Genomic DNA, 144,179 nt, shown 5'->3' on the forward strand with positions numbered 1-144,179 from the left:
GAAGTTTCCGCCCGGCAGTGTGTTATTGAAAACAAAAGAGCCCGTGCCCTGCGTGATTTAGCGCAGGGCAAGAGAGCGCATCAGAGCATGAGGTGCTCCGATGCTAGCCTCAGGGGGGCTGCTTGGGTGAAAATAAGGGTATGTCCGGGTTCAGCTCTGAACCCGAACAACCCCTTTAATAGTTTCTGTTTTAAGTTTGAGGAAAGCAGCACAGGACCTCTCTTCTACTGGTTCCAACTGAAATGCCCCCTCAAATGTTCTGTATCTGAATTTATTCTGACATCCTGCCACCACCAGCCATGTGGCCGGCGCCATCGACCCTGCACTCAGCCTTAACAGGGATTCATCCTGTCACACAAGAACACTTCAACAACCCAAGTCTAATCTGCTGATGCATTCTTTTGCTGGCAAAGTCACAATCAGCGAAATAAATTAATTATCACCAATGACGATGACCAGTATTGTAGATACAAAATGGCGGCATGAACTTTAGCTTTCATGCGTTTGTGGTATCACCCACAACTAGTGTTGAGCGAACTTCTGTTTTCAAGTTTGGCGCACAAGGTTCGAGTTATTTAAGAATTCTGTTCTGGTTCCGCTACCACGGCCCATAACCTTATTGTCCATGGTAGCGGAATCCATAACAAAACTTGAAAACAGAAGTTCGCTCATGCCCTACCCGCAACACAGAATTTCTGAATATTTCTTATGTAGCTTAAAGTGTATTGAGCTTGCAATGATCTGCCCAGTTTGAACTGGAAGTTCAACCATAGGATATGATATAGCAGACACGCCTCACTTGGGATGACGATAGTTTGCAAAAGACTTTGTGTGGCGGTAAACCAATCCTTTGCACATTTGCATCAATCCCTCATTACCTGACTTCATTTCACAATTTAGTCTCTCAGTATCGACATGTCGTCTATCATCATATGGGTTTTCACTGCACTCCAAATCTTGGCTAGCCTCTTAGGCTTGATCACTAATGGTTTTGTCCTTGGAGTCAACATTTTGGACCAAAAGCGTTCAGTCCCTTGGACTAAATCTGACTTCTATATGTGCTATTTGGCTGTAACCAACCTTTCTCTCCAGATATGGGGCACAGCCAATTGGATATGTAACCTTACTGAAGATGAAGACTTTTTCTGCCGAATGATGAATGCTCTTAAGATGATCTCCAGTACTTGTAGCCTACTGCTGACCTCATCTTTGTGCATGTTCTACTGCAGTAGGATTGTAGTCTTCAAGAACTGTCTTTTTCGATGGGTTCAAAAACATGTAACCCACCATTACCAGTATCTGATAGTGGGGTCTGTCTTTTTGTGTGTGGTGATGGGCTTACCATTGGCATGGACTATTAACGAGCATAAAAACACTACATGCATTAAGTTGTCAGTTACTTGTAATCAGACCACTTTTGCACCCTCCTACTGGAATATATATCGCTCTGTAATCATTTTCTTTGGGTATGCTATACCGCTTTATTATGTCGTTCTGGCTGCTGGTCTTATACTTCGGTCACTCATACATCATATGAGGCGAATGCATGTGAGTATAAAAATGGGGCATGAAATTCGCATGCAAGCCCACTTTCAAGCTGGTTGCACGGTACTATCGTTGCTCATTTTGTTCAGTGTGTACTTTGTACTATCTGTGTTGCTTTTAACAGAAGTGGTTCCTCAGGACAATCCGCTTTCATACTTCTGCTATTCAGCACCAATGCTGTACTCCGTTGTGCATAGTTTTGTCATTATTCAAGGAAACGTCAAATTGCGCAAAGCAGCCGGATGCCTCTTTGAGAAGTTTAAAGTTTTGAAGTGGTAACTGTAATGACATTATGATTACTAATAGTGATGGGCGAACTTCTGTTTTCAAGTTCGGCGTTCAAGGTTCGGGTTATCTAAGAATTCCGTTATTGATTCCTCCACCACGGACCATAACGGAATTTTTAGATAAACCTTGTACGCAGGAACTTGAAAACAGAAGTTCGCTCATCCCTAATTACTAGTAGGCATGTGTCTATCTGCATATTCTGGCCTCTCCTGACATTTTGCATAACACAAGATGGATCTTATTCCCTCTGCCCTCCTTTGTCTAAAACTCACGTGTTACTGCAGTTGAACCACAGATGGAAAAAGTAACCCAATGCTCCTGTACTTTGCATCTGTTTGTCTCTGATCTCCATCATGTATTCACCTACTGAATTAGTTCTTGCTGCAGTCCAAACTATAATCGCTTTGTTGGGGTTTATCACCAACGGCTTTGTAGTGGTGGTCAATCTACAGGACTGGAAATTCAGCGGCTCTCTAGCCATCTCTGATCACTTTATGTGTTGCGTTGCCTTATCTAATCTCTCTCTCCAGTTGTGGTCTGGATTCAATTGGTTCTGTGACCTTTTCGGATACTATGGCGCCTTCTGTCAAAGTACCTTCTCCCTGAAGATGATCTCTACCCTCTGTAGCCTCAAAGTGGCAGGACTTTTGTGCTCATTTTATTGTACCAGAATTGTGGTGTGTAAAAACTGGTTATTTAGGTACTTCCAAAATGAACTCCGTCTATCATTCCGGCAAGTGATCTTTCGTGCAATAATTGGCACCATCATCTTAGGGTTACCTCTATTAGCGATTAAGAAGGAGCAATTAGCTCCTAAGGCTGGCTATCTTTTGCTTAATATTGGCTCCATATCCTTTGGTAATAATTCATTTGTGGACAGCTCCTTTGTCATTTATCGAATTTTCCTTCTGTCCTTCGGTTACACATATCCATTGCTGTTAAGCTTGGTTTCAGCTGCTTTCATAATATTATCTCTCAAGAAGCACATAAGAAAGATGCAAGACAGCATGGATACAAAGGGTGGAGTCTTCATAGAGGCCCACCAACGAGCTGCCACCACGGTCTTGTCTTTGCTCATATTAATCATTATGTACTTTGTGACTTCCATTATCACTCTAATTTCAATATTTCCAACAAGAGATCTACGTTTAGTTCTGTGTGAGCTCATCTCTACGTTATACGCACCGGCGCTGGGGATTCTGTTTATCAGAAGTAATTCCAAACTCCGAAAGGTGGCGTCTAGAATCCAAATGAAGGTGGTTGGCATGTTAGGGTTAGCTGCAGTAATGAAAGAAAATATTTCAGTCCATACTATTTCAAATTAAAGACAAAAAAAATATCTTCACGTGTACATATTATTCAAGGCCCATAATTACAATTCTAACCTGGGTCTGATCTTATCATCTTCAGCAACTGATGAAAACTGAATGACCGACACATGGGTTAAAAGTCATTATTCATGGAAAACAAGCATAAAAGTATCATAAAACTGAACGTATTCTCACCCAGTTTCCCTATTCTTGAACAGGTCTGCTACTATAAAGCAGGAATGCTCAACCTGCGGCCCTCCAGCTGTTGTAAAACTACAACTCCCACCATGCCCTGATGTAGGCTAGCTATAAGATGTCCAGGCATGCTGGGAGTTGTAGTTTTGCAACAGCTGGAGGGCTGCAGGTTGGGCATCCCTGCTATAAAGGAACTACTGTTGGAAACATCACCTCAGTGCATACGATTTAATTAAGTTTAATTAATCCTACTATATCAATATTTTGTGTCAGATCTTATTGCAGTTTGGACTGTGGCTACCAGCCCTGGATTCCTAGTGGTGGATCTACTGAACTGAACATTCTGCCCTTAGGCTGGGTTCAGACCTGAGCGTTTTACAGCGCGTTCCTACGCGCTGTAAAACGCTCAACAGGCAAGAACCAATGATTCCCTATGGGAATGGTTCTCACCTGAGCGTTTTAAAGCGATCGCGCTGTAAAACGCCCGACGCCCCAAGAAGTACAGGAGCTTCTTTGGGGCGTCTTGTCGCGCGTTCCCGTACATAGACTTCCGGGAACGCGCGACAATGGGCGTTCGCATACTACTGAAGCCGCGTATGTGAGACGCCGGAGAATCGCGCATACACAGCGCTCAGGTCTGAACCCAGCCTTAATCATTGTGTTATGTAGCAGATTCTAATTCAGTTGTGGTCAATATGTCAGGATTTCACTGCTTTCGTGTTACACGATTTCTATTCACTGATATGTACTAGTTCTAATATACTAGAATCATGATGTCCAGCCATTGGTAGCTGCAACTGTATCGTAAAATACTAGTTTTGCAAGTTCTTTCTTTAGCATTAGGATATGTTTCAATATGTTTTTTTTCAGACCACTTCTTACCCTTTTTCCATGCAAGTATGGGTATGTAGAAAAAAGTGCAGGCAATATCATTCAACGGGATTTCTATTTACTGCAATAGTATTACTGCAATATATAGACAAGCGGACTGCATTATGGTTTTTCTATACCCCCTTCACCCTCTTTCCCATAAAACTGGTGCTAGTGGTGGTAAAGGTAACCCAATGCGTATTTTGGATTAATCTCCTAGCTACATTGATGCCATTTTCACAGCATACTCTTCATGATGCAGACAGTCCTTCTATTAGCTATCACTGTGGCCTCTTTCTTAGGAATAACCCCCAATGGCTTTGACTGCCGCTGCAATCTATGGGACTGTAAATTCAAAGATGATCTAAAAGCCTCTAATTTCGATATATATATATAGGGGGGAATTTATCATAAGGAGAATATTTAAAGTCAGTTTTGCTTGAGTCAGTGTTGGAGTACTTTGTGCCACATTTATCAAATGTCAAAGGTTGTTTGATAAATTTGGCTTGTCCTTGAACCGAACACTTCTGTCTCGAGAAGCTTCTCCAGTTTTCCTTCTCTGCCTCCTCCTGGAGTGAGATTGGGACTTTAAAAAAAAGTCGCAATGATAAATCTGGAGAAAAACTCATTAACATAGCTAATCACACCTACTTTTCCCCCCATATTACAAAAATCAAGCGCTCATATCAACAGAAAACTAAAAAATATTATGGCTTTTAGAATGTAGCAATGCAAAAAAAAAAATAATCTATTTATCCTTAAGGCCTCTTTCACACTTGCGTTGTCCGGATCCGGCGTGTACTCCACTTGCCGGAATTACACGCTGGATCCGGAAAAACGCAAGTGTACTGAAAGCATTTGAAGACGGATCCGTCTTCAAAATGCGTTCAGTGTTACTATGGCACCCAGGACGCTATTAAAGTCCTGGTTGCCATAGTAGGAGCGGGGAGCGGTATACTTACCATCCGTGCGGCTCCCGGGGCGCTCCAGAGTGACGTCAGAGCGCCCCATGCGCATGGATGACGTGCCATGCGATCACGTCATCCATGCGCCTGGGGCGCCCTGACGTCACTCTGGAGCGCCCCGGGAGCCGCACGGATGGTAAGTATACTGCTCCCCCGCTCCCCACTACACTTTACCATGGCTGCCAGGACTTTAGCGTCCCGGCAGCCAAGGTAACCATTCAGAAAAAGCTAAACGTCGCATCCGGCAATGCGCCGAAACGACGTTTAGCTTAAGGCCGGATCCGGATCAATGCCTTTCAATGGGCATTCATTCCGGATCCGGCCTTGCGGCAAGTCTTCAGTTTTTTTGGCCGGAGCAAAAAGCGCAGCATGCTGCGCTATTTTCTCCGGCCAAAAAACGTTCCGTTCCGGAACTGAAGACATCCTGATGCATCCTGAACGGATTTCACTCCATTCAGAATGCATTAGGATAATACTGATCAGGATTCTTCCGGCATAGAGCCCCGACGACGGAACTCTATGCCGGAAGAAAAGAACGCAAGTGTGAAAGAGCCCTAACACAAAACATATTTAGGGCCTGAAGGTGTTCATTATGTTTTATAATACTTATTTTAATCAAATAGCCTAAAGGTGGTGATATGCTTTTATTTTATTTCTCTGTTTGTCATTTAGTATTTCTAGAGGACACAAGGATGTTAGAGGAGAGCCATTTAAGGCTATCTATCCTTTTACATATATTTATATTTTAATTTAAAAAAATGTATGCAACTTTGCAAATAGTCTAGATTAAAAATCTCCAACTTTTTTTGTATTCAGCTCCAGGGCAGAATTATCTGTCTCTAAGGTAACAGACTACAAACTGTGTCCTCTGATCCTATAGCCATATGTTACCGCTCATGCACATGACAAAGCTCTATTACACAGCAGTACACACGTGTGCTACATTGTGGTTCTGCTTGTAACTACCAGGACAAAATATCTATATTTTGCAATGGCACCATATAAAATCCAAGCCGCCCACAAGGACAATATGGGTCCATAGCAGGCATTTAAAGTTTTACTACAGAGCTGTACAACATGGATCCATAATACAGCTGTGTGCATGAATCCTTTATTCCGCTACCTGCCTCTCCTTCTACTCTGTAGGTTATGAAAGAGGTGGCTGCACACACGGAGTAACACATGCCTGCAGGACCAGATTACACACAGGTTCTGCTTGTACTCTGCAACCATGAAGACGCATAGAAGCTGTAACCATTAAACATTGTAATGTAATAGGCTGCAGCGGTGACGTGCAAGTGTATGGCACTTGACTGCTGCAGTCAATCACCGTCCTCAGCAGTATACAGCACAAGACTGCTGAGCACAGTAAATAGCTCCGGTGGTCATTTGTCATATACCACTTTGTCACCTACAGTATACAAGAAGTGGGATGAAGACTGAATTGTGTGGTCCTGAGAACAGTGTGTGTTGGGGGGGGGGGGGGGGGAATGGGGCAAATTAGTCATTAAAAGGGTTTTCCGATATATTTTTATTGATGACCTCTCATCAGGATAGGTCATCAATATCAGACGGTAGGGGTCTTATAGGAAGGACAATGAAGGGAAGCGCTGGCATGGCTTGCGGCCTCAGCTGGTTGGCGGGGGTGCCGGGTGTTAGGCCCTCGCCGATCTGATATTGATGACCTATCCTGACCTCCAGGTCATCAATAAAAATATCTCGAAAAACCACTTTAACTTGGACAGCTCGTTTAAATATGGATATTTGCAACAGTGCTACAGATGTACTGGAGGGAAAAAATGATGTAAGAGTATATTGATCTTTGTGTAACTTGCTTTCTGCAATATACTTTAACTGCTGTGTGTGTAACTTGATAATGATTTAATAAACTACATATCTAACATTACCTTTGTAAATCATTATTACTTATTGTTGATAACATTGTACAACACGGTCCAAAGCATTGGTGAGAACATAAAAATCAAAGTATAATTACAATTAGAGCATTGTGGCTCAGTGGTGCCTTGCAGCGCTGGGGTCCTAGGTCCGAATGTGACCAAGGACCACATCTGCATGGAGTTTGTATGTTCTCCCTGTATTTGCATGGGTCTCCCCCAAGTACTCACGTTTCCTCCCACACTCCAAAGACTTACTGATGGGGAGCCCAGTAGGGACAGTGTGATGATAATGTGTAAGATCCTCACCTGCTTTGCACTCCAGGGGAACCAAGAGGGGTCCTCGTGGAGTTGCGGGACAGGTTATGCGTGTCTCTGATGCACCAGCGCTGACCCCTTTGCGAGCCAGTGCGGAGATGCGTTCGCGTGGACATCGGAGGGGAGGACCGTCGGAGTCCCGGGGACAGAGTGGCCAGGCGAGTGATAAGACGCCGCGGCCAGGGTTGTCTCCGGTGTCTCCTGCGACTTCTGTTTCCGCATCTGGGTCCACGCGCTCGCATACTCGCGCTGAGTCAATCATGCGTCCGTGCGTACGCACGAGGGCAGGTTCGCAAAGGGATACACGGTCGCGAGTACGCGCTTCTTATGCACTTCGTCGACCAGTGGTGCATATTATACTGACTCACAAGAGCAAAGTGGATTAGGGAGCCAGCCATGGGTTAATCAACTTGTGATTGCCTTAGGCCTTGTCCTCAGGTGCAGGGCAATTTGTTCACCTATGGTAGTGGACACTTGGCACCCTGGGATTGGTCAGCAGGCATTTAAAAGGAGGTCTCTCAGGGTGATCAGTGCCCACTGTTATTTTCCCTCAACCAGGTATAGGTCACAACTCCTAGTGACTGAAGACTGCCAGGAACTTTGTCCTTACAGCGGACCCAAGATCTGGAGTGACTCGACTGCCAAGTGCACAGCATCATTCAGCACTGGTTGGGACTATTCCTGGAATCTCCTTGCCTGGTTTTTTGTTATTATTCCTTGTTACCAGCAAGTGTCCTGGACGTTTATGTTTCTGGTGAATAAACACCTTTTTGCTTTCATCACTGGTCTGTTTGTTGGTGCCTTGCATTACAGAACAGTGGGCCCAACTAACAGTTGCCATGGACAAGATCCAGCAGCAGCTAAATGAATTAACGGGAGCCGTTAACCTGCTGTTCCAACGATGCCCAAATATACCAGCAGCCGCTGCAGCGCAAATCCAAGAGCAACTGACAACTGTGATGGAGGAGGTTCAGCAGCTTATCCAGGGAGCCTCAGCACTACCCGTCACTATCGCAAGGCATCAAACAGAACCTAAGATCCCTCTGCCTGACCCCTTCACAGGAGAGCGACAGGAGTTCTTAAACTTCAGGGACTCCTGTCTCCTTTATTTCCAGTTACGACCGATGGCTTCTGGCACTCTCAGGCAGAGAATTGGGATTGTAATGTCACTGCTACGTGGAGACCCCCAACGTTGGGCATTTAACTTGCCTCAAGACCATACAGCCTTTTCGTCAGTGGATGCCTTCTTCGAGGCTATGGCTGTGATTTACGATGACCCGGATCATACTCGCACCGCAGAGACCAATCTTGAGCATATTCAACAAGGCCGCCGCCCAGCTGAAGAATACGCTGCAGAATTCAGGCGATGGGCAGCTTTCACCACCTGGGGCGACGCAGCCCTACGCCATCGCTTCCGTTTGGGACTTTCGGATGCGGTCCGGGATCTTCTTTTGGCCTTGCCTACCCCCTTCTCGTTGGAAATGGCTATCTCTCAGGCAATCGATGCCGACAGGCGAATCCGTGAGAGGCGAGTGGAACGGTCGTCTCGGTTTTCATCCTCTCGACCACATCCAGGGCCTCTAAAATCGGCCGAAGAGCCAATGGAGGTTGGATCCTCCCATCTCACACAGGCAGAACGAGCTCGTCGCCAACAGAAAGGCCTGTGCCTATTTTGCGGGAAGTCTGGACACCTCGTTAAAACCTGTCCCCTCCTGCCGGCGGGAAACGAATGAACCTAGGGGGCATAGAGGAGAACCCCCTAGGTGTTATTATCCCTCCTCCAAGCCGGGTGATGGTATCCATATCCTTACGGTGGCAAGACAAGGTCCATGAGTTTTCAGCACTAATCGATTCTGGGGCCGCTGGGAATTTTGTGGACTCAACCTTGGTTCGTCGACTTGGCATCCCGTTGATCCAGCCGAAAACCACCATGTCAGTGACCGCGATTGATGGTTCCCCTCTTCAAGATGGTCGTGCAGTGTGGATGACTCCGGGAATACAGGTAACGGTGGGGGCTGATCATCGGGAGACCTTAAGCCTTTTTGTCCTTGACATGCCATCCACTCCCGTGATTTTGGGTCTCCCTTGGTTAAGGCTCCATAATCCAGTAGTGGACTGGCGCTCGGGTCTTATCTGTCAGTGGAGTACGGAATGCCTTACTAAGTGCATTCGTCCCGACCTGTCACTAGCCTCCATGGAAGTATTAAGTACTTTACCACAGCAGTATCATAAATTCCGAGATGTGTTCAGTCCTCAGGGGGCTGATGTATTACCTCCCCACAGGTCATATGATTGTCCTATAGACCTGTTGCCAGGCACCATGCCACCACGAGGGCATCTTTATAATCTCACTGGGCCTGAGGTTCAGGCTCAGCGGGAGTATATTAAAGAGAACCTTGAGAAGAATTTCATTCGTCCATCCACTTCCCCTGCTGAAGCTGGATTCTTCTTTGTGGAGAAGAAGGATGGAGGCTTGAGACCTTGCATCGATTATCGTGCCCTTAATCGGATTACGGTGAAGAATCGGTATCCACTGCCTCTGATTGATGATCTGTTTTCTCAGGTGGCAGGGGCCCGAGTCTTCACCAAACTCGATTTAAGGGGTGCTTATAATTTAGTTTGCATTAGAGAGGGTGACGAATGGAAGACCGCATTTAATACCAGAGACGGGCATTACGAGTATCTCGTGATGCCTTTCGGTCTCTGTAATGCTCCCGCGGTCTTCCAGGAGTTCATCAACGATGTTCTCAGAGATTTCTTGGATAGATGTGTTGTTGTCTATCTAGATGACATACTAATCTACTCCTCGGATCTGGTCTCTCATCGGAGACACGTGTGTCAGGTTTTCCAGAAGCTGAGGGAGAACCGCCTCTATGCCAAACTTGAGAAGTGTCTGTTTGAGGTGAAGGAGTTGCCTTTCCTGGGGTACATTATCTCAGAAAAGGGATTGGCTATGGACCCATCCAAACTTTCTGCTGTCTTGGATTGGCCTCAAACTAAGGATCTTAAGGGGTTGCAGCGTTTCTTAGGCTTTGCCAACTTCTACCGCAAGTTTATTAAGAATTTTTCTGCGATAGTAGTACCTCTCACCAACCTCACTAAGAAGGGAGCTAATCCTTCTAAGTGGACGAGAGAGGCAGTAAGAGCCTTTGAGACGCTGAAACAGGCCTTTTGCACGGCACCAATTCTTACTCATCCAGACACCTCCAGACCTTTTGTTCTCGAGGTCGATGCCTCAGAGGTCGGTGTAGGGGCAGTTCTCTCACAGTATTCTGGGGACCCCGAGAGGTTACATCCCTGTGCCTTCTTCTCTCGGAAGCTCTCTCCAGCCGAGTGTAATTATGATATCGGCAATAGAGAGCTTCTGGGAGTAAGATTGGCTTTTCAAGAGTGGAGACATTGGCTAGAGGGTGCAGAACATCCCATCACGGTTTACACTGACCACAAAAATTTGGAGTATCTAGAGAGTGCCAAAAGACTCAACTCCCGACAAGCCAGGTGGGCATTGTTTTTCACCCGCTTCAATTTCCGCCTCACTTATAAACCAGGTTCCAAAAACGTGAAGGCAGATGCCCTGTCCCGCTGCTTCCCTGAGGCTGCTTCCGTCCTGGACTCTGAGCCAGAAACCATTCTCCCAACTAAGTGTTTTCTTGCTGCCCTGGGGGCCGCAGAAGTAATGGAGGACTTGTCCTCTCTTCTTGAGCCCTCACAGGCAGAGAGTCCACCTGACAAACCCGAGGGTCGATGGTTCGTACCCATTAACCTTCGATTGGAGGTCATCCGACAGCTTCATGACTCAGTCTGCCGGGCATTTGGGTGTTAAAAAAACACTTGCCCTTGTTAAACGTCACGTGTGGTGGCCCAACATGTCCGTGGATGTTAAGGCCTATATCCAGGCATGTACTGTTTGCGCCAGATGTAAACCGTCCCGGTCTGCCCCTTCTGGGACTTTACTCCCACTGCCTATTCCCCAGGCTCCATGGACTCACATTTCCATGGATTTCATCACAGATTTGCCAAGGTCCTCTGGAAGTACGGTAATCTGGGTAGTGGTGGACCGTTTTAGTAAAATGGCCCATTTTATCCCACTCCCTGGATTGCCCTCGGCCAGAGAATTGGCAGATCTGTTCTTGAATCATGTCTTTCGATTACACGGAGCGCCGGATGACATTGTTTCAGACAGAGGAGTGCAATTCATCTCCCGCTTCTGGCGTTCTTTCTGCTCCCGATTGGGTATTAATTTGTCTTTTTCTTCTGGTTTTCACCCAGAGACCAACGGTCAGACGGAAAGGACTAACCAGACCCTGGAGCAATATCTCCGGTGCTTCGTGTCAGACTGCCAGGAGGAATGGGCAGCGTATCTACCCTTTGCAGAGGTGGCTTATAATAACTCTGAGCATGCTTCCACTAAGATGTCTCCGTTCAGGTGCGTGGGGGGCAGGGATCCAAGACTCTCTTCTTTGGCCAGACCCTCCACTGACTCACCGGTGGTGGATCAGTGGTTCAAGGATAGACGTCCCATTTGGTCGTTGGCCCAGCGGAATCTCCGCAGTGCGGTGGCGCAACAGAAGAAATTTGCTGATCGTCATCGCACCGTAGAGCAAATGTTTAAGGTGGGAGATCAGGTGTGGGTCTCCACCCGGAACATTCCGCTGCGTCAGCCATCTTCCAAGTTGGGTCCTCGATTCATTGGCCCATACCCAGTGACACAAAAGATCAACCGAGTTACGTAGAAGGTTGCTCTTCCACCGTCGATCCGAGGAGTGAACACCTTTCATGTTTCACTTCTCAAATCGGCAGCCGACTCCGCTCCCTTCATTCAGACCCCATCCCCGCTGGAGGTCCAAGGGGTACCGGAGTTCGAAGTGAACAGAATTTTGGACTCTCGTTTTGTCCAAAGGTCTCTTCAATACTTGGTGGACTGGAAGGGTTTTGGTCCAGAGGAGAGATGTTGGATACCTGCTCGCCAGGTGCATGCGGATGAGTTGGTGGCAGCCTTTCACCGGGATAATCCGGGGAAAGCTTGCTTGGAGTCTTCAGAGCCGCCTCCTCGAGGGGGGGTAATGTAAGATCCTCACCTGCTTTGCACTCCAGGGGAACCAAGAGGGGTCCTCGTGGAGTTGCGGGACAGGTTATGCGTGTCTCTGATGCACCAGCGCTGACCCCTTTGCGAGCCAGTGCGGAGATGCGTTCGCGTGGACATCGGAGGGGAGGACCGTCGGAGTCCCGGGGACAGAGTGGCCAGGCGAGTGACAAGACGCCGCGGCCAGGGTTGTCTCCGGTGTCTCCTGCGACTTCCGTTTCCGCATCTGGGTCCACGCGCTCGCATACTCGCGCTGAGTCAATCATGCGTCCGTGCGTACGCACGAGGGCAGGTTCGCAAAGGGATACACGGTCGCGAGTACGCGCTTCTTATGCACTTCGTCGACCAGTGGCGCATATTATACTGACTCACAAGAGCAAAGTGGATTAGGGAGCCAGCCATGGGTTAATCAACTTGTGATTGCCTTAGGCCTTGTCCTCAGGTGCAGGGCAATTTGTTCACCTATGGTAGTGGACACTTGGCACCCTGGGATTGGTCAGCAGGCATTTAAAAGGAGGTCTCTCAGGGTGATCAGTGCCCACTGTTATTTTCCCTCAACCAGGTATAGGTCACAACTCCTAGTGACTGAAGACTGCCAGGAACTTTGTCCTTACAGCGGACCCAAGATCTGGAGTGACTCGACTGCCAAGTGCACAGCATCATTCAGCACTGGTTGGGACTATTCCTGGAATCTCCTTGCCTGGTTTTTTGTTATTATTCCTTGTTACCAGCAAGTGTCCTGGACGTTTATGTTTCTGGTGAATAAACACCTTTTTGCTTTCATCACTGGTCTGTTTGTTGGTGCCTTGCATTACATAATGTCTGTAAAGCTCTGCAGAATATGTTAACGATGCTGGAAATACACAGAGAACATAATATGTGCATTGGCACAACCTGAACACTGATCTTATTCACCCCCCGCCCCCACCCTCTTCTAAAATTGGCGTGGATCTATTGGTGGTAGAGGTAACCCAATGCTCCTGCATTTTGCATTAATCTGACTTCTACCTACTTTGACGCCACATTCACCCGAGTCTCCATGATGCAGACAGTCCTTCTATTCGCTCTTGCTGCGACCTATTTCTCAGGAATAAGCGTCAATGGCTTTGCAGTGGCAGTCAATCTATGGGACTGGAAATTCAAAGGTGATCTGAAAGCCTCTGATTTCTATATATGTAGTGTTGCCTTATCCAATCTCTCTCTCCAGTTTTTGTTAGGATTCGTGTGGCTCTGTGATGACGGCTGGAATTATGACACCTTCTGCCAAATTACTTTTGCCCTGAAGTTGAGCTCCACTCATTATAGCATTTTAGTTGCTGGAGCTTTGTGCATGTTTTATTGTACTAAAATTGTGGTGTTCAACCACTGGTTACTGCAGATGTATAGCCGAAGGTACACTGAATCACATAAAGGTATTATCTGTCACATCATCCTTGGCTGCACCGTCCTGGGGTCACCACTATTCTGGATTAAATCGGAAGAACCATTCAGCAGCTCAAACTCTACTTATCTCAACATAAGTTCCATCTCTAACGTATATGATATGCGAGTGGAAGGATATTTTGAAGTGTATAAAATGTTTATTATATGTATTGGTTATACATTTCCATCACTGATCAGTGTGCTTTCAGCTGGTTGTATAACAGTATCTCTCGTAAAGCACATGAAGAGGATGCGAGGCAACATGGAGAAAAAGCATGGCGTCCTCATAGAAGCCCACCGCCATGCTGCCATTACCGTGTTATCTTTACTTGCGTTAATCCTTACGCACTTTGTGACATCTATTATTATTCTGATGGAGGTGTTTCCTCAACAAGATCTCCGCTCAACTCTCTGTAAAGTTATCTCTAGCTTGTATGCACCGATGCTTGGGATTGTCCTTGTTAGAGGTAATTCTAAACTCAGGAGAGTGGCAAGCGAGATCAAAAGGAAAATATTTGGGATGTTAAGCCTACAAACATCAAAAAAGGAAAATGTGTCCGTTCATATTATTTAAATAAAACTTCACTCCAGTTGTGTCAAAATAATTTTGATTTTCAGTTAATGTTGGAAATATACGGTATACACTCTAATATTGCACTCAGAAATGTCGGATTGCTGCAAACCTTGACATGCAGTTATGTTTCAGGGGTTATCTCGTGACTAAGGTAAAAAAATCTAAATCAGACATAATCTAGTACATGACAATCTCTTTCTAACTGAGCTAGAACCAGCCCTGTACCTTACATGGATCCAGAGATCTCCACATTCACTGCACAAATTGCTCTGCTAGATTTATTTCAAGATGGCAGATCAGGGTGTGCGTCCTTTCTGCTGCAGCTTGTGACAGTTGAAGGATGGAACTGAAATTGTGCATCCACCTCAATGAGGTGGTCAGAGAAATTAGAAAAAGCAGCAGGTAACACTCTACAGATATATTTTATTGAATAAGTCAGTGGCTATACTAAATCTTTAATTACATGCAATTACAAAAGTATTCAGCTCCAGGTGCTGGTTTGAAAACTACAGAATACTTTTCGTGGGACAACCCCTTTAATGATTACAGGTGTGGTCCGATTAGACATTGGGATTTGCCACCGAAAGGTGGAAAATTACTTCCCTCACAAAGGCTACTTTTGGATATTGTACCTCTTGGTAGGAGAACATTGTATTGTAAGGGTATTTATAAGTACTGATTGGTTCTGTCCCTTTAATTCTGTTCCATTGTATTATCATTCTGTGTAATTCTGTGCCTTTTAATGTAGTGGGTTAGAGATAGTACCCATCCTCCATTGTGCTGATAAGAACACATTCTTGAGTGATCTCAGAGACATGAGTGGTGCACACTGTAGGAGGGGCTGATAGGAATAACTGTGGTCTGCACTAACAATTAATTGGGATTCCATCTGGAACTTCATCCTAGGAAGGATGTAAGTATTGATTTGCCCTAGATCTTGTACACCCTGGGGTATCGGTCATGTGTTACAATGTGGTAGACAGCCATGTGTTGTAGAATGATCGACTGGACCCCTACCCCATAATTAGGCTAGTGATCTTTATTTACTTTTTTATTATTCTGCTTGATTTGTTTCTGTTATTGTATATTTAATCACAGTTAGTAAATATATGTATTCACTAAGCCGGCAATAGTTTCTTCATTCTCAAATCTTGCCTCTTTGATGCACTGAAAGACATTTTGTCCAGTTGACAGACTTTGAGAGGGGGCACATCACTGGACAGAGAGAAGCAGGATAGTCGTTATTTGTATTTTTATTAAAGAGTTTTCACATAATACAGAAAGTATAAGCAGTCAAGATCCAAGGTAAGAGTTCCCACCAATGGACTAACATCTATTAAGTAAAGTCAAAGACATCTAGAGATGATCTATATCAGCAATGAGCCGAAAAACTGCTATATTTACTATAAATGGCTAACCGCCATGCAACAGTAAAGCGTATAAAAGATACTCTCTATAGTAAAAGAGATCGGGAATAGCCAGGACAACACAATGCACATGACCAACAAGGACAGGACCTAGGAAAGGAAGGGATGGCTCATTTATTTCACCTAACTTTACTTATCAAGTGAGGACAGTTTTACGCATTGCCCGCCATTCTGACCTAGCTGTTATGAGGTGTTGGGACCAGTGGTTATGTGAGGGCATGCACACACACAGTGAACAGGCTCCGGGCAGCCAAGACAGACCACTAGTACAGACAGTCGTCTGGCACAAGCAGCTCCCACAGAGTCATTGTCCACTATCCAGACACAAGGTGGCCCCTTTATGCACACCCATGTCTCTGCCCAGACTATTTGCAGGCACTTAGCATGCTGCACAATAAATGCCATTAAAAAAAATATTCACTAATAATAATGGCGGCATTCCGCCCCCCCCCCCCCCAGTAACCCGTTTAAGAAATTAAACTAAGGATTTTTATGCATCCCAAAATGGTACCCCTGAAACTTACAACTCATCTTGCAGCAAACAAGCATTAATGGCACTGTATTGACCCAAAAAAAAAATCTATGCTCTCTTAATGGAAATTACTTATGTAAATGTAATTTAAAATGTATACTTTATAATCAACATCACACAATTAAAAAAGCAAAAAACAATGGTGTCCCCCCCACCCAAAAAATAAATTAACCAGTTACAGATAAAAAAAAAATGGTACCATGGAAAATATACTGTACATCACCCTGCAGAAAACATGCCCTCAAGTAGCTATGTCAATGGAATACGGTAATTAAAATGTATGGCTCTTGGGAAGCAATGATGAAAACCAGAAAAAAATACTTCTTCCTTACGACTGGTCTGGAGAGGGTTAATTAAATTTTGTAATACATATTTTATTAACATAGCAAAAGCAGTCCAAAGGTGGTGGTAAGACTTACTTTTCTGTCTTTGTATGTTTTAGTATTTTCTGGTTTTCTACAGTGGTGTTTGAAAGTTTGTGAATACTTCAAAATTTGACCTAAAACGTGTCACGCTTCGGTGTGGTAGGAAAACTCAGGAACTCAGTCGAGATCCAACCAAAATCTATCTAAAGGTCCAAACAGAAGCTATAAACCACACAGCATTGTGGGACAAGCAACTATAAATAGAGAAGGTTAAATGATCCTAATAGCCACACCTGGGGAAAGAAGGTGTGACAAGCCCCAGAAACAACACAGATGTAATTTGAAAACATGTCAAACCACGTGTTACCAGTCTCACCGATCTCCTGCCACCTGTCGCGGGAATGTCCATGACAAAACTACATCAGATTTTCACACATCCAAAAAGTAGATAAAGATAACCAAATCAAACAAATAAGTCAAAAATATTAGACCTGGTCAGTTATTCATTGAGTAAAAAAAATCCAATACCCCATGTATGTGAGAGGCAAAAGTATGTGAACCTTTGCATTCAGTATCTGGTGTCACCGCCTTGTGCAGCATTAACTGCAACTAAATGTTTCCGGTAATTGTTGATTAGTCCTGCAAAACAGCTGCAACTCTGCTATGTTCCTCCCATGAACTGTTACTGCTCGCTTCAGGTCCTTCCACAACATTTCTATTGGATTAAGCTCAGGGCTTTGACTTTGACCATTCTTTGCTAGAACGACTTGTGTGCTTAGGGCCGTTGTCTTGCTGCATGTCCCACGTTCTCTTAACATTGAGCTCACAGATAGCAGAGGCCCTGATAGAATTTGCTGGTATAATTCAGAATTTGTTGTTCCATAAATGATGACAAGCTGTCCTGTGCCAGATACACCAAAACCATGATACTAACACCATTGTGTTTCATAGATGGGATGAGATTTTTATGTTGGAATACAGTGTTTTCCTTTCTCCAAACATTACACTTCTCATTTAAACCAAAAAGTTCTATTACACACCTTGCTTTTTGTGTGTTTTCTCTTTGTTAACCACTCCTGGGAAGAGTAATAATGGTCTTGAATTTCCTCCATTTGTACACCATCTGTCTGACTGTGGAATTCAAAGTCTTTAGAGATGGTTTTGTAATCTTTTTCAGCCTGATGAGCATAAACAACTTTTCTTCTAATGTCCTCAGAAATTTCCTTTGTTCAGGCCATGATACACTTCCACCTGCTTGTCTTCTCATTGAAAACACCTGACTCTAATTTCACCTTAAAATTATTTGCTAATCCTAAAGGTTCACATACTTTTGCCACTCACAGATAATTTTCCTCAATAAGTAAATTACGGAGTCTAACATTTTTGACTCATTTCTTTAAGGACAATTCTAAAGGATTCACAAACTTTCAAGAACCACTGTAAGTATGTTAGAGGATAATTATTGATATAAGGCTATGTACTCTTTTACAACAATTTATGACTACTCCCATGGACCTAAAACAAAACAAAAACATTTTGGATAAAAAATCTCCAGTAGTTTTGTGTCACCATGGTTACAGACTACAAATAAACCCCTCGTGCAGTCTGATCTAATGTGTTAAGTCTCATGCACGTGATAAAACCATAATACAGAATTATAAGCTATTTAGTAATATACTGTTAGAAGACTGTTACTTAGGAATATTTATAGAAGAGATTTAGCTTTTTTGAGATCAATTCGAGCAAAAAAAAATAAAATCTTAACAGTGAATCTCAATCCTTGTGTTTTTTGCTTTAGGGAATGTACTTTTGCTTTTTGTGCTGCTTTATAATTATTCAAAAGAGAATATATATATATATATATATATATATATACACATACATACATACCGGTATATATATATATATATATATATATATATAATGTGCTAAATAGTCCAAAATTATTTTTGTATTATATTTTATTAATCAATTATACTGTTTTCGTACTCAAATAGGTACCCATAGTCTATTTGGGTCATGATCATTTTGAATGACTTTATCAGCTTTGGGTTTCTTTTAAGATCCATGTTTCACAATGGTTCTCGATCAGTGGTACTTTATACCTTATCCAGTCTACAGTGAGTGCGTGCTGTCCTCCGCTATCCTCCCACTTCAGGCTTCCCACTCCCCCGGGAATGGATATATGTTCCTCCTGTGGGGACTTTCAGTTGGCAAGATTAAGCCAATTAATATCATGTAATAATATACACTACTCACAAAAAGTTAGTGATATTTGGCTTTCGGGTGAAATTTATGGAAAACGTAAAAAGTTGATGCTACAGTGATATTATATCATGAAAGTAGGGCATTTAAAGAGGATCTTTCATTACAATAAAAAATCTAAACTAAGTATGCTGACATGGAGAGCGGCGCCCAAGGATCTTCCTGCACTTACTATTATCCCTGGGCGCCGCTCCGTTCTCCCGGTATAGGCTCCGGTATCTTCAGATTTTCGGCTCAACTGGGAGGAGCCTGCTCTTGTTCTCCTGGGCGTCTCCTTCTCCTAAGCTGGAGTGCTGGCCAATCGCAGCACTCAGCTCATAGCCTGGGAGAAAAAAACCTCTCAGGCTATGAGCTGAGCGCTACGATTGGCCAGCGCTACAACCTGGGAGAAGGAGACGCCCAGGAGAACAAGAGCAGGCTCCTCCCGGTTGAGCCGAAAATCAGAAGATACCGGAGCCTATACCGGGAGAATGGAGCGGCGCCCAGGGATAATAGTAAGCGCAGGGAGATCCCTGGGCGCCGCTCTCCATGTCTGTATACTTAGTTTAGATTTTTTATCGTAATGAAAGGTCCTCTTTAAGTAGAAGCAGCAATGGTGATTTCCTCATCTAACACCAGTGGTGGGTATACCCCCACAAAAAATGTTTTAATGTCTCAATAACTTGTCCTGTGGCCTTGAGCATCAATTACAGCTCGACAACGACGTCTCATGCTATTCCCAAGTCGATTTATTTTCTGCTGAGGCATGGCATCCCACTCTTCTTGAAGGGCGGCCCTCACGTCATTGAGATCCTGGAGTACAGAGTTACGAGCCTCTACACGGCAACTCAGCTGATCCCATAGGTTTTCAATGGGAATCAGGTCTGGAGAAAGAGCAGGCCACTCCAGTTGAGGTCCCCCAGTCTCCAGCAGCTGTTCCCTAATGATGCGACCTCGATGAGCTAGCGCATTGTGGTCCATGAAGATGAAATTAGGCCTGTGTTGTTCATGTAGAGGAACATGACAAGATGAATTATGTTATTCAAGTAGTATGGGCTTGTCACTGTACCATTCACAAAGTGTAGGGCAGTTCTGCATTGACTAGACACCTGCCCACCCTGTAACACAACCACCAAAGGCTCATCTGGTGACAACAGTGGCTGATGTATAACATCGTTGGCGGCCATCATTTCTGCTCAGAGTGAACCGACTTTCATCAATGAACAGCACTGAGGCCCACTGGTCCCTCGTCCAGTGTGGATGCTCCTTGGCCCATGCAAGACGATGATGCCTGAGCCTGGTGGTGTGGTCAGGTCATTTAGTACGCATACCACGCTGATGTAAATGTTTTTGAATGGTCTGACGTGATTCTTGGGTGCCTCTCACCTCTTAGAAATGTGCCCGGAGTTGTGTAAAAATCATCATCGGGTGCCGCAGGGCATTGTTCACAATGAAGCAGTCATCAGTATGGGATGTGGCCAAAGGACCTCCACTTCTATACCATTCTGTGACTCTTTCTGTATCTCTGTGACAACCTGCTGATGACACTCTGTGACAGTCTAAGCTCAGTGGTCACTTACGTCTGAGATTATCCTGCGTAAAAAGCCTTGCAGTGGTGAGGTACTGTTGATCAATTGTTAGGAGTTGTCTTGGTCTCATGATGTCAAAATGTGAACAGCATGATGAGGAGGACTGTGTAAATACCAATTCAAACTGAACCAGGAAATTTATTGGGCGATTCATGGATCAAACACCTGTTGTGCATTTTGCCTTTAAAGCTCCTTGTTAGAGAACAGCAAGTTGTACAAGTACTGAAACATTGTACAGTTGGACATGTGCAATCAAAAGTTTAGAGAAGGTCACATTAAGTTCACCTGTAAAGGTTAGAGTGCATTTCAGGTTCATTCTGAAATTTCACCCACAAGCCAAAGATCCATAACTTTTTAGTAGTGTATCTTGACTGACATGCATATGGCATCACTCTGTGTCTCTTCATTTGTTTGTGACCTGAAATTTGACCATGTGATCTTATTTCAGTTGTATTTATTGTATAATTTCTTTAAATGTCAATACACAATGATTTGACAAAAAATACTACTGAGAACATAAAAATACAAGTACAGTTATTAACTGTTGATACACAGTGGTCAAAAATGTACACAGACACAGCGTAATAGATACACCTAGTGAATTATGGCTTTTCTGAAGAAAACCGGCTTAAAGGGGTTTTCCGGAACTTTAATATCAATGGTGGGAGTCTGACACCTGGCACCCCCTGCAGATCCGCAGGTTGAAGAGAAGGCCGCATGCCCATTGTTTACTTCCACACTGTCGACATTGCAGCGGCGAGCTTAAAAGAAGGCATCCCATTCCCTTCATTGAGAGACACGTATCTGAAGTGCAAGGGGGCTGCAGTGTTAGATTTCATAATCTACATTATAATCAATAAGATTTTAATAAATAAAATGCAAGTTACGTATAATAAATATTTTCCTACAAAACTATATTTCAATCTTCTCAGCTCCTTCTGCTCTATAACATGCTGCACAGATTGCACTGCATTTCATGGTGAAAGGTTTTCTTTAACAAAACACTGATCATATTCCATTCTCTCTTTTAAATGTAGAGCTGTTGGTGGTAGAGGTAACCCAATGCTCCTGTACTTTGCATCCATATGTTTTCTACCTACGTTGACGCCATTTTCACTGCATACTCTCCATGATGCAGACAGTCCTTCTTTTAGCTCTTATTGTGACCTTTTTCTCAGGAATAACCCTCAATGGCTTTGCAGCGGCTGTCAATATAAGGGACTGGAAATTCAAAGCTGATCTGAAAGCTTCTGATTACTATTTAAGTATTGTTGCCTTATCCAATCTCTCTCACCAGTTGTGGTTAGGATTCACGTGGCTCTGTGATGATGGCTGGAATTATGACACCTTCTGCCAAATTACCTTTGTCCTGAAGATGATGTCCACTCAATATAGCATTGCAGTGGCTGGAGGTATGTGCTGGTTTTATTGTGCCAAAATAGCTGGGTTTACCCACTGGTTACTGAAGATGTATAGCCGACAATATCTTAAATCACCCAGGGTTGTCATCGGTCGCATCGTCATTCTGTGCACCACCCTGGGGTTACCACTATTCTGGATAAAAAAACGAGAACCGTCTACCAGCTCAGACTCTTCTTTCCACAACTCAAGTTCCTTTCCCAACTTATATGATTGGCAATTGGAAGAATATTTTGAAGTATATAAAATTTTAGTTTTGCTTGCTGGTTATACTCTTCCTGTTTTGCTAAGTTTGTTTTCCTCTGGTCGTATTACATTATCTCTCATGAAGCACATGAAGAGGATGCGAGGCACCATGGAGAAAAAGCATGGCGTTCTTATAGAAGCCCACCGCCGTGTCGCCATTACGGTGTTGTCTTTGCTTGTGTTAATCCTTGTGCACTTTGTGACTTCTGTTATTATTCTGATGGAGGTGTTTCCCAAACAAGATTTTCGCTCAACTCTCTGTAAAGTTATCTCTAGCTTGTATGCACCGATGCTTGGGATTGTCCTTGTTACAGGTAACTCTAAACTCAGGAGAGTGGCAAGCGAGATCAAAAGGAAAATAATTGGGACGTTAAAGCTACAAACATCAAAAAAAGAAAACAATCCATCCATCAGATAAAACCTTACTTCAGTTGTTTCGCAATAAATAGAAGTTTCTTTTTACGCTGAGTTTATATATTGTACATACGATAATCTGTATGATTGAGCAGTGAGGACCAATTAAAGGGAATATGTCTTCAGAAATGTACCTATTGTTTAAATTAAGTTTTATGTTTAACATATTTTTTAAGAATTTTTGATGATGTAATTTTTAATTTTCCATGTCAATATATATATCTTTAAACAAAAATCATAAAATCCTGCAGTTTTCACACTGGCCACTAGGCCTAATAACATTCGCCACTTCTTGGTCTATATAGATTACTTGACTGCAGTTACCTGCTTATCTGTCATTCTAATCCTACCTGTAATGATATCACCTCTGTGTATAGATAAGACAGGATCCACCATGCACAGTAGGTGATTGTCACAGCTTATCTTTTCTTCCCTTGTACAATGACTTCTGCACAGGTCACAGAGCGTGCCTAGAAAACTCTCCTATAGAAGTCAATGAGGTTAGCTCCTGTCCACTGTGTCTATGGACCATGGAGCTGCCATAAAGCAATTTTCGTAATTTTCTTAAGATGGTCGCCCCCATAATCATGTTGAGGAAATAGAATAAAGAAATCTGCAATCAGAAAATAAAAACAGATTAGAAAAAATGATATGTGTCGCTATCTGGTTTTAACCGGCAGATAAAATTTTTGATGACACATTTCCTTTAAGAGCAATCTATAACTTACAACATTACACATGTAGCATATTAAATACAATGAGTGTAAATAGCATGTGTGAGTTACACAAACCTTACATTGAAGAAGCAAATTCAGGAGCATGTAAGGCTACTTTCACACTAGCGTTCGGGCGGATCCGTTCTGAACGGATCCGCTCATAATAATGCAGACGGAGGCTCCGTTCAGAACGGATCCGTCTGCATTATATTAGCAAAAAAAAGCTAAGTGTGAAAATAGCCTGGGACGGATCCGTCCAGACTTTCAATGTAAAGTCAATGGGGGACGGATCCGCTTGAAGATTGAGCCACATTGTGGCATCTTCAAACGGATCCGTCCCCATTGACTTACATTGAAAGTCTGGACGGATCCGCACGGATCCGCACGCCTCCGAACGGCCAGGCGGACACCCGAACGCTGCAAGCAGCGTTCAGCTGTCCGCCTGTCCGTGCGGAGGCGAGCGGAGCGGAGGCTGAACGCCGCCAGACTGATGCAGTCTGAGCGGATCCGCCTCCATTCAGACTGCATCAGGGCTGGACGGCTGCGTTCGGGTCCGCTCGTGAGCTCCTTCAAACGGAGCTCACGAACGGAAACCCGAACGCTAGTGTGAAAGTAGCCTAAGAGATTCAGACAACCCTACCACTCCTCTAATGTATCTCACCATTTTCTATAAAACACATGCAGGGGATATCTCTACATTTATTTTTAATGGTATAGAGAGGGTTAATCAGCCTGACCAGGGAGGCAAATGGACAAGACAACTACTTAAACAGGTTATCTCATGACTAATGTAAAAAATGAAAATCAAACATCATATACTAAATGACCATCTCTTTCTAACAAAGCTAGAACCAGCCCTACATAGTAACATAGTACATAAGGCCGAAAAAATACATTTGTCCATCCAGTTCGGCCTGTCATCCTGCAAGTTGATCCAGAGGAAGGCAAAAAAAAAACTGTGAGGTAGAAGCCAATTTTCCCCACTTAAAGGGTTTCTACCACCAGATTTTGACCTATTTAGCTGTCTGACACTAGCGATCTGCTAGTGTCTGCTGTACCTAACTGTGTTCTTGCATTACCTTTGTCTGGTCTGCTACGGTTAACCTTAAAAACTTACTTTTATTGATATGCAAATTAGCCTCTAGGTGCTATGTGGGCGTCCTTTCAGCACCTAGAGCAGGCATCCTTAAACTGCGGCCCTCCAGCTGTTGCAAAACTACAACTCCCAGCATGCCTGAACAGCCTACAGGTATCAGCCTACAGCAGGGCATTGTGGGAGTTGTAGTTTTACAACAGCTGGAGGGCCGCAGTTTGAGGATGCCTGACCTAGAGGCTCCATCTACTCACCATGTCTGGTGCCCATCTCGTCCCTCCAGCCCGCCCCTCTCGTCTAGATTGACAGCCTACTTCGCACCATCTCGGCCGAATTCTCGTGCCTGCGCCGCGCGCTTCTGTATTCGTCGCAGTGACTGTCAGATCGCTCCCTGCGCCGAAGATGGTGGTAGAAACCCTTTAAGGGGGAGAAAATTCCCAACCAATCAGAATAACTCCCTGGATCAACGGCCCCTCTCTAGTAGCTATAGCCGGTAATATTATTATGTCAGTGTTATCGAGTGTTTTACCATTTAGTATGTACGGGTGACTTGCATTATTCTTTCCCATGTGCATAACCTTACAATTGTCAGTGTTAAACCTCATCTGCCACTTCTCTGCCCAAGCCTCCAATCTATCCAGATCCCTCTGTAGTAGTATACTGTCCTCTGTAGTGTATGTATATATACAGTATACTGTCCTCTTCAGTGTTAATTACTTTACACAATTTAGTGTCATCTGCGAAAATTTATATTTTACTGTGCAAGCCATCTACAAGATCATTAATAAATATATTGAAGAGAATAGGGCCCAATACTGATCCCTGAGGTACTCCACTAGTGACAGTGACCCAATCTGAGTGAGTACCGTTAATAAACACCCTCTGTTTTCTATCATTGAGCCAGTTACTTACCCACATACAGACGTTTTCTCCCAGTCCGAACATTCTCATTTTATATACTAACCTTTTATGTGGTACAGTGTCAAATGCTTTGGAGAAGTCCAGATATACGACATCCATTGATTCGCTGCTGCCAAGTCTAGAACTTACCTCCTCATAGAAACTGATTAAATTAGAGAAATGAATGTACCTGTACCCAGGGGAGCACCCAGGAATTTTGTCTAGGGGGGGTCCGAAAGGCAAAAAAATGTGGCACGTGTAGAGCGCTGTGCCAATTCTTTTGCATGCCCATTTTTAAGATGCGGGGGGCGTAGTGTGTTGTGCTGATTCTTTTACTTGGCCATTTCTAAAAGCTCCTTAGGAACAGAACAATGCGGCGCGCCCATTATTAAAAGCCCCTCCTACATATAATAGGCCACTCCCAACAAACACTGTACAGCTGACATTCTATAGTTGAGGCCTGTCTCTACACATCATACGGAGAGGGGAGGCCTGTCCTGGCTGCACTGCCTGCCTATACAACAAGCTACAGCCAGGAAGCTCCTCCGCTCTCCTCCCTCCCCAGATCCTGCTCAAGGCTTGTGGTTCCCCCCCACCATCTGCCACCCGCCAGTGGCCAGCTGCCCCCTTTGGCCGTCCTCACCCAGCTCTGAATCCTCCTTCTGCAAATGGCAGGGGGAGGAGCCGAAGCATCTCCTCTCCTACATAGCGCCACCTACCTCTTATATCCAGTGATGTCACCTTTGTTGTAGACGTTCTCTTTCTTTATCTTCTCCATTCAGACCAGACCGCCATGATGATTTTTCAGCCATCTCCCGTCTCTGCAGAGATTAACAAACAGACATTTCCATCATCTTCACATCTTCTGAAGACCCTTTCCTGCCACCCCCAATACTATACTGCAGATAAAGTCCCCCTGGAAATACTACTACCACACAGATAGTACCCCCTTCAACAATTATTGGCACACAGTGCTCTAAAAAATTACTGCGCCCAGACACTAATAGTATAAAGATAATGTCCCCCAAAAATTATTGTGCTAAGCTGATACTGTGCCAGGGTGCCCGCCAAAGTAACAGTGCTCCCCAAAATCCCACCAATAGAAATAATTCTCTGCCAGAGCACACTTAGTAGTAATAATGCCCCTATAGTGCCCATACTAGTAATCATATTCCTCATAGCCCCCCAGTAGTAGTAAAGCTCTGCATAATACCTCCTAGTAGTAATAATTCTCCCTATAATATGACAATACATGAAATACCCGCGCTTAGTGCCCGCTGTTGAGCTAATGTCCCCATAATGTATGCCAGTATAAAATACCCCTATATAGTGCCCCAGTAAATGCCCTCATAGTGCTCCTCTCCCCCTTCCCCATAATGTCCCCCATAATATGCCAGTAAAAAATGCCCCTTCTAAGTGCCACCATATGCCCCAATAGTGCTCCTCTCCCCCATAGTGCCTCTCTCCTCTATAGTGCCTCCCATAATGTGCCAGTAAAAAATGCCCCCTTAGTGCCACCAGATGCCATAATGCCCCCCATAATGTGCCAATAAGAAAAAAATGCCCCTTTAGAACAGCCACTTCCCCATAGTGACCCCGAATAATGCCCCATAGTGCCACCAGATGCCTCATAGTGCCGTTCTCCCCTATAGTGCCCCCCATAATGTGTCAATTAAAAAAAAGCCCCTTTAGAACCCCCAGATGCTCCGATAGTGCTCCTCTCCCCCATGGTGCCCCCCCCATAATGTGCCAATAAGAAATGCCCCCAGAGTGCCACCCCCCAAAAAAATTGGGCTGTAAGAATTGTCAGAGGCCCCCATAGTGCCAGCTCCCCCCTCCCAAAAAATAAAAAAATAAATAAAATAATTACCTCCATCAGCAGCAATGTGAAGCAGGCCTCTTGTGGCCTGTGTCCCTGCTGCGTGCTGCCCGGCTCAGGCAGCGCGATGATGACGTCATCACGCCGCCTGAGTCGGCCTCTTATAGGCTGCAGACATTATTGCCTGCGGCCTATCAGAACAGGGGAGGGACACGCCTCTCCCTCCCCTGCCGCAGCACAGGCATCTGTATCGCTGATTTTCATGGAGATGACTGCTTCCACAATGACATCAGAGGCCAACGCAGTCGGCTTAATGATGTCATCACGCCGCCTGAGCCATTTAGCTCGGGACACAGGCCAGAAGAGGCCTGCATCGCATCGCTGAAAGCGGCATTGAGGTAAGTATGTGAGTTTTTTTATTTTTTTATTTACGCTATGCTGGGGGCCCTATCTTATATACTGGCACACATGAGGGGCACTATGGAGGGGGAAGAGAACTATGGGGGCCCTATCTTATATACTGGCACACATGGGGGGTACTATGGAGGGGGGGAAGCACTATGGAGGCCCTATCTTATACTGGCACACATGGGGAGCACTATGGGGGCTCTGTATTATACACTGGCACACATTGGGGCACTATGGAGGGGGAAAAGAACTATGGGGGCCCTATCTTATATACTGGCACACGGGGGGCACTATGGAGGGGGAGAAGCACTATGGGGGCGCTATCTTATATACTAGCACACATGGGGGGCACTATGGAGGGGAGGGGCCCTATCTTATATACTAGCACACATGGGGGGCCCTATGGCGGGGGAGGAGCACTATGGGGCCCTATCTTATATACTGGCACACATGGGGGGCACTATGGAGGAGTTCTATGGGGGCCCTATCTTATATATTGGCACACATGCGGGGCACTATGGAGGGGGAGAAGCACTATAAGAGCCCTATCTTATATATTGGCACACATGCGGGGCACTATGGAGGGGGAGAAGCACTATAAGAGCCCTATCTTATACTGGCACACATGGGGAGTACTATGGGGGCCCTATGGAGGGGGAGAAGCACTATGGGGGCGCTATCTTATATACTAGCACACATGGGGGGCACTATGGAGGGGAGGAGCACTATAGGGGCCCTATCTTATATACTAGCACACATGGGGGCCCTATGGCGGGGGAGGAGCACTATGGGGCCCAATCTTATATACTGGCACACATGGGGACACTTTGGAGGAGGGGGAGAGGAGCACTATGGGGGCATCTACTGGGGCCCTATCTTATATACTGGCGCAAATTATAGGGCACTATAGGGGACCTTAGCTAAACTGAGGGCACTAAGAGGGTCTTTTGAGCACACAGTAGGGAGACATTGGCACATTATGAGGGCACTATGGGGACATTGGCTCTGCTCAGGGAATTAAAGGGAACCTGTCACCAGGATTTTGTGTATAGAGCTGAGGACATGGGTTGCTAGATGGCCGCTAGCACATCCGCAATACCCAGTCCCCATAGCTCTGTGTGCTTTTATTGTGTAAAAAAAACAATTTGATACATATGCAAATTAACCTGAGATGAGTCCTGTCCCTGACTCATCTCACCTACAGGACTCATCTCAGGTTAATTTGCATATGTATCAAATCGGTTTTTTTTACACAATAAAAGCACACAGAGCTATGGAACTGGGTATTGCGGATGTGCTAGCGGTCATCTAGCAACCCATGTCCTCAGCTCTATACACAAAATCCTGGTGACAGGTTCCCTTTAAGTGGAGGTATTTATCATACTGCCAAACAACAGGGCATTTTTATGTACTGGCGTACATTATAAGGGGCATTTTTCTACTTTCACACATTATAAAGAGAATTATTACTACCGGGGGCATTATGGGGGGCGTTATTATAATTGGGGGGACTATGAGGAACATGAATACTAGAATGGGCACTATAGGAGCATTATTGCTTCTGGGGCACAGTGGGGACATTATTACTGTTGGGGTCCCTGTTACTACTACATGCAGTCTGGCAGATAATTATTTCTATTGGTGGGACTTTGGGGAGCACTATTACTGTGGGGCACATTGGCACAGTATCCGCTTACCACAATTATTTTTGCGGAACATTATGCTTACACTATTAGTGTCAGGGGCACTGTTTCCTGGGAACAGTTATTTTTTAGGCCACTGTGTGCCAATAATTACTGCAGGCAGTACTATCTGTGTGTAACTAGTATTTTCAATGGGACTGTTTCTGCAGTATAGTATTGGGGAGCACAGTATTGGGGGTGGCAGGATGGGGTGTTCAGAAGGTGGGAGGATGATGGAAAACTAGGAAACTAAGGATACTTTCACACTAGCGTTTAAGTTTTCCGGTATTGAGTTCCGTCATAGGGGCTCAATACCGGAAAAAACGCTCCAGTTTTGTCCCCATTCATTGTCAATTGGGACAAAACCTAAAGTGAACAGAACGGAATGCTCCAAAATGCATTCCGTTCCGTTCCAATAACGGAGAGCAAACCGCAACGGAGAGCAAACAATAGAAAACGGATCCGTCCCCCATTAACTTTAAAGATATGTTAAAGATAATATAACCAGAGCCGTTCATAACGGATGCAGATGGTTGTATTATCAGTAACGGAAGCGTTTTTGCTGGACCCTGCCGGATCCAGCAAAAACGCTAGTGTGAAAGTAGCCTAAGATGTCTGTTTGTCAAACTCTGCAGAGAGAGGAGATGGCTGAAAGAAATAATCATAGCGTTCTGGTCTGAAAGGAGAGATGATGAGGACAGAAAACATCTACATCAAAGGAGACGTCACTATATGTAAGAGGTATGTGGCGCTGTATTAGGCTACTTTCACATCTGCGTTAGTGATTCTAGCAGGCTCTTCCAGCACAGAACAGCCTGCCGGAATGCTCCAGCACTGCTCGATGCAGGCGGAATGCCCGCTGGCCCCATTGTCTATAATGGGGTCCGGCAAAGATTCGGGCACAATCTGGCAAAAATGCTGAGGTGGCCGGATCGTAGGTGGCCGGATAGTAGTGCCGCAGGTGTGAAAGTTGCCTTAACCTGTATGTTTTGTTTTGCTGTAAGTAATGTTAGGACGGAATAGATTAGGTTGAGAATTTGGCTTGGGGAGGCCCAGGCACATTCTTTGCACAGGGGCCCTCTGCTGTCTGTGTCCGCCCCTGCTCAGTAGCTATGCAAAATTTTTAGTTACATGCAATTACAAAATTATTCAGATCCAGGTGCTGGTTTGAAAACTGGAACAAGATGGTGATCGGTGGTGTGATTATACACCACCAATTACCATCCTGCGATCCTGAGAGGTGATGGTGACATCACCTCTCAGGATCGATCTCATTGGTCGGCTGGGCGGACGGGCCATTCAAATTACCGCAATGCTCCTCTCTTCCTCCTTTTGTGTCCGGGAGCCCGAGGAGAGAGAAGAGCTGCATGTGGATCACCAGCTGCACGGATCTCCAGCCGGCACCCCCATCTGTGCTCCAGCACCCCCAGCACCACCCAGGTATTTAGGGAAATGTTAGGGTCAGATTAGGTTAGGCAGGGATATTCAGGGAAAGTTAGTGGAAAAAAAAAAAAACTTTACTGATTGCATCACCCTAAATCGGGTGTCTGGGCCTGCAGCACAGCTGTGTTACCCTAGATCCCCCAGGGGTGCTGCAGCTTGCCCCCCTCCCCCCCACAACTTTTTTGGGGCGCAAACATTATATTTTTTTTGTGTGTACGCTGAATGTGGCCGGCACTCTTAGCGTCCGGCCACTGTTAGCGCATCGCACACCCCACCGCTGATCAACTTCGGACAGTTGATCATCGATTTTGTTTTTTCTAATTTTTTGCCCTTTTTTAGTTAGTTTTTTTTTTTTGTCTGTTAGGTTTAGGGTGAGTTCGCGAACACCCGTGCCCCCACACACACGCACACCAAATAAAGTTTATCACGCACGCACACACACACGCAGACACACACTCCCCTATGGCCCGCCGGATGTTCTCGACCGAGGAGGCATACACCCAGCTTGCCTCCGAGAGTCCGAGTGAGGACCAGGATGACCCCACTTTCCTTTTGTCATCCGCGTCCTCCTCATCATCTAGCGATGATGATGAGCCCCCAAGGCGGCGGAGCAAGGGGACCGCCATGCTAGGGACCCTGTGGCCCACCCTAGTACGAACAGCTCTGGGGCTCGTACTAGTTTTCCGGACCAACAGTTAAGTCCACCGGAGCCCCCTGCCGGTGAACCTGTCTGGTATACTCGTGATTCCTGATTTTGTAGGCCAACCAGGAATACAGATTTCCACAGTGGGCTTCACTGAATATGACTATTTTAGTCTTTTTTTCAGTGACCACTTTGCAAATCTAATGGTGGAGCAAACAAACCTGTACACCCAACAGTTTGTTGCTCAACACCCGGGCTCCTTTTTGGCTAGGCCTGGTGGCTGGATCCTGGTCAGTGCAGCAGAGATGAGGACATTTTGGGGCCTCGTGCTGCACATGGGCCTAGTCAAGAAACCTAGTGTCAGACATTACTGGAGTGGGGACGTCCTCTACCAGACCCAACTTTACAGTACGGCCATGACACGTACCCGGTTTGAGGCCATCCGGAAAGGGGTTTGGCCTTGACAGGAAGGGCTGGGTCAAATTTATATTAGGGGGTGCCCTCCCCTAAACGGTGCCATCCACAGATCCCCCCCTCCCCTAAACGGTGCCATCCACAGATCCCCCCCCTAAACGGTGCCATCCACAGATCCCCCCCTCCCCTAAACGGTGCCATCCACAGATTCCCCCCTCCCCTAAACGGTGCCATCCACAGATTCCCCCCCCCCTCCCCTAAACGGTGCCATCCACAGATTCCCCCCCTCCCCTAAACGGTGCCATCCACAGATCCCCCCCCCCCTAAACGGTGCCATCCACAGATTCCCCCCCCTCCCCTAAACGGTGCCATCCACAGATTCCCCCCCCTCCCCTAAACGGTGCCATCCACAGATTCCCCCCCCTCCCCTAAACAGTGCCATCCACAGATTCCCCCCCTCCCCTAAACGGTGCCATCCACAGATTCCCCCCCCCCTAAACGGTGCCATCCACAGATTCCCTTCCCTCCCCTAAATGGTGCCATCCACAGATTCCCCCCCTCCCCTAAACGGTGCCATCCACAGATTCCCCCCCTCCCCTAAACGGTGCCATCCACAGATTCCCCCCCCTCCCCTAAACGGTGCCATCCACGGATTCCTCCCCCCGACGCTCACAGGAAAACATTTAAAAACAAATCAGAAACCTTAACTTTATTCATTGGTGATGTCTTTACTGTATACCTTACTCTGTCTTTCAGCTTCGGTAACAGCAGGCAGTACGGGCGGGCGGCGCTCACTCAGTGACGTCACGCGCCTGCTCCTCCCACTAGGCGGCGCAGGCGCGTGACGTCAGTGAGTGAGCGCCGCCCGCCCGTACTGCCTGCTGTTACCGGAGCTGAAAGACAGAGTAAGGTATACAGTAAAGACATCACCAATGAATAAAGTTTAGGTTACTGATTCGTTTTTAAATGTTTTCCTGTGAGCGGCGGGGCCCTGTATATTCTAACCCCCAGGCAAGCGTCCCTGTCACCATGGGAACGCCTGGGGGTTAGAATATACCATCGGATTTGTGTTTTCACGCTCTCACTGAGAGCGTGAAAACTCAGATCCGATTGAATATTCTAACCCCCAGGCAAGCGTCCCCATCACCATGGGAACGCCTGGGGGTTAGAATATACCATCGGATCTTCTGAGTATACCGGAAGCAGATGAGACTGATGGGACAAGGAGCAAACAAGGCATTTTGCCGCCCCATTGGCAAGTGCCACCCTAGGCAAATGCCTTGTTTGCCTCGTGATAGATACGCCACTGGTCTCACCCCCAAAAAAATTGAATAACAGTGATCAAAAAGTTGTACATACCACACAAACAATACCAATAAAAACTACAGTTCATTACACACAAAAAACAAGCCCTTATACAGTTCTGTAGACTGAAACATATTTTTTTTATGGCCGTCAGAAGTAATTAAACTAAATAAAAAATCACTGTAATCGTATTGAGCTTCAGAATAAGGAAGTAATTTCATTTTTAACACACAGTAAACACCATGATGTTAAAACCTCAAAAACCTTGGTGGAATTGTGGTTTTTTTTTGTTTGTTTTTTTAATTTTACCCCACAAATAATTTTGTTCCTGTTTTCCAAAACAGGACATGGTAAATTAAATAGTGGCATTAAAAAAATATATTGACTTCCGGTTCCGGCGCCAACATGGCAAGTCGCGCTGAGTGAAGCTCCGCTAAAGCCCGCACTTTGCAAGCCTTACTCCCCGACACACCGGACTTGACACTGATCAAAGTCTGGACCTACCGCACGTAGAGCGCTCCCGGTTTCATATGGACCAGTTTCTAATTACAATGGGGAGCAGGAACAAACAGAAGGGACCAATGAAGGTCACCAGATCCCAATCAGTGGTGCGAAGCATGGCGGATTTTGCCGCCCATGAGGCTCTCACAGAGATGCCGCAGTCACAACCAGAGGAGGAAGCTGCAGGGGATTTGGATCACGGTGAGGAATTCACAGTGGACTACAAGCAGCTGGCTTTAGAAGTAGCGGCACGCATCCTCCCAGATCTACAAGAATCTCTAGCTACCACAGTATCAGCCACCCTGTCGCAGATTCATCAGGATCTGGCTGAACATGGCCGCCGTCTTACTGAGGCAGAGGGGAGGATTGCAGCGATTGAAGACGACCAGAGCCACAATCGCTCTGATTATTCCAGGCTCCAACAAGAGAATAAAAAAATCTTACTGAAGTTGGACGACTTGGAGAATCGTTCAAGAAGAAATAACTTGAGGTTAGTGGGCATAGCAAAAACAGTGCCCCTGCACGAGCTGGTGAAGTTATGTGAGCAAGAACTGCCTCAGGCGCTGAACATACAAGCTAATTGTAAAGTGGAGAGGGCTCATAGAATAGGCCAAGCACCGTTATCAGCAGTGAGAATTTTCTTCACTTTGCTCGGATCTGTATAAAGCGCAAGCAAAGTTCGCCCTGATCTACCATGCGATTTTAAGGGTTCACGATGCTGAAGGATCTATCGAGACTTATCATGACCCACAGGAGGCTAGGAGAGCCTTACAACATATTTTTTCAACCTGAGGGTGAGCGCTCGCCAAGAGGCACCAGCAATAGGGGACGCCCACTCCAGTGAATCTCAGGTCAGTTCAAGGCTGGAAAAGAAACTGTCTTATCTGACTTTGTCATGAGCAGTGACACGGGTAATGTCGGGTGATATACCCGTCAGTATGTGTTCGAAATGGGTCAAGACACAACCTGGAACTGATCTGCTTGGATATACCCCATTATTCGATTATCCGATCTTGTTGTCAGGTTCATTGTTTTATCGCTGGACTATATGTTAGCCTGGTCGCACCGAGCGTGGCCTTCTACAAGTGTCCTTTTGTTCTATTTCTACCTTTTTCATAGGGCTGAGGGTGGAATTGTACTTTAACATATTATTTCAGCGGGATAATAATTGGTGCTGTAATGTTATGTTGGGAAGAAGTGAAGTCTGAATGTAATAACATAGGGTTTGTTATTTGGGGGGGGGGGTTCTGTTACTAGGGAATGGGTTTTTTGTGTTTTCATCTCAGGTGCGGGGTTCAACGCTCAAAAAAAAAGGTGATGATTGTTATAGTCAGTATCAGCTTTAGATCACAAAAATGATCAAATTTGTAACCTGGAATGTGAAGGGGTTAAAGTCACCACACAAAAGGATAATGGTCTTAAGACACCTAAAAAGACTGCAAACAGACGTTGCTTTACTCCAGGAAACTCACCTGTTGAAAGCTGATTTTCACCGGATGCAACGTCTGTGGGTAGGACAGGTCATTGGTTCACCAGCAGATGGTTCGAGGGGAGGGGTGTTGCTTTTGACACACAAACGTTTAGCTTCTAATGAGAATTTTGTTGAAATGCTGAATCATTGGTGGATGGAGTACTGGAGTGAAAACTCCCCCACCAGTGACCCCCAGTTGGTTTGGAGAGCAGGGAAAGCAGTAATAAGAGGTAAGATAATAGCGTATGTTGCCAATTGGAAGAGAAAGGTGATTGGAAAATTGAGAGAGCTTACAGAGGCACTTAGGAAATCTTACACGCAACATCTGTTAAGTCCCTCTGCATCGTCCAAGACACTCTGGTTAGAAGCTAAAGAGGCCCATGATAGTTGGCTTAGGAAAAGAGAAGAAATAGAGGGGAAAAGAAAGTAGGCGAAATACTATAAATATGGCAACAAAGCAGGGAGACTCCTAGCGAACCTAGCGAAAGGTTTGAAACCTTCTACCCAAATAGCGGCAGTGAGAGATAAAGAAGGCTTTTTGCTTACCAAACCCAAACAGATAGTTGATACCTTTAAAAGATTCTACTCTGACCTTTACACTTCCACTATGAATCCAGAAACCCAGGGAAAGACATGGCTGGCTAACCTGTCTTTGCCGGTGGTGTCTCAGGTGGAGTTAGAGATTTTGAATAGCCCAATTACGGCAGAGGAAGTTCAGAAGGTTATTGGAAATTCTAGCAATGGAAAAGCGCCGGGGCCTGATGGATTCACCAATGAATTCTACAAGGCATTGAACCTTCAGATTGCCCCGGTCCTTGCGTAATTATATAATAAAATCTTACAGGGGCAAGAGATTCCTCAAGACATGAATACTGCCTACATAAAAGTCCTTCCGAAGGAAGGCAAGGATTGTACTTTGCCTTCATCTTACCGCCCAATATCCCTGATCAATAATGACTTAAAATACATTTCCAAGATATTGGTGGACAGATTAGCCACGTTTTTGCCTAGACTTATTTTACCACATCAGGTGGGCTTTGTTCAGGGCAGATCAGCGGTTTACAACATATGCAAGGTCTTAGCGATTTTAGATGACATCAAAACTTATCCGAATCTTCATCCGTCTCCAGCTCTACTCGCAATTGATGCCGAAAAAGCATTTGATAATGTAATCTGGAGATGGTTGAACGAGGTATTGGATGTGATGGGGTTTAGTGGCACTTTTAGAACATACATAGATAAACTGTATAGCTCTCCAATAGCCAGGATATCAATTCCGGGGTTTCTGTCGGAACAGTTTGTTCTCCAAAAGGGAACTATACAGGGGTGCTTACTTTCGCCCCTGCTATTCAATATTGCTTTAGAGCCTTTATCTAAAGCGATTATTCAAGATCAATCGATTAGAGGTATTAATATCGGATCACAGACTCTTAAACATGCGTTATTCGTGGATGACCTTTTGTTGTTTTTGTCGCAACCTCAAACTGATATCCCTAACTTTTTTAAACTTCTCGAAGATTTTGGCCAATTATCGGGCTTTAAAGTCAATAGATCTAAATGTGAATTACTGAATTTGTCCCCTTCCCATGATCTGAAATCTGACACATTACAGGGTGTACCAGTAGTGGAACACCAGATACCTTATATTCCCTTAATTATCCCCCTTTATTTAAAAAAAATATTGCGGAACTCAACACTTGGTCGAACTTGCCCATATCAATGCTAGGTAGATGCTCATTGATCAAGATGATGAGTTTTAGCAAACTATTGTATCCAATGCAGACACTGCCTATTCTCCTGAAGCACAAGGACATCCAGAACCTGCAAAGGGTTTTTAGGGAATTTGTATGGAAAAAGAGTAGGATAGCTTTGAGAATTTTGATCAGGCAAAAGGATAGAGGTGGGGTGGGATTTCCTGATGTTCAAAAATACAACCTGGCTAGTTTGCTGAGACATAGCTTAGACTGGATCCATAGTACGTCGCACTACTCGGTGTTGCAGGTGGAAAGGAAAATGGCAAAGCCCTGGTGCCTAAGTGCGCTTCTGCATACCAAATATGCACAAATACCCTATAATATAAAACATAGTATCTTATTTAGAGACACAATAGCCGCGTGGAAAGCGGTGAGAAAGATGTTTGATCTTCCCTTCCTAGTTTCCAAACGTATGCCCCTCTGGGGACATCTAGAATTTATGGCTTTAAACATAAATGCTCAGTTTGCCCAATGGAGAGATAAGGGGATATGTAATGTGGAACAGATCTGGAATCGGGAGAGTAAGGCCTCTTTCACACTTGCGTTGTCCGGATCCGGCGTGTACTCCACTTGCCGGAATTACACGCCGGATCCGGAAAAACGCAAGTGTACTGAAAGCATTTGAAGACGGATCCGTCTTCAAAATGCTTTCAGTGTTACTATGGCAGCCAGGACGCTATTAAAGTCCTGGTTGCCATAGTAGGAGCGGGGAGCGGTATACTTACAGTCCGCACGGCTCCCGGGGCGCTCCAGAATGACGTCAGAGCGCCCCATGCGCATGGATGACGTGCCATGCGATCACGTCATCCATGCGCTTAGGGCGCCCTGACGTCACTCTGGAGCGCCCCGGGAGCCGCACGGACGGTAAGTATGCTGCTCCCCCGCTCCCCACTACACTTTACCATGGCTGCCAGGACTTTAGCGTCCCAGCAGCCATGGTAACCATTCAGAAAAAGCTAAACGTCGTATCCGGCAATGCGCCGAAACGACGTTTAGCTTAAGGCCGGATCCGGATCAATGCCTTTCAATGGGCATTAATTCCGGATCCGGCCTTGCGGCAAGTCTTCAGGATTTTTGGCCGGAGCAAAAAGCGCAGCATGCAGCGGTATTTTCTCCGGCCAAAAAACATTCAGTTCCGGAACTGAAGACATCCTGATGCATCCTGAACGGATTTCACTCCATTCAGAATGCATTAGGATAAAACTGATCAGGATTCTTCCAGCATAGAGCCCCGACGACGGAACTCTATGCCGGAAGAAAAGAACGCAGATGTGAAAGAGCCCTAATAAATATTACTCTTTTCAGGATCTGAGACTGAAATGCCAATTTTACATCAAGACACGGAGGCTCATATTGCTTAACTCTTTCTTTACTTGAATATAGCAGCAAAGAAGACAATCAGAAAACATTTCTCCAATGAGAACATAAGTCCCTCCCCCTTAGCCCCACATAAAGGGACCTCCTTCACATCTCCACTTACTCTTTCTTTGCTGCTGCTGCTGTTCAGATAAGTACCCCACCACAGTCCTCTGGGCTGTGGATTGGTATTTTGTCTTTATATATTGAATTGTCTAGGGTTATTTCCCCCTTTTCGCCTATTTTTACACTCCATTAGGAATTGTGTCTCTGTGGGTCGTATTTTGTTCCCCCTTAGTTTATTCTGTGGGTTTTTTCCCTCTCTCTTACTTCTATCCTTTTTCCGGTTATTCCGGTCTCTATTCCCCCCTTTTCTCTTTGGGAGGGAAAAGGTTTTCCCTCCCTCTGGTGGTCGCTGACAGCCCTTTCGGCTCCGGGATCTTACCGGCCTCTGTGGGGTCCTCTGTTATATTTCGGCGGTCACGTTCCGGTCGCCATTTTTCCTTTCCTCAGCTTCTCCTTCTGGCGTTCCCAGCATCGAGAGAGTTCGGCGGCCATCTTGGATGCGCCCGAAGTCTCGCGATCGCGGGATTTCGGGCGTGCTCTCCCCACGGCTGCATCCTGTTGCCTTCAGCGTGAGATCGCGCGAGATTTCAGACGCTTGTGCCTATTGCCAACGGTCACCTCGTCTTGCCGCGCTCCTGTCCAGTCTAGCTGCGCTATCTCTGGCTCCTAGGTTTAGCAGGTTCTAGGTACTGTGGATTGTTGCCCATTCCTGTCTCCATTAGTATCATCCATCATGTCCCTGGTTCCAACCCCCTCTTCTCTGCTAGGTAGCAGCCCCACTCTGGAAGTTAGCCAGGCTGTTCCCCAGAGGGTGTCCCCTCCTGTGACAGCCGTTCCTTCTGCGGCAGATGCCCATGCTAGGGCTTTACAGCAGTCTATTTCGGACGCCATTGTGTCCGCTATGGGCTCTGTTTCCTCAGCCCTCACCAGCTCCCTGTATCAGGTCCTCTGCGCCCAGACAGTTACTATGACTCACGATACCACGGTGTCGTTGCCTAATGCCTCCAGAAACTCCTTGACCGATAGCCTCGTTCCATCATCTGACAGCGCGCTCCGGTCGCGCAAAAGAGCCTGTCCGCGCCAGGCAGAACGTGCACGGAACTGGAAAACGGCTAGATCCCAGCCGCAACCAGAATCTGACTCTCAGGAGTCTGAGGAGGAGGTTGAGTTATTTTCCCCAGCGAACTCTGAGGGAAATGAATTTGATTTGGATGAGGGGCATCTTGGCCCGGTTTCCCGGCCGACTGCGACTAAGTCGTCTGCGACGACCGATGCGCAGGCACCCCTTACGGACCCATCTGGTTCCCCATTATTTGACCCGGACTCTCTCCATCACCCCAGGTCATCCGAATAGCTACCGGCTTCCCATGTCGCTAGCTACATTGAGTCCATGACCCGCAAGCCCCTTAGCAAGGAAGCCAGGAATAAGCTGCGGGCTGAATGTCCTCGCCCGGCTATACCTAACAGGGTGTGTGAAACCCCCACAGTCGACCCTAAGGTCGTGCAATTTTTGTCTAAGTCGGGTTTTAGTCCCCGCAGAGGCCTGGACTCAGCCCTTCGGGCGTGCCAGGACAAGTTATTGGACATTATGGGGCCACTGGCAAAGATCTTTGATTTGGCGGAAACAGCAAAAACTGAGGGCCGACTGGTGGACCCCGAGGAGCTTAGAGGCTGGGTCCAGCGGGCCATATGCTTGGCGGGCAATGCCAACACATCTATCGCCATTGAGCGCAGGAAGGCCATCTTGATTAAGATGGAACCTAAATTAGCCAACATGGCCCTCACTGAGTCAGGCAAAGACGCCCAGGGGCTCTTATTTGGTGACTCCTTTATCAAGAAGCTGGGGAAATTCGTGGGCACATTTACTGCCCTTGATAAGGCGCAAACCTCTATGCGCAAGGTTTTCAGTAACCGGGTTTTCCCCAGGGCCGGCAGTTCAAGGGGCCGTCCTTCCTATCAGTCCCGCGGTTCGGGACGAGGCCTCTCGTCACCATCTTTCCGGTCCTCTGGTCCGGACCCGAGGCAACCTCCATCCTTCTTCCCATCGCGGGGTTCCCTGGGACGAGGCAGATCCTATCGGGGACAGCCGAACCTTCGACGCCCTTTCGGTAAGTCATCAGTTTCTTCCCCCTTTTTTGGATCAATGTGTAGGGGGCAGACTCCGGTTCTTTTCCCATGTGTGGGCGACGATCACCTCAGATCCGTGGATTTTGTCCACAATACTAGGATTCCACATAGAACTGGTGTCGGACCCGACTCTCTTAGGAACTCCTCCGCACATTCATGCGGCCCTGTCCGTCCAATCCATTATCGACGAGGAATTAAACCAATTGCTCCTAAAACGAGCCATAGAGCCAGCTCCCCAGACCCCTCTGGGAGTGGTCAGCAATATGTTCCTCGTACAGAAAAAAGGGGGTCAATTCCGGCCAGTAATAAATCTAAAGGCCTTAAATTCTTTTGTGAAATACCGTCAATTCAAAATGGAGGGCATCCACCTCCTTCGGAATATGCTCCTCCCACGCGACTGTCTAGTGAAACTAGACCTAAAAGATGCGTACCTTACGGTACCGATTGCTCCATCCTCAAGGGACCTGTTACAGTTCCGTTGGCAGAACGCCCTGTGGCGATTCACGTGCCTTCCTTTTGGCCTGTCATCCGCCCCATGGTGCTTCACGAAGTTACTTCGTCCGGTCATGGCCTGGCTCCGCAGCCGGGGTGTGAGGCTCATAGTCTATCTGGACGATATTTTGATCATGGCCAGGGATTAGTCCACCATCCTGGATCACCTGCATTTAGCAATGTCTCTTCTCACCAGTTTGGGTTTCATTATCAACCGGGAAAAATCCTGTTTGATCCCGTCCAGGACTTTAGAGTTCCTAGGTTTCCTGGTGGACTCAGAGGCTTTGACTCTCAGTCTTCCCCCAGTGAAAGTGCGTACGATTCACAAGGAATTGCGTCGCACGTTATCTTTACCTCAGGTGTCCCTTCGTCAGTTGGCCAGGGTGATAGGTCTCTTATCGTCCTCCATCCAGGCGATTTTTCCAGCTCCACTGCATTATCAGGCCTTACAGCGCTTAAAGATCGCCCACCTGCAGGCGGGAGCAACTTATGCGGACCTCATCCTTCTGGACTCAGACACTCGGGACGAGTTAGTTTGGTGAATTGCCAACCTATCAGCCTGGAATGGGAGGGCCATTTTTGGCCCTCGTCCGGACCTGGTAGTGGAGTCCGACGCCAGCCTCCTGGGATGGGGTGCCCATTGCGAGGGGGTGTCCACCGGAGGCCCTTGGGCGTTCTCGGAGACTTCTATGCATATCAATGCCCTGGAGCTCCTGGCGGGATCCTTTGCGATCCGCAGTTTTGTCAACGGGAGGGCCAGGGCGTGTGTGCGTCTACGGATGGAGAACGTCTCGGCAGTCCGATATATCAACTCCATGGGAAGTACCCGATCCAGAATGTTAACCCATCTGGCCAAGGAGTTCTGGGAATTTTGCCTTTCCAACAATGTGTCGGTGGTAGCGGAGTACTTACCAGGGCTCCACAATACTCGGGCCGATTGGAGTTCTCGTTTCATGTCCGATTCCAGCGACTGGAAATTGGACGAGGGAACCTTCGCCTCCGTGTTATCCCTCTGGGGTCCTTTTTCCATCGACCTTTATGCGTCTCGGTGGAACGCCCAACTCCCCAGATACTTCAGTTGGAGGCCGGACCCATCCGCGGAGGCGGTGGATGCTTTCCTACAACAGTGGTCAGGGAGCCTGATGTATGCCTTTCCACCTTTCTCCCTGATCCCACGGGTTCTAGCCATGGTGCGTTACCAGGCGGCGGACATGGTCTTAGTGGTCCCATTTTGGAACACTCAGTCTTGGTTCCCACAACTCCTGGAGTTGTTGGTGGACTATCCCCTGCTATTGCCACAATCTGCGACTCTTTTACAGGGGCCGGTGGGTCAACCGCACCCTCTGGTAGTCTGACTCTTTACGCCTGCTGGCTTGCAAGATTTCGGGAACCCCAATTTACCCGCAGATGTTTCAGAAACGGCTAGGTTCCTACTGGAGAGTGCGTGGGCCCCCGGGACCAGAAGAGCTTACAAGTCTGCATGGCAGTCATGGTCTTCTTGGTGCCTGCTCAGGAACCTGGATCCCGTTACAGCCTCGGTGAATAATATTATCCTTTTCCTTTCTTCTTTGTAAAAGGATGGTAAGGCCTATCGTACCATTAATGTTTTTAGGTCGGCTATTTCGTCCGGACATAGGGGGTTCAAGGGCTGCCCGGCGGGGCGTCATCCCCTTATTTGTCGCTTGCTTAGAGGTTCTCGCCTAACCCGTCCTCCCCGTCCTTGTTTTTCGAGTTCATGGGACGTTTCTATAGTCTTATCTTTTCTGTCGTCTTGGCCGGTCAATTCGGAGCTCTCTTTGCGCCAACTTTCGGCCAAGTTAGTTACTTTATTTTGTCTCGTCTCCTGTAAAAGGGTGTCGGATGTGCGGGCGTTGGACTATGACGCTCGCTCGTTCACCCCGGAAGGCGTGACCTTTAATATCTCACGTCGCACTAAAACCAGTATTAGGTCAGTGGATTATCCGGCTTTTCCGGAATCCCTGGTCCTTTGTCCGGTGGCATGCTTTAGGGAGTACGAAGCCCGGACTTCGCCTCTGCGGACTACTTCTCATTCACAACTGTTTATTTCTTTCCGTCGTCCTCATCTTCCAGTCACCAGTGTCACCTTATCTCGTTGGGTGAATTGGATCTTATCCCTGTCTGGCATTGACACCTCCATCTTCACGGCGCATTCGGTTCGAGGAGCCTCGGCCACGTCCCTAACCCTATCTGGGGCTAAATTGGAGGACGTCATGAGACTAGCGGACTGGTCTCGGGTTTCTACTTTCAGGGAGTTCTATTTCAGACCGGGTCCGCATGTGTTTTCATCCATTGTAAATCGGCTTTGAACTAGCAATATGAGCCTCCGTGTCTTGATGTAAAATTGTGGGATTTTACTAATTTATGACGTAAAGTCATGATTTTATGAAAGACACGGAGGCGAGTATTGTCCCACCCATATTTTTTCACCCTCCCCTTTGTTTATTTATATTTGGTGCTATTTCTGTATGCTATACATTTGATTGACTTTTACCTTTACATTATCTGTTACTGCATCAGTAAGATTGTTTGGAGTTTTTCCTCAGCTCCTTGCTATTTATTTTTATGCTTCTTTCCAGGTTGACTCCAAGGCCCAGCAGTTCTGTGAATGAGTTTCCCTAGTGTTGTCGCGTCCTACCAGGAGTCCGTTTGGGGATTGTTCCGTTTTTTGGCATCGTTTGAAGTCACGCCGGTGTTCTTCTTGATTTTCGGCGTTCCCAGTTTTCGGTTTTGCAGATCCGTTACCAAAGAAAGAGTAAGTGGAGATGTGAAGGAGGTCCCTTTATGTGGGGCTAAGGGGGAGGGACTTATGTTCTCATTGGAGAAATGTTTTCTGATTGTCTTCTTTGCTGCTATATTCAAGTAAAGAAAGAGTTAAGCAATACTCGCCTTCGTGTCTTTCATAAAATCATGACTTTACGTCATAAATTAGTAAAATCCCACAATTGTCGGTGTCTCATTTCTTGGCATATCGTCAATTGATGTCATTTCTGTCTTCTAGGGTTAGAGATTTGTCACGTGAGTTCTCATCTAATGCATTTGATTCTCTCTTGCTATCTAAAGAACCAAAAAAGGATCTGTCGACCATATATGGTTATCTGAGGGACCTTGATTCTAAGTTGGGTGATAGCTCACTTTTTAAATCTAGGCTCAAGTTCTTTTCTAATCCGATGCTACCAGACCAACTTCTGGATGGGTGGAATCTTATAAGAAAAGTGGTGGGTAGTGAGGTATGGAGAGAGACATACTTTAAAATTATGCATAGAGCAATATATGGCTTCCATTTGCCGAAATCTGCTAATAAGATATCGCCAGACAAATTGACACACTGCCCAAAGTGTAATACACCGGACACTGACGTAACTCATGGGTTGTGGGAATGTGCTGCGGTGCAGACTTTTTGGAAAGCGCTTCTTGACATGTTAAGTTTAAAATGTGACTTGAAAGTCAGGATGGATCCGGAAGTTTTATTATTCCATGTTGGGAGGGATGTGATGCTCCCGAGAATTCCACCAGCTTTTCATGTTCTACTTTTGGCTGCTAAAAGGTGTCTACTGAATCACTGGTTGGTACCTAACATACCGAGTTTACCGGAAGTGATGCAGCAGACTAACAATTGTATGACATTGGAAAGAATAGAGGCAGAAAAATCCAAAACGAATCTTACAGAACCTTTCTTTAAAAAATGGAGACAATATATGGAAGCTTTATTGTCAGAAAAAGAAATGGCTACACATATTGCTCCGTTTATATATACAGAGTGGTACTTGAAATTGGGAACATCAGATAAATGGTATCAAATTTATACAAGACATTTATCGCAGATGGTAAGATTGGGAAGATAACTATGACCGGTGTATCTAGACCTCAATTTCACATATGTGAGACACATGTATTCATAATTAAGGAGATATGCGTAGAGTAAGTATCTGAGATGAGGGAGGGATGGGGGGGGGGGGAGAAAGTTGAGGGAGTTATTAGTATAAAAAAAAAAAAAAAAAAAATGAGAAGAAAAGGTCTGGTGGAATAAGATAATTGTTGACATGTATGAGGTTATCAACAAAAAGGATGGAAACTGTTATGTACTTGCCATACATGTTATCATAATCTGCATTGAGCTGTATGTCTGTTCTACCTGATCGCTGTTTTTACCTTTGCTTTTCAATAAAGAGAAGTTTAAAAAATATATATATATATCTTGTCCCGCAAAAAATAAGCCTTCAGATAGCTATGTGAATGGAAAAATAAAAAAGTTACGGCTATTGGAACCTGGGTAAGAAAAGTTCATTAATCCAGTCTTTGTGCCTCTGCATGAACAACACAGGCCTAATTTCATCTTCATGGACGACAATGCGCTAGCTCATTGAGGTCGCATCATTAGGGAGCGGCTGCTGGAGACTGGGGGACCTCAAATGAGTGGCCTGCACTTTCACTAGACCTGAATCCCATTAAAACCTATGGCTTGTAACACTGTTGTCACCGCCAGCTCTCTGAGAAGGTCTGGCAGACGTTCTTCTGTACCTCTTGCATGATGTTCTTTGTTTTGGTTTCACTTTGTCATCTCCTTTCCTACTCCCAGCTGTCACCTATTTACACTAATTGCCTCCCTTTATATTCCCTCCGATACTGCCTCACTTTGCGGTTTATACTACTTCCTGGATTGAAGTGATCACTGCTGGAGACTTCTGTTACTGCTTGTTCAGATAAGTCCTTTCATGTATTGTGTTTCCTTGCTGGCTTGATTCTAGGTGACCCTGACTCCCTCCGTATTAAGTGCAGTGAGCCGGTGGTCGTGTCCCCTCACTATTATAGGGTTTTCAGGTGTCTAGGTACGAGGGCATGCAATTGTCTACCTCTGAGACCCTTGTATGTGCTTAGCAGTCAGGGTGAGCTCTTAGGGTTTTACAGTCGGATGTTTACCCATAACTTCCAGCTATCTGCAACATCATCCATGACAACTGTACACCAGAACCTCAATGACCTGAGGGCCGCTCTTTAAGAACAGTGGGATGCCATGCCTCATCAGACAATAAGTCGACTTGTGAACAGCAGGAGACATTGTTGTCAAGCTTTAATTGATGCTCAAGGCCACATGACAAGTTTTTGAGACATTGACATTTTTGTGGGGGTATACCCAGCACTGGTGTTGGCTTTTGTTTCAATAAATTGTTTGAGATGAGGAAATCACCATTGCTGCTTCTACTTAAATGCCCGACTTTCATGATAAGATATCACTGTAGCATGAACTTTTGACGTTTTCCATAAATTTCACCTGGAAGCCAAATATCCCTAACTTTTTAGTAGTGAATATCAATCTGCTCAGCTTCTTCTGCTCTATAACATGCTGCACAGATTGCACTGCATTTTATGGTGAAAAGTTATCTTTAGAAAATTGTATTCCCCTCCCTCTTGTAAATGTAGAGCTATTGGTGGTAGAGGTAACCCAATGCTCCTGTACTTTGCATTCATATGTTTTCTACCTACGTTGATGCAATTTTCACAGCATACTCTCCATGATGCAGACAGTCCTTCTATTCGCTATTGCTGCAACCTATTTTTCAGGAATAAGCGTCAATGGCTTTGCAGTGGCAGTCAATCTATGGGACTGGAAATTCAAAGGTGATCTGAAAGTCTCTGATTTCTATATATGTAGTGTTGCCTTATGCAATCTCTCTGTCCAGTTGTTATTGGGATTTATGTGGTTCTGTGATGAAGGCTGGAACTACGGCACAGTCTGCCAGATTACATTTGCCCTGAACATGATCTCCACTCATTATAGCAGTGTACAGTCTGGAATTTTGTGCTGGTTTTATTGTTTCAAAATCGCTGGGTTTACCCACTGGTTACTGCAGAAGTATAGCAGATGGTACCTTGAATCATATAAACATATCATCATTCGTGCCATGCTTTTGTGCGCCGCCCTGGGGTTACCACTATTCTGGATGAAAAAAACAGCACCGTCCACCAGCTCAGACTCTTCTTTGTTCAACCTAAGTTCCTCCTCCAACTTATATGATTTGAAAGTGGAAGAATATTTTCAAGTATATAAAATTTTTATTTTGATTGCTGGTTATACACTTCCAGTCTTGCAAAGTTTGTTTTCTGCTGGTCGGATTACATTATCTCTCATGAAGCACATGAAGAGGATGCGAGGCACCATGGAGAAAAAGCATGGCGTTCTTATAGAAGCCCACCGCCGTGCTGCCATTACGGTGTTGTCTTTGCTTGTGTTAATCCTTATGCACTTTGCGACTTCTGTTATTATTCTGATGGAGGTGTTTCCCAAACAAGATTTTCGCTCAACTCTCTGTAAACTTATCTCTAGCTTGTATGCACCGATGCTTGGGATTGTCCTTGTTACAGGTAACTCTAAACTCAGGAGAGTGGCAAGCGAGATCAAAAGGAAAATAATTGAGACGTTAAAGCTACAAACATCAAAAAAATTAAATGTGTCCGTCCATATTGTTTAGCTAAAACCTCATTCCAGTTGTGTCAATTCCAGACTCTGGAGTGTGATACGAGAGATTACAAGGAAACAAACTGGCACAATAAAGCTACAAACATCAAAAAAAGGAAATAATCCGTCCATGTTATTAAGATAAAACCTCACTCTAGTTGTTGTACAATAAATGTAATTTTCTTTTTATGTTGCATTTACATATTGTACATATGCAAATGATAATCTGAACTCTGACTGAGCAGTGAGGATCAACGAAAAGCAATATATAAATTACAACATTACACATGTAGTGTATTACGAAAAAACACTGTGTAGTGTAAAAAAAACAAATTGTCGAGCACATAAGAGATTGAGACAACCCTAACACTAGCAACCCTTCTAATTAGTGTTAAGCGAAGCGAGCTTCGGATGCTTCATCTGATGTTGCTTCGTTCAAAACTTTGGAATAATACTGTAGGGAGATTCATCTCCATACAGTATCCATACAGTATTCACGAAGTCGCACATGATTTCGTTGAATAACTTCGGTAGTTGATTTTTAAAGTGGAAAACCAGGTTCCAAGGTACTAGTCAGAACCAAAGCCGAGATCAGTTTCCAGTTTTAGGGCTCTTTCACACTTGCGTTGTCCGGATCCGGCGTGTACTCCATTTGCCGGAATTACACGCCGGATCCGGAAAAACGCAAGTGAACTGAAAGCATTTAAAGACGGATCCGTCTTCAAAATGCGTTCAGTGTTACTATGGCAGCCTATTAAAGTCCTGGTTGCCATAGTAGTAGTGGGGAGTGGGGGAGCGGTATACTTACAGTCCGTGCGGCTCCCGGGGCGCTCCAGAATGACGTCAGAGCGCCCCATGCGCATGGATGACGTGCCATGCGATCACATCATCCATGCGCGTGGGGCGCCCTGACGTCACTCTGGAGCGCCCCGGGAGCCGCACGGACGGTAAGTATACTGCTCCCCCGCTCCCCACTACACTTTACCATGGCTGCCAGTCCCGGCAGCCATGGTAACCATTCAGAAAAAGCTAAATGTCGGATCCGGCAATGCGCCGAAACAACGTTTAGCTTAAGGCCGGATCCGGATCAATGCCTTTCAATGGGCATTCATTCCGGATCCGGCCTTGCGGCAAGTGTTCAGGATTTTTGGCCGGAGCAAAAAGTGCAGCATGCTGCGGTATTTTCTCCGGCCAAAAAACGTTCCGGTCCGGAACTGAAGACATCCTGATGCATCCTGAACGGATTTCTCTCCATTCAGAATGCATTAGGATAAAACTGATCAGCATTCTTCCGGCATAGAGCCCTGACGACGGAACTCTATGACCAAAAACACTTGGAAAACTCCTTGAATCAGCCTGACCAGGGAGGCAAATGTAAAAGGCAACTACTGAATTGCAAAACATTTTTTATCTTATCCAGACAGTAATTTCAGTTGGAACCTCATATTGCATAATTAAATACCATGTGTATATTTCATGTGCCTTTTACTAAGTTTTCCTTGTTTGCTTGGGATCATTTACCTGCTACAAATGAATATAGATGAAGAGTGTTTCAAGTTTCACATGAGGCTATGACTAATGACCAGTGAGGTCAGAAATGCGTCAGCCAATTTACTTGTCTTTGTACATTTGCCTATGTTTGCTTTCATGAAGATGAAATAAAGTTAAAGGGGTTATCCAACCCCTATAATGCATCCCCAAATGCCCGGGCCCCACACACAGATTGTACTTACCTTACTCCCCGGCACCCGCTGCATCTCCCCGTCGTGTGTATGAAAACATCCGGGGATGTGGGGGGCGGGGCAGCCAATAGCAGGCTGCGACGGGAACGAGCCTCCCTAGCCTCATCCGCTTGATTGGCCCCCACAGTTCTGATTAGGTATAGTTGAAGAAAAAGCTGTATTCGTACCAAAGTGACTCCACCAGTATGTACCAACATTGGGAACGTGTTGCTCCTACAAAAACCACATGTATATCCAAATCATACAGTGTCAAAGTAATCATAAAATAACAATTCCTTTATTTCATCATCATATTAATATTAAAACCATAGAAAAGAGTCCACATAACAAGGGTGAAACAAATACATAAGTGAGGGACCACTGGAAAAAGGCTAGCAATATTTCTCTCAACATCCAGGTAGACAAGAATCCATAGTCACGTATCACCGTCTCATTACTCTCATAACAGAGGTAATCTTAGCAGTAAAATAGTTTTAACATTTGTCCAACCATAAGACTAAACATATAAGGGCTCTTTCACACCTGCGTTCATTTCTTCCGGCATAGAGTTCCGTCGTCGGGGCTCTATGCCGGAAGAATCCTGATCAGTTTTATCCTAATGCATTCTGAATGGAGAGAAATCCGTTCAGGATGCATCAGGATGTCTTCAGTTCCGGACCGGAACGTTTTTTGGCCGGAGAAAATACTGCAGCATGCTACACTTTTTGCTCCGGCCAAAAATCCTGAAGACTTGCCGCAAGGCCGGATCCGGAATGAATGCCCATTGAAAGGCATTGATCCGGATCCGGCCTTAAGCTAAACGTCGTTTCGGCGCATTGCCGGATCCGACGTTTAGCTTTTTCTGAATGGTTACCATGGCTGCCAGGACGCTAAAGTCCTGGCAGCCATGGTAAAGTGTAGTGGGGAGCGGGGGAGCAGTATACTTACAGTCCGTGCGGCTCCCGGGGCGCTTCAGAGTGACGTCAGGGCGCCCCAAGCGCATGGATCACGTGATCGCATGGCACGTCATCCATGCGCATGGGGCACTCTGACGTCATTCTGGAGCGCCCCGGGAGCCGCACGGACTGTAAGTATACCGCTCCCCCGCTCCTACTATGGCAACCAGGACTTTAATAGCGTCCTGGCTGCCATAGTAACACTGAAAGCATTTTGAAGACGGATACGTCTTCAAATGCTTTCAGTTCACTTGCGTTTTTCCGGATCCGGCGTGTAATTCCGGCAAGTGGAGTACACGCCGAATCCGGACAACGCAAGTGTGAAAGAGGCCTAAACCATGTGTAAACTGAAAGTACATCTGCCATACCAGTGTCCCTCACTCACCCAACGTGTTTCACTGCACCTGCATATGGTCTCACAATGGGTCTGAGGATCTCATCCCAGTACCTAATGGCAGTCAGGGTATCTCTGTCTAGAACATAGTAGTGTTGAGCGCGAATATTCGAATTGCGAATTTTAATCGCGACTATCGCCACTTAGCAACATCCCTAGCAACCAATAGAAAAAGTTGCCTATAGGAGTAGTGTTGATCGCAAATTTTCATATCGCAAATTTTATTGCGAATTTTCGGATTTTTCGCAATCAAGAAAATAATGACTGGAGATCACGAATTCTCAAATATATGACGAATATTCGCCCAAATATTGCAAATTTGAATATTGCCCCTGCTGCCCATCACTGGAACATAGAGGGCTGTACGGCCCTCCAAATAAATGACTCTCCACGCCATTACTTACCCACTGCCAAACTGGTCAAGCTGGAGGATGTTGAAGGCAGCACAACGTTTTCCACGGCATCTCCAGACTATGTCAAATGTGCTCAGTGCAAACCTGCTCTCATCCGTGAAGAGCACATGGCACCATTGTCTACTAATCTTACTGTTCTCTGGCAAATGCCGATCGCCCTGCACGGTGTTGGGCTGTAAGCACAACACCGACTTTTGGACGTTAGACCCTCATGGAGTCTGTTTCTGACAGTTTGAGCAGACACATGGATATTAGTGGCCTGTTGGAGGTCATTTTGCAGGGCTTTGGCACAAAGTAGGAGGTAGCGGCACTGCTGCTGGGTTGTTGCCCTCCTATGGCCCAGAAAGGCGCCACATCTCCTGATGTACTGGCCTGTCTCCTAGTATCTTCTCCATGTTCTGGACACTGTGCTGATGGACACAGCTAACCTTCTTGCCACAGCTCACATTGATGTGCCATCCTGGATGAGCTGCACTACCTGAGCAGCTTCTATGGGTTGTAGACACCACCTAATGCTACCTCTAGGGGTGAGAGCAGTGGCAAAAGTGACCAAAACAACAGCCAAAAAGGATGAGAACAAAGAAATGGTCTGTGGTCACCACATGCAGAACCACTCCTTTATAGGGGGTTGTCTTGTTATTTCAACCTGTTGTCTGTTGAATTTCCACAACAGCAGGAGAAATTGATTCACAATCAATGTTGTTTCATAACTGGACAGGTTGATTTCACAGAAGTGTGATGGAGTTACAATGTGTTGTGTTGCCTTTATTTTTTTGAGCAGTGTATATACATGTAGGCAGAGCGACTGACTAGCCTGGTCTGAGAGAGCGATCTTGACTAGCCACGGAGGTGAGGGTTGCAAGGGAGGAGGGGGTTGAGAAGGAGTTGCTGGTGAGACCTAGTTCAAAAATCTGCTGTGCTGCCCAGTCAATTCTAGTTCTTCTCTTTCGTAGATTTCTGTGGTCTTGTGGACAAAAAGTTGCAAAGAGTTGCATATGCTCCACCTCAGCATTGGTGGCCTTAGGAAGTGTATACAAGCTTTTGGGACTTGAAAATGGCACAGGTGAAGATAGTTATTCCCTCCATCATTCCCTGAGACGTCTGTGAAGCCACAGCTCCAAGGTCATGGTAATGTCAAGCAAGTCAAGAGGAGGATAATTCACCAGCATATCTTTCAATGTTTCAGAGAGTTACTGACGAAATTGACATCTAAAGGGCCGGATCGTTCCACCTAGAAGTCACACACCACTTGCGAAAAGTGATTCCGCAAACGCCCCTCTATCAGATTCATCATGAAGGAGACCCAGAGCTGAAAAACAAATCATCAACAGATGTCAGCTTAGGAGACTCAACCAGCAGCGAGAAGGCCTATTCCTGTGGGTCACCTTGAGGCTAGTAGCTTCCTGAAATCTTTCCTAATTATGTACTCTCTCCGTCAAATCTTGTCCCAACTGAATAAGGCCATGCATCTGGTCTACCAATGGCAGAATTAGATCCATACTGTCAGTGCACGACAGACATGTATTAAGGCAGATTGCCTGGATTTGTGGGAGGGGCTGAGGTCCGCCTCCAGCCTATTTAGGGCACTCCCCTTACCTGGCTCCTGCATCATTGAGGTCTGAGCTTTTGAGAGAGGAGGTCGCTTGTGGAGTGTCTGGAGAGTTGCCTGCGAGTCGCTGAATTTCTGGGAGTTTTTCGTTGCCATCAGTCCTGGATTTGGAGCATTTCGGTTCTATTTTTCCGGCTTTACTCAGGTTCACTGGGGGTCACGTTTTGCCCGTTAAATTGCGAGTCATCCATACGGTGCAGCCGGGGCCTCACGGTTGTCCCCTGTACCGGTTCAATTCATTTCACCAAATGCTGCACCATGTCACTGTTTTCTCATACAAGTCACCAGTATTTCATTTCTGTCACCCCTTGTTCATGCACAATTTGTCTACACCGTACCACTATTCCGGTCAGCACCCCTGCGGCAAGCATGCAGTCGTTTCCTGGGCATCCCCCATTTCTGTTAATTTCATTTCACCAAACGCTGCACCAATGTCACAGCTTTCTCGCCCAGGTCACCAGCATTTCATTTCTGTCATGTCTTGTTCATGTATAAATTTACCTACACCGTATCACCACTCCGGACAACACCCCTGCGGCTGCAGGCAGTAGTTCTGAGTCATCCATACGGTACAGCCGGGGCCTCACGGTTGCCCCTGTACCGGTTCATTTCATTTCATCATACGCTGCACCCATGTCACTCATACAAGTCACCAGTATTCATTTCTGTCACGCCTTGTTCATGCGCAATTTGTCCACACCGTACTACCATTCCGGTCAACACCTCTGCAGCATGCGGCATGGTTTCTGGCCTAATCCCCCATTTCTGTTTATTTCATTTCATAGACGCTGCACAATATCACGCCTTTCTCACAGTCACCAGCATCTCATTTTGTCATGTCTCGTTCAAGCAATCTTCCCACAGGCAACACTGCGGTCAGCACCTCTGTGGTTTCCAGGCTCGTTCCCCATTTCCTTTTCAGTCCATATCACCCCACAATCATCCACATTCATGCCCCCCCCCCCCCTCCTCCTCCTCATGTTCATGTGCACGGCTGCAGGGGCACAAATGCGTATGAGTTATTTCGTACGGGTCAGCAGGGCCTCACGGTTGCCCCAGTACTGGTTCAGCTCTTTTCATCATGGCGCACCAATGTCACGGTTTCAATACAAGTCACTAAGCATTTCTGTCACACCTGGGCATGCATTCTCTTTCACATCTGCACCACCTCCGGCCTTACACTCTGACGGCATGCGGCAGGGTCCCCCCTTTTCTGTTGGTCTCACACACGCTGCACCCAGGTCACGGCTTCTCGCAGCAGTCACCGCCAGCTCGTTCTCAGGCATTTCTCACGTCTCCCCAGCAGATTCCGGTCAGCCCCTGTCGGTCCCAGCCCCATTCCCTGGTGGGATCACCCCCCAACATCCATCATTCAGGCCCCCCCCTTCCTCCCCCGTTCATGTCCACTTCACCAGGCTGGCGCTCTTACATACAGATAGTATGGCCCCATGCGGATGGCAGAATCCTGCATAGAAGACAAATCACCAAGGTAAACAGCCAAACTTTCCTTTGCTTGTTGCGGCCTCCTCTCCACTCGTTGTCTCACTCACGTGGGAAGACTCTCACCTCCTGACCCGCAGCCTCCTGCCTGTTGCCGCTCCGCTTGCACACGGCCAATGGTGCCCGGCCGCGTCCTGGGGCCGATTCTGCGCATGCGCGGCGATTTTTCGGCGCACGCGCGGCGATTTTCTCGGCGCATGCGCGGTATCCCGGCGCTCGCGGGCGGACTCCGGGCGCATGGGTTCGCCGCCAGGGGGTAGTCACCGATGTCGCTCCACGCGGCCACCATCAGTCAGGCCCCCCCTTCCTCCCCCGTTCATGTCATCATCAGGCTGGCGCTCCCCGCCGCCTCCTGCGCACACCACACCCGCACACACTCATCCCCCCCCCCCCGGTCATTACGGGCGGCTCATTTCACCTTCACAGGGCTCACCGTGGCCCTGTCGTCCCCTCCCCGCTACCTCCTGCTGGATCACCACTCCTCCCGCCGCGCGGCCGGTGGCGCCCGCCCGCGTCCTGGTGCCTGGTCTGCGCATGCGCGGCCGGGATTCGGCGCATGCGCGGCGATTCCGTCGCCGCGTGCGCAGTGTCCCGGCGGCCGTGCGAGCCGCATCGGGTGCGGGGGGCACGCCGGCGGACGACGAGAGAACCTCCCGGCACGCCCCATCATCATACTCCCCAGCAGCCCCCCCCTGTTCTCCATCATGGGCACTACCATCATCATGCAGCAGCAATTTGCATATTCACAATCATCCTTCTTACCGGTGTTCACCAGGGATTCAGCATGTCCCACGGATTGCAATGGATTTCAGTGCCAAATGTGAATCTCATCAGTTGGACCGGCAGTGTGATGCATGTTTCATTCCCCTTTTGATAATCAGATCATAAGGGGACGGGAAAAAAAATAAAAAATAAAAGACTCACGTCGCTGCTTCACACACAAATGGACAGGTGGAATGGCTGGGGCACGGTCCCTATGCGCCATCCAATTGCGGACACGCACTTTCACCTGGGCATGGCCACACGGCACGCACCGGCCCCCCCTTTCATACCAGGCGCAAGCCGTCATTTCACGGACAACCGCCATGATCCTCCCGGTCATGCACATGTACCACATGCTTTACACATTTTCTCACACTTTGTCATGTCTACCCCCCCCCCCCCCCCTTGTGTTTTAGGCGGTTAACCTATACTGTTTACACTACCGTGTAGCCGGAGAATTTTTTCTTGGTACCAGGTACGTTCACCTGCTCATTTACCTAAATCTTCCTCACATTTCGGACGGTCCCGTTAGGGTCAGCGTGCTGGCTTTAGGGCCACCATCATCCCACTAGGTACCCCCCCCTTCTTTGGCTTCGCCAGTAGTTAGTGGTCCCGCGAGGCCGACACCCCGCCTCAAACGTACGGAGGCACCTGCCCAACGCGCCATCTCGTTAGTAAGCCGCCTGGCATGTCGCATAGAGAGGGCCTCACCTGTCACTCCCTTCCCCTAGTCCTGTCTTACAGTCACCGAGAGGCCAACGATCCTGCCACTACCTCGAGTGGCCTCATTATCCCCTCGCGCCAAATCATTGGTAGAGCCTCTCAAAGCCGCTTGGCAACTAGCAGGGCCTCATCTGTCACCATGCAAGTATAATTTTTCGCCATCCGGCCTAGCTAGCTTGCCAGCACGATCCTGTGTTTCCCCAAGCTAATCAACTGTTTTGTTTTACCATGTCTCTGGAAGGGATAGAGAACTTCTCCCTACCTGGCACCCCTGCTAGATCCGTCACTGCTACCCAGGGTGACGGTCTAGCCAGTCCAGCACCCATCAGATCCTGGACAATCCCGCGCATAACGACAGAGTTAAGGTGACTGCATGTTCCCTTCCCCGCCACGGCGAGGGAAGCAGAGCTTTTCCGGCTGCTGCACACGCCAATCGATAAACAGGGAGGCAGGGGAAGGACCTAGCCAGTCCAGCACAGGGGATATACATACCATGCTGTCCTCCCTAAATGTCATCCATGTCTAAAGTCAATGCCAGGTTGGAGAGGCTGGAATCAGTCACCGCGACCCTCTCCTTGGCAGGGCCACCACCGGCAGCATCACCGGCGCCGGCCGGATTGCCAGTGATCACGTCGACCGTTAGCCTGGAGGACCAAGAAGTCAGCCCGGCGCACATAATACCGGAGGAGGAACCTGGGGTACCCATCGCCACCAAGAAGACAGAAGGGCCAGACACGGTCATCACTTTTCCTGGGTACCCAGTTGGATTCAGCCTCAATGCAAGCCAGTTTGCCATCCGGGAAGATCCAGGACATTCTCGCCCACATAGTCAACTACCTTCAACTCAGCACCGGCAACCGCAAAGAACTGCAGTCCCTGTTGGGCTCCCTGATCTTTGCCATGCGCATCCACCTCGGGGTCGCTCATTTATATCACGGCTCCTGCGCCTCTCCCCTTTCTCCTACACGACTCGCACGGGGTGTCCCTGGATGCCCACGCTGCAGGCAGCTCTGGGCACGTGGGGGAGATTTCTGTCCACCTGGAGTGGCGGGGGCTTGTTTCTCCCTCAGCCGTCGGACTCTTCCCCCTCTATCTGGTCACATGCGGCATCTACCACAGGCTTTGCGGCCATTTTTGGGAACGATTGGCTGTGGGGCAGCTGGCCTCCTGCGGTCCAGGGTTTGGAGGGATTCTCCGCTGCCTCAGCGCTTTTCAAGTTCTACCCCATCGGGGCGGCTGCCGTAGCGTGGGGTCATTCAGGGGCAAACATGTCGGTCCGGTGCTAGCCAGACAACCATACGACCTGCCAGTTCATCAACAGGATCGTTCCAAATCTCTCACAATCGTGAGGTTTCTGCGGAGACTTCCTTGGTTGGCCGCTTGCAATAATAATTTCTTCTCACATTGTTTCCATGTCCCGGGGGTGGGCAATACGGCAGCTGTCAGTCTGTCACGCGTCAAATTTCAGGCATTTCATCAAGCTCTCCCAGTAGCGTCACCCACGGCCTCCATCACTCCATCATTCAAACAGCTCATTCTGGATTAGAAGGCATCATGCGGCATAGCCAGTCTTTGTCCCGCTCAGCACTATCAGACGATACACATAGAACACACGACAGAGCGTTCACACTATTCAACAGGTCCTGTTGGAACACAACATCCCGCACCCTTTTTATCATGAAGTCTCTTCCGGGGTTGGCTTCTTTTTGCCACCTCAAAATCATGTCATACAACACCATCAAACTATATCTCAATGGCATTTCAACATCATATGCTAATCACACACCCCAATAACATCAGCTTCATGTCCTCGCACCAGATCAAATCCATACACAGAGGTATTCAGGAAACGGAACCCGCACGTCCAGCCCAGAGGCTACCCATAGTCAATCATATCTTCAAAGCATTATCCGACTTACTGGACGCCACGCCTCTTGAAACAGATACCAACTCCATCATCAAAACGGCAATTTACTTGACCATCTACGGATTCCTGAGTTCCTGGAAATTCACTACAGCCTCCACGACCCGAACCTCACCTTGTCTTCTTGTCTCCCACTTGTCAAAACACATGGTTCCCTACATCCTGTCCTTACCTCACTCCAAGAATAGTCAGCACTTACCCGTCAACATTTCATTACCCCACGCACAACAGTTCCAGTCAGGGTCCTGGATGCTCACAATCAGCGTCACAAGTTCTACCCTCTCAACCGCTACTTCAACTACATGGTTCGGTACTCACCACCACCACCTTCATGACCCATGCCGGGTCATCCCTCACACAACTAGGCCTCAACGCAGCCAACTACTCAGGGCACTCCTGTCGCATTGGAGCCATGTCCACGGCCTCCAGTGCCAACATCCTCACTCATGTCATCAGGGGATTGGGGCTCTGGGAGTCATCCGCTTACGCGCAATACATTCCCAATCCAACACAAGAGTCAAGAGTGGCTTTCCAAAACATGTCGGGTTAAGCCATTGATACATCAATTGGTTACAATAAACTGGTTATTTCCATTTTGCCCTCTTCTTTCTCAGGCCTACCTCATCCTCGGTTTCGGCACACCACAACCGACTGCACTCATTCCCTGCTTTCCCAGGGCTCTTCACTGTACTACCGTAAGCCCCTTACACAAGTATTAAGGCAGATTGCCTGGATTTGTGGGAGGGGCTGAGGTCCGCCTCCAGCCTATTTAGGGCACTCCCCTTACCTGGCTCCTGCATCATTGAGGTCTGAGCTTTTTGACCCTCCCACCACTCCACTCATTTACAACTCATTTCTTCCATATCTTTTCCTTGGGTAGGCCCTCTTCTTTCTCAGGCCTACCTCATCCTCGGTTTCGGCACACCACAACCGACTGCACTCATTCCCTGCTTTCCCAGGGCTCTTCACTGTACTACCGTAAGCCCCTTACACAAATATATATATACGGCTTGTGAGTCTGTCAAAGGGGCAAAGAGTTAACGCTAAATTCCACCCACATCTCTGTCCCTGCCTATTTGCATGACCCCCTAAGTGACGGACTACAACTGGTCAAGGGTCCCTGCTTATTTCCATGCTGGGGCTTACCAGAGAAAAACAGAGGGAAAAACCAATAATCAAAGCGACACGCAGGGACACAAGTACTTAGAAAAACCCAGAACCAAAGTACTTAGAGTCAAACATACCGGATCAAAACCAAGAGAGAACAATGAAGCCAAATCAGAAAGCAGATCATAAAAAATACCAAACCAAGGTTATACATGAGCGGTCAAGTCCAGGTCCAAATATGTCAGGCAGAAGCAAGTCCAAAAACCAAGCTAGGGTCAAACCAGGAGATGCAGAAAAGCCAAATCAGAATCTTAACAAGGTTCCAAGTAGAGCTTCAACATGCAACAAGAAGAAATGGGATTGAGACAAAACATTTTTTGAGCACTCAATTTAGTAAAAACAACGAATAAACTGAAACAGGCTGTTTTTGAGATGATCAAAAATTTAGGACCACACCTCCAAAAAAAACACTAAACCCCCCCAAAACAGAAATTCAACTTCCAAACATAAACTCAGTAATGAGTAGCTCCGCAGTTATTATCAATTCCAAAATTCGTTTCATCATGCTTGATGCAAGTGTTTCCATGAGGTGAGTGGGAACATTTCTCCAAGTGGTGAAGACGGCCGCACGAAGGCCATCTACTGTCTGGAACTGTTGTCCATTTTTGTAAACTTCCCTTGCCATCCATCACCAAAGGTTCTCAATTGGATTTAGATCAGGGGAACACGCAGAATGGGCCAAAAGAGTGATGTTATTCTCCTGGAAGAAGTCCCTGGAAGAAGTCCTGCGGGCATTGTGTACTGTAGCGTTGTCCTGTTGAAAAACCCAGTCGTTACCACTAGGGCTGAAACGATTATTCGAATAACTCGATTAAATCGAGTCAAAAAATTCATCGATGCAGTTTCCCTGCATCGAGGAATCGTTTAAATCACGTGATCACGGAGCGGGAGTGAAATTAAGCGTCTCACTCACCGCTTCCGTGTCCTCCGGAGGCTAGAGAGGCAGGACTGAGCGGCCGGCACAGCGGAGGGAGGAGGAGGAGGGAGTCCCTCCCTCCCCACTGTGCGCGGCTGCCGATGAACACCAATGAGGACAGAGTAGGAGGAGGAGGGGAGGGACTGTGGCCACTGCACTACCAATGAATCTGCCGGCCATATCCCACAGGGTCCCCCTCCTCCTCCTCCCCCCCCCCCCATCATTGGTGGCAGTTTGCAGTTCCGATCGGAGCCCCAGCAGTGTAATGCTGGGGCTCCGATCGGTTACCATGGCAGCCAGGACGCTACTGAAGTCCTGGCTGTCATGGTATGTTAGTGAGCAGAGAGCAGCGCATTATACTCACGTGCGTTGTGGCCGCCGGTCGCTCCTTCTGTCTGTGCGGCGGATTGCTAATGCTTACAGCATTAGCAATGCGCCGCACAGACCTATGAGAAGGAGCGACCGCCGGCCACAGCGCACGTGAGTATAATGCGCTGCTCTCTGCTCACTAACATACCATGACAGCCAGGGCTTCAGTAGCGTGACTCCTGGCTGCCATGGTAACCGATCGGAGCCCCAGCATTACACTGCTGGGGCTCCGATCGGAACTGACACTGCCACCAATGATGGGGGGGAGGAGGGGGACCCTGTGGCCACTGCCACCAATGAGTAATACTGGGGGGGGAGGGGGGGTTGCGTTACCAGAGGGGGCAGGCAGATCAGAGGCTGGAGGGGGGAGGCAGATCAGAGGCTGGGCAGATCAGAGGCTGGAGGGGGGAGGCAGATCAGAGGCTGGAGGGGGGGAGGCAGATCAGAGGCTGGAGGGGGGAGGCAGATCAGAGGCTGGAGGGGGGAGGCAGATCAGAGGCTGGAGGGGGGGAGGCAGATCAGAGGCTGGAGGGGGGGAGGCAGATCAGAGGCTGGAGGGGGGGAGGCAGATCAGAGGCTGGAGGGGGGGAGGCAGATCAGAGGCTAAAGGGGGGAGGCAGATCAGAGGCTGGAGGGGGGGAGGCAGATCAGAGGCTGGAGGGGGGGAGGCAGATCAGAGGCTGGAGGGGGGAGGCAGATCAGAGGCTGGAGGGGGGGAGGCAGATCAGAGGCTGGAGGGGGGGAGGCAGATCAGAGGCTGGAGGGGGGGAGGCAGATCAGAGGCTGGAGGGGGGGAGGCAGATCAGAGGCTGGAGGGGAGGCAGATCAGAGGCTGGGGGGAGGCAGATCAGAGGCTGGAGGCAGATCAGAGGCTGGGGGGGAGGCAGATCAGAGGCTGGGGGGGAGGCAGATCAGAGGCTGGGGGGGGAGGCAGATCAGAGGCTGGGGGGGAGGCAGATGGAGAGAGAGTGGTTAATGGAGGCTGCAGGCACCACCTTGGTATGTATAAAGTTATTGGTTTAGAGAGGGGTTAATGAAGGCACCTCCAAGGTGCTTCCATTAACCCCTCCAAACCCAATGGGCATGTATAAAGTTATTGGTTTGGAGGGGTTAATGGAAGCACCTTGGCATTAGGCATGTATAAAGTTATTGGTTTGAAGAGGTTAATGGAAGCACCTTGGAGGCGCCTTCATTAACCCCTCTCTAAACCAATAACTTTATACATACCTAATTACGTACGTTATTTTAAGTAGCTTTTTCTTATTAGATTACTCGATGAATCGAGAAATATAATCGATAGAATACTCGATTACAAAAATATTCGTTTACTGCAGCCCTAGTTACCACACAGACAAGGGCCCTCAGTCATGAGGAATGCTCTCTGCAACATTTGGACATAGCCAGCGGCCGTTTGACACCCCTGCACTTCCTGAAGCTCCATTGTTCCACTAAAGGAAAAAGCACCCCAGACCATTATGGCACCCCCTCCACTGTGGCGCGTAGAAAACATCTGAGGTGGGATCTGCTTGTCATGCCCGTAACGGAAACCATCAAGGTTGCATTTTTTCTCATCAGAGAATAAAACTTTCTTCCACCTTTGAATGTCCCATGTTTGGTGCTCTCTTGCAAAGTCCAAAAGAGCAGTTCTGTGGCGTTCAAGGAGACGAGGTCTTTGAAGACGTTTTTTTGTTTTTGAAGCCCTTCAGTCTCAGATGCCGTCTGATGGTTATGGGGCTGCAGTCAGCACCAGTAAGGGCCTTAATTTGGGTCGAGGATCGTCCAGTGTCTTGACAGACAGCCAATTGGATCCTCCGGCTCAGTGCTGATGAATTTTTTTTGGGTCTTCTACTTGACTTTTTTGTTCCATAACCCTCAGGATCATTTAAGAAATTCCAAATGACTGTCTTACTGCGTCCCACCTCAGCAGCGATGGCGCGCTGTGAGAGACCCTGCTTATACAGTTCAACAACCCGGTCACGTTCAAAAAGGGAGAGTTTTTTTGCCTTTGTGACTACCTGACAGAAAATGACAATGAATCCACATCTTTGTACAGATATGGCCATTTAAATGCATGTGGTCCTAAAATTTGGATCAGCTGAAAAACAGCCTGTTTCAGTTTAATCGTTATTTTCAATTAATTGAATGCTCAAAAAATGTTTTGTCTCACTCTCATTTCTTCTTGTTGCATGTTTAAGCTCTACTTGGAACCTTGTTAAGATCCAAGAATGTAAAATATGATTTTTTGCCATTTTTCAAGTGGTCTTAAACTTTTGATCAGGACTGTATTCATGGAAAACCACTTTTATACTACTTTTTACACAACTGTCGCATCCGATTTGGAGAAGACCTTTTTCAGTTCCAGCATGAGACAGCCCCAGTGCACAAAGCTGAATAATGACATGGGGGTAACGAGCTTAGTTTGGGGGAACTGGGGTGGCAGAAGAGTACCTGCACTACAACCCCATCCAACATCTTCAGGAGAAACCAGGACACCGACTGTGAGCCAGAGCTTCTCGTCCAACTTCAGTGCCCATCGCACTAATGGATCACCCAAGAGGGCAGCCCAGTGCATACTGTAGTAACTTCATCCTGCCCCCAATATTTGCACTTTCGGGGCCAGTCGCTGTTGTCTTTCTGGTATCAGCCATTTCCACTTATTAAATCTGGTAAAACCTAATACGACTCTTTTGGAGACCACGTTCGCTTTTCACATCACGTGTAAAAAAAGTCACAAATTTTACAATTCACTTACGTTTTAGGCTACTTTCACACTGGCGTTTTAGCTTTCCGTTTGTGAGATCCGTTCAGGGCTCTCACAAGCGGTCCAAAATGGATCGGTTTTGCCCTAATGCATTCTGAATGGATAAGGATCCGCTCAGAATGCATCAGTTTGCCTCCGTTCAGTCACAATTCCGCTCTGGAGGCGCTGCCTGCAGCGTTTTGCTGTCTACCTGACGAAGCGGAGCCAAACGGATCCGTTCTGACACACAATGTAAGTCAATGGGGATGGATCAGTTTTCTCTGACACAATAAAAAACTGATCTGTCCCCCTTTGACTTTCAATGGTGTTCAAGACGTCATGGCTATATAATACAACCGGATCCGTTCATGACGGATGCATGCGGTTGTATTATTGTAATGGAAGCGTTTTTGCAGATCCATGACGGATCCGCAAAAAACACGAGTGTGAAAGTAGCCTAAGGGTACTTTCACACTAGCGTTATACTTTTCCGGCATAGAGTTCCGTCAAAAGGGCTCTATGCTGGAAAAGAACTCATCGGGCATATCCCAATGCATTCTGAATGGATAGAAATCTGTTCAGTTTGCATCAGTATGCCTTCCGTTCAGTCACTATCAGGCGTTTTAGCCGGACATAATACCGCAGCATGCTGCGGTATTATGTCCGTCCAAAATGCCTGATCAGTCGCGGGTATGCCAGATCCGGCATTTATTCCCATTGACTTCAATTAGTGCCAGATCTGGCATTGCAAAACAACTGAAGGACGGATGCGCAGACCGGGAAAACTGTGAAAAAGACTGCAAGACGGATCCGTTCTTGCAATGCATTTGTAGACAGATCCGTAGCGTTAGTGTGATCCGGCAGGCAGTTCCGTTGGCGGAGCTGCCTGCCGGATCCGCCGATCAGTGTGACAACTGACAGAATTTGTAGACGGATCCGGCAGGCAGCTCCGAACTACGGAACTGCCTGCCGGATCACACTAACGCTAGTGTGAAAGTACTCTTACAATGAAAATCCTGCCATAAATGGTATAATAAACGCTGTCAGTTGTGCTCCAATTCACTGCCATTTCCATTAATACCAGTGTCTGAAAACGTGGGCAGATTTTCAGATCCGAGAGCAGCTCGTCTCCATTACTTTTTTTATATTTTCTGCGCCTTTTGTACATTGAAAAATATAGGAAATCATCGATCTGACTTGTAAGATATGAAAGATACCAGGGTCAACAATAAATGCCTTCCAATATCCTATGTTATACATACTAAGTATATCCATACTATAAGATAACACTAACATGTATGTAAGTGTTGGGTATGGACAGGTTCCCCTGAACAGCGCGTCCTATATCTACTTCAGACGCCGCTGAGGTAAAACAAAATGGCCGCCGCCGTCCCTGACTGTCTAAAAGCAGACCGTGGGCGGAGCCTGCGCGTCAGCTGACCATTGCGAGTCGCCATGGAGCCCGGCTCATACACTTCCGGCAGTTCCTATAGCAACCTGTAACGCTTTTTCTGGTTTCCGGTCTAGTGTATTTCGCCTGAAACCGGGTAGAGAGGTGAGTGACGGCTTCATCCTGCGGACCGGCGCTCAGCATGGCCGCTGTGTGCTAGGCACCACATGTACTTCTGTCCCAGCGTCACATACTGTATGGGCTCCATATGGTGGTCTGACCTAATACCCCACCCATGTCTCTGATATAGGTAACATAGCTCTCCGCTCTAATGGGATTTGGCAGGATTAGTGTTATGGCTTACTGTAAAAAAAAAATAAAAAAAAATGGCGCAGTGCGCTATCCCCACTGGTGTTGTCCCGTTTTCCTTTTTTATCCCCTCTTGGACCTTCACTCAATAGCAGACCCCAGTATGTGTAACTTTACTAAAAAATACTTGAGCACCCCTGCTCTAGGGAATTCTGTAGGTTTGGAAACTTGGAAATGTTTTTTCCAGATCAGATATATACAGAAGTCCATTAGTCCGGCATCTGATGGTTCAGATGTGACAACAGTAGATTCTGATGTTTGATTAGTAGGATGTAATCGGGCTAATCAGCTTCTTGTGGTGCGTCTGCAGCTCGTCTCATCTACTGGCGCTCCAAAAGGGATGCTGCTGAGCGGAGGGGCACACTGTAACCATGGTGTCTACCTTAACCCTTGCATATCAACCTAAGGTCAGAGCCAATGGAGATGAGGCGCTGTGGCCCCACTGCCTAGAATGCACTTGCCCATATATAACATCCAGTAGTTTGGAATTTCTTATAATCTGGCATCCCACTGGTCACATGGCTCATTGAGATTTATATTTTGCAGATGTCTGACACTGAAGACGACGTTCTGGACGAGGAGCAGGAAGGTGAAGAACCTCTAGAAGAGGCAAATGAAGATGGAGAAGCAGGAGATGAAGAGGGAGAAGATAAGGCAGAGGAGAAGGAGGAAGAAGAGGGAGAAGAAGAGGAGCCTAAGAAAGAAGAGGTGAGAACCTGCTCCGGAGAGGTGGGAATCGGCAGACACAGGAGCAAGAAATCGAATCGGAGTGTCCAAAACTGTATTTTGTACATTCTATCTGTTTCTGGGAAAGCTGGGTGCAACCACTATGGAGCCTTTACAGCTTTTCCAGGCTCCTGAATGGCAGATTGTTGAGCACTGATTCAGCCTTTTTCTGTTCTTTGTGTTTCAGCCGCCTCCTCATGTGCCGCTGACTGAGGAGCTGCTCAGGGAAGGACTGTCGCTGCTGTGTAAGACTGGGAATGGTCTCGCTCATGCCTACGTCAAATTAGAAGTTAAAGACAAGTACGTTCAGTCATCTGTGCTGCAGGTTATGAGTTATCAATCTCTGTTCATGTCAACTGTTCTTCAGACCACAGCCACTGCAATTACCCCCCTATGTAAGACTTAATACAGATATAACCCACATAAAAATCTCAGTAACTTTATTATTACATACTGATCATGAGATAAATCCCATGTTATACTTTAGAGCTGCGCTCATTATTCCACTGGTGGAGTCACTGTGTACATACATTACTTATCCTGAGTTACATCCCGTATTATACTCCAGAGCTGCACTCACTATTCTGCCGGTGCAGTCACTGTGTACATACATTACTTATCCTGAGTTACATCCTGTATTATACTCCAGAGCTGCACTCACTATTCTGCTGGTGCAGTCACTGTGTACATACATTACTTATCCTGTACTGATCCTGGGTTACATCCTGTATTATCCTCCAGAGCTGCACTCACTATTCTGCTGGTGCAGTCACTGTGTAAATACATTACTTATCCTGTACTGATCCTGAGTTACACCCTGTATTATACTCCAGAGCTGCACTCACTATTCTGCTGGTGGAGTCACTGTGTACATACATTACTTATCCTGTACTGATCCGCAGTTACATCCTGTATTATACTCCAGAGCTGCACTCACTATTCTGCTGGTGCAGTCACTGTGTAAATACATTACATTACTTATCCTGTACTGATCCTGAGTTACATCCTGTATTATACTCCAGAGCTGCACTCACTATTCTGCCGGTGCAGTCACTGTGTACATACATTACTTATCCTGTACTGATCCGCAGTTACATCCTGTATTATACTCCAGAGCTGCACTCACTATTCTGCCGGTGCAGTCACTGTGTATATGCATTACTAATTCTGTACTGATCCTGAGTTACATCCTGCATTATACTCCAGAGCTGCACTCACTATTCTGCTGGTGGAGTCACTGTGTACATACATTACTTATCCTGTACTGATCCTGAGTTACATCCTGTATTATACTCCAGAGCTGCACTCACTATTCTGCTAGTGGAGTATAATACAGGATGTAACTCAGGATCAGTACAGGATAAGTAATGTAATGTATGTAGACAGTGATTGCACCAGCAGAATAGCGAGTGCAGCTCTGGAGTATAATACAGGATGTAACTCAGGATCAGTACAGGATAAGTAATGTAATGTACACAGTGACTAAACTTTTATTTAGATGAAATTAATAGTGTATGAGTTGACCTATGTATCATACATGTAAGTACTTTGTGAAGTAGCCATGTTGTACTTCTCCTGCAGGGAGCTCACAGACATCTCAATCCTGGAGTCTTTCATACACCTCCGCTATGTGGATTTGTCCCAGAATTCCCTTCGAGATCTGTCTGCGCTGGGACCCCTCACTCACCTGCTGAGTCTGCATGTAGACCAGAACCAGCTGGTCAGTGTCGGTGGACTGGGGGAGCTGCCTTACCTACAACAAGCAAGCCTGGCCCAGAACCGTCTGCAGAACCTGCAGGGAGTGGCACACCCGAGACTGGAGACTCTCAATCTCATAGGTCGGTGCTGATCATCAGATCACAAAAAATGACCTCTATGACAAAAAAAAAAATTCACAGTCAGCCTGATCTGTAGAGCTGTTTCTTATTTCTGGGAAAGCTGGGTGACAGTTAGTATGGCGGCTATCACATCTTCTGTTCGGCTATAACCCAGCTTTCCTGCCATCTTGAATGGCGGATCTGCTTTGTGTTCCAGTGATTCCTCTTTTGCATTAGTATCAATGCACAACTAGACAGATGTTCCATTCAGGGGTCCGGGGAGGCTGCATGACAACCCCCATGGGAGGTAAATAGCAGTCATATCATGGTCACCCAGCTATCCCAGAAGCAGAGGGTGGGATTAGGGGGGGCGAGTTTGTCCTGTGCTTCATGTTTTTGTGTATCCTCTGTCTGGGTTGTAGGTAATGAGCTCCGTACCTTGGAAAGTTTGGAGTGCTCCAAGCTGCATAGCCTGCACACACTGGAGCTACGAGGGAACAAACTGCCGAGCACGGCCGGCCTCTACCTGCCCAACCTGCGGCAGCTTTATCTGGTGAGTGGCAGGTTTTACTGGGTTCGGTCCTCCTGGTGCTGTGTTGTCAGCCAGCATTTATACATGCGCTTTACAGCAGCCACATGACCATGGGCACCAAAAAGGAGATGTTCATTGACTTCTACGGGAGAGTGTTGTGGGCATGCTCTGCCACCTGTACACAGGCAATGGTGCAGGGAGGGGGAGGCGGTGAGCTGCAACCATCACCTATTTTGAATGGTGGATCCTGTGTTGTCTATATATAGGTGTTATTTGTCATTGTAACCCCGACTGTGATGATAACGAGATAACTGCTGAGAAGAGATCTACAGAACACGGTAGCATATTGTCATGTACTCCCACGGTGAGCCCCCTTCCCCGTGGGCCAATCAGGCTTTGCACCCGTGTCCCTTACTTCTTTACAGCGGGATATTTAAACGAGCGACATCTGTAATTGGTCCTCCTGCCTCACAAGTGTGTTCTCAACTACTTCTTTGATTCTTGGATCTCTGACTTTTTGGACTATCTCTGACCAGTGATGGCCAGTTCGCAGTGTTCGCCCGCAAACGCGCACGGGCTGCCGTCTTGACTCGCAAGTCCGGCGATGCACAGGTAAGCCCTTCCCTCTGGAGGGAGCCGGTCTAAAATCAAATGCGGTCACCGGGAGCAGGCAGCTTCGAGAACAGCCGCCGGGGGCCTTCACTGGGCTGTTCTCGGAACTGCCCGCTCCCGGTGACCGCATATGTTTCAGACCGGCTCCCGGCACAGGTACGAGCTTACCTGTGCATAGCCGAACATGTAAGTCAAGATGATAGCCCGCATATGTTCGCGGGCGAACACTGCGAACTGTCTCTGACCAATCCTGACTGCCGATTTTACCACTGACATAAGCTTGTTCTGCCATTATAGATAATCACCAAAACGGTTTAAAATATACATTTGTCATAGAAAACTTGCTTTAAAAACGAAGCCATTTTTTGATGATACATTCCATTTACGCAGGTCCGCAGCTGGGGTAACTGACTGGTTTATTTTTCTGCACTGGTAATGTAGCACCCATTAAAACCAGTGGGCATCTCTGTATGTTGCCTGCCAGTTCTTCGGCAGTCACTAGTTGCGGCAGCTCGGTGGCCCCTCTGTTGCCTCTATACGCTGTAATGGGTCTATTGAACTGAACTGCACCTTTATCATCACTTGCCAGGATGCAAAGTTATGTCATGTTGCAAACGGGTCAGTCATCATTTTAGGATAGTGGGTGCAACCATATAAATCAGGGATGCTCAACCTGCGGCCCTCCAACTGTTGTAAAACTACAACTCCCACGATGCCCTTCTGTAGGATGATAGCTGTAGGCTGTCAGAGAATGACGGGAGTTGTAGTTTTGCAAAAGCTGGAGGACCGCACATTGAGCATGCCTTATATAAATCATCCCCCTTCACTTTCTTTTCATCTCTGGATTCCCTGAGCCGCAACGCCAGAATTTTTCCTTCCTAAAGGTAATATATCTTTAAAAATGATCTATTATTATTATTACGTTTCTTTTAGGGTTTTTTCCCTATTTGCCGTAAAATACATTGTGAATTCTTAGGCCTCTTTCACACGGGCAAGAATTCCGTGCGGGTGCAATGCGTGAGGTGAACGCATTGCACCCGCACTGAATCCGGACCCATTTACTCCAATAGGGCTATGCACATGAGCGGTGATTTTCACGCATCACTTGTGCGTTGCGTGAAAATCGCAGCATGCTCTATTTTGTGCGTTTTTCACGCAACGCAGGCCCCATAGAAGTGAATGGGGCTGCATGAAAATTGAAAGCGTCCGCAAGCAAGTGCGGATGCGGTGTGATTTTCACGCATAGAAGACGATCGGGATGGGGACCCGATCTTTATTATTTTCCCTTATAACATGGTAATGGAAAATAATAGCATTCTTAATACAGAATGCTTAGTAAAATAGTTATGGAGGGGTTAAAAAAATAATAATAAACTCTCCTTAATCCACTTGAACGCTCAGCCTGGCATGTCTTCTTTCTTTTTTGATGAAAAGGACCTGTGGTGACGTCACTGCACTCATCACATGGTCAATCACATGGTCCATCACCATGGTGATGGACCATGTGATGAGCGCAGTGACGTCATCAAAGGTCCTTTAGCCAGGTCCTGAAGAAAGTAGAAGTAAGAGGAGATCCGCTACGCGATCAAGTGGTTTATTATTTTTAACCCCTCAATGGACATTTTACTAAGCATTCTGTATTAAGAACCATGTTATAAGGGAAAATAATAAAATCTACACAACACCGATCCCCGAACTTCTGTGAAGAAGTTCGGGTCTGGGTACCAAACATGCAGATTTTTCTCACGCGCGTGCAAAACGCATTAAAACGCTTTGCACTCGGGCTGAAAAATCGCACATTTTCCCGCAACGCCCGTATGAAACCAGCCTTACAGTTTTTACACTGGTCCCTCACAAATAACTGACAATTCCTGCCACTATTCAGCATGTGCTGTGTACACAGGAGGCAGGGTCAGGAGTCATCTCATTATCATCACCAGCAAGATTGCAATGACAGGTAACACCTCTACTATAAAACTGAAGGGAAGTAACACAGGATCCACCGTTGACAACATTGATGGACACAGCTCACCTCCTCCCTGCAGACGTCACTGAGCATGCCTACACTACTGTACCATATTAGTCACTAGGTCATATACCTCGTACGGTATGATCTGCTGATTAGACTGGTACATATGTTGCATTATCACTGGTAACTGATTGATCAGGATTTTTGTATCTTGCTGTAAATCCTCCAGGCCCAGAATAACATGATGACATTGGAAGGACTAGAGAACCTGGTTCATCTCACCAGCCTTCACCTAAGGGATAACCAGTTGGAGACTCTGAATGGGTTCTCAGGAAACATGCGGGCCCTGCAGTACCTCAATCTCAGGTTCGTATGACCTAGTAGATAGTCTCTCACCCAAAGGTCCTGGTATTCCCTCAGCTCCCTTCACCCCTGTATACCCCTGTGTAGAGGTAACCTCCTATCCAGACTGCAGGAGGTGGAGAAGCTCAAGGTCCTGCCCATGCTGCGGGCGCTGGTTTTACGGGAGAACCCCTGCGAGGAGGAGGACGGTTACCGCCTGGAGACCCTGATTGCTCTGCCTCATCTGGAGAGACTCGATAAGGATTTTTTTGAGGAGGAAGAAAGAACCGAGGCTGCGGAGACACAAAGGTCGAGAATGGAGGACGGGGTAAGTACAAAGCAGATGACAGAGGTTCACACGTTGTGTATGAGGTCGAAGGATTCGAGGTTTGGTCACACAACAATCTTCTGCTCTCTTTCAGATCACTGAGTCCTAGAACAATCCCAAAGTTCATGTACTCGCCAAAGAAAAACGTCCTCCACTGGTACAGCGGGAGGAACTGTAAAAACTGTCATCACAGTGAACAATGCCTAACACCGAGTAATACTCTGCACACGTAAATTGGGGGAGGGAGGGGGGCGACAGCCTTGGGAAATACTCTGCAGGTCCTGGACCAGGAGTTCTCTATTGCAGTACTCTGCCATACGGGAGCCTATCCTGTAATATTCTGTTAGTGCCATCTGTAGTCACCATCTTAGAATATTCTGCAGGTGTCAAAAAGGAAGGTAACCATCTTAAAATACCCTACTAGTGTAAGAAGGTAGGTTGTGCCATTCTAAAATACCCCATAAGTGATACGGGTTGGTTGGTGTGAACCATCTGCTGGTATTAGAAGGAGGGAGAAGTATTCATTAACAGTATGCAGGTGCCATAGCAGAGAGCATACCCTGCCACGGTGTTCTGCAGGTGCCATAGGGGAAAGCCTAGCCTGTAATACTCTGCAGGTTCCAGGGCTTCAGTGCTCAGTTTTTGGAAATCACTGCAAATAGTAAATGGAGATCTGTTTCTATCACCTGTGTTAAGGCTTGCTTTTATTCATCAATGTTTCTTTGGTTCAGACTGCAGAGATGCTCAACCTGCGGCCGTCCAGCTGTTGTAAAACTACAACTCCCACCATGCCCTTCTGTAGGATGATAGCTGCAGGCTGTCAGGGAATGATGGGAGTCGTAGTTTTGCAACAGCTGGAGGGCCGCAGGTTGAGCATGCCTGGTTCAGAGCATAAGGCCCCTTTCACACGAGCGTGGCGGATTGGCTCCGGATGCGTTCAGTGAGACTCGCACCATTTTGCAAGCAAGTTCAGTCAGTTTTGTCTGCGATTGCGTTCAGGTTTTTTCCCCGCGGGTGCAATGCGTTTTGATGCGTTTTTTCGCGTGCTTGATAAAAAAAATGTAGGTTTACAAACAACATCTCTTAGCAAACGTCAGTGAAAAACGCATCGCACCCGCACTTGCTTCACTGAAGCCCCATTCACTTCTATGGGGCCAGGGCTGCGTGAAAAAACGCAGAATATGGCTACATGCACACGACCGTATGTGTTTTGCGGTCCGCAAATTGTGGATCCGCAAAAAAAAATAAAAAATGATGACATCCGTATGTCATCTTTTTTCTTTTTTTTTGCAGATCTATTGCCTTAAACGGACAAGAATAGGACATGTTCTTTTTTTTTTTTTTTTTTGCGGAGCTACGGAACGGACATACGGTTGCGGATAGCACGCGGTGTGCTGTCCACATTTTTGGCAGACCCATTGAAATTAATGGGTCCGCATCCTATCCGCAAGAAAACGGAACAGACACAGTTATAAAATATGTTCGTGTGCTTGAGGCCTATAGAACACGGATGCAACGCAGAACTGATGAGTGAAAAACATCGCTCGTGTACACAGCCCCATTGAAATGAATGGGTCAGGATGCAGTGCGGGTGCTATGCGTTCACGTCACGCATTACACCCGCGTGGAAAACTTGCTCGTGTGAAAGGGGCCTAAGGGCTCTCCTGCTCCCTGCCTGCTAGTATACGTCTATACAGCTGACAGGTAACGCTCCAGCAGTGTATAGCTGGAGATCATTTTTTACTTGCAGGTCAATTTCAGAAGATTTGGCAAATCTCATTCCCTTTGCTGGTACTGTATTATGCTGTGGTTTTTCCGTATAAACATCCATGTGGAAAAACCGTACGTAATCCGCAGCGTGTGCTGGTAGCCTAGCCTTCCTCCTATCCCCCCCTATGATTACCAGTCTCCAAAAACCAGCGTCAGCATTTGCTGCTCATCCTCAGCCAATGTGTGTTCTACAGGTCTTATCTGCATTTTTCCCTGCACCACTTGTAGTTTAATATCGCCACCTGCTGTATGACAGAGAATACTGCACGTCCTCTCTGTATGCACCACAGCTTGAGAATCAAGGACCTACAGGGGCAGGGGGCAGTTTATTACATTATGGAGATCCCACAGATTCTACTAAGGCTACTTTCACACTGGTGTTTTGGCTTTCCGTTTGTGAGATTTGTTCAGGGCTCTCACAAGAGGTCCAAAACGGATCAGTTTGGCACTAATGCATTCTGAATGGAAAAGGATCTGCTCAGAATGCATCAGTTTGCCTCCGTTCTGTCTCCATTCCGCTTTGGTGTCTGTCTGGCGAAACTGAGTCAAACGGATCCGTTCTGGCACACAATGCCGTGTTTGCGTGGGTTTCCTCCGGGTTCTCCGGTTTCCACCCACACTCCAAAGACTTACTGATAGGGACCTTAGATTGTGAGCCCCACTGGGGACAGTTGGATGCTAAAGTCTTTAAAGCGCTGCGGAATATAGTAGCGCAATATAAGTGCATAAAATAAATAAATAAATGGGGACGGATCCGTTTTCTATGACACAATAATAGAAAAGGGATCCGTCCTCCATTGACTTTTAATGGTGTTCAAGACGGATCCGTCTTGGCTATGTTAAAGATAATACAAACTGATCCGTTCTAAACTGATGCAGACGTTTGTATTATCTGAACGGATCCGCACCAAACGCGAGTGTAAAAGTAGCCTAAGTGCTATACTGAGTATTTAATCATAATGACAGGCAATGTACTTCCATCAGGTGCCATGAATGTGGTGCCCCCCCCCCCGAGTGAGGACTCTTCTAGCAGCTGATCGGCGGGGCCGCTGGGAATCTAATATTAATGACCTATCTTTTAGAAATCCAGGAAAATCCCTTTAAAAGGCCCCGTCCTAATGACCGGTTCACTGCCTAGACTGATTTGCTCTTGCTGCCCTGCATGAACATACATTGCCGTTCCATAATGGTTTTCAGACCCTGAAGGTAAAAATAATAATCCCATTCATTGACAGCAAGCAGAGATCTTGAAACTGCTGAGGCACAGTTTTAATAAACTCCCTTTAAATGCATCAATGCCGTGTACAGCATGTCCCCTTTAATACGGATGGAGCTGGCGCCCCCATGTAACAGGATTCCTCGCTGGCTTCCTTCCAGAAGGGAATGCTTTGTCGTCCACCATATAATAAAAGCCTGAGGATAAGATCCAACTAATGGAGAAGATGCAGGGAGTGGATGTGACAGGAGAATAGGAGGCCATCCCCGACATTTCTATCAGTGTCTTACAGTAGCGGGGGAGGGGTGCAGCAGCGGGGGGCACATGGGATACAGAATACCTCTGATCCACGTGCCGCACTGTGAAGAAGTCGGCAGGAGCGCGGGGGGGGGGGGGGGGGGGCGGGCAGACTGCCAGGGGCCTAGTCAGGGTGACACTATTTAAATGTACTGACAGTGTGTTAAAAAATATATGCATCATAGGAACAGTGTGTGCATGTGCTGGGAGGATCGGGGGCGGCCGACAGAGCGTCGGGGGCGAGGTGCCCCCTGCACGTCAGAAGAGCTGGGCTGTAAGTATGGCATCTGTAATGCCCACCTGTATTATAAGTCATCTCTTTTTTACACCGAGTGTCAGAGAGGATTCAAAAAAGAACAGCGCCAGTCAGTAATCCCCTGCAATCCCTGACAACAGGCAGTACCTCCATAACACTAGCAACCATAGTCGATGTCGCTGTAGCATTGCCAGCCATAGATGTCCCCCCCATAACATTGCCAGCCACGCTATTGCCTCCAAAACATTAGCAACCACAGTCAGCGCCTCTATAACATTACCAGACATAGTTGGTCCCCCTATAACATTGCCAGATACCCTCCTTACCTCCATAACCTTAACAATTGTAGTTGGTGCCTCCATAAGTTTGCCAGCCACAGTCAGTACCTCCATAACATTAGTAACAGAGTCAGTACCTCCATAACATTAGTAACCGTACTCAGTACCCCCATAACATTAGTAACCGTACTCAGTGCCTTCATAACATTAGTAACCATACTCAGTGCCTTCATAACATTAGTAACCATACTCAGTGCCTTCATAACATTAGTAACCATACTCAGTGCCTTCATAACATTAGTAACCGTACTCAGTGCCTCCATAACATTGCGAGATACACTCAATACGTCCATAACCTTAGCTATTGTAGTTGGTGACGCCATAACATTGCCAGCCACAGTCAGTACCTCCATAACATTAGTAACCATAGTCAGTGCCTCTATAACATTGCCAGATACCCTCCTTACCTCCATAACCTTAGCAATTGTCGTTGGTGCCTCCATAACATTGCCAGCCAGAGTTAGTACCTCAATAACATTAGTAACTGAGTAATTGCCTCCATAACATTGTCAGTACCTCCATAACATTAGTAACCATACTCAGTGCCTCCATAACATTGCGAGATAAACTCAATACCTCCATTACCTTAGCTATTGTAGTTGGTGCCTCCATAACTTTGCCAGCCACGGTCAGTACCTCCATAACATTAGTAACCATAGTCAGTGCCTCTATAACATTACCAGATACCCTCCATAACCTTAGCAATTGTAGTTGGTGCCTCCATAACATTAGCAACCAGAGTCCATGTCTATGTAAAACTGCCAGTCATAGTTATTCCCCTGTAACATTGCCAGCCACAGTCAGTACCTCCATTAGATTAGCATCCAGTCGATACCTCCATAAACACTGACAGCCATAGTCAATGCTAATGTAAAATTGCCAGTCATAGTTATTCCCCTTCCCCAGAACATTAAGAAACAGCTTGTGCCTCCATTACAGCAATAGCGGTAACACTGCCGCCAGTCGGTGGCTGCAGAACATTAGCCGCCATAGTCGATTCCTCTGTAAAAGTGCCAGCCATAATTATTCCCCCTGTAAGTGCTCATGCACATGAATGTGTGCGCCTCATATCACAGATGCAGTCCAATTTACTTGAATGGGTTCGCAATCTGCAAGGCACGGAGCGGAGGCACGGAGCACTATGGAGGACTTCTGTGGGATTTCGGTCCGTGCTTCCACACCCCCAAAAAATAGAACATGTTCTATTTTTTTTGCGGTGCGGACTGAATCTTGCGGATCGTGGACCCATTCAAGTGAATGGGTCTGTATCCGCAGACGGCGGGCACACGGCTGGTGTCTGTGCAATAGCAGTCTGCAGCACTGGCACAGGGTGCACAGGTGTGCATGAGCCCTTACACTGATAGCAACATTCATTAGCCATAGTCAGCGCCATCTTAACATACTTCTATACATGTGCCAGTCAGAGCGAGACCACTATATAATGCCAGTGACATATAGTGCCAGCCAGAGACCCCATGCAGTGTCAGCCAGAGACCCCATGCAGTGCCAGCCAGAGACCCCATGCAGTGCCAGCCAGAGACCCCATGCAGTGCCAGCCAGAGACCCCATGCAGTGCCAGCCAGAGACCCCATGCAGTGCCAGCCAGAGACCCCATGCAGTGCCAGCCAGAGACCCCATACAGTGCCAGCCAGAGACCCCATACAGTGCCAGCCAGAGACCCCATACAGTGCCAGCCAGAGACCCCATACAGTGCCAGCCAGAGACCCCATGCAGTGTCAGCCAGAGACCCCATGCAGTGTCAGCCAGAGACCCCATGCAGTGTCAGCCAGAGACCCCATGCAGTGCCAGCCAGAGACCCCATGCAGTGCCAGCCAGAGACCCCATGCAGTGCCAGCCAGAGACCCCATGCAGTGCCAGCCAGAGACCCCATACAGTGCCAGCCAGAGACCCCATACAGTGCCAGCCAGAGACCCCATACAGTGCCAGCCAGAGACCCCATACAGTGCCAGCCAGAGACCCCATACAGTGCCAGCCAGAGAACCTAAATACAGTGCCAGCCAGAGAACCTAAATACAGTGCCAGCCAGAGACCCCATACAGTGCCAGCCAGAGACCCCATACAGTGCCAGCCAGAGACCCCATACAGTGCCAGCCAGAGACCCCATGCAGTGCCAGCCAGAGACCCCATGCAGTGCCAGCCAGAGACCCCATGCAGTGCCAGCCAGAGACCCCATGCAGTGCCAGCCAGAGACCCCATGCAGTGTCAGCCAGAGACCCCATGCAGTGTCAGCCAGAGACCCCATGCAGTGTCAGCCAGAGACCCCATGCAGTGTCAGCCAGAGACCCCATGCAGTGTCAGCCAGAGACCCCATGCAGTGTCAGCCAGAGACCCCATGCAGTGTCAGCCAGAGACCCCATGCAGTGTCAGCCAGAGACCCCATGCAGTGCCAGCCAGAGACCCCATGCAGTGCCAGCCAGAGACCCCATACAGTGCCAGCCAGAGACCCCATACAGTGCCAGCCAGAGACCCCATACAGTGCCAGCCAGAGACCCCATACAGTGCCAGCCAGAGACCCCATACAGTGCCAGCCAGAGAACCCAAATACAGTGTCAGCCAGATACCCCATACAGTGTCAGCCAGAGACCCCATACAGTGTCAGCCAGAGACCCCATACAGTGTCAGCCAGAGACCCCATACAGTGTCAGCCAGAGACCCCATACAGTGCCAGCCAGAGACCCCATACAGTGCCAGCCAGAGACCCCATACGGTGCCAGCCAGAGAACCCAAATACAGTGTCAGCCAGATACCCCATACAGTGCCAGAAACCCCATACAGTGTCAGCCAGAGACCCCATACAGTGTCAGCCAGAGACCCCATACAGTGCCAGCCAGATACCCCATACAGTGTCAGCCAGAGACCCCATACAGTGCCAGCCAAAGGCCACCCAAAGATGCCAGTTACAGGCCCATATAATGACAGCTACAGACCCCATTCAGTGCCAGCTAGAGTCACTAAATGTCACTAGTCATTTATACCCCAGACAATGTCACATAGGAACCCCAATACAGAGATCCCATACAGTGCCAAAAACAGACATGGCAGGTGCCGGCAGACCCTACTTTCCATGTAATCCAGGGCCTTATGGTGCCCTGGGAAACTTGCAAAATAGGGCCTCCCTATACACCATTTTTAGATGTTTTCTCATAATTATGTCGACCCATATAATGTCACTAGATAATTTTGGGATATCCAACCCAAATCGTGCCACAATAACTAGCTGGAATACTCTGCAGCAAAATACCACTACCTAAGGAGCTCACATAATACTGTGATATGATTCCCAAATAATAATACTGTACTTATAGAAGTATTAGATTATATTTCTGTGCTGGAAATAATTACCAGATTAGGGTCCTGGATTCTTATTCCAAAGGCAACACCTGCACGGCGTTTGTATGTTCTCCTGTGTTTTCGTGCTTTTCCTCCTGGTTACCCTCGTTTCCTCCCACACTCCAAAAATATACTGATCGGTTACTTTGGGACTGAGCCTGTGAGCCCCAACCGGGACAGGCACCGGCCGGCATGATATCCTGTAGCTACATGCTTTGTAAGACTGGAATAGACACAGGTCCATGAAGTCCAACCTGCTGATTCAGAGGAAGGAAAATAACCTCTATGAGGGGATGCCAATTACCCCTTATTAAGGGAGAAAAATTCCTTCCCCACTCAGAATGAACCCCTCTACAGAAATCTAGTGCCAATAACCTGGGATATTTTTACATTCACGAAAGGTATCCGGGCCCCTTATGAACTTGTACAACGAATCAACTATCACAACCCTTGTGGCAGAGAGCTCCATAGTCTCACTGCTCTTACAGTAAAGAATCCTGTCTATAATGATGGTCTCTAGACACAGAGGACGTCATGATCACAGGCCTAGATATAACTACCATTAGACGGATCTCTGTACTGTCATTTCATATATCTGTACTTTGTAATTAGATCGCCCCTCAATCAGTTTTTTTTCCCTTACCTTCGTTGTCCTCTGCACCCGCTCATGTACTCCTATGTCCTTCTTATACCCAGGTGCCCGGTACTGTACACAGGACTGCATTTGTGGGCCAACATGATTTAGAGGCAAAACCATATTCCCAAGAGCATCTACTGTATGCCCCTTTTGGTGCATGCCACTATTTTATTAGCCTTGGCAGCAGCTGCCTGGCATTGGTCACTAAAGCTTTGTTTATTGTCCCCAAGTCTTCTTCGGCTGCCATTTTCCGCAGTATTTTACCTTTTATTATACAATTGTACGTCACCTTACATTTTGCACATGGAACTTCATGTGAACGTCAATCCCCTCCAAACCTCCCTCCGCAAGATCACAGTATCCTCCTCAGTGTTGATTACTTTGCGGAGATGGCGGTCTCTGCACAGCGCTGTGGAATACGCTTGTGCTATAGAAGTAATAATGATTTTTTTTTATTATTAAATGCTAAATTCCATGAATTTGCACCACAGTCCTCTTGTGGGGCAGAGTCCAAGAATCGTGGTGCCAAATTTTGGGGTTATTATTAAAATGAAACAGGTATTCCCGTCTTATGAAGTGGTGATCAGTGAGTGTCTGACCGCTGGAGATCTATCACAGTGTCCCCTGCTTTCCCGGCACTGTGGAAGGTATGTGCAGCTGGCCACTACCAACTGAATACGGCCAAGCCATACACAGCCTGGGCACCACTTCCCAGGTCTCAGGATCAACGGGGTTTGGACCCCATTGAACATGAATTGATGGGAATACCCCTTTAATGGGTACCTGTCACCTGGTTTGGAACCACTAAACCACCACCCTGCTGTTACACTACCAGGGTTTAGAGTCCCAAAAATGCCTGAAAAAAAAAAAAGGAAATTAAATTCAAACTTGCTGTGAGAAGAGTCCTGGACTCTTCTCCAGCAACAACAGGCGCATGGACAATGTGCGGATAAGGCCAAAGATGGTACGCCTTGCTTGTGAAGTGAGGTGTACCATCCTCGCAGTGGTGTAACTAGAAATGACTGGGCCCCACAGCAAATTTCTGATTGCCCCCCCCCCCTCCCCCAGAAACTTCAGCACAGCCCCCTCATCCCATTCAACCCCGATTCCTGTGGCTATTCAAGATCGCTCTCCCAGACGAGGCCCGTCAGCCGCTCCGTCCGTTTCCTACAGTCTCACTGTATGTAATGTCATTGTATAATATCTTTTAGTCCTCCTCCTGGGTGGGCCCCTGCTGAGTTTGGGCCCCATAACAGCCGCTTCCCCTATAGCTACGCCCGTGTAACCGTGGCTCCATCATGCACATGCTCCTGATACCACTAAAGAAGAGTCGTGGACTCTTCTCCCAGTAAGGGCTCATGCCCACGAACGTAATGGCTCCGTGGGGCAGCCGCATGCGGATCACGGACCCATTTACTTGAATGGGGTCCGCGATCCGCACCGCAAAAAAGTAATGCATGCACTACTTTTTTGCAGTGCGGAGGCACGGCCAGAAACACCACGGAGGCACACCGTAGTGCTTCCGTGGGGTTCCGATCCGTGCTTCCGCACCGCATCTCCGGTTTTCCAGACTCATTTAAGTGCAGGCTGCAATACGGCCACGGCGAGGTATCGGCCGTGTTCATGAGCCCTAAGTGATTTATGTTCTTTTGCACGGCGCATGGGTTTGCTAGGGGCAAGTTTGGAACCCTAAACCCCAGCTGCATGACGGCATGCTGGTAGTAAAGGGGCCCCCAAAACTAAATGACGGGTTCCCTTTTAATCAATGCAATTTCATACTGCTGGCCAGGGGTGTCTCTTTAGTGGGTGCAGAGGTTGCAGTTGCATCTGGCAGGACAGGAGTACTACCATCGCGGGGCCCTCACAGGTACGGACGCTTGCAGGCCGTATGCTTAAAACACTATACACTACTCCCTAGCTCGGGGGAAGTGATGCAGCATTATTTTTAGAATTCCGTATTGTTTATTGTATGCAGCTGATAATACAGCGTTGGTAAGAAGCAGGCCTTGCACACGCCATGCACGCATACATCCAGTGTAATACCTAGCGCACACACAGTTACTTTCTAGTCCTGCAGATAAATCCCCCCCCCCCCCCTTTTGTGTTAGAAATTACAGGAAGAGCAGGGGGAGAGAAAAGCGAGGAGGGGGAGAGACAGCTAGAGGGAGAATGAAAACAGTTCTGTCGCTGTGACCTCTCTCTCCTCCTTCTTTTACATATGGAGGAGACATCTTAGGCCCAAAAAACCCAACTTTGCAAGACCCCCCCCCCCTACTAAATCTGTATGCCTGTGTCTGCGAGACCCCCTCAACCAGTACTTCTGAGACCTCAAGTAACAGAGAGAGAGAGACAGAGAGGTGAGAGAGGGAGGGTTAGACAGACAGAGAGACGCAGAGAAAGAGAGGGAGGTAACAAGGCAGGGGGAGTAACCAGCAGGAGGGGGAGGGAGGGAGCAGTTTAGGAGGGGGGGAGGAGGAGGTAAAAAAAACATTTTTTTCGTCTTTTGTGGGATTTTCACTGCACAACGGATTAAAAAAAAAAAAAGCAAAAAAAAAAAAGCTTTTTTTTTTCATTCTTTCTGCCGTGTGGCTGGTTTCTCCCGCACCCCCTTTTCCTTTTGGCCCGAGCCAGCATCGCAGGCACAGAAAACCCTAGGCACGATGATTCGTCGGGGCTCCCACGGCGATGTTCCGCTTGGCCCTGGATGATTGCGAACGTCTCCTCCGGAGGGGTCTGGAATGCTGCAAATTTAAAGGCGAGAGACAGAGAGAGAGAGATACATGAGGAATCGCAGCCTCCTGCGCCCCGAATCCTTTTGTTAGGTGGGTGCCGCTGCGCTCGTTCTGGATCCTTCCAGAGATTCGTGAGCCGAGATTGAGCTGGAGGTGTAAAGAGATTTACACACGTACACACGCGTATCTATGTAACGATCCAGCCGAAGGGGACCGGGGGGGGGGAGCTCAGGCGACACGCTACATGAGACACATATGAAGCCATTGATCACGGAGGTGGACGGGAAAGACATTGAACACACAGACATACAAAGATACACACACACCCCCCTCCTGTGGGATCCCCTGCGTGTACACACCCCCGGCACCAACATACACAACTGCGCAGTACACATGGAGGGGTAACTCGTGCACTCACTATCTGCCCCTGCGCTCAACAGCTTGCAATCTACATGGAGCGAACACAGGAGAGGCCTATGAAGGGGAGCAGGTATTGCTAGATTTCTGGAATACTGCTGAAGGGTTGGTGCAATTAAATGTATACTGTTTCTTTAAATATTTCACCATGTTACCAGAGATAATTGTATAGAAATCTGTTCCTATAGAAGGAGTCGACTGGTCGGCCCCGCTGTGTATGGCTCTACGAGCAGATCATGCCATGAAATGTGTAATGTACCGCGTGCACCGCTACGTTCAGATATGTGGACTGTTGTGCGAATACCCAAATGGGTATCGCTCCGTGTGGTGTGTGCGCAGACTGAGGTCAGGTGAGGTTTGCAGAGTTGTGACTGATGCTGTATGGAAATGTTACATCAGGACAGAATAATCGCGAAAAAACTGTAAATCTAAGTCTTTGAGTCATCCTCTTCTGACGAGCTGCTCAGCCCTATCCGTTTCTAGGAAAGCTGAGTGACAGTCCATATAGCCACTGTCACAACTCCTGCCGAGGTGGTTACCCACCTTACCTGCATTCCTGAATGGCAGATCAGTCAAGCTATGCCCACCCTGCTCCTGTATCGGGCTTCGGGAAAGCTGGGGTGCAGGGTATATTGGTGCTCTGACAGCTCGTGCTTTATATTTGCAATGTCTAATGCTTATATGATGTCCATTCCATGCAGATTATTCATGATTAGTATGTGTCGGGGGAACGTTGATCACCCTAAAAATGACAGATGTGTCTGATGTTTTTTGAACTGTTGTTGCGTACACACAAGGGTGGACGTAGAGTAATGGGGTGCCATAGCAAAACTGAAAATGGGGTCTCCACCAATGTTTGCTAATTTTACGACCACCGACTTCTCTTTTTGGTCCAGTCGTCACCCTTGTTTGCGATGGATGGGGGCTCACGTAGGAAGCGGGGAGCCTGATCTGAAGCCTCTCCTTCTCACATGCCCCAGCGACGCTGCCATCTCTGTACTCCCTAGAGTATGCAGAATATACAAAATGCCATGTGAATCAGACAGACACGTCCAAAAGATTGGGAAACAGAGCCCCAAATCATGGTACTCCTGTTCCCCATTCTTGATGGAAGGTGGACCACCCATGCATGATCATTCTCCACTGAAGTGACTGGGATCCATGTAGACCTCCATCCACTAGAACCACCACAGAGCCTGAAAAAGGGGGTCTCATACCTCATTCTCAAATGGAGAGGTGGCCAAACATGTACAAACACTAACTATCCAGTGGCCTTTCCCTTCCATTACAGTGCCCACCTCTCCTGAGGGAATGAGGAAGAAGACTTCCATATTGGAAGGATTGTTGGGGCGGGGGCACAGCGGCTAGGTCCACTCACTGATCGAATATGGAGGTTCTCCTAGCTTCTATGAGAGCCTCAATGCAATGTCTGGACCCTCAATGATCACAATTTATAGTTCTTTTCTCTTTACATGCGATAGAGGGACCTTTTGGACCTCCTCGGCCCAGGTGAGGTCACAACCTTTAGGACTCTTATAGTTCTGCTCCTGGCTCCCAAACATGCACAAACACTTTTACCATCCAGTGCCCATTTCCTTCCATGAGAGTGCCCACCTCTACTGTGGGGTTGAGGAAGAAGACTTCCATATGCTCAGGATTGTTGGGGGCACGGTGGCTCAAACATAGAGGTTCTCCTTGCTCCAATCAGAGGTATAACTTGAAGCCCCCATGCAATGTCTGTTACAGGACCCCCAAGAATCACAATTGATATATTGTTCATCTCCTTACATGGGGTACAGGACGTCCTCAGACTGTACGGCCCCGGTGAGGCCACAACTTTTACACTTCTTATAATTATGCCCCTGGCTCCCATTCACATCAGTGGAGTGTTACCATGCATTTACAGTGACTTCTACATAAAGATTGCACCCACCCGTTCTTGAGATCAGTGGGGTGTAAGCAGCTGCAAATCACATGTTTATGACCTGTCTGCATTCTCATAACACTTATTCTGAGCTTTTATATTCCACAATAAACTAAGTGCATGCGATTAAGAGAGATGCCTTACTTTTTAGGGGGAAGTGCATCTTCATCACCTTCTAGCAACCTGTCATTCATCTTTCCCTGCAGGAACTCTGTAAATGTTCTCAAAACTTCTCAGGCACCAGAAAATCTGTCTAGGGAAATAGAGGGAGATGAAGCTGCAGATTCCACTTCTCTCGCCCTCTGAGACTTCATACTGGGAGAGGGGAGGAGGAGCAGCATGGAGCTGGAAGATATCTGATTAGTTCAGAGTGCTAGCATCACACCAGGAAGGGCCCACCTGTACAGCAGGTACGGGGAAACATATATATACAGTACAGACCAAAAGTTTGGACACACCTTCTCATTCAAAGAGTTTTCTTTATTTTCATGACTATGAAAATTGTAGATTCACACTGAAGGCATCAAAACTGTGAATTAACACATGTGGAATTATATACATAACAAAAAAGTGTGAAACAACTGAAAATATGTCATATTCTAGGTTCTTCAAAGTAGCCACCTTTTGCTTTGATTACTGCTTTGCACACTCTTGGCATTCTCTTGATGAACTTCAAGAGGTAGTCACCTGAAATGGTTTTCACTTCACAGGTGTGCCCTGTCAGGTTTAATAAGTGGGGTTGGGACCATCAGTTGCTTTGTGGAGAAGTCAGGTGGATACACAGCTGATAGTCCTACTGAATAGACTGTTAGAATTTGTATTATGGCAAGAAAAAAGCAGCAAAGTAAAGAAAAACGAGTGGCCATCATTACTTTAAGAAATGAAGGTCAGTCAGTCCGAAAAATTGGGAAAACTTTGAAAGTAAGGGCTATTTGACCATGAAGGAGAGTGATGGGGTGCTGCGCCAGATGACCTGGCCTCCACAGTCACCTGAACCCAATCGAGACTGTTTGGGGTGAGCTGGACCGCAGAGTGAAGGCAAAAGGGCCAACAAGTGCTAAGCATCTCTGGGAACTCCTTCAAGACTGTTGGAAGACCATTTCAGGTGACTACCTCTTGAAGCTCATCAAGAGAATGCCAAGAGTGTGCAAAGCAGTAATCAAAGCAAAAGGTGGCTACTTTGAAGAACCTAGAATATGACATATTTTCAGTTGTTTCACACTTGTTTGTTATGTATATAATTTCACATGTGTTAATTCATAGTTTTGATGCCTTCATAGTCATGAAAATAAAGAAAACTCTTTGAATGAGAAGGTGTGTCCAAACTTTTGGTCTGTACTGTATATATATATATATTATAAAGTATGTATTCTAGTGTCAGATCCTCCTTAATATTTAAAGTAGCTGTATATAACAGACAGCCCCTTTAATGGTTTTATATGTAAAGGAATTCATTTGTAATTACTGCATTAATTAAGAGTTCTTAGAGGAGGTCTTCCATAAATTCAGGCCTCTGTATGTTATGGAGTCTTTTGCATTCCATAATACAGCTCATCTAGTTGGTGGCACTGTAATAGTTGGATTGCTTTTAACTCGCAACATGCAGTCTCACAGAAAGAGAGAGAAACTGCATGCAATCCCCTCTCACAGCATGCAGTCTCACAGAGAGAGAGAGATATTGCAGCTGCATGCCCCTCGCCTCTAACAGGCTGCAGTCTCACAGAGAGAAACTGCAGCTACATGCTCCTCCCTCTCACATTATAGAGAGAGAGAGAGAGAAACTGCAACTGCAGCCCCATCCCCTTTTACAAGATGCAGTCTCAGAGAGAGAGAGAGAGAGAGAGAGAGACAAACAGCAGCTGCATCCCCTTCCCTCTCACAGCATGCAGTCTCATGGGCAGAGAGAGAAAGAGAAACTGCAGCTGCATGCTCCTCCCCTCTCACAGACAGAGAGAGAGAGAGAGAAACTGCAGCTGCATGCTCCTCCCCTCTCACAGACAGAGAGAGAGAGAAACTGCAGCTGCATGCTCCTCCCCTCTCACAGACAGAGAGAGAGAGAGAAACTGCAGCTGCATGCTCCTCCCCTCTCACAGACAGAGAGAGAGAGAGAAACTGCAGCTGCATGCTCCTCCCCTCTCACAGACAGAGAGAGAAACTGCAGCTGCATGCTCCTCCCCTCTCACAGACAGAGAGAGAGAGAAACTGCAGCTGCATGCTCCTCCCCTCTCACAGACAGAGAGAGAGACAGAGAGAGAGAGAGAAACTGCAGCTGCATGCTCCTCCCCTCTCACAGACAGAGAGAGAGAGAGAGAAACTGCAGCTGCTTCTCTCCCTCATTATAGGGATCAGTAGGGGATTTAGCACTCGGATCCCCACAGATCTCAACTTTTGATACAGTATGTCTCTATGACATATCAAACATTTTGTAAAAAGTTAGTGACCCTTTAAAGTTGTCCTGTAATTATTATAAACATTGTCATTGTCATCATACCGATGATATTGAACATGTCTGATCACTGACCCAGAAACAAGCGCAGTGTGCTCAGTCTGCCTCATCGTCAAATATCCCCCAAAACAAAATAACAATCAGTCCCATATAAATGTGATGTATTACAATTGATCATTTCGGATGGTTTCAGTATCATAGAAGTAGCAATTATTACTAACGGACGCCATTTATGGTCAGGTTGTTAAAGAATCACTAAATCTAAATTCAGCAGCTCATAAAAATCTAGCGGTATTATAAGAAGAACGCCTATAAATGACCTTTATTTATAAGAATCATTACTTTTATTCTTTCTTTTATAAAAAGGAAAGTGGTTGTCGCTCACTGAAAACTGATGGTTAGCGAGTATTGTATCACGAAGCATACTGTGGGGTTTTGCTCTGGTAGACAGGATTAGCGGACGCAGTATAGAGGCAACAACAAGTTCTTTGGATCAAACAGTTCAGTGTTTTATTCACACTTTAGGCATATGACAAAACAAGCAGTCATAATCAAACACAAAGTCACCTTGCGGTGTTGGTGGTAATTCACACCATGCGGCAATTCTGCCTCAAAAAATCCTTGACCATAGCAGCACCAACCTGTTTTCATGCCAAACGGGTAGCAAGTCTTCATCCAGACAGAAGGCTCCCAGATCCAAACACAGAGACACAGCTTCTGAACCCAGCTGCCTATTTAAGGACAGCCAGGTGCTGCCAAAACCCGGACCGCAACATAAAATCTGGTCCGGTATTTCACCTCACCTGGCTGTAAATCAGTCCAGCAGCACATGCTGGGAGGAAAATACCTGTTTTCCCAGACAAACACAAGACAGACAGTGTACCCAGGACAGGACATCCGCATTTCCCTGTAACCGGCCTGCCCTGTATTCCACCGGAAAAGTAAAAGTTTTGTAGGGAGAGAAACCATCGGGTGACCCGGGCATTTCTGTCCTTGGCCTGGCTCATCCACTTGAGAGGGGAGTGATCAGTCACCAGGCGGAATTTTCTCTCCAATAAATGATAGCGGAGAGACTTGAGTGCCCACTTGATAGCAAGGCACTCTCTCTCCACTAAACTATACCGGGTCTCGGCTGGGGTGAGCTTACGGCTGAGGAAGACAACGGGATGCTCCTCTCTGTTGACTTTCTGAGAAGCATCGGTCTGTACTATAAACTCCCTTTTGAAGTCGGGCGTCACCAAAACCGGGGACCCGCACAGGGCCGACTTCAAAGTGGAGAAAGCCTCCTCCGCCCGATCATCCTAGCGAACCATCATTTTCTTGTGTCCCTTCAAGAGTCCTGTCAAGGGTGCCGATAGAGTAGCAAAGTGGGGAACAAACAAATGTAATAGCCCACCATTCCCAGGAATTACTTTATTTGCCTAGTGGTGACAGGTCGGGCCAATTCCGTATCGCCTCTATTTTGTTCACTTGGGGTTTGATGACTCTGCGCCCAATGACATACCCCAGGTACATAGTCTCTTCTAACCTTATCGCACATTTTTTGGGGTTAGCGGTTAGGCCAGCCTTCCGAAGGGAGTCCACTACAGCCTGCACTTTGGGTAGGTGACTTTCCCAGTCGGTACTGTGGATGACAATATCGTCCAGGTAAGCCGAAGCGTACCGACGATGTGGACGATGCACAATGTCCATTAGTCACTGAAAAGTGGCGGGGGCGCCATGCAGACCAAAGGGTAAGAACTTATATTGATACAGACCCTCAGGCGTGATTAAGTCAGTTTTCTCTTTGGCAGCCTCCGTTAAGGGCACCTGCCAGTACCCTTTCGTGAGGTCCAAAACAGAAAAATACCGGGCTTGTCCTAACCTCTCGAAGTGCTCATCCACCTGGGGCATGCAATACGCACCAAATTCGGAAACCTCGTTACGTTTTAGAAAGTCGCTACAAAACCGCAACGTCCCGTCCAGCTTGGGTATCAATGCTATAGGACTGGCCCACTCACTTTTTGACTCCTCAATGACGTCTAACTGCAAAATTTGCTGGGCCTATGAGATCCATAGCTATTCGGTCAAACGGTACTTCGATAATCAGGAGAGGTACTAGGGGACTACGGAAATGTGACTGGGGGCTAGTTATCTGGCAGGTCAGGCAAGACTTACAAAACTCTTCCACTTCTTTGAATATGCTGGGCTAGTAAATCCACTGTAGAATACGATCCTGAGATTTCTGCAGCCCCAGGTGATCACCAAGAACGTGTTGGTGGGCTAGATCTAACACAAGCTTGCGATAATCCTTGGGGACCACCAATTGTTCAATAGGTCCACCGCGTAGTTGGTTTACCCGATACAACATATCCTGATGAACCACAAAACGGGGAAACACTGACTCTGCCCCATGAACCACAAAACGGGGAAACACTGACTCTGCCCCAGGTTGTTGTGGTTCACCATCTATTATTAACACATAATCCCAGGCGCGTGATAGGGTTGGGTCCCGACGTTGGGGGGTAGCAAAATTTGCCCTGGAAAAATTGAGGTCTGCCAATTCAGGACCCGGCAGCAAGTCCTCCACATCTCCCACCATCACACTTAGCGGGGTTGTCTCCCCCTTTTCCACCAAAGTGGCGGTCACCCCTACCGCTGGCCCTTTGGTCTCAGGTTCCCAGGGTTCTGGTCTCCCCCCTGAGCCAGGCCACTCTGCTAGGGTTACCCCTGTCTCATGAGCATCAGTCACTCTCATAGCAGGCCACAATGCCGGGAAGCCAGGGAAGTCTCTCCCTATTATGCATCATAATGTAGATATGTGGCGACAGCCACCTCGTGGGTCCATCTACCGGCCACCGTAGTTAGAGACACCAGCACGGTGGGGTAGTCTTTGTGGATGCACATCACCCCGACTTTCTGGCCAGTATACTCAGGGGACCGCACCAGGGTAGCCCTTACTAGGGTCACCAGACTCCCTGAGTCCAGCAGAGCCTCCGCCGGAGTGTCTCCCACTTCCACCAGCCATGGCCAGGCTCCTGACACCGCCAGCAGACTATCGAAGCCAGGTCTGCAGTGGGTACATCCAGACAGAACCCTCCTTTAGATTCCTGGTAGCTTCACAGCGTTCGACCAGGTCCACCATCTCAAGGGCATTGCCAGGAGACACCTGACCGATACAGTGCTGGAGAGGGTATGGCAAAGCCCTCCAGAACATATTGGCCAACAGACGATCCAGCATAGCAGTGGGACTCAGCACGTCAGGCTGTAGCCATTTTTGCAAGAGGTGAAGTAAGTTATAATATTGGGATCTTGCAGGCTCAGCCAGGTTGATCCCCCACTGATGCAACTGCTGGGCCCGGACCAACACATTTACCCCCAGTCTTGCCAGAATCTCACCCTTGACTTTCTGGTAGTCGGCCGCTTCATCGTCCGGCAAGTCTGAATACACCCGCTGGGAATCGGATGCCAGGAACAGAGCAACGACCTCAGCCCCATGGTCACGGGGTAGCTTTTCCCTGATGGCCACTTTCTCGTACATCGCCAGGTAGGTTTCGATGTAGTCTGTGGGGTTTATCTTAGGAATAGAGGCACGGACTGCTTTCTGGGCATCGTGGACGCTCGGGGTTGCTCCTGCTGTCTGCAAAGCTATCGTGTTGTAGCAGCAACTGGTTAGTCTTCTGCTGCTGCTTATTAGCCTCACGTTGCTGCAGGTTTGTCTCCCACTGCTGCAGATTAGCCTCCATGAGGGCCTTTACAACAGCCTCCATTTTGTCGTGGGGCACTGGTTGTAATACAGGTGGTTAAATGTATGACATACAACTTTGCCTGAAAAATGCTGAAACAAAAAAACAAACAAAAAAAAACGGCGTTCACGCCAGCCTCACTACTAATGCCCGCATTGTCCACCAATTGTGGGGTTTTGCTCTGGTAGACAGGATTAGCGGACGCAGTATAGAGGCAACAACAAGCTCTTTGGATCAAACAGTTTAGTGTTTTATTCACACTTTAGGCAAGTGACAAAACGAGCAGTCATAATCAAACAAAAAGTAAGCTTGTGGTGTTGGTGGCAATTCTGCCTCAAAGAGTCCTTGACCATAGCAGCACCAACCTGTTTTCACGACAAACAGGTAGTAAGCCTTCATCCAGACACAAGGCTCCCAGATCCCAACACAGAGACATGGCTTCTAAGCCCAGCTGCCTATTTAAGGACAGCCAGGTGCTGCTAAAACCCACCCCGGCACTTCAAATCCGGTCCGGTATATGACCTCACCTGGCTGTAAATCAGCCTAGCAGCACATGCTGGGAGGAAAATACCTGTTTTCCCAGACAAAACCTCTCACTGTGTCACAATACGTTTAGGAGCCGAGAAATTATACACAAAATCCAGGATTTCTCCAGGTTTATGTATTTTATAAATTCCACAAATGTCTGATTTTCATCATTTTCAAGATCTCTACATGCTGTCAGTGAATGGTGTGGTCTATTATAAATACACAATACTGTTATCTGGGAACTGCAGGGCAGAAGCGTTTTGTACTGTTTTCAAGCCATTATATGTTACTGTCATTTGGGAACTGTATGGCGGTATTATGCATACCTGTTTTATTTGGACCATGCATAGGGGTATAGTTCTTATTTAGACTCTGTGTGACCCTGTTATATAGGTGCTCTATGGCACTGTCGGGGGACTAAGTATGGTGTTATTGTTTTGGTTGTTTTGTAGAATTATTTGGACACTACATGGCACTGCTATTCATGCTCTGTATGGTAATATCTGAAGGATTGTTCTTATTATATTATATATATTATATAAGTTTTACTTACCTGAATAAGGTCTGCTTCACATATATCAGTTGTGCCCAGCCAGCCGTTTTAGGTCGGGAGTTGGACACAACTGATATATGTGTATGTGCACTTAGTGCACAGATCCAGGATCTATACACTGATAGCACCGGTCAGTAAAACCTTTCCTTCCTGCACACCAGTAGAAATGGCCTTGCGGTTCGCCCAGCGGTCGATTTGCGGCGAATCGTTATGCCTATCCCATGGGATAGGCATAAGGCCATCCTTCATATAAGATAGGGCCAGGGTCTATCCATAGTATTTAGTATATTGGGCAGACTAGATGGGCCAAATGGTTCTTATCTGCCGACACATTCTATGTTTCTATGCAAACATATGGCAATGTTTGCATGGTCCATATTCTTTTGCATTGCGCCGAACTTTGACCCATGACACATCCATCAGGTGGAACAGGACAGCCAATTAAGACGTTTCAGCACATGGACATACCCCCACCCCATAACAGAACCCGATCTGGCAGCCATTTTACATTCTGTGTTTTGCCAGTGTAGGGAGAGGTTGCTTTGTGGAGCAGGGACAGACTGTTAGGGACACCAAACGCTAGCTAATAAGGCCACAAAAGTCATTTTAAGGACTGGTATAGGTGTGCTATCGATAGGTGTGATATACTTATAATATACTTTCTAACATAGAAAGTATATTATAGTACATTTGCATTGTGCAGCAGTTGTGTGCGGTTCTGCTGCGATACTGCAGGAATATAGAGGGACAAGCGCTATTGGAACAACTATTTGCAATGGGTGTGATATACCTGTTGCCCCCAAAGAACTGATTGAGGGGTGCAAAATACCTGCTTCCACAAAATACTGATTAAGGGGTTTGATATACCTGCTTCCACAAAATACTGATTGAGGGGTGCGATATACCTGCTTCTACCAAATATTGATTGAGGCCTGCGATATACCTGCTTCCACAAAATACTGATTGAGGGGTGCGATATACCTGCTTCCACAAAATACTGATTGAGGGGTGCGATATACCTGCTTCCACAAAATACTGATTGAGGGGTGCGATATACCTGCTTCCACCAAATATTGATTAAGGGGTTCTATATACCTGCTTCCACAAAATACAGATTGAGGAATGCGATATACCTGCTTCCACAAAATACTGATTATGGGGTGCGATATACCTGTTCCACAAAATATTGATTGAGGCATGCGATACACCTGCTTCCACAAAATACTGATTAAGGGGTTTGATAAACCTGCTTTCACAAAATACTGATTGAGGGGTGCGATAAACCTGCTTCCACCAAATATTGATTAAGGGGTTCTATATACCTGCTTCCACAAAATACAGATTGAGGGGTGCGATATACCTGCTTCCACAAAATACTGATTAAGGGGTGCGATATACCTGTTCCACCAAATATTGATTGAGGGGTGCGATACACCTGCTTCCACCAAATATTGATTGAGGCCTGCGATATACCTGCTTCCACAAAATACAGATTGAGGCCTGCGATACACCTGCTTCCACAAAAATACTGATTGAGGGGTGCAATATACCTGCTTCTACCAATTATTAAGGGGTGCGATATACCTGCTTCCCCAAAATACTGATGAAGGGGTTTGATATACCTGCTTCCACAAAATACAGATTGATTGGTGCGATATACCTGCTTCCACCAAATTTTGATTGAGGCCTGCGATACACCTGCTTCTACAAAATACTGATTAAGGGGATTGATACACCTGCTTCAACCAAATATTGATTGAGTCCTGCGATACACCTGCTTCCACAAAATACTGATTGAGGCCTGCGATATACCTGCTTCCACAAAATACTGATTGAGGCCTGCGATACACCTGCTTCCACAAAAATACTAATTGAGGGGTGCGATATACCTGTTTCCACCAAATATTGATTAAGGGGTTCTATATACCTGCTTCAACAAAATACTAATTGAGGGGTGCGATGTACCTGCTTCCACCAAATATTGATTAAGGGGTTCTATATACCTGCTTCCACAAAATACTGATTAAGGGGTTTGATATACCTGCTTCTACAAAATACTGATTGAAGTGTGCGATATACCTGCTCCCAAAAAATACAGAATAAGAGGTCTGATATACCTACTTTCACAAAATACAGACTGAGGGTTGCGATATACCTGCTTCCATCAAATATTTATTAAGGGGATTGAAATCACCTGCTTTCACCAAATATTAATTGAGGCCTGCGATATACCTGCTTCCGTAAATAACTGATTAAGGTGTTTGATATACCTGGTTCCACAAAATATAGATTGAGGGGTGCGATATACCTGCTTCCACCAAATATTAATTAAGGGATTCTATATACCTGCTTTCACAAAATACTGATTGAGTGGTGCGATATACCTGCTTCAACAAAATACTGATTAATGGGATTGATACACCTGCTTCCACCAAAAATTGAATGACGCCTGCGATACACCTGCTTCCACAAAATACTGATTGAGGGGTGCGATATACCTGCTTCCACCAAATAATAATTAAGGGGTGCTATATACCTGCTTTCACAAAATACTGATTATGGGGATTGATATACCTGCTTCCACCAAATATTGATTGAGGCCTGCGATACACCTGCTTCCACAAAATACTGATTGAGGGGTGCGATATACCTGCTTCCACAAAATACTGATTAAGGGGTTTGATATACCTGCTTCCACAAAATACTGATTGAATTATATTGTGCAGCAGTTGTGTGCGGTTCTGCTGCAATACTGCAGGCATATAGAGGGACAAGCGCTATTGGAACAACTATTTGCAATGGGTGTGATATACCTGTAGCCCCCAAAGAATTGATTGAGGGGTGCAAAATACCTGCTTCCACAAAATACTGATTAAGGGGTTTGATATACCTGCTTCCACCAAATATTGACTGAGGCCTGCGATACACCTGCTTCCACAAAATACTGATTGAGAGGTTCTATATGCCTGCTTCCACAAAATACTGATTGAGGGGTGCGATACACCTGCTTCCACCAAATATTGATTAAGGGGTTCTATATATCTGTTTCCACAAAATAATGATTGAGGGTTGCGATATACCTGCTTCCACCAAATACTGATTGAGGCCTGCAATACACCTGGTTCCACAAAATACTAATTGAGGGGTGTGATATACCTGCTTCCACAAAATACTGATTAAGGGGTTTGATATACCTGCTTCCACAAAATACAGATCGAGGGGTGTGATATACCTGCCTCCACCAAATATTGATTAAGGGGTTCTATATACCTGCTTCCACCAAATATTGATCGAGGGGTGCGATATACCTGCTTCCACAAAATACAGATCGAGGGGTGTGATATACCTGCCTCCACCAAATATTGATTAAGGGGTTCTATATACCTGCTTCCACCAAATATTGATCGAGGGGTGCGATATACCTGCTTCCACAAAATACTGATTAAGGGGTGCGATATACCTACTTCCACCAAATATTGATTGAGGCTTACGATATACATGATTATTCTATCAAAAACAGATGTATATAGATACTTAAAGGTCATGTGCAAGTGCAAAACTAAAAAAAATATTCTGAACTAAGTGTCATGATCTGTACAGCGGCGCCCAGGGATCTCACTTCACTTACTATTATCCCTGGGCGCCGCTCCGTTCTCCTGCTATGCCCTCCGGTATGTTCGGTCACTGGGTTATAGTCGGAGGAGATTTAGGGGACTTGGCTATAGTGGGAGGAGACTGCCCGTGTTTTCCTGGGCGTCTCCTTCTCCTAGGCTGTAGCGCTGGCCAATCGCAGCACAGAGCTCACAGCCTGGGAGAAAAAACCTCCCAGGCTGTGAGCTCTGCGCTGCGATTGGCCAGCGCTACAGCCTGGGAGAAGAAGACTCCCAGGAAAACAAGGGCAGTCTCCTCCCACTATAACCAAGTCCCCTAAATCTCCTCCGACTATAAGGTCCTCTTTAAATTCTTCTTATAAAAAACCTGAAAACACAGGCTAGCTATACAACAACTCACAGGGTAAGCGAACAATAATAAATGTGGTTTCCAGTACGTCACTAACTTGTAGAGAAACCGCACTTCCGGCTCCAAATTTGGATTAGAATACGGGGCATCAGAAAAGGAAAAGGAAAAGATAATGCAGGCATGTATGTACAATTAAGGTGACTACAGTGCACTAAAGCAGATATATCCAATCCCGGACAACCCCTTTAACAAACAGTAAAAAAAATCCCTACACCATGCCCGTTCTGCCGGTTACTTGTGCACTGGATGTTGCAGCATTATATGTGGACATTATAGGAAAGTACAGGATAATGTATGACGGTATTATATAGTCACTGAATATCAGTAGTGCCTGGATACTATGTGGCAGTATTATGTGGGTACAGCATGGTAGTACTATTTGTATACTACTTTGAGGTATTCTTTGGTAATGTATAGTGCTGTGTAGGAATGAGAGAGAAGGACCTGCACGAAGTGTGATGACATCACCATGTGCTACCAGCGTGATCACGTGGTGACGTCATGATACTTGAGCACAGGTCTTTTGGCAGGTCCCTCAGAATCAAGAGAGGTGCGACTGCCTCTACATGTGCAAGTGGATGAGGTGAGTGGTTTTTTTTAACCCCTAAAAGGCCATACTACACTACTGTACCCATTTTTAGCGGCCATTAGACGGGTGCACTCCTGTCTAAGCGGCTGTTAAAAACAGTCCCATTGATTTCAATGGATTTTGTCTGGCCAATGAGAACGCCCAAAAAATAGGACCTGTTCTATTTTTTTGACGGCCGCTATTCACTGGCTGTTAAAAAAGCGTCATGTGGATGTAGCCTAACAGAAGATATAGCTGAGAGTGTGCGACCGCCTCAGTGAGGTGGACAAGAAATAAAGAAAAGAACAAACAGCAGGTGGCGCTATACAGATATATTTTATTTAATCACTGGCTATAGTAAATTTTTAATTACATGCAATTACAAAAGTATTCATATCCAGGTCCTGGGTTGAAAAATTTAGAATATTTTTTGTGGCACAACTCATGAAAATATCCAGGGATATTTAAAGGGGTATTTCATTATTTTTTTTTAAAAAAGTTACGTAAAAGCAGTACTTACCGCAGGGATCCCCCATTGAATCTGTACCAACGGTGCCCACTCTTTGCTTCATGGTCCAGAAATGACATTGCAACACATGGAGATGTGACGTCTGCATCCAATGGCTGACTGTAATGGTGGCAGGTTGGTCACCGGTGTTTGGATGCAGTGCTGCACGCAGCACTAATTTGTCAGACAAAATATGACGGAATCTGCAAACCATCAAATGTAACAATTAGTTACAAAACGTAGAAATATGCAATTTATATAGAACAGAAATACAAAGCTATTAAAGGGGTTATCCAAATTCTAAAACATGCCCCCAATGCCCGGGCACCTCATATAGATTATACTTACCCCGCTCCCTGGCACCTGTGATGCTCCTGAGCCCCGCAAGGCCGCTGCTGCATCTCCCATTTGCCCGGATCAAAACATCCGGTGACGGAGGGAGCAGCCAATAGCAGGCCACGACGGGGACGAACCTCGGGTGACGCTAAGAAGGCGCGTCCCCATTGCGGCCTGCTATTGGCTGCAGCAGTGGCCGTGCGTGGATCAGGAGCGATGCGGGGCATGTATAATCTATACGAGGGGCCCGGCCGCCGCCCAGGCATTGGGGAGCACGTTTTCGACTTTGGATAACCCCTCTAATGGAAAGATGGGACCACCAGTAACCACAAGAATGAAGGGGCCCATGGCTCGCTACTGACTGCTGTGATCCTTCATTTTTTCGAGTTTCAAAAAAGTCTGTGGGGGAGATTTATCAAAACTGGTGTAAAGTAGAACTGGCTTAGCAACCAATCAGATTCCACCTTTCATTTTCCACAGCTCCTTTTGAAAATGAAAGATGGAATCTGATTGGTTGCTATGGGCAACTAAGCCAGTTCTACTTTACACCAGTTTTGATAAATCACTCTCCTATGTTTCCTAATACTGAAACTTCATTTTAAACAGCTCCTCCAGCTAAATATATGACAAATCTCATGGATTTCCTAGGTCAAGGCGGAGAATTGTCAAACCGCTGCGTACAATGACCTGTAGCTCGGATATGAAATCTACATCATGTCCATTTATGCTGCGGATCTCCACCGCGGGTTCCAACATCTGCAGTGAGCTTTTCCACCATCTTTTCAGTTATACCTGAGGTCTCACACACACGACCGTATGTATATATGCAGCAGTGCAGAGGATGGGAGTAGTAGTGGCCATGATGAGATGTCGTGTCACGGTGTACTCCCTCAGGCCCGTGGCTCCTTGGGGATGGGTGCAGTGGAAATGTAGTTTGAAGAATATGAAGCCAGAAGTAAATGTACAGCAGTCTCTTTTAACTTTCCGAGGAGTAATGGCCTCACTGGAGGACTGGTTAACCACTTCAGCCCCGCTAGGTGAAACCCCCTTCATGACCAGAGCACTTTTTACACTTCGGCACTACACTACTTTCACCGTTTATCGCTCGGTCATGCAACTTACCAACCAAATGAATTTTACCTCCTTTTCTTCTCACTAATAGAGCTTTCATTTGGTGGTATTTTATTGCTGCTGACATTTTTACTTTTTTTGTTATTAATCAAAATGTAACGATTTTTTTGCAAAAAAATGAAATTTTTCACTTTCAGCTGTAAAATTTTGCAAAAAAAACGACATCCATATATAAATTTTTCACCAAATTTATTGTTCTACATGTCTTTGATAAAAAAAAAATGTTTGGGCAAAAAAAAAAATGGTTTGGGTAAAAGTTATAGCATTTACAAACTATGGTACAAAAATGTGAATTTCCGCTTTTTGAAACAGCTCTGACTTTCTGAGCACCTGTCATGTTTCCTGAGGTTCTACAATGCCCAAACAGTAGAAAAACCCCACAAATGACCCCATTTCGGAAAGTAGACACCCTAAGGTATTCGCTGATGGGCATAGTGAGTTCATAGAACTTTTTATTTTTTGTCACAAGTTAGCGGAAAATGATGATGATTTTATTTTTTTTATTTTTTCTTACAAAGTCTCATATTCCACTAACTTGCGACAAAAAATAAAAAATTCTAGGAACTCACCATGCCCCTCACAGAATACCTTGGGGTGTCTTCTTTCCAAAATGGGGTCACTTGTGGGGTAGTTATACTGCCCTGGCAATTTAGGGGCCCAAATGTGTGAGAAGTACTTTGCAATCAAAATCTGTAAAAAATGACCGGTGAAATCCGAAAGGTGCACTTTGGAATATGTGCCCCTTTGCCCACCTTGGCATCAAAAAAGTGTCACACATCTGGTATCGCCGTACTCAGGAGAAGTTGGGGAATGTGATTTGGGGTGTCATTTTACATATACCCATGCTGGGTGAGAGAAATATCTTGGCAAAAGACAACTTTTCCCATTTTTTTATACAAAGTTGGCATTTGACCAAGATATTTTTCTCACCCAGCATGGGTATATGTAAAATGACACCCCAAAACACATTGCCCAACTTCTCCTGAGTACGGCGATACCAGATGTGTCACACTTTTTTGCTGCCAAGGTGGGCAAAGGGGCACATATTCCAAAGTGCACCTTTCGGATTTTGCAGGGCATTTTTTACACATTTTGATTGCAAAGTTCTTCTCACACATTTGGGCCCCTAAATTGCCAGGGCAGTATAACTACCCCACAAGTGACCCCATTTTGGAAAGAAGACACCCCAAGGTATTCCGTGAGGGGCATGGCGAGTTCCTAGAATTTTTTATTTTTTGTCGCAAGTTAGTGGAATATGAGACTTTGTAAGGAAAAAAGAAAAAAAAAGAAAAATCATCATTTTCCGCTAAATTGTGACAAAAAATAAAAAATTCTAGGAACTCGCCGTGCCCCCCACGGAATACCTTGGGGTGTCTTCTTTCCAAAATGGGGTCACTTGTGGCGTAGTTATACTGCCCTGGCAATTTAGGGGCCCAAATGTGTGAGAAGAACTTTGCAATCAAAATGTGTAAAAAATGGCCTGCGAAATCCGAAAGGTGCACTTTGGAATGTGTGCCCCTTTGCCCACCTTGGCTGCAAAAAAGTGTCACACATCTGGTATCGCCGTACTCAGGAGAAGTTGGGCAATGTGTTTTGGGGGGTCATTTTACATATAACCATGCTGGATGAGAAAAATATCTTGGCAAAAGACAACTTTTCCCATTTTTTTATACAAAGTTGGCATTTGACCAAGATATTTATCTCACCCAGCATGGGTATATGTAAAATGACACCCCAAAACACATTCCCCAACTTCTCCTGAGTACGGCGATACCACATGTGTGACACTTTTTTGAAGCCTAGATGCGCAAAGGGGCCCAAATTCCTTTTAGGAGGGCATTTTTAGACATTTGGATCCCAGACTTCTTCTCACACTTTCGGGCCCCTAAAAAGCCAGGGCAGTATAAATACCCCACATGTGACCCCACTTTGGAAAGAAGACACCCCAAGGTATTCAATGAGGGGCCTGGCGAGTTCCTAGAATTTTTTTTTTTTGCATAAGTTAGCGGATATTGATTTTTTTTTTGATTTTTTCTCACAAAGTCTCACTTTCCGCTAACTTAGGACAAAAATTTCAATCTTTCATGGACTCAATATGCCCCTGATCACCCCCCTGTAAGGCTCCATTCAGACGTCCGCATGATTTTTACGGATCCATGGATACATGGATCGGATCCACAGAACGCATGCGGACGTCTGAATGGAGCCTTACAGGGGGGTTATCAATGACAGGGGGTGATCAGGGTGATCACCCCCCTGTCACTGATCACCCCCCCTGTAAGGCTCCATTCAGACGTCCGCATGATTTTTACGGATCCATGGATACATGGATCGGATCCGTAAAAATCATGCGGACGTCTGAATGGAGCCTGACAGGGGGGTTATCAATGACAGGGGGGTGATCAATGACAGGGGGTGATCAGGGAGTGTATATGGGTGATCACCCGCCTGTCATTGATCACCCCCCTGTAAGGCTCCATTCAGACGTCCGTAAGCTTTTTGCGGATCCGATCCATGTATCCGTGGATCCGTAAAAATCATACGGACGTCTGAACGGAGCCTGACAGGGGGGTGATCAATGACAGGGCGGTGATCAGGGAGTTTATATGGGGTGATCATGGGTGATCAGGGGTTTATAAGGGGTTAATAAGTGACGGGGGGGGGGGGGGGCTGTAGTGTAGTGTAGTGTAGTGTGGTGTTTGGTGGGACTGTACTGACCTACCTGAGTCCTCTGGTGGTCGATCCTAACAAAAGGGACCACCAGAGGACCAGGTAGGAGGTATATTAGACGCTGTTATGAAAACAGCGTCTAATATACCTGTTAGGGGTTAAAAAATTCGGATCTCCAGCCTGCCAGCGAGCGATCGCCGCTGGCAGGCTGGAGATCCACTCGCTTACCTTCCGTTCCTGTGAGCGCGCGCGCCTGTGCACAGGAAATCTCGCGTCTCGCGAGAAGACGCGTATATGCGTCCAGGAGGAGTAAAGCAACCACCTCCCGGACGCATATCTGCGTACAGCGGTCGGGAGGTGGTTAAAGAGGTTGTCCCATGAATAATATTCTACAGTTTTCAAACCAGTACCTGGATCTGAAGACTTTTGTCATTGCATGTAATAAAAAATTTAGTATAGCCAGTGAGTTATTCAATAAAATGTATCTGTATAGCGCCACCTGCTGTTTGTTTCTTCTTATTCCTTTGTCCTGCTCACTATGATGGCCGCACATGCTCAGTTTAATCCTTCAACTGCCTCCTGAGCTGTGATAGGGAGAGCATGGACACGCCCCTGAGCTGTGATAGGGAGAGCATGGACACGCCCCCCTGAGCTGCAGTAGAAAGGACACGCCTCCTGAGCTGTCAGTTTGATATCAATCTAGCAGAGCAATGAATGAGGAGATCTCTGGATCCATGTGAGGTGCAGGGCTGGTTCTAGCTTTGTTAGAAAGAGATTGCCATGTCCTATATGACATATGGCCTCTTTCACGTGAACGATACAGATTGTGTCAGTGCGTTCAGTGAAACTCGCACCATTTCGCAAGTTCAGTCAGTTTTGTCTGCGATTGCGTTCAGTGTCTCCGTTTTTTTCTGCTTTGATGCGTTTTTCACGCGAGTGAAAAAAGACTAAAGAATTACAAACATCTCCTAGCAACCATCAGTAAAAAACGCATTCCATCCGGACTGCATCCAGGTTACATCCTGATGGAATGCGTTTTTCACTGAAGCCCCATTCATTTCTATGGGGCCAGGGCTGCGTGAAAAACGCAGAATATAGAACATGCTGCGATTCTCACGCAACGCAGTAAAGATGCGTGGGAAAACAGCGCTCATGTGCACAGATCCATTGAAATGAATAGGTCAGGATTCAGTGCGTGACATGAACGCATTGCACCTGCGCAGAAAACTTGCCCGTGTGAAAGAGGCCTATGATTTTCATTTTTTAAATTAGTCATGGGATAACCCCTTTAAGGTCCTCTGGAGCAGGAGCTCTAGCATGTACTTCCTCTCCCTTCTAAGACTACACAGGAACTGCTCCCCCTCCTGGCAGGAAGCAGGATCAGCCCACTCCTACCGGGAGGGGAGGAACATGGTGGTTGGCCTGTTCCTGCCAACCATACTCCTTGTGCTTGGGCCTAACAATGCATAACAAACTGTGACAATACATAATAAAACATTTTCTGGGGTACTGCAGATGTATTTTGCAGTCTGCAAACCGCATATCCGCAAACTGTGTGCATGCTGCATTTCTGCCAGCCCAGTAGTAGAGATGCCGATTCTTATCCGTAAAACAGAATAGGACACGTTCTACAAATTGTGCGACGGACACACGGATGCAGACAGCACATGGATGACATCTGTGGGCTGTCCACATTTTTTTGGGTCCCATATAAATGAATGGATCCGCATCCAAACAGCAAAAAAATGCAAATCGGACCCAGACCAAAAATACCTTAAAGGGACTTTTCAAGATCCCTCTCTGTAGTCACGAGGGGTGGTCCTTGCAGTAGTCAAGGATGACATTGCTGATGTCCCTGACTACCTCACGTGACCTTTCAGGCCAGTGATTGGCTGCAGAGATCATGTCAGTGGCATCACTGCTGCGGTGCTGTACTGAAGTGGGAGCGGGTAAGTGGCTAGATCTTCTTTAGTAAATTTATAACAATCCCTGCTTTTATTTGACAATTTTGGGGGCCTTGATAATTAAAGGGGTTCTCCAGGAATAAGGACATTTTAGCCACTGCCCTCAGCCAGCCTCACTAAGCTGAAGCTTCATGCGCTGATCCTCCGCGCTGCCTCCATGTTCCGGTCCCTGCAGTGTTTACATCTGACGCAGCATAGGCATATGCTCCGCTGCGGCGGTGACGTGCTGCTTGGTGGCCACATCACCGCTGAAGCCAATCATTGGCTGCAGTGGAGCATGCGACCATACCCATGGTGCACTGGATGTAAACACTCTGGGGACCACAACATGGTCACATCGGAGACAGTGCGGGGGAGCAGGTAAGCATGAATGTTCAGCGTAGGCAGGCTGCGGGTGCTAAAATGTTCTTATTTCCGGAAAACCCCTTTAAGGCCAGATTCACATGTGTAGTTTCTGATGCCTCTGTACACTCCAGGCTTTGGCTAAGGCCTCATGCACACGGCTGTGAATAAGTTATGGTCCTTGGTAGCGGAATCCATAACGGAATTCTTAGATAACCCGAACCTTGCACGCCAAACTTGAAACACAATTTCGCTCATCCCTAGTAACAGGCCTTCCGTAGAGGAGAATGAGGCATCTACTCTACCTCTGTACGCCTCCTGCTTCATACAGAAGGTTTGTACGGAATAAACACTTACTCCACTGATTTCTGTATGTATTGAGGTATATCTCTGTAAGGCCTCATGCACACGACCGTCTGTATTTTGCGGTCCACAAAAAACACGGATGACGTCCATGTGCATTCGGTATTTTGCGGAATGGAACAGTTGGCCCTTAATAGAACAGTCCTATCCTTGTCAGTAAGGCGGACAATAATAGGACATGTTCTATTTTTTTTTTTGCGGAACGGAAATACGGGCATACGGAAACGGAATGCACATGGAGTAACTTCCGTTTTTTTCTTGCGGACCTATTGAAATAAACGGTTCCGTATACGGTCCGCAAAAAAAAACGGAACAGACGCGGAAAGAAAATATGTTTGTGTGCATGAGGCCTAATGCAGCGTCCTACTGAGGCACCATACAGCGGTGTATGTGATACGTGGAGCACCTCATTTACCCAGATGCTGCATTGTCCCCATTAGGCTCATCTAGAAGGTATTATGTCACACATTGATACATCCAGTAGGTGCAGGCACCGTCACAGTCACAGTCACCCTGCAGAATGTATAGAAATGCTGCACCCAAGCCACCGGCGACTCTGGCCTCTCCCAGGACTGCACAGTCACTAACCTGGAAGACTGTGAGAACTGCACCTGCAGGGGACTCTTCCTGCCAGGCCGTGCAGCTAAGCCCCGCCCCCTGGTCACATGACCACCAGCACAGCTCCTCTTCCAGCAAGCCGGGTGACTGAGCAGAGTTATGTGAGTATGAAGCCTCTGGATCCCGAGGAGGGTTCACATAAATATGCAGATGGTCCATGGGGCCTTGCACATCCCTGTTCACACTGAATCCTTGCTGCAGCACACTGAGTGCTTGAAAGTTTTCCCCATTGACTTCAGTGAGACAAAAGTACATGCAGTTGTGGGGCTGATAGGCGACCGTCATACAGTAGGGGGACATTTTACATTAGAGCATGTTCACATGTGGCAGATTGGTTGTAGAAATTTCTTGCACTGAAAACTGTGGAAATGGGGTTGTTTCTGCAGCACGCATGCGGATTTCTGCAAGCCCCGCGGCAGATGAGTGAGAAATCGCTGCAAAAAATCTGCGTACACAATGGGGCAGGTGTACTACTGAAAATGCATCGGGTTTTGGTGCAAAACTGGCGCACATGCTTTGCGCTGCATTAGAGACCTTTCTAAAGCCTCATTCACACGTAAGCAGTGTTGAGCGAACTTGTGTCGTCTAAAGTTCGGCTTCGGGTTATCGAAGAATCGCGTTATTGATTCCGCTACCACGGACCACAACGTTATTCGGAATCCATATCGGGATTCTTCGGTAACTCGACGCCGAACTTAAAACACAAGTTCGCTAAACACTACACGTACGTGTTCTCCACAGACAGCACGCGTCCTCTTTCATTTTAATGTGAGTATTTGCACATCGTTCTTTTTTTTTACCACGGTCCGTGGGTCCGTATTTTTTGCACGGATGCATGCTCTGTTTTGTCCGTTTTCACAGAACCATTGCGCCCATTGTAGTCTATGGGTCCGTGAAAACTACAGATGCAAACACGGATGTCATCAATGTTTCACGGATCATTAGGAGGAGATGCTTTGAAAATTATTCTTCAGCACTGCAGTGTCAGCGAAACACGGATGACACGCGGACAGCAAAATACAGACACGCGGTTCCTTCATGGACATCTTCATGGAGGCATGCAGTGATGCATGCATGCAACGTTTTTTGTCCATCCAAAGACCAGCCTAGTCACCACCAGACCCCATTATATACGTTCAATTAAATGTATTGTAATTACGCTGTGCCGTCACTGCAGATGAGACCGCGCACAGGTAAGGGCTCATGCACACGAACTTTCATTGAAATCAATGAAACTCTTTATTTTATGCGCTTTTTTATATGGATTTTGGTGTAAAAAATACACTGAAATCCACATCTAAAAAAGCTGTGTGAACATAGTCAGGCTCCTTCATACAGGCTATGTTTCCAGAGTTTCTAAATGCTCGTTAAAAAAAAGTGCAATGTGTCTTATGGGGATTTATCATCTCCTGTCGCCTGATTTCTGGCGTAAAAAAAAAGTCGCAAACCTCATGCTTGCGACTTTTTGAATGCCATTGCAGAAAAATATTGTCGCCCTGGACACTTTTTCGAAAAGGGGCAGCTCTAGATTTCTATTTAGGTGCACGAACTTCCAGAGAATGCGCCTAACATATGACGAGGCATACGCAGGGGATATCGGCGCCAGTCTTGATAAATCGGCCCGTGTTAATGCTTTTTTTTTTTTGTGGCATCTTGTCTTTTTCCTATAGAGAAATCTGTGGAAAATGCCTAGAAAAAAACACTACGGATCAAACAAAAAAACCTCAGCAAAAGAGAAAAAAAATTAAAGTGGGGGGTTTTCCCATCTCAGACAATAGGGGCATATCGCTAGGATATGCTCCCATTGTCTGATAGGTGCGGGTCCCACCTACACCGAGAACGGAGCCCTGAAAGCAGTGGAGGGCGCACTGCATGCGCAGCCGTCCTCCATTTATTTCTATGGGGCTGCCAATAGCTGATCACTGACTCGGTTATTTCGGTCGGCCCCATAGAAATGAATGGGAGCGGTGGGCGCGCAAGTGCGGTGTGCTCCCATTCACTTCTATGTGGAGAGTCCGGCCACCACCGTCCCTGCTCCGTTCTCCGTATAGATGTGGGTCCCAGCACCTGTCAGACAATGGGGATATGCCCCCATTGTCTCAGATGGGAATATCCCTTTGAGATTTAGCTTAAAAATAAGATTTATCAATCCTGCTGCAACTACTAGTTGCCCATAGCAACCAATCAGATCGATCCTTTCATTTTCTAAAGGAGCTTTAGAAAAATGAAAGGTGGAATCTGATTGGTTGTTATGGGCAACTAAGCCAGTTTTCCTTTGCAGCAGTCTTGATAAAGCCCCTCAGGTGCCTAATTTAGAAAAAACTGTCTAAAATAAAAACCCTTTGTCATCCATAGCAACCAATCAGAGCTCAGCTTCAATTTTACCAGTTCAATAATAAAAGCTGAGCGCTGATTGGTTGCTTTGGACAACAGACAGTTTTTATGCCTATGGCACCTGCTTTGAACCCCCCCATCCCGCTATATTTTTCATTGGCCATGAGCGCCTCATTATATCAGACGTAAAAAATATGAGGAGCCACAGTCAAAAAGTTCCCCATAGCAATCAGTCAGGTGACTGAAAAACCACGGAAAAATGGAAGCTGGAATCTGATTGGTTGCTATAGGGTTTGTCCCATGAAAAATTTTCAAACCAGCACCTGGATTTGAATATTTTTGTAATTGCGTGTCATTAAAAATTTAGCATAGTTACTGAGTTTTTTCCAACGAAATGTGTCCGTGTATAGCGCCACCTGTTGTTTGTTCTCTTTCTTATTTTTCTGTCCAGTTCACTGAGGTGGTCGCACATGCTCAGTTCCATCCTGTACTTGCAACCAGCTGATAGTCAATGGTGTTGCAATGTGACATGCAACATACTGCGACGTGAGGATCGCAAAAAATCCATCCAAGTCAGATTTTTCACAACTGTTGCATCTCAGGTGCAGAATGACGCATTGAGACACCATTGACTATCATTAAAAATAAAATATTGAGCAAAATACGGATATAGGCTGTGGGGATTCCGCATTTACGGAATGGAACAGCCAACTCTGTTTTTTTCAGAATGGCCATGCGGACATATGGACACGGAATGCACGCGTAATGATTTCCGTTTTTTGCGGCCCCATTGAAGTGAACGGCTCCGCATATGGGCCACAAAAAAAATGGAATGGACACGGAAATAAAATGCGTTTGTGTGCATAAACCCTTACAGGGAGAGAGCTGCGGCAGAAAGGACACACCTGAGGAAAAACAAGCCCCCTGAGCTGTGATAGGGAGAGAGCACCCTGAGATGTGATAGGGAGAGAGCCCCCTGAGATGTGATAGGGAGAGAGCCCCCTGAGATGTGATAGGGAGAGAGCCCCCTGAGCTGTGATAGGGAGAGAGCCCCCTGAGCTGCGATAGGGAGAGAGCCCCCTGAGCTTGAAATAAATCTAGCAGGATAATTGGAGCAATGTATGAGGAGATCTCTGGATCCATGTGAGGTCCAGGAATGGTCCTAGCTTTGTTACAAAGACATTGTCATGTTCTATATGATGTCTGATTTGTATACATTAATCATGGGATGACCTCTTAAAGGTACAGTGTGATCTGGGGACAGGATGTGGTAGGCCTTTGGCATTATAGATTTTTGTGGTGAATATTATGAGTATGGTCGGTGCAGAGATTATAACTGACCGCCACACATCAGCTTCTCTAACCTCCCCCGCTGATTACACGAAAGCCCGGAGCCTCTTCCTCCCCGGCCGGGATAACATAGAATTACGTAGTGACCTTCAAATGAATGCGCAGCCATGTATTAGGTGTTTGCACCGAGTATGTGGACTGGGAGCTACCCTTTACTGTCTCTAGAGGCGACTCAAACTGGAAGCCCTTCCCCCAGAACACAGAAAGTAGCTATAAGGCCTCATGCACACAACCGTTGTTGTGTCCGTTGTTCCGTTTTCCGTGATGTTCTGCGGACCCATTGACTTTCAATGTGTCCGTGGAAAACTCAGCTAATGCACCGTTTGTGATCCGCGTCCGTGATCCGTGTTTCCAGTCCGTGAAAAAAAATAGGACCTGTCCTATTTTTTTCACGGACAACGGTTCGCAGACCCATTCAAGTCAATGGGTCCGTGAAAAAACACAGATGCACACAAGATTGTCACCCGCGTCAGTTTCTTTCCTATCATTTGCATGACAAATAAAAAATTTTTTTTTACTGCATGGCAAATAATTTTTTTTTTTAACTTTACTTCATGTTTGGAGATCCTCCAAAAATAAAGGAAGACACACGGAAACAAAAACGGACACGGATGACGGAACAACGGAACCCCTTTTTGCGGACCGCAAAAAAATACTGTCGTGTGCATGAGGCCTAAGTCAGCTGTCCCTTTATTTCTTCACCATCTGTCTTTCCCTGATTCATAAAGGGGTACCCCTCATTTAATGAACTGTTGAAACGTCATAGTGAAATATCAGAAGTTTTGATCGGTGGTGGTCTGGGTGTTGACACCTTCATCGATCTGCAAAACAAAGGGTCGTCAGTGCTTTCTCTTCTGATTGGCTCTCCTCAGATGGCAAAACAGGCACGACACGGACTCGTAGAATTACAACTATGCTTCAGTGATCGATAGATAGATGAAATCATCACTCAAGGATGGCCCATCCTGGGATCATCAGGGTTGAAAAAGGGGATTAGGTCTTCAAAACGTTGTGTGTGACTTAGGCCTCATGCACATGACCGGGGGTTGGGTCGGCATCCGAGCCGGCATCTATGTTTTGCGGACCGCAAGACACAACTGTTTTCTGGACTGCAAGACCTTAGACATGACTGTTTACATGAAGGGGGAGATTTATGAAAACTCGCTAAAGTTGCCCATAACAAAAAGTCTGGTTGCTATGGGCAAATAAACCAGTTTTGATAAATCCCCCCTTCATGTGAAGAACGTCAGGCCTACTTTTATTATTATAGGTAGTCTTGTCCATTGTCTATTTTGTCCATTAAAATAATGGACGCCATGATGAGAATGTGATTGACCCCATTATAGCCTTTGGTGTCAGACAGTGTTGGTGTCTGTCATGTGATGGATCCATTTTATTTTCATTAGTCAGTGTCGGACTGGGGTTCCTTGGACCTACCAGAGGAAATAATTATTGGGCCCAACCCCCCTATTATCAATAATCTCAATGCCTTCTAGGTTTTGAATGATAGAAATAGACCCTAGTGGCAAGTGATTATCAGCTCCAAATGGGTTTTTTCTCCAAGACCTTTGGGGCCCACTATTGCATTAGAGCCTGGGCCCACCGGAGAATGCTCTAGTACTCTGGTGGGCCAGTCAGACCCTGCCCGTAGTTCTGTACTTCACGCAGATGTGAACAAAGCCTAACCCTTGTTGCAGCCATCACAGTATTGGAATTAGTGGCTAAGGATGTGAGGGTAGGTTAGGGTAAGTTGTAGGCCAAGTTCTTCTGTTATGATTTTTGTTTGTTAATTCATTAATCTATATGTGTCTTTCTTTCCCAGGTTAGACTTTGCTTGGTAGACATATTTGCTCCCTTCTCTTAACCCAACCCCCTCCCGGCGCTGTCAGAGGGGCAGTTCATGTTATCGGTTAATTGCAAGGAGATGGGGCCTGTGCACCCTGCAATATGAAAACCCGACAGAACAAAGACTCGGTGAGTACCAGATGACCCAGGCTGACCGTATGAGTGGACCGTTCACTGTCCAACCACACTTCCCTCTGGAAATTCTTTGTTCTCCGAGGAACCTTTCTACTTCTACTATCTAGCTCTCAATCTGCTCTCATGGACCTGACTTTGTCAACGCCGCCTATAAAATAAGCTCCTTCATCTCCAAAACGTCTCTCTGCTGCTTGGAGACCCTGCTCAGTCTATTGCGTAAATTCGATGTTTTGGATGCCCTAATACTTATCCTTACTCATGACACTCATTGGTGTCATGAGTAAGGATCAGTATTAGAGCATCCGAAACATGTAGACCTGCTTGCCGTGTTGGATTGTTTTTATCCTGTGTCATTTTGGAATAAAGAACATCGTCTTTTTTGGAAGCTGGACATCCCGTCTTATTTTTATATAGTTTGAAACTGGTGCCCTTTCCAAGCACAGTCCGTGCTTCCATCGCAAGACTGACCAGGTGAGCTCTGCCTACAGAACGCCTATCTCTTGGTTAATATGACTTGTCCTCTCTTTTCTGTGTCCTCAAGAAGATGTCGATGAGGAGTGGAAGGAAAAAGGAGAGTGTGGGTCCAAGGGAGGAGCGCAGAGCGAGAGGGAGAGCATCTCCTGGTGCAATCAGCACATCCAGTAGCGACAGCAAGAGTGAAAAGGGCAGGCCAAGTGCAAAGGTAACATAAGAGATGGTATCTGTTTGCACTTGGTGATCTTGGAGCACCGTGGTTATGCTTTTCCACCTTTCTTTAAGCTTCCTGTCTCGCTTGCGCAGAAGGGCCGCATGGATGACTCTGTCCCTAAGAATAGTAAACGGGAAAGAGTAAAAGACTCCTCCGAGAGTGAGGGAGAAGCGGGGAAAAGTCAGAAGAAAGCTAAAATGGAGGTGAGAGACTCATCATTTGGTAAAACAGAGTCTTTATGTGTTGTGTTAACATATCTGTCTAATAATAATTGGTGGATGTACACAAAGATCTGATTAATACCGCCTGATCTGAACACTGATGAGTTACCTGTTATCTGCCCTCACCTCTAAGCCAATACGGCTTTGCGATAAAGACCTGAGTGATCTGAGACAGACTGGTCACTAGGGATGTGTTGCCTGCCAACTCCATGTAAAAGGCTGTAGCTGTTAAATGGTGTGTCCATAGCAGTTTCCCATCTTAGCCTGCACTATTATTTAGATTTTCTAAAATTACATTTCAACCTAGAACTTCCATAAAGGAGTTGTCTCATCAAGACAACCCCTGTTCATATGCCCATTTAGGCATATAGATCAGTTGAATGCTGATGTGGTTGTTAAAGATACAGTTCTTTCTTCTTATATTACTATACCATAGCGTTCACAGATACCGGTCAGTCCTTGAGCAGGACCGCCCGCTGCAGCTTGACACATTTACCTAATTTATGCCACAAAACTGGCATAAAAAATGATAACTGATGTGTACTCTGGGTTTCAGTTTCTGGTGCACTGACAGCAGAAGATGCAACGAATTTAGTAGGAGTTGTGGGTGCTTCTTAATATCTTATGGGTTTTCCAGGATTTTAATACCGAAGGCTCATACTTGAAAGGGGTTGTGCCAAGTTTTTCCTGTGAATAGGGGATAACTAGCTGATTACTGGGGGTTTCCGAACGCTGTGACACCCACCAACCACGATAACTTGGATTCCATTCCCCCGTTCTGATGGAGGTGCACGTTGGTCATGCACACTGCCGCACCATTCGTTCTATATTCTGTTGGAGATAGCAAAGTACGCTGCTCAGCTATCATCAGCACTCCCATAGAGAATAAAAGGAGCAGCATTGCGCATGCACGACCTGCCGCTCCATCAGAGCAGGAGAACGGGACCCCCGTTATGGGGATCAGTGGATGTCCCAGCGGTTGGAAACCCCAGAGATCAGCTAGTTATCCCCTATCCTGTGGATAAGGGATAACTTAAAAACTTGACACAAACCCTTTAAGCGCAGCTGTCATTCAAGTGAAAGGGGACAGTGCTGCAGTAACCAGTCACGTCTAGTACACAACGGATGGTCCTGTGTCGTTGGTGCTTATTTTCGGGACCAGAGATACTACAGAGCAGCTGATGGCGGGGATGCCAGGAGTCAGACTCTTGCTGAGAAGGCTATTAATACAAAAATCCCCAAAAAGCCCTTGTCGGGTATGGCCACACGTGGCACTAAGGCTGCAGATTTTCTGCAGGATTTAAATCCATTTATGCTGCCAATTTCCACAGCAGATTTCACACTTTGCAATGCATTGGGTGAAGTCCACAGCCAAGTTCTTCACAAATCGATGAAGGAATTTGATAAGGTGATGGTCACACATGGCAAAAATGCTATGGATTCTCCACAGTGGAATTTCATGCAGAAAATCTGCAACATAATCTGACTTGTTCTGCATGTTTTTAATCTGCAGAATGTCAATGTATGCTGTGGGTTTTACTTGCGATTTTCAACCTTTGCAATGTGAAGACTGAAATCGGTGGAAAGCTCATATAATGCCAGCCCATTTTGGGTGTTTTTTGAGGTGGAAGTTTTTGGCTGTGGAAAGTCCACAGTGGACCCCAATACTTTAATGTAATATTAATTTCTGTTCATCTATATCCACAGTCTCCTGAAGTTCCCCGTCCACCTCCTGATGAAGAAAGCTTAGATGGGCAGAGCGGTAATGAAGATGGCGGGAGCGACCCCCGTGACATTGACCAGGATAACCGCAGCACATCTCCTAGCTTGCACAGTGGAGACAGTGAAAGTGACGCATCTTCTGTCCCTTCACCAAAATCATTTCCTTCTCTGTACAGGGGACCTGGTTCTCCCCCACCTCCTGCTTCACCAGTTGCTGAAAATCCTGTGTTGCCACCACCACCACCTCAGACTTCTCAGCCACCCGCAACGAGTGAGCCTCAGACTGCTAGACAGTACCCAGCTCCACATCTTCCACAATTATATCCTAGCAGTGGTGGGATGGTAAAAACTGGGCCTACACAGACTTCTCAAGCCAAGCCTCCACCCACTACCCCGATAGCAGGGTTGGGTTCTCCAAGGCCGTTGGCTTCTCCTACAGCTCCTCCTCCTTTACCCACCAGTTCTTCATCCTCAACATCATACCCCCATGTTTCTCACAACTTGCCACCACCTCCGGCTTTGCGTCCTCTCAATGCATCTCCAGGACTGCCAACCCAGGTGGGAGAAAAAACTGGTCAACCTCTACCTTCTGCTTCTTGTACACTTCGATATCCTCCTTACCCAGGACAGTACCCACCCGGTTATCCTCATCAGTATCCTCCACAAGGGAAATACGGACAGCCTCAGCCAGGACCCCATCCATCTTGGGGCCAAGGTGGACTTGGATTTGGACGGAATGAAGGAGCACCTCGGTACCCCCAGCCTCCTCTTCAAAATGGACAAGTGGGTGGAGGGCAGAACCTTGGAGGTGGATTTGGTGCACCTCACCACAGTAGTACACGAGCACAGTCCCCTCATAATAATCATCCCCCTCACCCAATGCCTACACAAGGAAGCATTCAACCTCCAGCATCCCAAAGCAGCGTCCTCCACCCTCATGGAGGGGCAACAGGTGGTCAGGGTCAATCTCCAAACCATAATACAAATAATTCTCACCACCCTCATATTCTGCCAAACAGAGGACGTTCTCCTACCCCACAAAGTAACCAACCACCGGGGGCTGCCCCACAAGCCAACCATCACCCCCCTCATGTTTTGCCTGGTGGCATTATATCTCCAAGTTCACACCATCAGAACAACAATCCGCTTTCAGCTCCTGGGTCAGCAAATAGTGGGGGACAATCACCTGCACCCCCAAATACATCTCATATGTCATCACAGCCTCCATCTACAGGTGGGAATTTGGGTTACCCCTCCCAAGTAGAGCCTCAGAATCCTCAGTCAACAAATCCTCAGTCAACACATGCCGTCTATCAACCCCATTCAAATTCATCTGTCTGCCATTATCCTCCTAACACTCAGGCTTATGGTAACTACCCATTCCAAGGCTACAAAGGAGCTCCTCCAGCAGCGCCACCATATAAAAGTGGGCCCCCACCACCTTATAAGACAGGGACATTTCCTGTTTCGACTCCACCACCAGTCCACACCCAGAGTTTCAAAGATGCTTCACCTACAACTCCTACTACTGCACCCCCACCAGTGCCCCCACCAGTGCCTCCACCTGCGCCTCCACCACCAGCATCAGCTCCTGTGCAGATTAAGCAGGAACCAATTGAGGAGTGCGATGCAGAGGGTGAAAGCCCTCTTCCTCCTGCCAGCAGCCCCTCGCCTCCACCCAAGCTTGTGGACACGCCAAGTCATGCCAGTCAATCTGCAAGGTAAAATTAAATCAATTAATTTCGGTATTACATTTGACCATGATCTAAATTCCTGAACCCATAAGGGTGCAACTAGGCACCCAAAATCCATGTATAGTGCTTAATTTTCTTTGCAGCAGGACTATCCATCTGTATGGTAATCATGATTAATCCATCAACAGGTTCAACAAACACCTGGATCGAGGCTACAACTCATGCTGTCGGACTGATTTGTATTTTGTGCCCTTGGAAGGGTCAAAGCTTTCAAAGAAAAGATCGGAGCAGATTGAGAGAGCGCGACGAGAAAGTGAGCAGAGGGCACGAGAGGAACGTGAACGAGAACGCGAGAGGGAACGGGAACTGGAGAGGAATGTGGTAAGAGAGCTTTGGTCTCCCAGAACTGTGGCTGTTTCATTCCCCTGCCATTAGTTGGATGATGCCATGTTGTCATTAACTTCGCCCGGCCTAGTGCTTCCAGATAATTGGTGCCATGACTGACCATTGAGACTACAAATTACAATGTCTCTCCCTCTTTCTATGTTTTACTGTAGCAAAAATTGGAGTCTCGATCTCACGACTGTCCTCAGCTGTGTCCTCAGCCCCCTCATCACCATCCCTCTTTGGCATTGCCTTCTCCATCTTCGGCCCCTTCGCGTCCACCTCACTTTGAACCCCCAGGAGCTGTAGCAGCTGTCCCTCCTTATTTAGGACCTGATACACCTGCTCTTCGTACCTTAAGTGAATACGCCCGTCCTCACGTACTTTCACCAGCTGGGAGAGCACATCAACCAGGTCATCCACCGCACCACCCATTTTATTTACCTCTCGGAGATCCGCTTCTTGCCTATAATTTGCCTGCTGTGTTTGCCAGTGACCCAACTCGGGCAGAAAGGGAGCTGCGAGAAAGGCTGAAACCTGGTTATGAAGTAAAACCAGGAGAGCTAGACCCTCTTCACCCAAATAATCTCCCTCTGCCACCTCCACACCCACCACATCACCCACACCCTCCACAACCACCGCCCTCCACAGCTGGTGTCCCTCCACAAATGGCATTGCACCCTGCCTTCCAGTACCACCACGGGCAGCACTCTCACGCACATGCTTTGGAGAGGGAAAGAATGGCACTCGGGGCCGCAGGAGCAGGGCCTGGAGCTGGACCAGGAGCGGCTGGAGCAGCCCGAGGGGAGGTATCGTATGCTGAGCGACTGGCTGCAGAACGACAACATGCTGAAAGAGTGGCAGCTCTTAGTGGTGACCCCTTGACTAGACTCCAAATGCTGAACGTTACCCCACATCATCACCAGCATTCCCACATCCATTCACACCTACACCTACACCAGCAGGACGCCATACATGCAGGTAAGTGTTAGAGTGCTAGGTCTGTATTCAGAAAAATAAAGCATTACATGGTCCAGTCTTTCAAAACCTTCCACATTTCTATCCTCAGCTTCTGCTGCGGTGCATCCACTAATGGATCCGCTCACGTCAGGATCCCATCTAACTCGCATCCCGTATCCTGCAGCTGCCCTCCAAAATCCTTTGATTCCTCATCCTTTGCATGATAGCGACGTCCTCCGACAGCAGATATTTGGTAAGTGCTAGAGCAGTGATTTCATCTTCCGTAATATGGATGTGGAGGAAGGAGAAGTGACAACTTTTTTTAAAATACCTTTAAGTTTATTTATTTGCCTAATAGAATAACGTGAATGTCCATCCTTGTATACAATTTGGTTTTCTAATCTAAATGGGTTTAAAATTGTGTGCTGATCTGCTTTTATAATAGAGACCTCTGAATCCTCTGCATAGTCATACATCATATGGACTAAAGTACTGGGACACCTACACGTTACACCTACAGGAACTTTTATGACCTCCTATTCTACATCCATAGGTATTAATATGCAGTCGGTCCACCTTCACTCTTCTGGGAAGGTTTTCTACATGCAAAGGCATTAATATAGAGTTGTTCCTCCTTTGCTTTTCTGGGAAGGCTTTCTATAAGATGTTGGAGGGTGTCTGTGGGAATGTTTGCCCATTCATTCAGAAGAACATTTGTGAGGTCAGACACTGATATTCGAGGAGAGGGTCTGCCTCACCATCTGTGTTCCAGTTCATCCCAAAGGTGTTGGATGGGGTTGAGGTCAGGGCTCTATGCGGACAGTCAAGTTCTTCCACACTAAACTCCCCCAACTATGACTTTTTAGAGCTTGCTTTGTGCACTGGGGCACAGTCATGCAGGAACAGAAAAGTGCCTTCCCCAAACTGTTCCCACAAAGTTGGAACCAAACAATTTTCTGCAATGTTGGTTTCCCTTCACTGGAACTAAGAGCCCAGACTTTCCAGCTGGCACTATGAGTGTGATTCCTGACTTCACAGAAGACCTTTCCACTGTGGCTATGTGTCCAGTGATGACGTGCTTTACACCCTCCATATGACGCTTGGCATTGTGCTTGGTGATGAAACCCATGCCATGAATTCCCCCCTGGCACAGCACAGTTTTTGTGCTGATGTTAATGGCAGAGGAGGTTTGGACTCTGCTTTTATGGAGTCAACAGATTGTTGGTGACTTTTATGCTTTATTCTCCTCAGGGTGGCCCCACCCTGTAACTTTACGTGGTCTCCACTTCAGGGCTTAGTGGCTGTGGTTCCTTGCACTTTACAATAATACCGTTCACAGTTGATGGTGGAAGATCTAGGAGGAAAGACATTTCAGGAATTACTTGTGGCATCTGTGACACGGTATTACAGGACCACGCTGGAACTCGGTGAACATGGCGAGGGGCTGGATGTTATACGCCTGTGGCAATGGGACAAAATAAAACACCAAAATTAAATAATTAAGATGTGTGTCCATTACTTTTCTCCATATAGGATAACATGTTGACTTTTTACAGCCACCACTAGGGGGAGCTTATTTTAACATTTTGTACAATAAACTCAGTCTTAAAGGATTTTTCCAGTAGCATAATATTGATGACTTGTCCTTACAATAGGTCATCTATATCAGATCACTAGGGTCCGACAACAATCGGTTGTTTCCACGGGCTGGTGCACTGCAGAACAGCACTGGCCCATACACTGAGTAGTAGCTGAGCAGTACCGCATGTACCATTCACGGCCACTACCCAGTGTAAGGAGCTGTGCTGACCCAGTGCGTGTTCTGGAGGGCAGAAGCTCATTCAAACCGTAACCGATCTGATACTGATGACCCATTGTAAGGACAGGTCATCAGTTTTACAGTCCTAGAAAACCCCTTTAAAACAGTATGCAGTAAGCTCCCTCTAGTGGTGGCTGCTAAAGCGTCTGATCCCTGTATCTGCAGAGGATGTGGAGCTCTGATTCAGAATAACAAGATGTCTTGGGCACCGCAGGGGAAACACCTGGTTGGTCAGGGCTTCCCCCTGCAAAATAAAGCTGAGAACAGGACTCTAGGCAATCAGCTGATCGTCCTGGGGGCTGCATTTTGAAAGGAGTTGTCCAAAATCAGCTGGATGTGGAAACCGGGGCAATCTACCATCGGAAAGTATGGCCACTATTAAAATCCTCTTTTTTTTTTTAAAGGGATATTCCCATCTCAGACAATGGGGGAATATTGCTAGGATATGCCCCCATTGTCTGATAGGTGTGGGTCCCATCACTGGGACCTGCACCTATCTCGTAAACTGAGCCTTGAAAGTCACAGAGGGTGCACCGAGCATGCGCAGCGCCCTTCCATTTATTTCTATGGGGCCCCCCGAAAATAGCTGAGCGTTGGCTCGGCTATTTCCGAATGGGAGCACTCCTAGCGATATGCCCCCATTGTCTGACATGGGAATACCCCTTTAAGGACAAATATGCCCAGTTATGTCCCAATATCGTTAAGGTGATAAATCTATTCATTGAGCCTTTCATTGGTTTGGTTTCTCTATCCAACAGCCTCTCCTTACAGAGACCTCCCTTCCTCTCTTTCTGCTCCCCTCTCGGCCGCTCACCAGTTACAGGCCATGCACGCCCAGTCTGCAGAATTGCAACGCCTGGCCCTGGAGCAGCAGCACTGGCTGCAGACCCATCATCCTCTGCAGGGAGTTCCCCTTCCCGGTCAAGAAGACTATTACAGGTGGGTAGATCTTATCTATGAGCTCAAAGACCATTGGGAGATATCACTGCACCAACTAAGGCCTCATGCACACGACCGTTGTGTGCATCCGTGGCCGTTGTGCCGTTTTCCGTTTTTTTTCGCGGACCCATTGACTTCCAATGGGTCCGTGGAAAAATCGGAGAATGCACCGTTTGGCAGCCGCATCCGTGATCCGCGTTTACTGGCCGTGAAAAAAATATGACCTGTCCTATTTTTTTCACGGCCAACGGTTCACGGACCCATTCAAGTCAATGGGTCCGTGAAAAATCACGGATGCACACAAGATTGTCATCCGCGTCCGTGATCCGTGTCCGTTTTTTCCTATCATTTCAATGGCAAACTTGACTTAGATTTTTTTTTCATTTTTCATGTCCGTGGATCCTCCAAAAATCAAGGAAGACCCACGGACGAAAAAACGGTCACGGATGACGGACCTACGGACCCCGTTTTTGCGGACCTTAAAAAAAAAACGGTCGTGTGCATGAGGCCTAAAGGGCATCTTTCAGCAGATTTGTGGTTATGAGACTGTCTGGCCTGTTGCATTTGCGCTTGGCATCTGTGTTGGTCCCATGTTCATAATTGTCCGCGTTGCTGAGAAAAAGTAAGTTTAATATATGCAAATGAGCCTCTAAGAATGACAGGGCCAGGTATGATGATATTTACACTGCCTGGCCCTGTCAAAGTGCAGAGGGAGCGGCAGTTGCAGAGAGAGCTGAGCCTTTAGGTGTAATGGTAACGCCCCCGTTGCTCCTAGTGGCTCATTTGCATGTATTAAAACTTAATTTTTCTCAGCAATGCGGGCACATATGAACATGTGTGAAGCAAAAACGTAAAGGACGGTTCTCCTTTTGTCTGGTCATATGAACATGGGACCAACACAGATGCCTTTAGCTGCCAAGTGCACATGTAACAGGTCAGCCAGCATCATAGGTACAAAACTGCTGACAGATGCCCTTTAATAAAAAATATTTGTGATATGCTGGATAATTAGAGTTCTGAATGTGTTACGAAGCGAGAAGAGTCCGCTTTGTAGTAATTTCATTATGGTTTCGACTATTAAAGAGATTTTCCACCTAGATTCAGTTTCACAAAAATCTGATTACTATGGCAAAAGGAGATGCAGAAAAGGGTGGTCCAGATGTATAAGGACCATCAGGGACAGAGTCGCAGTCACTGTCTGTGCCAATCGTGACAAGAGTAGAGAGTGTTGATGTAAATCATCATGAGCCCCTCAAAGCCATCTAAGTTTGCTTGGTGATGACGCCAGCTCCTCTCTCAAGCTTCCTTATCCTTTGCCCATCTCACTGCTAATTAGGATTTGACTTGAAGACCTGAGGAGCCGGGGGGGGGGGGGGGGGGGTTTCTAGGGACTTGCTATTATTCTGTATCCATGGCAACCAGTCTGAATTGGCACGGACAGTGACAACAAGAAGGAAAGCAGCCTGGCAGCAGTCAGATCATGCCCGTCTCCATCTCAGTCTGCATTATTAATCAGATTTTTCGGAGAAGAAAAAATGTGAACAGGACCATAGTGAGATGTTTAACATTTGTGCAATCCTTTTATAGTCACTTGAAGAAAGAAACCGATAAAACCTTGTAATGAAGTCATGAAGTTGAAGGTCATCTCACTTGTTGCAAGCATTTTATTGGAAAAGACAGGATGACATCACAGCTCCAGACATGAGACTCTGCTGCCCAAGGAGGGAGGAATATATATATCGTGACCAAAAAAAATAAATACAAAGAATACTCCCAAACTATGGACATTCGTAGCAAGAGAGACATGCCACGCATTGGAGACTGTATGAAAGATACTCTTGGATGCAGAATCATACAGAGACCTGTACAGATACGTCTTGTGAGAGTGAGACACAATATGGAAAATGGCACCCAAATTTACCTAAGAGAGTGTTCCTCCGGGATATATAGACCCCCTACTACAGTGAGACACCCCTTCACTGACACATTGCACCTTGAAACCAAGAACGTAACGAGATCCTTATGTACAAAGAGATGGCGTGTAACACCCGAGACGTCTTGTGACAGTCTGTGACCCTCACACAGTACACTGTGAGAACTTGTATAGGCTAAGAGAGTGTGACAGCCCCACGACTGACAGAAGCACTTGTGACAGAGGCACAATAACTCCTGCAAAAGAGACACTTCCTATGGGAAAGAGACGTCAGAGGATAGTATCAGTGAGACTCCTTATGTGACACACAGAGATTCCCCAGCAGAGAGGCAGCCTGCAGTAGAGAGACCACGCAGTTATAGACAGAGACCGCCTGCTCCATTAACCTGACATCTAATGGACATGATTTTCTTTTTGTATGTAACGTGTCACTAATCGTCTGTCCCAGGTGTGACTGCGCTCGGCTCTCCCCCGTATGTGTCTGTCTGTACGTACGTATGTTATCATCATTGGACGTCCGCACCGAGGCAGGTGAACATGGATGGCGGTGAAGTCACGTGACAATTCAAGGGCGGAGAAAGCCGGTTATGACGCAATATGAGCAAATCGGGTAAACCCAGGTCTCCAAAATTTCCACAAGGGCAAATTTAGCAAAATAGTCTTCGTTGCCCATAGCAACCAACCACTGTGTGGCTTTTATTTTACAGAGCTATTTAAGAAATTAAATCTGAGCTCTGGTTGCTATGGGCAACAAAGAGTTTTAATAAATTAGGCCCCTCTAATATAAGGCTACTTTCACACTAACGTTTTCAATTCCGCTATTGAGATCCATTATAGGATCTCAAAAGCGGAAGAAAACGCTTCCGTTTTGTCCACATTCGTTGTCAATGGGGACAAAACTGACCTGAATGAAACGGAATGCACCAAAATGCATTCCACTCCGTTTGGACAGAATAACGCTGCAATAGAAAACGGATCCATCCCCCGTTGACTTTCAGGGGTGTTCATGACGGATCCATCATGGCTATAGAAGACATAATACAACCGGATCCGTTCATGACAGATGCATGCAGTTTTATTATTGTAACGGAAGCGTTTTAAAAAAACACTAGTGTGAAAGTAGCCTTAGCCACGACTACAGCAAGGGCGGCGGCCATTTTATGGCAAAATCAATGTTCCTTTGCCAGGAACCTTGCTATCTCATACTTGCCAACATTCCTGCTTAGGCCTCACCCTGAGAATGCCCACTTCTACCCATTATTGGCTTGGGCCAGCCTGAATTTGCCAGAATTGTCTCTCAAAATTAGGGCCAATTCCTGCAAATTCAGGGTGGTCGGCACATGGAACTAGTGTCCTCTCAGAGGCCCAATGGACCTCCTGCCTCAGTGATGTTACTGGTTTATAGCTACTATCATTCCGATGGAGTCATCACAGTAAATGTTAAGGTCTAAGTAGACGCACCATTTTTTTTTCCGATTTCTAAACTTTCAATAATACAAGTTGTGAAATTTTTCTACCTAAAATGGCCGACTTCCTTGAGCGAACACAGCCTGTGACAAAATGGCTGCCCTAATGGTGTGTAGGTGAACTGTAAAAAGGCGGGTTTTACCATCTGTTGGGGGAAATTTACAAAGTGGCTGCTATCGCACATTGGACACAACAGATATAGTTAAGACCACTGCCTCCTTTATTATCAACTCCTTTATCAGCCTCACCATCCTTTGGAGGATGATGACATCATCACTTACAAAAAGATATCGTAACATGAATACCGTGGGGGGAGACTTATCAAAACTGGTACAAGGGAAAACGGGCTTAGTTGCCCATAGCAACCAATCAGATCCCACCTTTCATTTTTAACCCTAACCCTTTGGAAAATGAAAGGTGGAATCTGATTGGTTGCTATGGGCAACTAAGCAAAGTTTTCCTTTACAGCAGTTTTGATAACTCTCCCCCGGTGTTGTCGGCATCTAACACTTCAGTGATGCGTCAGGTGAACTGAAGACGCCATGTCCTCTGCCTCGCGGTCTGTAGATATCGGTGTATGGATGTACATATATATAAGTGCGCGTATGGCTCTAGTCTGCCTTGTATATATCCCTATGTGAGCAAGGATACGCCTTCTTGTCACTTTGTATATATGTGAGTGTATGTAAACCCTGTACATAGCAGTGATTGCGGTGTTTTTCGGATCACTTATGTTTGAGTGTGTACGTATATATCTCTTTATGTATATACCAGTGATGACTGAGTTTTTCATATTTGTATAGACCTATATTTGAACCCTGAGTATAGAATATATAGCGGTATGTGTGCGCGTGTATATGCACAGGGATATGAGTGTCGCATTATCTGTGTTCTACGAACCTAAATATTTTATTTTGCTGAGACAGACTGGTTGCTAAGGACGTGCTGCCTGACAACCCCATAAGTCTGCAGCTGTTAGAGTGTATCCATAGCAACCAGTCTGTCCCAGATCTCTATCTCCATCTGTATTATTAATCAGATTATTCTAAAAATAAAATATTATTTTTTTTTTTACCAAAATCTGATTACTATGGCACCAAGAGATATAGGAAAAAGTGTGATGTTTACTGCCAAACCTCAGGTCGGTGACAATTCTGCTGAATATGTGAGCAATGTGAGAAAAAACATATATATAAGACTGACAGTCTATGCATTACAACCAGTCCGTCTTAAATGACTCACGCTTAAAGCTGGAGTGGCAGTGCGAAAAAGGGGGATATTGTCTTGGTTGTACGCACTCCAAACCATTCCTTGTTTGATCCTGCATTATTAATCAGATTTTTCTAAAAAAAAATATATATATATTATTTGCCACACTCAAGGTTTCAATGTCCAATTTGGGAACTGAGATATGCAGTGACAGAAATTTGAAAACTGAACTCATAGCACATATTAGGCAGAATAATTCCTAAAGTTCTAGGGTTTGAGCACTTAAAGGTTTTTTTCCAAAGGAATCGTTTTGTATAAAAAAAAGAAAAAGTAGAGACAAGGAAAAAATTTTTTTTTAGAAAATAGTGATTACTCACCTCAGTGATTCCCAATTGCTGCCATTCCAATAGGGCTATGCTCCCTGCTGCTCTCCACTTCCTGGACTCTGGCTCGACACCCAGGAAATGCCTCAAGACTGTCCACTCAGCTAGTCACAGGCCAATGAGGTGACCCACCTTAGTTAGTGATGTCAAGAAGGAGTAAAGACCAGTGAGTCCCCTAAAACAGGAGTGGCAGGGGATTGGTGAGTATCATTCTTTAAAAAAAATTTTTTACAACCGGTTGACACTTAAAAAAAAAAAATCGGGGCTGGACAACACCTTTAAACCTCTACTCCAGTGTCCCCACGATAAAACTTCTAGTTTTCAGCCTTGTCATAAAGGCATCATTTGGAACCAAATCTTTCTCCATTTACATAGTATTATCAAGGATTAACACGTAGATGCAAATTGCCTCTGAATTGGATTATTTCTGGTTAATTTAGTTTATGTTCATATTAGGTAGGGGTAAGGAGGTAAGACGTTGCAATGGGTATGCTAATTTGCATACTTTTCCCAGGGAGCATTGCCTGTAAGCCTCCCTACACCAGTTGGATCTCCACAAGGAGAACCATACCTCCCCAAGATGTGCATGAGCTTCCGACGTTAGTTACAGCATCTGACTCAATATCTTGGTGTGATATATATATTTTTTTATGTATTTATTTTACTATTTTTGTTTTAGCCCTCAGGTTAAGGAGGGGTTTAGATATATATTAGAGAGAAATTCCACTCATCACTGTCCCCTATCCTGATAACTATATGGTGAGATAAGGAAGTGACAGCAGCTCTGAGTTTCTTCCCTTACACTTCGAAGGAGTGAAAGGAAATCTGATCTACATGCAAGTCCCTACCATCTCAGCCCTGGTTTCATGAATTTTTTGGATCCTGTGGGACTTCACAATGGGCACTTATTGGTGGTATCCATAGACCCCCTATGTCTTGTTAAATTTTAGAGTTCAGTAATGTGTGATAGGGAAAATCATCAAGAATCCCACCAATGTTCATTTGACATATTGCAGAAGGTCCTCTGATCTAGACCTCCCACCTCAGATAGGGGTTTCTGTCAAAATTGTCACAAAACTGGATTCAACGGTCAGAGCTGGTCATACAGCATAACTGTTGGCCGAACACTTGTTCGGCTGACTACAGTCAACCCCTTTCCTTGTACACTAGCATGCTAGGCTTGACCCTTGAAATCCATCATGCTAACCATTCTTTCCTCTGACGTCTGCCACTAGGGGAGAGCTGGGACACCTCATATGAAATAAATGGGCTTGGCTGATGTTCATCTAAATGTGTATGACCTGCTTTAGGGCTCGTGTGCAATCGCGGTCCCCAATGCACGGGCAACATCCGTGCGGCTGCTGCAGAGGGATCACTTGAATGGGTCCGTAAAAAAATTTGTGCTTCCATGGGGTTCTGCACCGCATCTCCTGGATCGTGGACCCATTGAAGTGAATGGGTCCGTGATGCGGGCTGCACACGGCCGGTGCCCGTGTATTGTGGACCCGCTGTATGCGGACGGCAATACGGCCATGGTCGGCACACATTCGTGTGCATGAGCCCTTAGTCTGAAGAGTAATGTTTGTCCTCAGCCTTGGACGATGTTTTGAGGACTTCAAAGTACCAGTGAAGTTTGTATCTTAGACCTTGGCACTTTTTGGCATTTCTTAGTTATGTGGCTTTAGACTGAGCATTCACTTTATAGATCCGAGATATTCTCATGTATAGTAGCGAGATAATTATACCTAAAGCATAAAGTGTGAGATTGTCCATAATTGTTGGAGCCATTGACTTATCTTCTACTTTTTGCCTTAGACTTAGGTCTGAGGGAAGAAATCCCGTAATGAAACGAGATAATTTATCATTTTGCTGGGCACCAGAGTTGGACCTGCCTACCCAAAGATCCACCATTAGGCCCAGGTTAGAGCACAAAAATGGGGTCTATCCACAGCATAGTCCATGAGGTCCAACCAAGAACAACCCAATCTGGAGCGGATAGTAGAGCAGAACACATCCTGCTTGGGTTTATTCCAATTTATATCTTAATGTACGTGTACTTGGCTCCATTGGTGGGTCAAAGACCTTAATCCAACACTACTGGGGACAAGTTAAGACCCAAAGAGTATCCCAAATATTCCCAAAAATATCCAGTCAAGTAGTCTATGTTTTGGTCCCTGAATGTCTTGATGAGATACTTCCACCTCAGTGTATATATTGTTCATCATCTGCACCTATGGGCGAGTCTTTCATATATATCGACCTCCTCTACTCATCATTTTATAAATGACGTATGTAAGTGGAGAGAATGACTGTAAAACCTGTATTTATATATGAGATGTGTGTATTTGTACATATATGTGTGACCTTGTCTATGTACATACGTTCACGCGTGTGCGAGAGAGATGGGGGAGAGTGAGAGCCTATGGAAATATAACTGTATAAATATATATGGATATTACACTCCTTCATCCTCCCAAGCCCCACCCCTTTTGTACTCTCCACCTCCTCTTGCGCCTTTGCACGATGACTTTGCACGGCCACCGGTGTAACGCGCGGACGGGGGGGTTGGAATAAAGTGAAAAGGCACTTACACCACAGATGTGGAGACTTTTTCTTTGTAGACACCAGCAATGGAAATTTTGATTGGCGCGTTATATTATAGATATTATTATGAAAACTGAACCTTCTCATCTAGCTCACAGAAGAAGACCTGGTGGAATAACAGTGTGTCCTCCACAGATCCCCCATAACAGTGTGTCCTCCACAGATCCCCCATAACAGTGTGTCCTCCACAGATCCCCCATAACAGTGTCCTCCACAGATCTCTCCATAACAGTGTGTCCTCCACAGATCTCTCCATAACAGTGTGTCCTCCACAGATCTCTCCATAACAGTGTGTCCTCCACAGATCTCTCCATAACAGTGTGTCCTCCACAAATCCCCATAACAGTGTCCTCCACAGATCTCTCCATACCAGTGTGTCCTCCACAGGTCTCTCTATAACAGTGTGTCATCCGCAGATCCCCCATAACAGTGTGTCAACCACAGATCCTCCATAAGTGTGTCATCCGCAGATCCTCCATAACAGTGTGTCATCCGCAGATCCTCCATAACAGTGTGTCGTCCGCAGATCCTCCGTAACAGTGTGTCGTCCACAGATCCCCCATAAGTGTGTCCTCCACAAATCCCCCATAACAGTGTCCTCCACAGATCTCCATAACAGTGTGTCCTCCACAGATCCCCCATAACAGTATGTCCACAGATCCCCCCATAACAGTGTGTCCTCCACAGATCCCCAATAACAGTGTGTCCTCCACAGAACTCCCATAACAGTGTCATCCGCAGATCCCCCATAACAGTGTGTCATCCGCAGATCCTCCATAACAGTGTGTCATCCGCAGATCCTCCATAACAGTGTGTCATCCGCAGATCCTCCATAACAGTGTGTCATCCGCAAATCTCTCCATAATAGTGTGTCCTCCACAGATCCCCCATAACAGTGTGTCCTCCACAGATCTCTCCATAACAGTGTCATCCGCAGATCCTTCATAACAGTGTCATCCGCAGATCCCCGATAACAGTGTGTCCTCCACAGATCCCCCATAACAGTGTCCTCCACAGATCTCTCCATAACAGTGTGTCCTCCACAGATCCCCCATAACAGTGTGTCCTCCACAGATACCCCATAACAGTGTGTCCCCCACAGATCTCTCCATAACAGTGTCATCCACAGATCTCTCTATAACAGTGTGCCATCCGCAGATCCCCCATAACAGTGTCATCCGCAGATCCTCCATAACAGTGTGTCATCCGCAGATCCCCCACAACAGTGTGTCATCCGCAGATCCTCCATAACAGCGTGTCATCCGCAGATCCTCCATAACAGCGTGTCATCCGCAGATCCTCCATAACAGTGTGTCATCCGCAGATCCTCCATAACAGTGTGTCATCCACAGATCCCCCATAAATGTCATCCACAAATCCCCCATATTAGTGCGTCATCTACAGATCGTCCATAACAGTTTGTCATCCACAGATCCTCCATAACAGTGTGTCATCCACAAATCTCTCCATAATAGTGTCATCCGCAGATCCTCCTAACAGTGTATCATCCGCAGATCCTCCATAACAGTGTGTCATCCACAGATCCCCCATAAATGTCATCCACAAATCCCCCATAATAGTGTGTCAACTACAGATCGTCCATAACAGTGTGTCATCCACAGATCCTTTATAACAGTGTCATCCACAGATCCCCCATAACAGTGTGTTATCTACAGATCCCCCATAAGTGTTATCCACAAATCCCCTATAACATTGTCATCTACAGATCCTCCATAAGTGTGTCATCCACAGATCCCCCATAACAGTGTGTCCTCCACAGATCCCCCATAACAGTGTGTCATCCACAGATCCCCCATAACAGTGTGTCAGCCACAGATCCCCCATAACAGAGTGTCATCCACAGATCCCCCATAAGTGTCATCCACAGATCCCCCATAAATGTCATTCACAGATCCCCCATAACAGTGTCATCCACAGATCCCCGATAACAGTGTGTCCTCCACAGATCCCCCATAACAGTGTGTCATCCACAGATCCCCCATAACAGTGTGTCAGCCACAGATCCCCCATAACAGAGTGTCATCCACAGATCCCCCATAAGTGTCATCCACAGATCCCCCATAAATGTCATTCACAGATCCCCCATAACAGTGTCATCCACAGATCCCCGATAACAGTGTGTCCTCCACAGATCCCCCATAACAGTGTCCTCCACAGATCTCTCCATAACAGTGTGTCCTCCACAGATCCCCCATAACAGTGTGTCCTCCACAGATACCCCATAACAGTGTGTCCCCCACAGATCTCTCCATAACAGTGTCATCCACAGATCTCTCTATAACAGTGTGCCATCCGCAGATCCCCCATAACAGTGTCATCCGCAGATCCTCCATAACAGTGTGTCATCCGCAGATCCCCCATAACAGTGTGTCATCCGCAGATCCTCCATAACAGCGTGTCATCCGCAGATCCTCCATAACAGTGTGTCATCCGCAGATCCTCCATAACAGTGTGTCATCCGCAGATCCTCCATAACAGTGTGTCATCCACAGATCCCCCATAAATGTCATCCACAAATCCCCCATATTAGTGCGTCATCTACAGATCGTCCATAACAGTTTGTCATCCACAGATCCTCCATAACAGTGTGTCATCCACAAATCTCTCCATAATAGTGTCATCCGCAGATCCTCCTAACAGTGTGTCATCCGCAGATCCTCCATAACAGTGTGTCATCCACAGATCCCCCATAAATGTCATCCACAAATCCCCCATAATAGTGTGTCAACTACAGATCGTCCATAACAGTGTGTCATCCACAGATCCTTTATAACAGTGTCATCCACAGATCCCCCATAACAGTGTGTTATCTACAGATCCCCCATAAGTGTTATCCACAAATCCCCTATAACATTGTCATCTACAGATCCTCCATAAGTGTGTCATCCACAGATCCCCCATAACAGTGTGTCCTCCACAGATCCCCCATAACAGTGTGTCATCCACAGATCCCCCATAACAGTGTGTCAGCCACAGATCCCCCATAACAGAGTGTCATCCACAGATCCCCCATAAGTGTCATCCACAGATCCCCCATAAATGTCATTCACAGATCCCCCATAACAGTGTCATCCACAGATCCCCAATAACAGTGTGTCCTCCACAGATCCCCCATAACAGTGTGTCCTCCACAGATCCCCCATAACAGTGTGTTCTCCACAGATCCTCCATAACAGTGTGTCCTCCGCAGATCCCCCATAACAGTGTGTCATCCACAGACCTCTCCATAACAGTGTCATCCGCAGATCCTCTATAACAGTGTCATCCGCAGATCCCCCATAAGTGTGTCATCCGCAGATCCTCCATAACAGTGTGTCCTCCACAGATCTCTCCATAACAGTGTCATCCACAGATCCTCCATAACAGTGTGTCATCCACAGATCCCCCATAAATGTCATCCACAGATCCTCCATAAATGTTATCCACAGATCCCCCATAACAGTGTCATCCACAGACGTCCCCATTACAGATGGTTTTACCTCTCTCACATCTGGGGCACCTGTACCGAGCACAAGATCAGCATTTTACAGAAACCACTGGTACACATGGGGGTCTGGCTGTGGAACTCCTCGGCCCTGATAAATGTCTGACCTATAAAGTAAGGATGAGGAAATTGATTTGTTTCATTAGGAAGAGCTCTACACCTCTCTGAGGGGCTGTCCCCACAGGTGAAGAATCGCCCACCTGCCTGCTGAGTAGCATTGCAGGCGCTGAAGCTCAAAATCGACTTTGGGAACAATGACTGCGCATGCGCTGCTACACTTCCTGGTAACCGCGGCTGAACTTGAGCTTTAGCACCTGCACTGCTATTCAGAGCAGCAGCATTGGGCCCGGATTGTCAGGGCCAGGCTAAATGTCCAGCGCTGTGAATCAACGGGCAGGTGGGCGCTGCGGGGGCAGCCCCTCAGAGGTGAAGATCCCTTCCTAATGAATCAATTCGCTCACCTTACTACCAAGTGAAAACCATTTCCCAGGCGACCCTTTGTGGGGTACCGATGTGCTGCCGGGGGTCTATGAGGCGCTGCCGCAGCAAAAGGGTAGAGACATGAAGAGCTATCCAATACATCGGCTCAGGTTTGGTAATGTGTCTGCGCTTAAAAACTGTCCAAAAAAGTGGCGCATCTACGGTTTCTTCACTTTTTCTCCCACCATGCTTAAGAAATGCTATTTTGCACCCAAATTTTGCGGCAATTCTGGCGTAAAGATCCGTTCTACACTGCACCTTCCGGATTGTGGACCCGTTCAAGTGAATGGGTTCGCATCCGTGATGCGGGGTGCACACGGCCGGTGCCCATATATTATGCGCACCCGCTGTTTGAGGACCGCAATACGGGCAACGGCCGCGTGCATGAGCCCTTATGGCTGTTTCCAGGTGTAAATGACAACTGAAACCTATTCATTCGGGGAATCCAATCTGGGTGCACCGACCGGCGGAGGATCCACCATCTATTGGATTTGTAAATCTGGGCGTTTATATACAAAAAATACAAAGCATTCGGCAGAAAAAAACAAAAAAAAACCTCTGTGGCAGTAATCAGCTCAGTGATAAGGAGGGGCCCCCAGGAGCCCCACATCACCTCAGAGACTGCACATCCAGAGCCGAGGCCCCCAGTTCTGGTGCAAACAGCAGGGGGCCCAGTGATTAAGGAGGTACCGACATGTGGCTCTCCAGCAGAACTACAACTCCCAAGACATGATGGGAGTTGTAGTTTTGCCACAGCTTGGCTGAGGATCTGTATTCCGAGCACCCGCGAGACGCAGGAAGGAGTCACTCAAGGACATTCCTGTCTCGCCTCGTACACTGCGCCGCCTGAGAGCACAAGAGTTCACGGCTCTCGTCTCCTAGCAACAGAGCGGGAACGGCACGCCTCCTTCCTCCTTGGCCTTCCTGAGGGGAACGCCCGGTTTTTACCTCCAGCCAATGAGCACACACTAATCTGCATATTACCCTTCCAGCAAATCGGCGCGCACAAATCTGCCTATTACACCAGGATTAATGCCTTAGACTGTATCACGTCACGTGCCTCCTGCACCCATCCTTCATAGTACGGCTGGCGGTGCAGCTACAGAGGGTTGTGACATGACGTCACAATGCATCGCCCGGGTAACAACAAGTCGCCGTGACTGTAATAGAAGCCGCCTGACCCCGGGCTCGTGCTGGCGGCGTCCGCTCGTCCGGTTTTATAGCTCTTTTGCTATTTGTCTAGAAGGTTCCTGGTCTCAGGAGCCGCCCTCTAGTGGTCAAAGAGAGATGTGGCGTTTAGTTTATTATTACGGATTAGTTCAGGATCTGAGGGGTTAAAAATAATTGAAAAAACTCCTCTAGCATTTGATGTGGATGAGATGAGTTTTATTTTTAAATTATTTATAACCCCTAGATAGCCATTGTAATTAGCGTTCTGTCTTAAGAATGACATTTTTTTTTTCCATTATAGCCCTGTTATAATGAAAGATAATAAAATCACCTGAACCCAAACTTCAGTGACAAAGTTTGGGTCGGGGTACCCGCAGTTCCATTCATTCAACCCTATTTATTATTAACCCCTAGGCTACTGGAGGTTTTTGCGTTTTCATTCCCCGCCCCCCCTCTATTCTCCTTGAGCCATACGTTTTTTATATTTCCGGTCACATAGCTGTAGCAGGGCTTATTTTTTGCGGGACAAGTTGTACTTTCTAATGTTACCATTAATTATGGCATAAAATGTAGTGGGAAGCGGTAAAAAAAAATCCAAATGGAATTGGGGAAAAAAACACTATTCCTCCACCGGTTTACGGGTTTTGTTCCCACGGCGTTTCGTTTGCGGTAAAACTGACCCATGCCCTTCATTCTCTGGGTCAGTACGATTATAACAATACCCCATATGTATAGTTTTTTTTTATGTCTAAATAGTGTAAAAATATATTTAAATGGGCTCCTGTCACCCCCAAAAGTTTTTGGGCGACTTAAAATCCTTATACTGTGATTTTTCACTATATAGCGCTCTTACCCTTTTTTGTTCAGTAGTTTCTTTAAAAACAGACTTTTATAATATGTAAATGAGCTCTCTACCAGTAAGTGGGGCGGTTACTTGCTGGTAGCAGCCGCATCCTCCTTTCATAAAGACGCCCCCTCCTCCTGTAGCAGCCGCATCCTCCTTTCATAAAGACGCCCCCTCCTCCTGCTGATTGACAGGGTCAGCGAGCGCTCTCCTCCTCTGGCTGGCCCTGTCTGCGTTCTAAATCTCACGCCTGCGCCGCACCGGTCTTGAGTCGGCGCAGGCGCACTGAGAGGAGGACGCTCGCTCTGCCACTCCATCCTCAGTGCGCCTGCGCAGGGTGTAGATGTGACGTCATCGGCGCAGGCGCACTGAGGATGGAGCGGCCGAGCGAGCGTCCTCCTCTCAGTGCGCCTGCGCCGACTCAAGACCGGTACGGCGCAGGTGCGAGATTTAGAACGCAGCCAGGGCCAGCCAGGGGACGAGCGCGTTCGCTGACCCTGTCAATCAACATGAGGAGGGGGCGTTTTTTTGAAAGCAGGATGCGGCTGCTACCAGCACGTAACCGCCCTACTTACTGGTAGAGAGCTCATTTACATATTATAAAAGTGCCGTTTTTAAAGAAACTACTGAACGAAAAAGGGTAAGAGCGCTATATAGTGAAAAATCGCAGTATAAGGATTTTAAGTCGCCCAAAAACGAAAAATGACTTTTGGGAGATGACAGAAGCCCTTTGCTAAAAAAATAAATAAATTTAACGTCACCATATTTACCATACCTCAAAACTTTTTTATACTTCTGTCTACTGAGCTGTTTAGGGGCTCATTTTTTGTGGGACAAACTGTAGTTCCTATTGATGCCATTTTGGAGCGTGCGTGACTTTTTGATCACATTTTATTTCATTTTTTTAGGTAAGAGAAGCAATGAAAAAATGGCAAATCGGCCATTTTGACCCTTTTTTCTGTTACGCCATTCACCATACTTTTTTTTTTCTATTTAAATAGTATGGGCGTTTTCAGTTGCGGTGACACCCATGATGTTTGTTAGGGATGAGCGAATCAACTTCAGATGAAACATTCGAAGTCGATTTGCATAAAACTTTGTTCTAATACTGTACGGAGCAGGCGCTCTGAACCGAACCCGAGTTCAGTATTATTTTTTTTAGGGTCCATTCACACGTCCTTAGTTTTACAGACACCTGCAATGTGCGATCTGCAATTTGCGGACTGCACATCACAAACACTATAATAGAACAAGAATAGGACATGTTCTATTTCTTCAGGAACGGAATTGCGGATCCCGTGCGAGCAAGCGCCATGTTCACACATCGCTCCAGCACTGTACATGTACAGTGCTAGTAGCAAAAGGGTTAAGGACCCGCGTACATGTATGGAGCAACTGGACGAACCAGCACCGTACATGTACGACGCAAGGTCCGCGGTACGCTGGGGCATGATTGCGGGGGAATTGGGGCACCATAACTGCTCTTCTCGGCAGGCAGCCATGCCGGGTAAAGGCAGCATGGTGCTGTACCTCCCCCCCCTGCAGCTCCAAGCGCTGCGATTGGCCGGTCAATGAGGACCGGCACATCGCAGCGCCGCAAGCTGTATACAGCTATGGGGCGCGGGTAGGTCAGGGGGAGGTGACCAGTGCTGAACTGGTCAGCACCGGTCTCCTCCAAGGTGAGGCAAGGGACACCAGTGTTTTGGCTCCCCTGCCAGCGCTACGATTGGCTGGAACAACGCTATAGTCGCACAGGAAAGGGCAGAACCTCTCTGTATGCAGCCATCCTAGCTGGTGACGTTCTGTGCCTTTCTGTGCTGCTTTTGGCTTGCTGGCCTCTCCCTTCCCGGATGCAGCCCCCCAGAGTGAACCCTTATGGAACCCACCCCCTAACGATTATCAGCCCCAAATTCCAGATTTTGAGGGCAGGTCCTGAATACAGATAGATAGTGGTGGCCCAAACCAATTTGTACGCCCAAAAATTGATTGATCAGAACCCTACACCGGCATACGCTAGACCCCCTAGGTTGGACCCCATTAAGTGCAGCAGAGATGATGAAGTTTTGGGGACTCCTGCTCCATATGGGCGTTGTAAAGAAGCCAAACGTTAGGCAATATTGGAGACTCCAATTTACATTAAGACCACGCAGGGTCGTCTTTAACGCGGGGCAAAAGGGGCAGCTGCCCTGGGCCCAGTTGCTCCTGGGGGGCCCAAGGCAGCTTCCTCTTGAGCCCCCCTGGCCACTGGTGATGTGGGGTGCGGCGGCAGGGCACAGGGAGATGAGCGCTTCCATTGTGGGAGCGCTCATCTCCATAGTCATCTGTATCGCCGTCCTCAGGACAGCAATACAGATGGAAGTGCTGCATCGGGACAGGGAAGGGAGAGGCGTCTCCCTTCCACGTTCCTCTGATAGGCTGTAGGCACTAGGCCTGCAGCCTATCAGAGGCCGCTGCAGGCGGCGCGATGACGTCATCGCACCGTCTGAGCCGTACAGCGCAGGACACAACCCGGTGTTCTGCCAGATCTCTATAGCTTGCCGAAAGTCTATAGCGGAAGTGACGTGGTGCGCTGCACAAGCGAGGGTACAAATTAATGTAGATTAATGAGCGCTGCGGGGGGTGGCGGCAGAGCTGTATTTTAATGGAGATGACTGTCACTTTAAGAAATCTATACCCTTAAGAGTGCGCACGCGCGGTGTGCGAACTACTGCAGTGGAGGCTGCAGGAATGCTTCGCTGAAGTACGCTTGTGCAGCGCACCACGTCACTTCCGCTATAGACTTTCGGCAAGCTATAGAGATCTGGCAGAACACCGGAAGAGGCCTGCATCTCATCGCTGCCATGCCAAGGAGGTAAGTATAAGTGTTTATTTTTTTTATATGGTACTACTACTGGCACATGATTGGGGGGCATCTGTGGGGGCACCTGTTTGGGGGGCATCTATGGGGCACTTGTTACTGGCACATGATTGGGGGCACTTGTTACTGGCACATGATTGGGGGGCATCTATGGGGGCACTTGTTATTGGCACATGATTGGGGGGGCATCTATGGGGGCACCTGTTACTGGCACATTATTGGGGGCATTTGTTGTTGGCACATGATTGGGGGGCATCTATGGGGGCACCTGTTACTGGCACATGATTGGGGGGCATCTATGGGGGCACTTGTTACTGGCACATGATTGGAGGGCATCTATGGGGGCACTTGTTACTTGCACATGATTGGGGGGCATCTATGGGGTATATGTTACTGGCACATGACTGGGGGCATCTATGGGGGCGATTGTTACTGGCACATGATTGGGGTCATCTATAGGGCACCTGTTACTGACCCATGATTGGGGACATCTATGAGGGTACTTGTTACTGGCACATAATTGGGGGGCATCTATCAGGGCACTTGTTAATGGCACATGATTTTGGGTTCATCTATGGGGGCACTTCTTACTGGCACATTATTAGGGACACTATGGGGGCATCTACTGAGACCACAAAGTAGGGGTATTTTATATGGGGGAAGGGGGGAGAGGAACACTTTGGGGTCTTCTACTAAGGCCACAGAGAAGGGGTATTTTATATGGGGGCTCTGTACAGTAGCATTTTATACTGGCGCACATTATGGTGGGTACTATGGGGAAGGGGAGAGAGGAGTACTATGGGGTAATCTATGGGGGACACTAAGAAGGGGTATTTTATACTTGCAAATTATGGGGGACACTGAGGGCATCTACTGGGGCACTATATATGGGCCATTTTATACTGGTACATTATGGGGGGGGGGGGGGAGCACTATCGGGCCATTTACTTGGGGCACTATATAGGGGTATTTTATACTGGCACATTATGGGAGAACTATGGGGACATTAGCTCAACTGGGGGCATTAAAAGGGGGTATTTTTTGCACTGGCACATTATAAGGAGAATTATTACTACTGGGGGGCATTATGATGGGCTTTATATACTACTGGGGGTCTATGGGGTGATTACTAGTATGGGCACTATGGGATCATTACTACTTCTGGGGTACAGTGAGGACATGTTGGGGGCACTGTAGGAGCACTATTACTACCATGTGTGCTCCAGCAGAGAATTATTCCTATTGGTGGGACTTTTGGGAGCACTATTACTGTGGGGGTACCTTGGCACAGTATCAGCTTACCACAATTATTTTTGGAGGACGTTATCTGCATGGTACTACAATTATCAGGGGGTTAATCTGTTTCTGCAGTATAGTTGTAAGGGACTCTGCTGTTTTGGTTCCCTTGCGGGCAGATACGGTGGGGCGTCCGCATGAGCGCCGGAGGGGAGGGCTGCGGAGATCTCTGTTGCAGAATTGCCGGGCTGATGGCAATACGTCGCGGCCGGTCCTGCCTCTGGTGTCTCCTGTGGGTCCATGCTGGCACAATCCCGTGCCGAGTCTGTTGGGCGTCCGCGTGCACGCCCGAGGGGTTATTTGCAAAGGAATGTGCCGCCGAGTGTGCGTGCATCCTATGCGCTACGTCGCCCACTGGCAGGTAAAGCATCTGTGCACAAATTCTAAGTTGATTAGGGATTTGCTGCACAGGTGCTAATGAGTAGGATCATCGCATGACCTATGAGGTTCTGACAAGCAGCACTCTGTGATTGACCAGCAGGTGTTTAAAAACTGATCTCCCTGGCTGATCAGTACTCACTGTTGTCTCTACAACCTAGGAGTATGCTGGTTCAGATTCACTAAGTTTGTTCCATGCATGAACTCTGTGTGTCTCCATTTAGTGAATGCCTCTGGAAACCTCGTCTATGCTCTACAGTTGCACCGTGTGTGGCCTCGGATCGGACCTTGGATACTTCACCGTCTCATCCTTAGGTATTTGGTTTCACGGACTATTCTGTATGAACTTTAGCCTGGTCTGGCTTTTCTCTGACGTTTTCCCACAGAGGTTATTATTTGGACTACGTTATTTCTGTATGATTTCTGGCTTGGACTTTACTGCTGTGTTTTCAATAAATCCATGTTTGTTCAGATCTTTGCCTGGTTGCTTGGGGTTCTGCAGCATTACAATAGTATTAGGGAGCACAGCGGCACAGTATTGGGGGTGGTAGGATGATTTGTCCAAAAGATGGGAGGATGATGGAAAAGTAGTAAACTAAGATTTTGTTTGGCTGAAAAATGGTGGTCTGGTCTGAAAGAAGAAGATGAGGATAGAGAACATCTAGAGTCGTGGCCAAAAGTTTTGAGGACACAAATATTAGTTTTCACAAAGTTTGCTGCTAAACTGATTTTAGATCTTTGTTTCAGTTGTTTCTGTGATGTAGTGAAATATAATTACACGCACTTCATATGTTTCAAAGGCTTTTATCGACAATTACATGACATTTATGCAAAGAGTCAGTATTTGCAGTGTTGGCCCTTCTTTTTCAGGACCTCTGCAATTCGACTGGGCATGCTCTCAATCAACTTCTGGGCCAATTCCTGACTGATAGCAACCCATTCTTTCATAATCACTTCTTGGAGTTTGTCAGAATTACTGGTGTGTTTTGGTACCATTCTTTATTCATGGCTGTATTTTGGGGGAAAATAGTGAGTGAGCCCACTCCCTTGGATGAGAAGCAACCCCACACATGAATGGTCTCAGGATGCTTTACTGTTGGCATGACACAGGACTGATGGTAGCGCTCACCTTTTCTTCTCCGGACAAGCCTTTTTCCTGATGCCCCAAACAATCGGAAAGAGGCTTCATCGGAAAATATGACTTTGCCCCAGTCCTCAGCAGTCCATTCACCATATTTTCTGCAGAAGATCAATCTGTCCATGAAGTTTTTTTTGTTTTTTTTAGAGATGTGGCTTCTTTGCTGCCCTTCTTGACACCAGGCCATCTTCCAAAAGTCTTCGCCTCACTGTGCGTGCAGATGCGTTCACACCTGCCTGCTGCCATTCCTGAGCAAGCTCTGCACTGGTGACACTCCGATCCCGCAGCTGAATCCTCTTTAGGAGACGATCCTGGAGCTTGCTGGACTTTCTTGGACGCCCTGAAGCCTTCTTAACAAGAATTGAACCTCTTTCCTTGAAGTTCTTGATGATCCTATAAATTGTTGATTGAGGTGCAATCTTAGTAGCCACAATATCCTTGCCTGTGAAGCCATTTGTATGCAACGCAATGATGGCTGCACACGTTTCTTTGCAGGTCACCATGGTTAACAATGGAAGAACAATGATTTCAAGCATCACCCTCCTTTTAACAGGTCAAGTCTGCCATTTTAACCCAATCAGCCTGACATAATGATCTCCAGCCTTGTGCTTGTCAACATTCTCACCTGAGTTAACAAGACGATTACTGAAATGATCTCAGCAGGTCCTTTAATGACAGCAATTAAATGCAGTGGAAAGTTTTTTGGGGGATTAAGTTAATTTTCATGGCAAAGAAGGACTATGCAATTCATCTGATCACTCTTCATAACATTCTGGAGTATATGCAAATTGCTATTATAAAAACTTAAGCAGCAACTTTTCCAATATTTATGTAATTCTCAAAACTTTTGGCCACGACTGTACATCAAAGGAGACATCACTGGATGTAAGAGGTATGTGGCGCTGTATTACCCTGTATGTAGGTGTGGATGGATGGGTTAGTAGTACAGCACTATCTGCACATTTTATAAAAAAAAAAAAATAATAATCTGCAAAATACTATATATTTGTATCAGAAGTTGTGCTTTTTTAATTTTTAGAATAATGATACAGCCATTTTATTTGATACTTTTGTGCTGATTCTTTTTCCCCCCTTTATATTAAGGGACACTATAGTCACGAGAACCACAGCAGCTAAACGTAGTAGTTCTGGTGTCTATAGCATGTCTCTGCAAGCTTTCTAATGTAAACACTGCCTTGTCAGAAAAAAAAGTCAGCATTTACATTACTGTCATGGAACACCTCTAGTGGCTACTCATCATTATTAAAGTTTACTACTCTACGAGGTGTGTGGATTTTTTCTCTGTGTGTGTTGTGGTGGAGGGCGTGATTGCATGGGGTCCAATCAATATTAAAGACGGTCCTGAGACCATGAGCCGGAAACGACTTGAGTCAATTCGGAAATTCCTACACAGCAACGACAATGCTCAGTGCTCACCACAAAAGGACCCGAAATTTGACCGTCTGTTCAAGGTTAGGGCTGCCATTGATCACTATAACATCCAAGTTTGCTGAGGTGTACAACCCAGATAAAAATGTCAGTGTAGATGAGTCCCTATTACTTTTCAAAGGGAGGATTAGATTCCGCAAGTACTTTCCTAGCAAACGGGCAAGGTATGGCATAAAAATATACAAACTCTTTGAGAGTAGCTCCGGGTACAGCCACAAGTTCCGCGTTTACGAAGGGAAAGATTCCCGGATAGAACCCCTAGAATGCCCCCCCCCATCCTAGGAGTTAGTGGGGAGATTGTGTGGGACTTACTGCACCCACTGCTGGATAAGGGTTACTACTGCTATGTGGATAACTATTATCCCAGAATACCCCTATTCATGACCCTAATTGCCAGAGGTACTGTGGCTTGCAGCACAGTGCACAAAAATTTAGTGAGGCCTCCCTAGATCCTTTGTAGGGCAACAACTGATAATGGGTGAAAGTAGGGCTCTCCTCCACGAGAACATGCTGGTGGTTAAGTACAAGGACCACCATACACCCTAACGCCAGCTCCCCTGCTCCTGTACGAGGTACCACAACCACTGTCCCCAAACCAGTTTGTATCCTGGACTACAACAGGCACATGGGAGGGGTGGATCTTTCAGATCAAGTTCTGAAGTCCTACAGTGCCACCCGAAAAACAAAAGTGTGGTAAAAAAAAAAGCTGGCCGTACACATTGTACAGGTGGCAATGTGCAATGCATATTTGCTATTTCAATCTTCAGGCCATACAGGAACTTTCCTTCAGTTCCAATAGGTGGTTATCAAGGCCCTAATTTTTCAAACCCAGGCCGAGGAGGGTCCCAGTAGTTCTGGATATCATGGTGCCCGTGTCATACCAGGGCAACATTTTCCAGGTCAAGTCCCCCAGACAGAAAGGAAGGGAAGGACCCAAAGAAAATACAGGGTATGTTCCAAAAGGGGGATAAGGAAAGATGCCATTTACCACTGCGAAACCTGGCCTGTGCATGCAGGAGTGTTTTAAAATCTACCACTCATCCATGGAGTATTAATTAAATTTTATCCTTTATGCTCCCTGTAATATTTCCACTTTATATCTCTGCTTTTGTCCACCTCGCTTGCATATGCACCTTCCAACAACCAATACATATTCTTTTCTGTAAGACAACTGTTAGGTCAAAAGTGCCCTTTCCACCCCTTTAAATGTTCGTACAGGGGCACTCTTTCCAAAATGGGGTCACTTCTTGGGGTTTTTAATTTCTGGGGACCTCAGGAATCTTTTAAATGTGACATGGCACCTAAAATCCATGTCTGCCAATTCAGATCAGCAAAATCAATATTTTGCTGTTTGACTCTAGAGCCCTGCTGTGCGCCCATACATCATTTTTGGAGCACATATGGGGTGTTGCCGTATTCGGGGAAATGGGTAACAAAATGTGGGGTTCATTTTGTCCTGTTACTCCTTGTGAAAGGGAAAGAGTGTAGAGCAACTTTTTCTGGAAACAGTTGTAATTTTTCCTTTTCACAGTAAAGTGTTTCCTGATTCTGTGAAACTCCTGATGGGTCAAAGTGCTCCTTACACACCTTGAAATATTCCTTGTGGGGTGTAGTTTCCGGAATGGGGTCACTTTTTGGGGGTTTCCACTGTCGGGCCACCTCAGGGTGTCTTCATATGCGACATAGCTCCCAATTACCATTCCAGCTAAATTCGCTCTCCAAAAGCCATATGGTGCTCCTTCCACTCTGAAGCCTGCTGTGCGCCCATACATCATTTTTTGAGCACATATGGGGTGTTGCTGTATTCAGGGGTAAATGGGGAACAAAATGTGGGGTGCATTTTGTCCTGCGACCCCTTGTGAAAGTGAAAAGTGTGGGTGTAAAGCAACTTTTTCTGGAAAGATTTGTAATTTTTCCTTTTCACAGCCGCAATGGGGTCACTTTTTGGGGGTTTCCACTGTCGTGCCACCTCAGGGTGTCTTCACATGCGACATAGCTCCCAATTACTATTCCAGCTAAATCCTCTCTCCAAAAGCCATATAGGTAAACAAGAAAAAGACAAAAAACAGCGCCTCATGTGCAGGATAGTCTTAGTAGCAGTATAATTATATGGTGCGTATTGCACTTACCAGATACTGTTAAGAGGAGTCAGAACAGCTTTATAAGCCTTGCTGGTATCTGGCCCCACCAGCAACAGGGAATGCCTTGCTGCTGCCTGGTCTCTTCCTGCCTCGGTTGCACGGGCTTCAGGAGGATTATTGGTAGGATAAAATGTAAAAGACGTGAGACCACTTCTTAGGCGCTGCTGGCATATGGAGGAATCTTCTGGATAGATAAATATTCTTTTTTGAGTATCAGTCAACGCGCCAACGGCCAAGAGATATCCGAAGAACCCTAAGGAGAGAAACAACGGGAACAACCTAACCCAGCTAGGCGTGTCTTAGCTGACCTGACTAAATGGCTTGTTGTGTGCCCTAAGCCATGATCGTGGGTAGGCCTGCAAGTGGGCAAAAACCAAGCCAAGTAGGGTAGAAAAGGAACTCTAATGGCATGTGCAAACTAATCCCCAAGCCAACTGCAAGGTGTCAGAGATCTAGAGCGAAAAATTCGGGGTGTATGAGGCAAGGCCAGAAGGAGACCTACAACCCATCTTGTGGATGACAAGGCCAGAGACATGATGCTCAATATTGCGGATACTGCCCCAAAGCGGAATGGAGGACCGGGAATACGTTGTGAAATGGATCATGAAAACCAACTGAACCTTGTAAAGTTTTGGTTCTAGGGAGTACTGGCAATGCCCTAGCCTCAGGAGATCATGGGACCGAAACCTAACTGCCTAGACTATGCAGTAATGAGGGCCAAAAATAACTATGTAGATAGGAAGAGAATCCTTGAATAGTTCCCCAGACAACAGCTATCTGCCCCTGAGAATTGTTTTAACTCTTGAGACATGAAGACCGACCTACTATCTGAATCTTCTACCGTGAGGAAATGCTGAACCTTGTCCAAAACCCGATTTAACGTGGTTGTAGGGAGTCTGAGGTTAGTGCGGCAAGAAGCTATGAGGCCATAATATACAAGATTCTGTCTATGCCCTCCCATGAGTGAGGGAATGCAATTGAAATGAAGTTACCGGCGAAAATGAATTCCTGGTCGTGGCAAAAAGGCACAGACAACCATTGGTCGGACCCCTGAAGCCATGGGGCCGAAGCAACCACCAGGGGCCCATGGGGCCGGGCAGCCGCCGGGGTGCGAACCTTAGAATTGAGGACGGCTGGGGAAAAGATTGGGGCTTAACCCGACGGGTTTAGTAATCAACCAGGACTCGATAACCTAGAAAGACAGTGACATGGGGTAAAGCTTCTTAATGAAATGAGGCTGAAATGAACCGCAAGTACTAATCTGTAAAATATAAATGAACAAAAGAAAACTTCTGAAAGGTGTGCCATGGAAAATAGTATCAGATGGCTGTATGACCTAACAATGTCGATGACAATTGTGAAATCCTCTAAGCCAAGAGCCACTCCAGCTAGTCCCTTATGGCGGGAGCCATGCGTGCGAGTCCCTTATGGCGGGAGCCATGCGTGCGAGTCCCTTATGGCGGGAGCCATGCGTGCGATTCCCTTATGGCGGGAGCCATGCGTGCGAGTCCCTTATGGCGGGAGCCATGCGTGCGAGTCCCTTATGGCGGAAAAAAGTATCAGATGGCCGTGCGAACTGCGAATGGCGATGCCAGTCGTGAGGTCCTATAAGCGAACAGCCACTCGTGCGAGTCTTTATGGGAGGAGCCATGAATGCGAGTCTCTTATGGCAGGAGCCATGCGTGCGAGACTCTTATGGCGGAAAAAAGTATCAGATGGCCGTGCGAACTACAAGTGTCGGTGCCAATCGTGAGGTCCTATAAGCGAAGAGCCACTCGGGCGAGCCTCTTATGTTTTTTTTTTTTAAACCACTTATGCAGTTACAGAATGCCTTGGGGACTCGCATAACCATGACCCCCTCCAACAGCAAACCTGGGACACTAACCAGCCTACAACCATGTCGTACCCCTAACAAACAAAACAAAACATGAAAAACGGTCATAGGGCCCCCGAAGCCATGAGGCCAGATCAGTCATAGGGCCCCCGAAGCCAGAGGCCCCTGAAGCCAGAGCGATGACGTTGTGGTGACGATAAGTAATTAAAACGTAAGCCGGACCTGATGGGATATGTAGAGACTTGAATGATTGGATTTGCTAGAAGGTGGCCTAAAGAACATAACTGCCAACAGGCATTGAAAATATAGACATTAGTAATCCGAAGCACGTGCATACATAAAACACTAACCACCGTGAACCATAAACGTAAACATGAAATTAAAACAGAGATGGGAGAGAAGCAAGAGCCTGAGGCATTGCAAGTTCGCTAAGAGAAGTCTCTTATTGTGACAAAAAAATGAACAGCTTGTGAAAACATAGCAGGAAACTTACTGGCCCACTGACCTACGCTGAGGAGCTGTTTGGTGAACTGGGGTAGGAGACCAATCTGAGTGAATACGAACCAGAAGTAAAAGGAGACCAGTCTGAGTGAATATGAACCAGAGCGGTGGGTGCAGACTGCCCCGGTGAGACTTTTGAGTAAAACCATGACGTAGCAATGACGTAGCTCCCACATCGTGTAGCGCTGGAGCTGATATTTCTACTGCCCCGATGTACTCGCTGCTGGCCAGCGCTCCCCCATCGTGGGGCGCTGGAGCCGCTGTTGTAAATCTTCTATGCCTATGTGTATAGCGGTTCTGTAAACCCTGAACCTTATCATTGCCAGAAGGTAACAGCTCATACCCCCGACGATAGTAGGGACTCTGGGACATTTTTGCAACCTCTATAATAGGGGAATAATTATGAGATGAGAGGTAGAGGACATTAGATAGATATACTGGGGGGAAAATTCCATTTGGAGGAACAAGGCATTATATAGATATAATAATAAGGTATATCTCTTGCTCTCTATAGTGGCTCACTTCAAAGCATGTAGTAAAAAATACTAAATACAAACATAAATAATAAATAGACAATAGATAAATACATAAAAGTATAGCTAAAAAAGATACATAAAATGAACTGCAATTGACTAAATAAAACTGTATAAAACCAATTACATAACCATAAATTGGGTAAATGGATAAAGGCGATTAATTAGTACATTTGAGTATATAAGTAACAAAAATATAAGTACATACTGGTTTTCATAGGAGGCGTGCTGTTTCTATCTATATATATATATATATATATACACATATATATATATATATATATATATATATACACACATGTATGCGCCTATTATGTGCATGTATCTATATATATATATATATAAAAAGGATTACTGATATATGGACTAGTGAATACATTGTTTATTATCATAAAATGGTCTCGCTAATTTCGTTGAGTCCCCGCGGGCTAAGCGTATCTAGTTGGTATATCCAATAAACTTCTCTTTTTTGTAGGTTTTCAAAAAAGATTAAATGGATTCTCTGGTATGAAATCAATGGGAGTGATTTTTATCTCATGTTTATCTTTTTCTTGCTTTCGGATATTTTATCTATGTTGGTTTGCGCTACAGTGGAGAGCTTGTGTAGTGCGGCCTACATATTGTAGGCCACATCCACAGTAAATGAGATATATCACATAGGTAGAGTGACACGTCAGATGATATTTTATTGGAAATGTTGTGCCATTATAGTTAGAGGTGAACGATGATTGTTTGTGATGATTTTGCAACATAAACAATTTTTTGCTCCACATCTATAACTCCCTTTTTCCGTGCAACCATTATGTATACTCCGCCTTGTACTTGAGTATATTGTTTTGGTTTACTCGGGGCTAGTATGTTTTTGATGGTAGGTGCACGTCTATATGTAATTTTCGGAATACTAGGGAGATGTTTGGCTAGATATGGGTCCTACAGAAGGACATGCCAATGTTTTTCAAGGCTTTTTTTGGATGTATTGTACTGGGTAATAAACCAAACTTCTTCCATTGT

The 144,179-nt window shown here is 46.6% G+C and overlaps 2 protein-coding genes and 1 non-coding gene across 5 annotated transcripts; all 3 read left to right on the top strand.

The window, feature by feature from the left end:
* Window positions 1–64,071: 64,071 nt before the first annotated feature.
* On the top strand, window positions 64,072–71,292 carry LRRC23 (leucine rich repeat containing 23). Its single transcript, XM_044299325.1, has 8 exons — window positions 64,072–64,115; window positions 64,866–65,027; window positions 65,233–65,345; window positions 66,627–66,883; window positions 67,285–67,415; window positions 70,205–70,341; window positions 70,426–70,645; window positions 70,740–71,292. Exons 2-8 carry the CDS (start codon window positions 64,866–64,868, stop codon window positions 70,752–70,754), a joined length of 1,035 nt encoding a protein of 344 aa, XP_044155260.1. The 5' UTR covers window positions 64,072–64,115; the 3' UTR covers window positions 70,755–71,292.
* A 2,871-nt stretch (window positions 71,293–74,163) lies between these two features.
* On the top strand, window positions 74,164–120,274 carry ATN1 (atrophin 1). 3 transcript variants are annotated; one of them, XM_044298957.1, is made up of 10 exons: window positions 74,164–74,202; window positions 108,862–109,013; window positions 109,561–109,701; window positions 109,779–109,910; window positions 111,636–113,371; window positions 113,533–113,725; window positions 113,902–114,709; window positions 114,798–114,941; window positions 117,266–117,446; window positions 119,034–120,274. In XM_044298957.1, the coding sequence occupies exons 2-10, from the start codon at window positions 108,987–108,989 to the stop codon at window positions 119,065–119,067; spliced, it is 3,396 nt and encodes a 1,131-aa protein (XP_044154892.1). In that variant the 5' UTR covers window positions 74,164–74,202; window positions 108,862–108,986; the 3' UTR covers window positions 119,068–120,274. The 3 variants fall into 3 exon arrangements, with proteins under 3 accessions (XP_044154892.1, XP_044154891.1, XP_044154893.1); XM_044298956.1 differs by lacking the exon at window positions 74,164–74,202 and adding an exon at window positions 81,061–81,332; XM_044298958.1 differs by lacking the exon at window positions 74,164–74,202 and adding an exon at window positions 81,061–81,332 and having other exon boundaries at window positions 109,564–109,701.
* A 9,965-nt stretch (window positions 120,275–130,239) lies between these two features.
* On the top strand, window positions 130,240–130,295 carry LOC122942917. Its single transcript, XR_006390755.1, has one exon. It is a non-coding gene; the product is annotated as a U7 small nuclear RNA (small nuclear RNA).
* The last annotated feature ends 13,884 nt before the right edge of the window (window positions 130,296–144,179 follow it).

The sequence above is a fragment of the Bufo gargarizans genome, chromosome 6 (genome assembly GCF_014858855.1).
Source record: "Bufo gargarizans isolate SCDJY-AF-19 chromosome 6, ASM1485885v1, whole genome shotgun sequence".
NCBI classification, from domain to species: Eukaryota; Metazoa; Chordata; class Amphibia; order Anura; family Bufonidae; genus Bufo; species Bufo gargarizans.

Bases quoted from the DNA above. Each gene is read 5' to 3' on its own strand.
- LRRC23 (XM_044299325.1), top strand. From the start codon at position 64,866: ATGTCTGACACTGAAGACGACGTTCTGGACGAGGAGCAGGAAGGTGAA. The intron at 65,346-66,626 runs GTACGTTCAGTC...CTTCTCCTGCAG, and splicing joins AAATTAGAAGTTAAAGACAA to GGAGCTCACAGACATCTCAA. The intron at 70,342-70,425 runs GTTCGTATGACC...ACCCCTGTGTAG, and splicing joins CTGCAGTACCTCAATCTCAG to AGGTAACCTCCTATCCAGAC.
- ATN1 (XM_044298957.1), top strand. From the start codon at position 108,987: ATGAAAACCCGACAGAACAAAGACTCG. The intron at 109,702-109,778 runs GTAACATAAGAG...CCTTTCTTTAAG, and splicing joins AGGGCAGGCCAAGTGCAAAG to CTTCCTGTCTCGCTTGCGCA. The intron at 117,447-119,033 runs GTGGGTAGATCT...ATCCTTTTATAG, and splicing joins GGTCAAGAAGACTATTACAG to TCACTTGAAGAAAGAAACCG.